Below are 144,179 nucleotides of genomic sequence, written 5' to 3'. Positions count from 1 at the left end.
GAATTGCTAGTTGGGGAGTTCAGTAAAATTGCATTGATGGCTACTCTGTCCCTGTCACGCTCAAGGTGACAGTGACCTTGAGCTAGAGGAGACCCCAGGGCTTGAAACGTTGACTCTGTTTTCTTCCCACAGATGCTGCCAGACCTGCTGAGATTCTCAAGCAAATCCTGTTTTCCTTCCTGATTATTAGTGCTCATTGGGATTGGTAGATAAGGACATGCTAAAATCCATATCGCTGGCCTGATTGTTCCCTGGCTTCATTCTGCCCTAGACTTATTTCCTAGGGACAGAATGTGGGTTACACACTGAGGGTCAACTGAGTTTCCAGTCAACTCCTGTAGGAGGTGGAAACCAGTTTAATTCTTGTTGTCAGCAAGCCTAGATGCCCTTCAATCTGCCTCGATGCCACAGAGGCCACTTGTCATTTTTGTAGAGGGATTCCCCCACACAGTGATGCTGAAAACCCATTTATTAGTTGTCTTACAAAGTGAGAGGGTGCCTCCATTTTGGTCTGCCCTGCCCCTTACTTTACTTAGCTTTCTTAACAGCTCCTTTCTAGCTGAAGGCCTTTGGAAATACATTGTTTAATTGGACAGTGAGTCTATCCCCTTGCTATCTATTGGTCACTCCAATGAATATGATCGTTTCCCCTAAATTTCAGGCTTTTGATCTGAGCCAGATATTGGGTTTCAGATTCCCACAGGAAAAAACTTTCCAGCCCCCATTTATTTTTATTATCAAATCACTAAAAGAGAAATAAAAATGGTTGTTAACTGGCTCCACGATTTCCATGGTGATGGAAGAGATTTGCTGTACACTAGTGTTAGCTACGCTTTTGTGGCACAGCTGTAAAAAAATGGAAAAAAAAGACTGAATGAAATATTACATAATAAAACAGTGGTAAAGAAACCAGAAAATAAAGGCAATATTTGAACAAATAGAAGGAATAAAAGAGGAATGGAAAACGAATGAAGATAACAGTTGACGAAAAATAAACGTATTTCTTTGAAGGAATTAAATGTAATAGCGGGAGCTTTAGCAGATGATTAGTTGAGAAGAATATAGTTCTTAGGTGCTTTTGTACCATTTAATTGTAGTTTTTTTCAACTCTCCGTCATCTACATCACCATGACATTTTCATTTTTGACACAAGATTTTCTTCTATCTTTACATGAATCAAGCTCTATTATGCTCATTAGAAGTATGTTCCCAGGAACATTGAGAGAACACCAATTTTTATCTCATTTAGGCTTTTAGAAAAAGGAATTTAACCTCATTATTTCTATGGCCCCTTATATAAAATAAGGCCATAAAATTTCTATGGCCCCATATATTGTTATCAATTCATATCCTAGGAGGTCACATTCTAAAAAGATCCATGCATAACAAGAGAGTTGTTATTTCATGCTATTTTTGCTGGCTGCAGGTAGGAAAGCAGACAAGAAGCCAGCAATAATTTTCATTTTGCTTTACTTGCTGTCTATTTCACCAAATGATGCATGTTCAGACTGGTGAAAGCTAATCTAAATCTTATGTGATCTAAAGTCACCAGATGCAACCGAAAAAGTAACATCATGCAGACCATATATAAATGTAGGCATTGGAACTGAATTTCAGTGGAACTGTGTAAATTCTCTCAAAAAAAGATGTCAAAAGCCTTTTTGTTTCCAAGATTTCTGGAACTTTTCGGTACTCTACTTTATGGTATATAAAAAGCCTTGCAGTTATTGTCCCAAGGTAAAATGAAGGGCTTTTGCCTGAAATATCGATTTTACTGCTCCTCGGATGCTGCCTGAACTGCTGTGCTTTTCCAGCACAACTCTAATCTAGTTATTGTCCCAACCCCAGCAAACTCTCAAATCCATAATTTCCTTCATGCCATGCTAACATTATTGTTCTAGGCCTGCTGCAATACTCCATTGAAGCCCAAAGTAAGCTGAAGGAACAACATCTCAATTTCTGCTTTGGCACTTAACAATCTTAAGGATCTAACAGTATATTGAGCGTGAAAACTGTCTACTATTTTGGTTTCACACCCTTCCCACAACTACCACATCTTGTTCAACCTGCACATCAACCTTTAGAGAATCCTGCACTAGCACTCCCAGATCCCTTTGTACTTTGGCTTTAGGAATGTTATCACCATTTAGAAAATAGTCCATCCCTGTATTCTTTCTTCCGAAGTGAAAGACTTCGCATTTGCTCACATTGAATTTCATCAGCCATTTCTTGCAAATCTTGTGTCAAAGAACTACCTGTCAAAGACTCCCCACTCCAGGGAAAAGACATTGTCTGTTTACTTTATCCATGTCCCTCATGATTTTATACACTTCTATAAGGTCACTCCAGCTATGACTTGAAATGCTAACTTTGCTTCTTCATCTACAGATGCTGTCAGACTTGCTGAGTTTCTCAAGCACTTTGTTTTGTTTTAGATTTCCAGCATCCACAGAACTTTGCAGTTTTTGATTTTGTAAAAGCAGCAGGAAAATGCCCAAGCCTCCAAATGGATCCTTGCCAAGTGAAGTTCCATATTCCAATCTTCTTGGGGTGGCAGGGTGGCTCTGTGGTTAGCACTGCTACCCACAGCACCAGGGACCCAGGTTCAATTCTAGCCTCGGGCAAGTTCTGTATGGAGGTTGCATATTCTCTCTGTGTTTGTGTGGGTTTCCTTCCACAGTCTGAAGATGTGCAGGCTAGGTGGATTAGCCATGGGAAATGCAGGAATGGGGTAAAGGAGGACTTTCAGTGGAATGGTCTTTGGTGGATTGTTGTAGACTTAATGGTCTGCTTCCATACTATAAGGATTCTATTGCATTGTTTTATTAATACAAAATTCTTAATCAGCCTCTAGAGGCATATGAAACAGGAGAACTGAAAAAATGGAACTCACTTTATTACTCTGCCTTTCCTTTCCTGATAGGACTGTTTGAGGAACCAAATCATGTGATGTAAGATATTTTCCAGAATACTTTACCATGCCTCCCATTCACTGACAGGCAGTGAACAGTAATGTAGAGAAAAATGTACTAGCTAGACATGGATTTCACACAGTATGCTCTAGATCTCCAAGATAGAGACAATCTATAAGCCTGTAGTGACACTCTTACTTAACTTATCAATATCTGTTTGTAAATTGTTTGTTTTAATTTAATTTATTAATTTATTTTTGTGTCACCTGCAAATTTGGCTGCAGAACATTCACTTTCTTCTTCCCAGTCAGTAATCTGGATTGTAAACAGTTGCAGTCCCAGCACTGATCTCTGTGGAATCCCATTGGTCAGCAGCCCCCTGCCTCTTATCCCCATTTTCTGTTTTCTGTCCATTAGTCAATTCTCTATCTATCCCAATACAGAGGAACCTCGATTATCCAAACAAGATGGGCGAACGGTATTTCATTCGGATAATTGATTATTCGATCAATTGATTCAATGCCTCTCCTCTGGGGTTGGGAGTTTTCTGAAGTTTCCTTTTTCCTCGCTCTGCCTGCCTTGCTCCCCCTCTCCGTCTCAGGGTTTGTTTCTGAGCAGACATGCACACTTGTGTGTAAGGAAGCTGCAGCACTGCTGAATCCTCCATCTGCCCTACCCATGGTGTGACCTAACCTCCGTCGCTGGCTGCCCTGCCCCTGTAAGCCACCTTCCCTTCCCCACCCATTCCCCCCCCCCCCCCCCCCCGGCCCCAGAACAGCCAGACTGGACACCAAATAGTAAGACTGCTGCTTCCTTTGGGGATATCTCAAAATAGCCACACACATACACACACACACACACACACACACACACACACTCCCCTCCCTCCCTGGCCTACACACACACACACACACTCCCCTCCCTCCCTGGCCTACACACACACACACACACACACACACTCCCCTCCCTCCCTGGCCTACACACACACACACACACACACACACACTCCCCTCCCTCCCTGGCCGACACACACACACACACTCCCCTCCCTCCCTGGCCTACACACACACACACACTCCCCTCCCTCCCTGGCCGACACACACACACACACACACACACTCCCCTCCCTCCCTGGCCTACACACACACTCCCCTCCCTCCCTGGCCTACACACACACACACACACACACACACCCCTCCCTCCCTGGCCTACACACACACACACACACACACACACCCCTCCCTCCCTGGCCTACACACACACACACACACACACCCCTCCCTCCCTGGCCTACACACACACACACACACACACCCCTCCCTCCCTGGCCTACACACACACACACCCCTCCCTCCCTGGCCTACACACACACACACACACACACACCCTCCCTCCCTGGCCTACACACACACACACACACACACCCCTCCCTCCCTGGCCTACACACACACACACACACACACCCCTCCCTCCCTGGCCTACACACACACACACACACACACACACACCCCTCCCTCCCTGGCCTACACACACACACACCCCTCCCTCCCTGGCCTACACACACACACCCCTCCCTCCCTGGCCTACACACACACACCCCTCCCTCCCTGGCCTACACACACACACACACACCCTCCCTCCCTGGCCTACAAACACACACACACCCCTCCCTCCCTGGCCTACACACACACACACACACACACACACACCCCTCCCTCCCTGGCCTACACACACACACACACACACCCCTCCCTCCCTGGCCTACACACACACACCCCTCCCTCCCTGTCCTACACACACACACACACACCCCTCCCTCCCTGGCCTACACACACCCCTCCCTCCCTGGCCTACACACACACACACACACACAAACACACACCCCCCTCCCTCCCTGGCCTACACACACACACACACACACACCTCCCTCCCTGGCCTACACACACACACACACACCCCTCCCTCCCTCCCTGGCCTACACACACACACACCCCTCCCTCACTGGCCTACACACACACACACACACACACACACACCCCTCCCTCCCTGGCCTACACACACCCCTCCCTCCCTGGCCTACACACACACACACCCCTCCCTCTCTGGCCTACAGACACACACACACACACCCCTCCCTCTCTGGCCTACACACACACACACACACCCCTCCCTCCCTGGCCTACACACACACACCCCTCCCTCCCTGGCCTACACACACACACACACACACACACATACACACACCCCTCCCTCCCTGGCCTACACACACACACCCCTCCCTCCCGGGCCTACACACACAAACACACACACACACCCCTCCCTCCCTGGCCTACACACTCACACCCCTCCCTCCCTGGCCTACACACACACACACACACACACACACACCTCCCTCCCTGGCCTACACACACACACACACACCCCTCCCTCCCTGGCCTACACACACACACCCCTCCCTCCCTGGCCTACGCAAACACACACACACACCCCTCCCTCCCTGGCCTACACACACACACACACACACACCCCTCCCTCCCTGGCCTACACACACACACACACCCCTCCCTCCCTGGCCTACACAAACACACACACACACACCTCCCTCCCTGGCCTACACACACACACACACCCCTCCCTCCCTGGCCTACACACACACACACCCCTCCCTCCCTGGCCTACACACACACACACACACCCCTCCCTCCCTGGCCTACACACACACACCCCTCCCTCCCTGGCCTACACACACACACACACACCCCACCCTCCCTGGCCTACACACACCCCTCCCTCCCTGGCCTACACACACACACACCCCTCCCTCTCTGGCCTACAGACACACACACACACCCCTCCCTCTCTGGCCTACACACACACACACACACACCCCTCCCTCTCTGGCCTACACACACACACACACACCCCTCCCTCCCTGGCCTACACACGCACACCCCTCCCTCCCTGGCCTACACACACACACACACACACACACACACATACACACACCCCTCCCTCCCTGGCCTACACACACACACACACACCCCCCTCCCTCCCTGGCCTACACACACACACCCCTCCCTCCCTGGCCTACACACACACACACACACACACCCCTCTCTCCCTGGCCTACACAAACACACACACACACCCCACCCTCCCTGGCCTACACACACACACACCTCCCTCCCTGGCCTACACACACACACACACACACCCCTCCCTCCCTGGCCTACACAAACACACACACACCTCCCTCCCTGGCCTACACACACACACACACACACCCCTCCCTCCCTGGCCTACACACACACACACACACACACACCCCTCCCTCACTGGCCTACACACACACACACACACACCCCTCCCTCCCTGGCCTCCACACACACCATTGTACTGCAACTTTTTGACAAGTTCCACCTTTGCCCTGTACAGGACAATGTTGGGTACACCCCTGTACAGAACTCCAAGGAAAATGTGGGGGGAGAGAGAGAGGATGGGAGGTCAGTCAGTGCCTGGGCTCCCATCGATGTCCAGGACTGATCTCGGCAGCATTTCAGTAAGCTGAATTTATTTTTAATCATTGATTGCCATCTTTTGTTTACAATGTTGGAAACACCTCTTTGCTGTAATGTTTCTATCGGTACCTTGAGATCTTCTTTGGATAATCCGAAATTTGGATAATTGATATTCGGATAATTGAGGTTACTACCTCCAACACCATGAACTGATGATTCAATCTTTCATGAGCTGCATTGTCAAATGTCTTACAAAAGTCCAAATGCAACACCTTTCCTGGTTCCACTCTACCCACTCTAGTTGAGACCTCTATGAAAATCTCTAATAAATTAGTCAAACTTCCCTTTCATGAAGCTCAATTTGATTAGATTATGATTTTCCAAATGTGCTGCTATTAGTTTCTTAATAATTGATTCCAACAATAGATGTTAGGCCAATTGGCCAATAGTTATCCACTTTTTGCCTCCCTCTCTTTTTGCTATTTTATGACATTATTAATAATTTAGACTTAAATGTAGACAGCATGATTGGTAAATTTGAAGACAACAGAAACAAATGGCCAGATAGATGAAAGTGACGACATTGCTGTCAACTGCAGGATGATGTCAATAGTTTAGTTGAGTGGGCAGAAAAGTGATGAAAGGAATTCAATCCTGAGAAATGCAATGTTACACTTTTCAGGAGGGCAAACAAGGCAAGGAAATATACAATAAAACAGAGAGTATTGAAAAGGTTGAATTTTTAGAGACCTTGGAGTGCATGTCCACACAGCACTGAAAATGGCATGACTGGCAAATAAGATGGTATCGAGGCATACAGATACATTCTTTCATTGGATAAAATATAGAGTAGAGTAGGGATGTAGTGTTAGAACTATATAAAACACTGGTAAGGACACAGCTAGACGTTTGTGTACATTCTGGTCACATTACAGGGAAGACATAATTGTTCATAAGACAGAGTACAGAGGAGATTCACAATCATATTACCGTGGCTTGAAAATGCAATTATAAGGAAAGGCTGGATAGACAAGGGTTGCATTTTTTCAGAAAAGAGGAGACTGAGAGGTGTCTTAACTGTGGTTTACAAAATAAGGTAGAACTTGGATCCAGTGGACAGGGAAGATCGATGTCTCCTCGCAAGAAATCAGTTAACACAGAACACAAATTTAAGGTGGTTGGTAGAAAGATTAGAAGGGGCATGACAAAATATTTTTCAGCCAGAGAGTGATAGGTAACCAGAATTCACTACCCAGTTTAATGGTTATGTTGGGGCAGAAATCCTCAACTCATTTAAAATGAATCTGAAGTACTTTAAGCTCAAGGTTACAGACCGGATGCTGGAAACTGGGACTAGAATGGGAAGCTAGTTTATTCAGTCAGTGCAGACATAATGTGCTGAATGGCCTCTACCTGTGCTATAATTGTGTAATTCTATGTTCTCAATGTTGAGGCTTAAGTGGTTGATGCTCAAGTGATGGCTCACTCCTGGCTTGTAACTTGTGAAACGGTGTGCAGATAGGCTTTAAAAATGATGTGGGAGGCAGGAACATTGTTGGTCCCACTTAGGTAACACTTCTGCCTTTTCATCTCTGTAGTTCCCCAAGAAAAGCTTCAAAGAGTTTGATTGCCTAACTAGTGAGCTGAAGATTGCACAGGAAAAGTCACTCCGAGCCATATCGGACCAGGCACCATACAGTAGGGTTAAGGATGGGGTTAGCCCTATCCCGAACCTTTGAATTTCACTTGGCAAACCACTTGGGGAACATTTCACCCATAGTCTAGGATTTGCTGATTGTTACTTTGATTACTGTGGTTGCCAAAACAAGAATGCTACTGAAAGTAAGACAAAGACATTTATACTAGAACATCGCAAATTCTGATACACTGCAAATCTAATCTGGATTTTATGGAATAATACATTATCCCCCAACCTATGATCTCCTTCACCTTGTTGATGTCCTTCAGTATGTTGTTCTAAATATCATACAAGATATTTATTATACGTCCAAATCTTAGCTATTAAGCAGCACTAAAGTTAATAAACCTAAATTATTTATGTCATAATATAATTCAACAATGCCACAGATAAAATTTATGAATGTAATTTTGAGTCTTTGCTTTGGGGAATGTGTTTAGATCTGACAGCTATCAAAACATCAAAAAGCCAAGTTCAAAATGTCAAGCGAGCCCATGGGACATAGAGTCATTGTGGTTATTTCACTGGACTAGCAATCCTGAGGTTCAGACTGATATTATATTGCATATTATGAACCAAAGCAGCTGGTGCAGCTTCAATTCAGTTATTAAATCTGGAATGAAAAGTTAGTCTAAGGATAACCATGAAGCTACAGCTTGTTGTCGTGAAAAGCATTGGTTCATTATCACCCTTCTGGAAAGGAAATTCACCATCCTTAACTCTCCTGAAATGTTTGTGACCCCAGATTGACAACTTGTAGTTCAATCTGAACTACTGTGTTAAGTGGGCTAGCAAGCCCACTCTCGTACTAAACCACTGTAAATTTGAAATAAGAGAATGAAACCGGGCAGATCAGCTGGCATTCACCAAGCTACTGAATCATAGCAGCAAACAAGGCAGTACTGATCCTATAAAGTTCTCTTCACTAAAATCCTGAAGCTTTTTCCAAAGTTATCCAATAGAATATCAATCAAAAGCCCAACATAATTATACTTTCAGAATCATACTTTAAAGACAACATCCTAGACACATTATCACCATCCCTGGGTATTTTGTTGTCCAAACAACAGAACAGACTCTGAAGGGGTGGTGACACAATGGTATATAGTTAGGAGGGAGCTTCTCTAGGAGTCTTCAGCATTGTCTCAGGACCCAATGAAATCTCATAGTAAGAGGTCAATCATGGACAAACCTATTTCCTGATTAGCTACAATCCTGCTCCCCATTAGTATTCCTACAGGGAATACTGTTGAACACCAACTGGACAAAGCATGGGGGATGGAGAGGGCTCGGAATATATTCTGGATAGGAGATTTCAATACCCGTCATTAAGTGTAGTTTAGTAACATTGCTCCTGACTGAGCAGGTCAAGTTTCAAAGGATATAGACAATTGGAAAAAGATTTTTGGCCAACTGTGTCCATACCAATTTAAAACAACCACCTAACTGTTCCAATCCCATTTTCCTGTACTTGTCCCACAGCCTTGTGTGTCTTTGCATTGCAAGTGGACCTTGAAGTACTTCTTAAATGTTATGAAGGTTTCTGCCCTGCTACCCTTAAAGGCAAGGAGTTCCAGATTTCCACCATCCTCTGGGTGAAAGCAATTTTCACATCACCTCTAAACTTCTGCACCTAACCTTAAATCTTTGCCCCCTGGTCATTTATCCCTCCATCAAGGGAATTGTTTTTTTCCTGTCTACCCTATCAATGTCCCTGAAAACTTTATACAACGCCCACTCCTCTAAATCTTTGCTGCTCGAAGGGAATAACCCATTTGTTCAAAACAAAAACAGAAATTACAGGAGAAATTCTTCAGTCCTGGCAGCATCTGTGAGAGAAAGCAGAGTTTTAATGTAATGTTTTGAGTCCAGTAACCCTTCTTCAGGTCTTCAGTCTGTCTAATCCCTCTTTATATCTAAAACTCTCCAGCCCAGCAAATGTCCTGGTAAATCTCCTCTGCACCCTCTCCAATGCTATCACAATTCTATAATGTAGATTCCAGAAATACACACACCAACTGTGGTCTAACTGAGATTTTATACATAATGTTATTGCTCTTGAACTCTATGCCTTGGCTAATAAAAACAAATATACTATGTTCCTTCTTAACTACTTTATCCACGTGACCTGATACATTAAGGGACCAGTGTACATACACACAAATGTTCCTCTAATTCTCAGTGTTTCCCAGGGTCCTACTGGTTATCAAGTTAGTCCTGCCCAAGTGCATTTCCTCACATTTATCCAGACTGAATTCCATTTGGCACTGATCAGCCCATCTGATTATCCTGCGTATATCCTCTTGGAATCTATCATTCTACTCCTCAATATTTACTACCCCACCAATTTTTGTATCAACTGAGGTGTTACTGAACAACCCTCCTACACATAAGTCTAATTCACTTATACAAAGCCCAAATAGCAAAGGCTCCAACACTGGCACCTGTTGGCTCCCACTCGACACAGATTTACAGTCAAAAAAATACCCCTCAACCATCATCCTCTACTTCCTGCCACTCAGCCAACTGGGGGCGATAAATTTGCTATATTTCCTTGGATTTCAGGCAGCTCTTACCTTTGCTTCTAGTCTCCCTTGTGAGACCTGTTCAAAAGCCTTAATGAAAAAGTACACTACATCAAAAGCATTGCCCTCATCACATCATCATCAGCTAGAAGTCGCTAATGAGAATGATTGTTCACCTAAGAAATTCCATGTCATTGGTCATGGGTTCTCTTGTGTGACTGATGAACCCAATCCTAGAACCACGTCTCTAACCATCTATTTGGAAGGTATTTTGGGTACAGAACTCGTCCTTGACCCAAAGATTGTTGGCATTCCTTTTCTGCACTTCCTCCTTTTGCCAGTTGTTCTCAAAGAATTGTGTCCCTTCATTCAGGAGCTTTCTCCAAGTTGTTTTTTTTTAACAAGGTCTCCCATGCACTGGCATCTTTCTTGCATTTCTTGAGGAAAGTCTTTAGGGAGTCTTTGAAATGCTTTGTTTGGCCTCCTCTCATTCAAATATTTTCCTTGAGCTAGACAAAGATGATTTGCTTTGACAGTCATAACTCAGGCATCGTAAGCACGTGGATTGCCCAGCAGAGTTGGTTTCAGCTGATCATAGCCTCAGTGCTGGTGCTGTTAACTGCTTGAATTAGCATGCTTCTCCTCCCATCTGACTTGGAAAATCTGTCTCAGTGTTGATGGCACTTATAGAGCCATAGAGATGTACAGCATGGAAACAGATCCTTCAGTCCAACCCATCCATGCCGACCAGTTATCCCAACCCAATCTAGTCCCACCTGCCAGCAGCCAGCCCATATCCCTCCAAACCCTTCCTATTCATATACCCATCCAAATGCCTTTTAAATGTTGCAATTGTACCAGCCTCCACCACTTCCTCTGGCAGCTCATTCTATACACATACCACCCTCTGTGTGAAAAAGTTGCCCCTTAGGTGTCTTTTATATCTTTCCTCTCTGACCCTAAACTTATGCCCTCTAGTTCTGGACTCCCCGACTGCAGGGAAGAGACTTTGTCTATTTATCCTATCCATGCCCCTCATAATTTTGTAAACCTCTATAAGGTCAACCCTCAGCCTCTGATGCTCCAGGGAAAACAGCCCCAGCCTATTCAGCCTCTCCCCATAGCTCAAATCCTCCAACCTTGGCAACATCCTTGTAAATCTTTTCTGAACCCTTTCAAGTTTCACAACTTCTTTCCGATAGGAAGGAGACGAGAATTGCACGCAATGTTCCAAAAGTGGCTTAACCAATGTCCTGTACAGCTGCAACATGACCTCCCAATTCCTGTACTTAATAGACCAATAAAAGAAAGCATACCAAGCACCTTCTGCACTATCCAATCCACCCATGACTCCACTTTCAAGGAGCTATGAACCTGCACTCCAAAGGCTCTTTGTTCAGCAATACTCTCTAGGACCTTATTACTAAGTGTATAGGTCCTGCTAAGATTTGCTTTCCCAAATTGCAGCATCTCGCATTTATCTGAATTAAACTCCAACTGCCACTTCTCAAGGGTCTTGTACTTTTGGAGTCATACAAAAGAGTTGGAAGGATGATTGCCTTGTAGACAAGGATCTTGGTGCCAGCATGGCTGTCACGATCATTGAAAACCCTCATACTTGGGTGTTAGAAGGTGGCACTTGCCGATTGAATGCAATTTTAACCCTCCACGTCTATGTCGGCTTTAGTTGAGAGGCAGCTTCTTGGGTAGGGGAAGTTCTCCCCATGTGGAGGGATGGACCAGGATTTGACCTTGTTCAAGTTGGTAAAGGCTTTGTATCTTTGAAAGATCAGGAATGAGAGAACACAGCCAGAGTAAGACATAGTCTGAGTATTTGGTTTGCAGAATTTGGAGGCAGCATAGGAATTCAATGCAGAGGAGTAAGAGGAGATTTTTTGGTTACCTGTCTGGATCATAGTTTGTAAAGTCTTTCACAGAATAAATTGAAGCCAATTATCTGGGTTCCAGCACAAAAAAAAGTGACATCACAGGAAAACCTTAAGTTCAGTGATTGGCGACAAGTGTTAATTTCGCTATCTATTTATAGCTTACTTTTAGATTGAAAACAAATAGGGGAAATATTTACGGGTTGCAAACTAAAAAAAAGTAAAACTTTTAATTTTATAAATTTCAATAATATACTTCAATCATAAAAATATCTTTATCTGCTTAGTCTCTAAAGCAGTTTGGTTCTGTAGAGTGGCATATGAAGCAACAAACAAACATTAGAGTTTGACACTATCTAACAAACAAAATAAAGATATTTCTTTTATGAACATATAGTTGAGTTATGGAGGGTGGTGTCCAATAAATGAACAGACTACCCCCCCCCCCCCACCAATAAACTTCAAAAGAGAAACCCTGGTTTGTGGTCTATTTTGACTGTGCCTTGGCAGCAGCTGCCCCAAACTTTAATGTTTATAGAACATAGAAGAATACAGCGCAGTACAGGCCCTTTGGCCCTCGATGTTGCACCGATCCAAGCCCACCTAACCTACACTAACCCACTATCCTCCATATGCCTATCCAATGCCCGTTTAAATGCCCATAAAGAGGGAGAGTCCACCACTGCTACTGGCAGGGCATTCCATGAACTCATGACTCGCTGAGTAAAGAATCTACCCCTAACATCTGTCCTATACCTACCACCCCTTAATTTAAAGCTATGCTCCCTCGTAATAGCTGACTCCATACGTGGAAAAAGGTTCTCATGATCAACCCTATCTAAACCCCTAATCATCTTGTACACCTCTATCAAGTCACCCCTAAACCTTCTTTTCTCCAATGAAAACAGCCCCAAGTGCCTCAGCCTTTCCTCATATGATCTTCCTACCATGCCAGGCAACATCCTGGTAAACCTCTTCTGCACCCGTTCCAGTGCCTCCACATCCTTCCTATAGTATGGCGACCAAAACTGCACACAATATTCCAGATGCGGCCGCACCAGAGTCTTTTACAACTGTAACATGACCTCAGGACTCTGGAACTCAATTCCTCTACCAATAAAATCCAGTACGCCATATGCCTTCTTCACAGCACTATTTACCTGGGTGGCAACTTTCAAACATCTGTGTACATGGACACCAAGATCCCTCTGCTCATCCACACTACCAAGTATCCACATTAGCCCAGTACCCCTTCTTCTTGTTACTCTTACCAAAGTGAATCACCTCACACTTAGCTATATTGAACTCCATTTGCCACCTTTCTGCCCAGCTCTGCAGCTTATCTATATCCCGCTGTAACCTGACACATCCTTCCTCACTGTCAACAACTCCACCGACTTTCATATCATCCACAAACTTGCTCACCCAACCTTCTAGCCCCTCCTCCAGGTCATTTATAAAAATGACAAACAGCAATGATCCAAAACAGCTCCTTGCGGAACACCGCTCGTAACTGCACTCCAAGATGAACCTTTACCATCAATTACTACCCTCTGTCTTCTTCCAGCCAGCCAATTCCTAATCCAAACCTCCAACTCACCCTCAATGCCATACCTCCGTATTTTTTGCAGTAGCCTACCATGGGGAACCTTATCAAATGCCTTACTAAAATCCATATACACCACATCTACCGCTTTACCCTCGTCCACCTCCTTAGTCACCTTCTCGAAGAATTCAATCAGGTTTGTGAGGCACGACCTGCCCTTCACAAAACCATGCTGACTATCCCTGATCACATTATTCCTATCCAGATGTTCATAAATCATATCCCTTAGAGAGAATTGTAAGACTTTGCCCACAACAGAAGTGAGGCTCACCGGCCTATAGTTACTTGGGTTATCCCTACTCCTCTTCTTGAACAAGGGAACCACATTTGCTATCCTCCAGTCTTCTGGCACTATTCCTGTAGACAACGAGGTCATAAAAATCAAGGCCAATGGCTCTGCAACCTCCTCCCTTGCTTCCCAGAGCATCCTGAGATAAATGCCATCAGGCCCAGGGGACTTATCTATTTTCACCCTTTCCAGAATTTCCAACACCTCTTCCCTGCATACCTCAAAGCCGTCCATTCTAATTAATTGTGACTCAGTATTCACATCGGCAACAATGTCCTGTTCCTGAGTGAATACTGTCGAAAAGTATTCATTCAGTAGCTCCCCAATCTCTTCAGCCTCCACACGCAACTTCCCACTACTATCCTTGATTGGACCTATTCCTACCCTAGTCATTCTTTTATTCCTGACATTCCTATAGAAAGCCTTAGGGTTTTCCCTATCCTACCAACTAAGGACTTTTCATGTCCCCTCCTTGCTGCTCTTAGCTCTCTCTTCAGAATCTTCCTGGCTACCTTATAACTCTCAATCGCCCCAATTGAACCTTCACGCCTCATCTTTACATAGGCTGCCCTCTTCCCTTTAACAAGGGACTCCAATTCCTTATTAAACCACGGCTTCCTCACACGACCCTTTCCTCCCTGCCTGACAGGTACATACTTATCAAGGACACTCAATAGTTGCTCCTTGAACAAGTTCCACATATCAATTACGCCCTTGCCTCGAAGCCTACTTTTCCAAGCCACGCATCCTAAGTCATGCCTCACCGCATCATAATTTCCCTGCCCCCAGCTATAACTCTTGCCCTGCAGTGCACACTTATCCCTCTCCATCACTAGAGTTTCCCTCAGCACTTAGTGCTTAACCTTGGAATGCCAGTCTGCAATACTCGGTCGAGGTCAACTCCTTGTTCTGGAAGACCAAGAAGTTTCGGGCAGACCAAAGAGCATCTTTCACTGAGTTGATGGTCCTCCAGGTGAAGTTGATGATTGTTTTGGTGTGCGGCCCAGGGAATAGACCATTGAGAGCAGAGTCCTCCATCACAGAGCTGTTCAGGATGAACCTCAACACAAACCACTGAATCTTTCTTCAGACTTCCTTTGCAAAGGTACATTTCAGAAGGAGATATGTGACAGTTTCTGCCTCCACTACCCCCTGCAGCCACTTCAAGGGCAGTATGCGGTGACACAAGTTTTACTGATGAGGCATTCTGCCAAATGGGTTTGACAGTCTGCTCGGGGAATAAGCTGACAGGATCCATTCTCTCCTTTTCCTGCTGGGTCTTGAGGACGCTATGTGCTGACCATTTCCTAATGGATTTGTGGTGATTTCAGGGAGGGAGAGAGTTTTCTGGATGTTGTTTCAGCTGGCAGTCACATCCGTAAATTGGCTACCTTGAATTCAGTCAGTTGTCAGGAACAAGAAGGTGTGACTACCAACAAGACAGGTAGAGGGAATCAGGAGCCTTAGCCCCAAGTTTGTCTAACAACCTTGAGAAACCTGCTCTCTCTTTGAGTGAGAGTGACTCTATAGGGAGCATGATCAATAGATGATATCACTGTGGTACGAGAAACCATTCAAAAGGACAGGAGAAAAGAGAACTGTAGTTGTAATTGGTGATAGTATAATCAGATGAATTGACATTGTCCTGTGTGGCCAAGATCGAGAGTCATGAGGGCTGTGTTGCCTGACTGGTGCCTGGGTTCAAGGTATCTCATCTGGGTTGCAGTGGAACTTGGACTGGGAGAGGAAAGATGTTGTTGTCAACATACTGTGATGATGCTGTCACTTTAAAAAGGTTAATTTGTCCTAGATTGTAAAGGCAGAGGTGCAGAACCGGCTACTTGAATCAGTCCAAGTAAGTAATGTAGCAGACCTTTAAGTTTTTTTAAAATGTTGGAACAATGGAAGCAGCTGCAACTTTGATACTGTAGCCACAACCACTACTTTATCTGAAAGTTCATTCCACACACAAATCATTTTCTCTGTAAAAAAAATTGCCCTTCATATCTTTTGTAAAATCTTTCTCCTCTCACTTTAAAAGCCCCCTATTCTTGAAATCCCCTATCTTAGGGAAAAGACACTGGCTATTCACCTAATTTATACTCCTCATGATTTTATAAACCTCTAGAAGGTCATCCCTCAACTTCCTCCGCTCTAGTGAAACATGTCCCAGCCTGTCCATACTGTCTGTATAGCTTGAACCCTCCATTCCTGGCAATATCCTGATAAACCTCTTGTGAACCCTGTCCAGCCTAACAATGTCCTTCCTGTAACAGTGTGATCAGAACTGGACACAGTACTCCAGAAGAGTCCTCATCAATGTCCTTTACAATCTCAACATAATATTCCAACTCTTATTCTCAAAGGTCTTCGCAGTGAAGGCAAGCATGCTTAATGCCTCCTTAACCACATATGTGTGATGCAGACTGATGCGTAAGCAAAGGTTTTAACACTAAAGGCCAGCATGCTTAATGCCTTCTTAACTACCTATGCATGATGCAGACTGATGTCCATGAGCCCCTAGGTGTCTCTATTCAACAAAACTATCCTACTTGTATTGGTAAATGTCCTGTCCTTGTTTATTTTCCCAAAATGTAATACCTTGCATTTACCCAAATTAAACTCCACCTGCCACTCCAGTCCATTGACCCAGTGAGTGTGATGTAGAAGAATATATAGATAAACAGATTATGGAAAGATGTAGAGGCAAAAGGGTAGTGGTGATGGGAGATTTCAATTTTCCCAACATTGACTGGGATGGTGTCAGAGGTCTGGGGATGGGCCAGAATTTGTAAAGAGCATCCAGGAATGTTTTCGAGAGCAGTATGTCGATAGTCTAATGAGGGAAGGGGCCATACCAAAATTCGGCAGGAGTTGAGAAATTTGGATTGGGAGCAGCTATTTGAAGGGAAGTCCACATTTGATATGTAGGAGGCTTTCAAAGATAGGTTGAAGATAGTGCAGGATAGGCATGTCCCTTTGAAAACAAGGGGTAGGAAAGGCAAGATTCATGAACCATGGATGACAGGAGAAATCGTGTAACTAGCCAAGAGGAAAAGGGAAGCGTACAGAAGTTCCAGATAGCTAAAAACAGAACGGGCCTTGGAGGGATATCAGGAGAGTAGGACCATTCTTAAACAAAGAATCAAATGGGCTAAAAGGGGTCATGAAATAACTTTAGCAAGCAGAATTAAGAAGAATCCCAAGGCCTTTTATTCACATATAAGAAACAAGAGGGTAACAAGAGAAATGGTTGTTCCACTAACGAATAAGGAAGGAAGGTTGTGGGTTGAACCTGAGAAAATGGGTGAGATTCTCAATGATTATTTTGTGTCAGTGTTCATTGAGGAGAGGGACATGAATGTTGAAATTAGAGATCGAAGTTTGTTTACTCTGGATCATGTTGACATAAGGAGGGAAGATGTGTTGGGGTAGGCTAAAGGATATTAAGGTGGACAAATCCCAAGGACCAGATGGGATCTATCCCAGGTAGCTGAGGGAGGTGAGAGAGGAAATAGCTGGGGCCCTGACAAATATCTTTGTAGCATCCTTAAACACAAATGAAGTGCCAGAGGACTGGAGAGTTGCTAATGTTGTCCTCCTGTACAAGAAGGGTAGTAGGGATATTCTAGGTAACTACAGATGAGTGAGCCTGATGTCAGTGGTAGGAAAGTTGCTGGAGAAGGTACTGGGGGATAAAATCTATTTATATTTGGAAAAGAATGGGCTTATGGTTTTGTGCAGGGAAGATCGTGCCTTATCAACTTAATAAAGTTCTTTGAGGAAGTGACAAAGTTGATTGATGAAGGAAGGGCTGTAGATGTCATATACATGAACTTTATTAAGGTGTTTGATAAGTATCCCCATGGTAAACTAATGGAGAAAGTGAAGTCACATGATGTGCAGGGTGTTCTAGCTAGGTGGATAAAGAACTGGTTGAGCAACAGGAGACAGAGAGTAGGAGCTGAAGAGAGTTTTTCAAAATGGAGAAAGGTGACCAGCAGTGTTCCACAGGGATCAGTGCTGGGGCCACTATTATTTGTGATACACATAAATGATCTGGAAGATGGCATTGTTGGTCTGATCAATATGTTTGCAGATAAAACGAAGATTGGTGGAGTAGCAGAAAGCATAGGGGACTATCAAAGACTACAGGAGAATATAGATAGATTGGAGAGTTTATCGGAGAAGTGGAAGATGGAGTTCAATCCAGGCAACATCTCTATGACTCTAAATGTGAGGTGATGCATTTTGGGAAGTTGAATTCTACACTGAACTTTACTGTAAATGGAAGAGCCTTGGAAAAAATTGATGAGCAAAGAGATCTGGGAGTTCAGGTCCATTGTACCCTGAAGGTGGCTACACAGTTGGATAGAGTGGTCTGGAAGGTATATGGTATGCTTGCCTTCATCAGATTGGGTATTGAATATAAGAGCTGGCAGGTCATGTTAAAATTGTACAAGATTTTGGTTTGGCTGCATTTAGAATACTGTATACGATTCTGGTCACCACATCACCAAAAGCTTGTGGACGCTTTGGAGAGGGTTCAGAGAAGGTTTACGAGGATGTTGCCTGGTATGGAAGGTGCCAGCTATGAAGAGAGGTTGAGTAAGTTAGCATTGTTTTCATTAGAAAAAAGGAGATTGAGGGGGAACCTCATTGAGGTCTACAAAATCACGAAGAATATAGACAGGGTGGATAGAGATGGGCTTTTTTCCAGGGTGAGGGAAACAATAACGAGAGGTCACACATTCAAGGTGAGAGATGAAAAGTTTAAGGGGGATACACGCGGAAAGTACTTTACACAGAGGGTGGTAGGTGCCTGGAACTTGTTGTTAGCAGAGGTAGTAGTGTCAGGCACGATAGATTCATTTAAGGTGTGTCTGGACAGATGCATAAGTAGGTGGGAAGCAGGAGGATACAGATCCTTAGGAATTAGGCGATAGATTTAGACAGTGGATTTGGATCAGCACAGGCTTTGAGGGCCGAAGGGCCTGTTCCTGAGCTGTAAATTTTCTTTATTTTTTGTTCTTTGTTATCTAGTCTCTTTGTAATCTTAGAAAACCTTCTTCACTGTCCACTGTACCACCAACCTTGGTGTCGTCCACAAACTTACTAACTGTGCCTTCGATATTCTTATCTAAATCATTTAAAAAATGACAAATAAAGGTGGGCTCAGCACCAATCTCTGTGAAACACAGCGGGTCACAGGCCTGTTCTGAGACAGATTTGCCCAAAAGTATCTACTCCTGGCTGGGTCAGTCAAATTATATTTAATCTTCTTAAAATCAGCCTTCCTCTAGTTGAGAACTTTGATTTCAGGCCCATACATGTCCCTTTCCACAACAATCTTACAAAGAGTACAATCCCCTGCAAGTTCCTCTCCAAGCCACTCACTATCCGATTTGTAAATATATCACCATTTCTTCACTGTGAATGGGTCAAAATCCTGGAATTCCCTCCATAACTGTAATGGGTCAACCTACAACACATGGACTGTAGCAGTTCAAGAAAGCAATTCACCACCAGCATTTGAAGGGCAGATAAGGGACAGGCAATAAATACTGGCCAGCCAGCAACACCTTTACACCATAAGTGAATTTTTAAAAGTACAAACCAAAAAATTAAGCATTTGTGGAATTGACTAACATGAACTCAGCAGACAGAAGTTATCAGGGATTAACTCCAGATCTAAGCTCTAAAGAAGAGCCAAAAGCTATAGATGCTTTCTCTATCATTGTGATAATTGGGATAGAATTTGAATAGGTATAGCAATTCAATACTGGGCATCCATGAGGCATAAGGACCATCAGCAGCAGAATTGTATACATGTTAATGTCATTGTCTGATATATCCCCACTCTATCATTACCATCAAACCATGGGATCAACTTTGGTTGAATAGGTTTGCATAAATGTGCCTAAAATGCGGTATTAAGGATGGAGGACTACTGGAATGCCAAACAATGTAAGTATCATATGATATACAGAGCTAAATTATTCCATAATCAACAGATCTGATGTAAGCTTTGCAGTCTTGCCACATCCGGTGGTGAATGGTGGTGGATAATCAAGTAATTGGAGGAGGCAGCTCCACAAAATCTTCTTCCTCAAAGATGGAGGAAATCCAGCACACTAGAGTAGAAGACAAGACACGGAAGCATTTGTAACCAGCTTCAGCCATGTGTCAAGTGGAAAGAGGGCTTCCTCCTGAGTTACTCAGAAACATAGATACCACGTGTCAACCAATTCAATACAGTAGGTGAAACACAACACATGGACAGCAGCAATTCAATGACATTACTTACTACTGTTTTCTCAAAGCTAACAAATGCTGGCCTTGCCAACTATATTCACATCTTAAGAACAAGTTAAATCAAAACCATGACTTTTCTCTTCTCTGTCAGAAGCATTATAATACAATGCAAAGGAACTAACTCATTATAATGTGAGGTCAACCCATAGCATTACAAATGCACACTTTATCAACAAAGCTTCATAGTGACAAGGCCATATTACCTACAAATAAACTGCATTACCAACCAGAGGCTGAATATAGTGACAAATGAAAAATAGATTCAATTTCAAGGAAGTGATTGCATTCAGTTGAATTATATGGCTTTATCTGTGGGTGATCACAGCATTTTGTATCTTCAACATTCAGACTGAAGAGTTAACAATTGCACTGAAATCACTACCTACTCTATTATTTCAAAGTAATTTAGTTATCTTGACAATAACCTATGAAAAATGACTTAGTCACAATCGAATTGATCTTTAATTTTTTTCCATATTTTGTCTAGTATGGTAAATTTGCCAACTATACCTTGGGAAATTTTGTTTACTTTTCAGACTGCGTTCCATCTCTAAGTTAATATTACAGAATCTACAGTATGGAAAAGGCTGCTCAGACCAACAAGGTTACAAGATGCTGGGTGTACAAATCTGGTTCTTTTGCACAATAACCTAATTGTCTTTGATTACCGACTCTTCTGCCAACAGAAACACTTCTCCTTATTCACTTGATCAACGCACTTCATAATGTTGAACCCTTCTGTCAAACCTGTCCTTAACTTAGAAAAGCAATTTTCTTATCTCCACTACCTGAAGTTCCATCGATCTGGTACCATTATAAATGTGGTTATAGAACTTATTATAAAATATTGACAGGATATAAGCATAGCTGCAATTTTCCTTTAGTAAAGCATTTATGGTGAAGGTATTCTTCAGCGTATTCCATACCAATGCAGCCCTAAAAGTTCCAAGTTCAAATCCTGAATTGTCAGCATTCATCACCAGACTTGGGTAAGAATTATCCTCTTCAGTGAGAGAACGAAAAAAAGCTCCCATTTATCTCTCCACCCTTCAGGCACTCTGCCTGTATTCCTGATGAAGGGCTTTTGCCTGAAATGTCAATTTTACTGCTCCTCGGATGCTGCTTGAACTGCTGTGCTTTTCCAGCACCACTCTAATCTAAACTCTGGTTTCCAGCATCTGCAGTCATTGTTTTTACCTAACGAAAAAAAAACTGGTAAATCATAACTATGTAAGACTCAACTTGATTTTTCATATGGGGTATTAGAACCAAAGTGTAAAATAAGTTGAAATTTTGAAATTGCAGTAATATATATATATATTTATATATAGGGGTGGCATGGTGGTTCAGTGTTTAGTACTGCTGCCTCACAGCACCAAGGACCCGAGTTCAATTCCTGCCTTGGGCGACTGTCTGTGTGGAGTTTGCACATTCTCCCAGTGTCTGTGTGGGTTTCTTCTGGGTGCTCCAGTTTCCTCCCACAATCTGAAGATGTGCAGGTTAGATGAATTGGCCATGCTAAATTGCCCAGTGTTGGATGCATTAGTTGGAGTAAATATAGGGTAAAGGAATCAGACTGGGTGTGCTTCTCTTCAGAGGGCCTGTGTGGACTTGTTGGGCCGAATGGCCTGTTTCCTTGCTGTGGGTAATCTAAGTATCAGAAAAAGCAAAAAAAATTTCCAGAACTGCAGTGATTTAAGCAGTCACCTTGAATGCACATTTACCTTGTGCTTACAGTTTCTCCATGTGTACTTGCCTGCTTTAACATGATAGCTGTATTCCCCAAGAAAAAAACAGCTTCCAGTCCCACTGAAGTACTCCCTTGAGGCTCACCATGAATTTAGTTTCTACAACTGATTGGCCAGATACTGGGATTCGTGAATGCTTGGTGTCATGTCCTCCATATATGGTCTCCATGCTGCAGCCATGGGTCAGAGTGAAATGAGAACCACAGAGCAATGTTTGCCCCAGTCTGTTTTAACTGTTCTGGTGGGTTCTGCAAATAAATGAGATAGATTACATCAGGGATTATCCAACTCTGTCAGCCTGGGTACTAAATGGATATGCAATGTCTTTTGCAATTTGACAACCTGAATTATAGCTTTAATTAGGTCTCCAGATCCTTTGCTGTGTAGCAAGAGTATTAGAAAGAGTGCCCTGTACACTTAAAGTGGACAAGTATTCAGTCAAAGTCTTGATACCATCCCACATGGAAAGATTATTTTGTGGAATACAGTTGAGTAATGGCAAAGACATTAAGCAAATGAATTATGTCAGATGTTAAAAGCACAAAAATATACCAGAAGTAGTGAATAACTCAGGGTCCAATGAGAGTGAGGAACTTAAAATCTGAAGACCATTCTGAAGAAGTGAAACCAAAATATTAACTCTGATTTCTCTCCACAGATGTTTCCAGACCTGATAGTTTTTCCAGCAATTTCTGTTTTTTGTTTCTTTAGAGTCATAGAGATGTACAAGACGGAAACAGAACCTTTGGTCCAACCTGTCCATGCCGACCAGATATCCCAACCCAATCTAGTTCCACCTGCCAGCAGCTGGCCCATATCCCTCCAAACCCTTCCTATTCATATATCCATCCAGATGCCTTTTAAATGTTGCAATTGTACTAGCCTCCACCACTTCCTCTGGCAGCTCATTCCAAACACGTACCACCCTCTGAGTTGAAAAAGCCCCTGAGGTCTCTTGTGTATCTTTCCCCTCTCACCTTAAACCTATGCTCTCTAGTTCTGGACTCCCCCACGCCAGGGAAAAGACTTTGCCTATTTATCCTATCCTATCCATGACCCTCGTGATTTTATAAACCTCTAAAAGGTCGCCCTTCTGCCTCCGATGCTCCAAGGAAATCAGCCCCAGCCTATTCAACCTGACCTATAATTTAAATCCTCTAACCCTGGCAATATCCTTGCAAATCTTTTCTGAACCCTTTCAAGTTTCACAACATCCTTCCGATAGGAAGGAGACTAGAATTGCACGCAATATTCCAACAATGGCCTAACCAATGTCCAGTGCAGCCGCAACATGACCTCCCAACTTCTGTACTCAATACTCTGACCAACAAAGGAAAGCATACCAAATGCCTTCTTCACTATCCTATCAACCTGCGACTCCACTTTCAAGGAGTTATGTACGGGAGATTCTGATAGGGTATCTCACCTTTAGATCTACAAGACACTAAGGTTAGACTTGCCACATACACTGCGAATTCTTCTGAGTTATTGGGACCATATAACCCCAGTTGCACATGGGCAGCACACAGTCCAACTCCACTTAGAGGTGGTGCAAAAGTCAGGTCTCAATGTTTTGCTAAGAACTGGCTACAGAATTTCTGCCTGTATTGACAACACACGTTTAAAAAAAAATCCCCAGGATCTGATCAGGTGTACCCTAGAACGCTGTGGCAAGCTAGAGAAGTGATTGCTGGGCCTCTTGCTGTGTATCATCGATAGTCACAGGTGAGGTGCCGGAAGACTGGAGGTTGGCAAACGTGGTGTCACTGTTTAAGAAGGGCGGTAAAGACAAGCCAGGGAACTATAGACTGGTGAGCCTGACCTCGGTGGTGGGCAAGTTGCTGGAGGGAATCCTGAGGGACAAGATGTACATGTATTTGGAAAGGCAAGGACTGATTAGTGATAGTCAACATGGCTTTGTGTGTGGGAAATCATGTCTCACAAACTTGATTGAGTTTTTTGAGGAATGAACAAAGAAGATTGATGAGGGCAGAGCAGTAGATATGATCTATATGGATTTCAGTAAGGCGTTCAACAAGGTTCCCCATGGGAGACTGATTAGCAAGGTTAGGTCTCATGGAAGAAAGGGAGAACTAGCCATTTGGATACAGAACTGGCTCAAAGGTAGAAGACAGAGGGTGGTGGTGGAAGGTTGTTTTTCAGACTGGAGGCCTGTGACCAGTGGAGTGCCAGAAGGATTGGTGCTGGGTCCTCTACTTTTTGTCATTTACATAAATGATTTGGATGCGAGCATAAGAGGTACAGTTAGTAAGTCTGCAGATTACACTAAAATTGGAGGTGTAGTGGACAGCGAAGAGGGTTACCTCAGATTACAACAGGATCTGGACCAGATGGGCTAATGGGCTGAGAAGCTGAGAAGTGGCAGATGGAGTTTAATTCAGATAATTGCAAGGTGCTGCATTTTGGGAAAGCAAATCTTAACAGGACTTATGCACTTAATGAAAAGGTCCTAGGGAGTGTTGCTGAACAAAGAGACCTTGGAGTGCAGGTTCATAGCTCATTGAAAGTGGAGTCGCAGTTCGATAGGATAGTGAAGAAGGCGTTTGGTATGCTTTCCTTTATTGGTCAGAGTATTGAGTACAGGAGTTGGGAGGTCATGTTGCAGCTGTACAGGACATTGGTTCGGCCACTGTTGGAATATTGCGTGCAATTCTGGTCTCCTTCCTATCGGAAGGATGTTACCAGGATTGGAGGATTTGAGCTATAGGGAGAGGCTGAACAGGCTGGGGCTGTTTTTCCTGGAATGTCGGAGGCGGAGGGTGACCTTATAGAGGTTTACAAAATTATGAGGGGCATGGATAGGATTCATAGGCAAAGTCTTTTCCTTGGGGTCGTGGAGTCCAGAACTAGAGAGCATAGGTTTAGGGTGAAAGGGGAAAGGTATAAAAGAGACCTCAGGGGCAATTTTTTCACGCAGACGGTGGTACATGTATGGAATGAACTGCCAGAGGAAGTGGTGGAGGCTGGTACAATTGCAACAGTTAAGAGGCATTTGGATGAGTACATGAATAGGAAGGGTTTGGAGGGATATGGGCCGTATGCTGGCAGGTGGGACTAGATTGGGTTGGGATATCTGGTCGGCATGGACAGGTTGGACCGAAGGGTCTGTTTCCATGCTGTACATCTCTATGCCTCTATGACTATGATCTATATGAAGTCCTTGGGAAGTATCCCAAAGTGTTTCAAGAAAGCATTAGAAAGATAAAAGGTACCTGAGCCAAAATTCATGTCGATCCAGAGTCCTGATCTAAATGTTCAAGGCATGCCAGGGTAAAAGCCAAACTGGAACATTTAGAGGAGCTTGACATCATATATCCAGTACAATTTGCTGAATGGTCTGTCCCAGAAGTTCCGGTTGTAAAACCTAACAACCTAATCCTTTTCTGGGGGGGGATTATGAGTTTAGGTAGATATTCTATGCCATGCTTAGAAGATTGTATGTAAAGATGGCTGGGTATCAAATATTTTCTAAATTGAACATGAGCCACACTTACCTCCAACTGGAGATTGAGGGGTCATCCAGGAAGAAAGTTAATATAAATACTCACAAAGTACTGTATGATTACAATTACTTACCCTTAGGGATATCCTCGACTAACGTTATCTTTCAAAACGTGATGGAAAACATCCTCCAAGGTGTACTGGAGTGGCAATCTATCTGAGTGATGTTTTAATCTCAGGAGCTACTACAAAGGAACACATGGAGTGTTTGGAGGAGGGCGTGAGTTATTTGTCTGAGATCAGCATCTAGATAAAAAAAGAAAACTGTGTGTTCCTGGTAGTTTTGATACAGAATCAATAAGGGTGGATTTTACCTGATAAAGAGAAGTTGCAAGTCATAAAATAGGCTTTCTGACTCCAAGGGCCATAGCAGAGTTGAAGATTTTCCTGAGTCTCAAAAGTTATTGGGGAGATACAGTCCATGTCAGGAACTTCAGTGACAGCTCTCCAGGTATCCAGGAGTTATCCTTAAAAAAAAAAGTTTCATACATGATCAAAGCCAGGGAGAAAATTGCAAACAAAAAGCATTCCTCTGGCAGAACCCTCCACTGTGGTGAAGGTTTTGACAGACACGCCACTGAAGGTGAGCCACTTGGAGTAACTCTTTGATGGTGTTTACCTACATATTATAAGCCCCTTCAGCAGAACTGGAAAGCAACAGGAATGGAGCAATGGGCAAACCATCCTCACAGGAGTGAGGGGAACCCTCAGACTGAGAGTGGGAGGGCTGTGATAACCCCTTCCGGCTTGTGGGGAATCACTAATTCATTTCCCAATTGAGCTCATTGAGTATGAGTTCCCTTGTTAATAAGCAATGGACTGCCTGCCCAAAAAAAAATCCAAGGACCCTTTTGTGTTGCAGTAGTACTGTCCTTATTCCTAGACCAAGAGACCTGGATTCAAGTCCCACCTGCTCCAGAGGTATGTTTCTCAATAGATTGATTAGGAAAACAGATGAATTTAAGAAAAGCAGCTTCAGTTTGCTGAAGGTGATTAGTAGTTCAAAAGAAAAACACAAGAAAAGGTCGCAGTGATTTTGGTGATGTTGGGAAGATTGCTCAGTGTGTTTGAGAACACCTCTGGAGTGTTCTATGCAAGGACTAACCTATGTACACTGCAAGTAGTGGCTCTATCTGTGTTCAGCAATAAAGGATGTTCTTTATCATTCAGGCTTTCTGAGTTATTACACTTATATAAAAAATTGTAGAAATTAATGCACTTTTTGATCTTCTGTATTAAGGGAACATAAGCTGTTTCCAAGCAAACATCACAGCAGAAATAAAGCCATGGAAAACAAACCATCAGTGATAGGAAAGTACCTGATTAAAAGGGAACTCAGATAAACTAGACAATATTGAGGTGTGAGGCAGCCCCGACTGCTTATGCATCAATCTTTTCTTTAACAAAGAGACAAGCAATATTTACCTTAGTAAAGTGACAATGCCAACATTTAATGAAGTGAATGGACCCATGGATAATTGCCAACTGAAGGAAATAATCAAGAGATAATCAGAGGCAACATCAGTCAAAGGTCATCATTCCTAAAAACCAAAGACAGATTGATCATATTCCTTAAACCAAATGCCAATAAATCTTCCTTCGTTAGACTTAGCAGAATGTAATGATGTAATTAATCATGTTGTGAGTTGTGGCTTTGAAAGTCTTAATAAGCAACAACTTTTAATGATAAAAGTGCACATTTGAAAGTTTGAAGTTATGCCATGCCCTTGAGGCACTGTAAAAAAACCAAGAAATCAAGTGTTGAACTGCATCCTAAGCTGAATTGGAAAACATGAGCCGCAATATGTCTGTAAAGTTACTGCCCTTGCTTTAGTAGATATCATTTATAACATTTACATTTTTACAGGTAGGCAATTGCCTTGTAGTATTATGGCTAGACTATTAATCCAGGCAATGTTCAAGAGACCTGGGTTCAAATCCTGCCATGGCAGATGGCAGAATTTGAAGGTCATAATATAAAGAATCTGAAATTTAGAGTCTAATGATGATCATGACACTATTGTTGGTTGTTGGGCAAAAACGTATTTGGTTCACTAATGTCCTATAGGGAAAGCAATCTGTCATCCTTACCTGTTCTGGCATGCATGTGACTCCAGATCCACAACAATGTGGTTGACTCTTGGGATAGGCAATAAATGCTGTCCAGATCGGCGATGCCCACACCCCATGAATGAATAAAGATGTTTTAAAAATAAAAAAAAACCTTAGGTTTCCTGAGTTACTACACTTGATAGTATCCGGTTGCTTTATTGGTTAAAGTCCCATTTGAACAAATTGATATTAGGATTTGTGTATAAAACCCTGAAAACTAACAGGTTTGTAAGATGTGGAAGCAGTTCAAAAAAAGAATTCTCACTTCCGTATCTTTTTTCATTGCTCTCCCTCTCATAGATCACCCACACTTCATTATTATCTGTTGGAGAATAGTGTGTGTCAAGATGTTCAGAAGGGAAGAGAACAAGTAAGTAAGAGAAGACAAGTAGATTTATATTAAAAAAAGCTGGCAGCTAATGAAGGAGATCACAAAGGTTGATATAGTTAAACATTACACAATACTAGGTTATTGTCCAGCAGGTGTTGTGTGATTTTTAACTTTGTCCACCCCAGTCCAGTACCAACCCCTCCAAATCAAAGTTCTATGTAGGCACATACATAGGAAAATGGGTCCTTGAGGGATGACTGACCAGTGACCAAAAAGGAAATTTATGCATGGAGGCAGGGGGCATGACTAAGGAATTAAATCAATAGTTTGAAAAATCTTTACCAAGGCAACAGATGTTAACCAGACCATGATAATAGAGAAAGAAACTCAGTCACTAGAAAGAATCAAAGCTGATAAGCAGACAATATTGGATAAACTGCTGGTGTCTGGAATTAGCTGGGCACTTGGAGATCAGATGATATTCATCAAAGGATGTTGAATGAAGCAAGTTTAGAAATTGTGAAAATTATAGCCCAGAAAATAGAGAGACCAATCATTTTAATTTCAAAAATGGGTAAACTTCAAGAAGTAATAGTTTTGAATAGAATTAATATTCACGTGGACAAATGCGGATTAATTAATGACAGCTAGCATGGATTTCTTCAGAGAAAGTCAAGTTTAACCAACTTGTTAAGGAAATGCTGTTGATGTGGTGTATGACGTTCAATACATTGCCAAAAAATACACATTGAAAAATGTGATAACTTTTGCAAATGGAATCAAAATTGGCTGAGCCAAGAAGAAACAGAGTTAAAGTTAATGTACGTTTTTCAGGCAGGAGGGAAGTTTGCAGTACAGTTTCCAAAGGGTCAGTACTGGGGCACTTGTTTTTTCTTGATTTATATTAATGATATAGATCTGAAGCAAAGGGGACGATTCCAAAATTTGTGCATGATACAAAACTTGAAAACATTGTAAACTGTGAGAAGGACAGTGTGTAACTTCAACCAGCATTAGGAAAGTTGTTAGACAAAGCAGAAAAATGGCGGATGAAGATCAATGCCAGGAAGTGGGAAGTGATACATTTTGGTAGAAAGAACATGGAGAGGCAGGATAAAATAATGGGTACTGCATTAACTGATGTGAAGGAATATAGACACCTGGGCGTATATATGCATAAGTGAGTAAAGATAGCAGAAAAAGTAGAATACGGGCCTAATTTAATAGACCATACAGTGTCTTGGGACTTTGTAATGGTATAAGAGTAGGGAGTTTATCCTGATGATCTAGCTCCACATGGACTCATTGATTACTGTAATTAATGTTCAATATTATCGGCCAATTTACCCATTCAATGAGATATGATCTGTGCTGCAATATGCCATTTGTGTTTGAGGTGGATCTCTTCATTCTTTCTGCACTTAAAAACCATGCTTTTAGAAATCCAGTAGATCATCATACACACATGCTCCTTTTTATTGATGAGCTCTGAGGACATGGTAGTTGTGTAAATGGCTGAGTGCATAGGATAGGTTGGGACTGGAATGGAAATGAATCCAAATGTGTGTGTGCATGCTTGCGTGTTTGTTGGGTTTGGAGGGGGAAATGAGGAAGGTCAGGTTGTGGGAGGTCAAGGAGGGTTGCGCATTGGTTTTAAGGTGATGTTGGTTGTGTGGGTCAGGGGTAAGGGCTGTGTTGCATCCATGCCTATGGGAAAGTGGGGTTAGTGGTAATGTTTCTGGAGAGGGGGTCAAGCTTGTGATGGTGGGGTGGTGGAACTCGGAGACAGCTGCAGAGGCCTGATGTGCAACGCCAGTGAGTGCCACTCCAAAGCTGTCTGGTCATTGGAATGCCTGGGACAATTAATGCAGTGTTTGGCAATCCTGATTCCATTGTCATTGACTCTTAGGTCTAGATTACTGAAGTAGCAGAATAATTTCTCTTTATGTCTCCTATTTATTCCTCTTGAAGACTTCAACTAAATTATCTATTAGCCTTTCAAATTTCAGGGAATACAATCCTGTTTTTTAATAATCTTTATGTACAATAGATATATTTTATATATTATAATGCACAGATACTGTTTTTGTCAATATACACTGCATGCCTTCAAGATCAATAAATCCTTCTCAAGGTGAAGTGCCTACAACTGTTCATCACACTCCAGTTATTTATTATTTGGCTTAAGAATGATTTCTACCTGCAAGTGTTCTAGTCCTGTACTTAGTATATAGTATGCCATTAACCTTTTTAATTATTTCCTGGAATTGATCATAACATTTTAGTGATCTGTTAGCCTGGATCACTGAGTCTTTTTGCACCTCCACAATATCTAGCTTTTTTGCTGTTTAGTAATTGACCCTGTTTTTTTGTTTAGATCCAGTACAGAAGACGTTACATTTGCCTACTCAGAAATCCCATTTGCCACAATTTTTCCTAGTGGCTTAATCCATTTATATTGCTTTGTAATTTTCTGCTTCCATTTACATTGACTACAATATCTTCTATCTTTAAGCCTTCAGCTAATTTGGACATGTAGTTTACTATTCCATCAGTTGAGATGTTATTAAATGCAATGAACAGCTGAAGCTCCAATAAATAACCAGGTTGGACACGAGTCACATCCCATGAACTAAAATAACTCGCATTATCCTTACTCTATTTCCTTCGATTCAGTAATCTCCTAACAGGGCCAAAGATTTTTCTTCAATTGCATGAACTTCTAACTTGTTTCCATTGTTTGAGGGCTCATGATAAAACCAAATGTTAATAACACTCAACTTTCCATTTTATCAAACTTAAGTAAAGACCAGGAAGGTTGACAAGGGCAGGGTGGTAGACGTAGTCTCTATGGATTTTAATAAGGCCTTTGATAAGGTTCAACACGGTAAGCTGCTCTGGAAGGTTAGGTCGCACGGAACCCAGGGGAGCTGGCAAGTTGGATGCACAGTTGGCTTGATGATAGGAAGCAGAAGGTAATATTGGAAGGATCCTTGTCAGACTGGAGGAATGTGGCTAGTAAGTGCCTCAGGGGTCGATGCTGGGCCAATTGCTGTTTGTCATTTATATCAACGATTTGAATGAGAACATATAAAGCTTGATTAGTAAGTCTGTAGTTGACACTAAAATAGGTGGTATCATGGACAGTGAGGAAGGTTATCAGAAATTGCAGCAGTACCTTGATCAGCTGGGGAATCGTCCCAAGAAATGGCAAACGAAGTTTAATATACATAAGTGTGAGGTCTTTGCAAAGTCAAATCAAGGTAGGGGCTTCATTGTGAATGGAAGGGCCTTAAGGGGTTGAGTGGAACAAAGTTACCTTGGAGTTCTGGTTCACGGTTCTCTAAAAGTGGAGTCACAGGTAGACAGGGCAGTGGTTTTCAGCAGTCAGGACATTGAGTATAGAAGTTAAGAAGTTATGTTGCAGTTGTACAGAACATTGGTGAGGCTGCACTTGGAGAATTGTGTTCAGTTTTGGTAACTTTGCTACAGGAAGGATATTATTAAACTGGTAAGAGTGCAGAAGAAATTTATAAGAATGTTACCAGGACTCAATGGTCTGAGTTATTAGGAGAGCTTTCTTTAGAGTGCAGGCGACTGAAGGGGGATCCTATAGAAGTGTATAAGATCATGAGAGGCGTGGATAGGTGAATGCACACAGTCTTTTTCCCAGGGTTGGGGAATTGAGGATTAGGGTTTAAGGTTAGAGGGGAAAAAATAAAAGGAAACTAAGGGGCAACCTTTTTACACAGAGGTTGGTAAGTATATGGAATAAGCTGCCAGCAGAAATTGTTGAGGTTGGTGATCAAAATTTAAAAGGCATTTGGACAAATACATGAATAGAAAAGGTTTAGAAGGATATTGGCCAAGTGCATCATGGCATGGTAGGGCAGAACAGTGGCTCAATGGTTATTACTGCTGCTTCACAGCACCAGGGACCCAGGTTCAATTCCAGCCTCAGGCGGCTGTCAGTGTGGAGTTTTCTCTGGCAGTTCTGGTTTCTTCCCACAATCCAAATATGTGCAGGCTAGGTGAATTGGCCATGCTAATCAGGGATGTGTAGGTTAGGTGCATTTGTCAGGGATAAAATGTAGGGGAATGAGTCTGGGTGGGTTGCTCTTCGGAGGGTCAGTGTGGACTTGTTGGGTCGAAGGGTCTGTTTCCACATTGTAGGGATTTTATGATTCTCTGCAAGGAAATGGGATTAGCGAAGATGGACATTTTGGTCACATGGACCAGTTTGGTCTGTCTCTGTGCTGTAAGACTCTATAACTATTAATCAACTTCAGATGCAAATTCAGGTGAATAGCTGACAGTATTTGCTACAAACAAAGATTGTGTGTATGAAATATATAAAAAAAGATTGAACTGAAGTTCAAATAATTTGCGATTCCTCAGATACTGAAGCAATGTAGGATCAAATGTAACAGGATCTGGACAAAATCCAGACATGGGCTGATAAGTGGTGAGTTTTTGCCCAAAGCGTCGATTTTACTGCTCCTCGGATGCTGCCTGAACTGCTGTGCTCTTCCAGCACCACTAATCCAGAATCTGGTTTCCAGCATCTGCAGTCTTTGTTTTACCTAGTTATATTTGTGCCAGGCTATGACCATCACCAATAAGAGGTAATTTAATCACTTCCTCTTGACATTCAATGGTGTTAATATCACTGAATCCCACACTATCAACATCTGGGGTTTATCATTGACCAGAAACTCAAATGGCTCAATACATAAACACAGTGGCTACAAGAGCAGCTCAGAGGTTAGGCATATTGCCGTGAGTAACTGACCTACTGACTCCCCAAAGCTTGTCCACCAACTACAAGGCACAAGTCAGGAGAGTGATGGAATCGCCCCACTTGCCTGGATGAGTGTTCCAACAACACTCAAGAAGCTTGACACCATCCAGGACAAAGCAACCCACTTGATTGACACTACGTCCACAACCATACACACCCTCCAACACCAATACTCTGTGCACTATCTACAAGATGTCCTGCAGAAATTCATCAGAAATCCTCAGGCAGCACCTTCGAAATTCATGACCACTCCATCTAGAAGGACAATGGCAGAAGACATATGGGAACACCACAACCTTCAAGTTCCCTTCCAAGCCATTCACCATCCTGACTTGAAAATATATCACTATTCCTTCATTGTCACTGGGTCAAAATCCTGGAATTCCCTTCCTATTGGCGTTTAGGTCAACCCACAGCAGGTGGACTGCAGTGGTTCATAAACAGCTTACTACCGCCTTCACAAGTGCAGCTAGGGACAGGCAATAAATGCTGGCCAGCCAGCAACTTCCACATCCCACAAATGAATTTTGAAAAAGTGTCATATAGAGACAGGCAATATTCTGGAGAGCAATAATGAATATCTGAAGCCTTTATCAACCTTTGATGTCCTGTCTTTTAACTGGGTCTCAAAGACAGCTCTTGACTTATGTGGGAGCATCATGAAGCAGGATAGTGGCTGCAGCTTGAGGCCAACATTGATCAGGGACTCGGAAACAGCATACCCATCATTCAACTGCTTGAAACCAACCCACACTGAGTTGGAAAGTAATTGGAGAAACATCACAGAAAATCGATGAGTTTACCAGCTGATAAGCTATTAGAGACAGACCTCAAATAGCTATAAATTAGTAAAGTGGATTACTAAGGAATGAACAGAGAAACTCCAAGGTTAAATGAAAGTCAGGGCCAATATAATGAAGTAGTATATGTAAGCCAATGTTTAGTAGGGAATCAAACACAAAGTTTACACAATGGGAATAAACTTTAGAATAGGTAATTAAGTAAGTTTAAGTTTAAGACATGGCAGCTCAAGTCGGTCAGGTGGAATATGTCACATATACTATGTGGCAAGTCAACTGGGAAAAGTAGGACAAACAAATCCAGAGTTCCCTGGATGAGAAAGGAGCTAGAAATAAACATTAGAAAGAAATTGTATGCTTATGATAGGTGTAAGGCAGAAAATCCAATTGAGAACCAAGGCTAATACTGAAGGTTTACTGAGAAAGTGAAAAAATAACTAAGAGAAGCAAACTTTCTAAAAAGAGACTAGTAGGTTTCATGAAGGGGACCCTCCAATTTTCCATAGATATATAAATAATAAAAGAGTGGCTAGAGGAGGAATAGGGTTGATTAGATATTATAAAGAGGGTTAACACATGAAGTTAGAGGGCAGGGATGAGGTGTTAAATGAATAATTCACACCTGTCTTTAAGACCTGCTGACTTGGTTATGATGACAGAGAGGGAACTCTGTCATGAAAAAGGTTCAAACTTAATAAGGAAGAAGCCTTGTAAAGATTCTTGGTATGTAAGGTCAGCAAGGCACTGGGAGTGGATGAGATGCACCCAAATATCTTGAAGGAAGTGAGGGTAGAAATTATGGGGAATACCAGCTATAATCATTTAGTCTTCCCTAGAAACAGAGGAGTTGCCAGAAGACTGTAGAACTGCAAATGTTAAGGCCTTGTTCAATAAAGTTTTGTAAGGTTAATTCCAACAATTACAGACCAGTTCGATTAATTTCAGTGTTGGATAAGCTTCTTGAAACAATTACTTGGGACAGAAAAAGGTGAGTTGATTATAAATAGACAGCATGGATTTCTAAAGGGGAAATAATTTTAATTAACTCACTACAGTTTTTTGAAGAAGTATCAGGAAAGGCTAACAAGGTCAATGCCATTGAGGTGATACGTATGGATTTACAGAAATTGTTTGATATAGTGTCATGCAATAGACTTATGAGAAAAGGTATAGGTCATGGTATAAAGGGACAGTAGTAATATGGATATAAAATGGACTGAGTGATGGGAAACAGAATAATGGTCAATAGATATTTCTCAGGCTGAAGGAACATTTGTAGTGGAGGTTCCTACAGGTTGATATCCAGACCCTTGCTCCCTTTCTTTATTAATAATCTAGATCTTGGTGTGAAAGATACAATTTCAAAGTTTGCATATGTCATGAACTTGGAAGATTGGAAACTCTGAAGTGGACAATGTGAAACTCACATCAACTTGGTGGAATGGGTAGATAGGTGGCTGGTGAGTGTGAAGCCATGTATTTCAGTAGAAATAACATTGAAAGACAATACAAAATAGTAGTACAACTGTAAACAAGGTGCAGCCGCAGAGGAATCTGGTGTATATGTGCGTAAATCATTGAAGTTGGCAGCTTAGGTGGACAGAGCAATAAATAAAGCATGCAGTGTTCTTAACATTATTAATAATGGATTAGAGTGCAAAGCAAGGAATTTACATTAGTCACTTGTCAGGCCTCAGCTGGAGTATTGTAAAGAATTGTGAGTGCCACACTATAGGAATAGGAAAGATGTGATTGCATTGAAGAGAACGTAAAAGCAATTTACTGGAATAGTTCCAGGAATGAGAAACGTCAGTTATGAGGTTGGTTGAAGAAATTTGGACTCTTCTCACTGGAGTGAAGAAGGCTGAGAGGTCATTTTATAAAGGTTTTTAAAATCACAAGGGGCATTGATAGATTAGATAGAATGCAGTTGTTTTCACTTTTAAAATAGCAGGAATGAGAGGGCACTGATTTAAAATGATGTGCAATCAAAGCAAGGGAGATATGAGGCAACAGGGTTTCACACATAAGCTAAGTGAATAGTTAAGTATGGAATGTACTGCCTGGAAATGTAGTGCTGGTAAATTCTATTGAGGCATTTAAAAAGACATTAGATGATTCTTTTGGTTAGCAATGGTGTGTAAAGGTATGGGGCCAAAACAGGTGATTGCCACTCGGTAATTAGATTAGATTAGATTACTTACAGTGTGGAAATAGGCCCTTCGGCCCAACAAGTCCACACCGCCCCGCCGAAGCATAACCCACCCATACCCCTACCTCTACATGCACCCCTTACCTAACACTACCGGCAATTTAGAAATGGCCAATTCACCTGACCTGCACATCTTTTGGACTGTGGGAGGAAACCGGAGCACCCGGAGGAAACCCACACAGACACGGGGAGAACATGCAAACTCCACACAGTCAGTCGCCTGAGGCGGGAATTGAACCCGGGTCTCTGGCGCTGTGAGGCAGCAGTGCTAGCCACTGTGCCACCGTGCCCATTTGAAAATCCAGTGCTAGCACGATGGCGTAATGGGCTTCTTCTACTCCATAACAATTCTAAAGTCCTTGTGATATCTCTTCAATTTCACCTTTCTATAATTCTTTGACTGTTGTGAGACAATCTCCTGAATGTTTGCTTCAAGAATATTTCTCCTTCTATGTAGTGTAGCTTTTCCAACTGTCTCTGTATTTGGACATGAAATCATCCTAATGCAACATATTGTGAAAAAATTGAACTAAATATAACAATTGAATGTAACTGCTAACTTTAGATTTTGAAATAAATCAACTTGACATTACTGAGTAACAGTGCGAAGATAATAATGATTTTTAGTTGAGGTCTTTAGTTCTATCAAAATTTAATGTCAAACTCTATTTGCCTGATTATTAAGGTCTAAGGTCCACCCCCACCTTTCATTATTTGCTTCAGGCTGCCAAAAAAAGTATTATATTGTTTCTCTATTTAATTATATGTGGGCAGAAGACACATGTATAATACTTCAAAAACTGTAAACAACAAATTGCAGAAAAATGAAAAGTTTCAGATCAAATTTAAAATGGAGAAGTGCAAAATGGTACATTTGGATGATTGCGGCAGGAAATTGAGACTGATTGGCTTGCTCTGATTGGATAACTCCTTGGATCTAACTTAATAAGAGTTAGAATATTCTCAATGCTGGAAATGGAAAAGAGCACCACTCCACTTTCATGCTGGAAGCTGGCAACCTTGCAGTTTATATGACTATGTAAAGGATATAAAACACATGCAGAGCTTGGTCCCATTGAGTGATCCTTGTGTCTGGTGACCCTGCCTGGAAACGTAGTGATGTTCCCCAAAAGGCCATAGCCATTTCCATTCGTTCTGCAGTTTGATCAATATATACAGGTACACAATCCTTTATCCGAAATCCTTGGGGCCAGTTGCTTTTCAGAATTTGGAATTTTTCAGATTTCAGAATAAATGATATTTTCACAGTGAAATAGAAAAAATAACTTCAGACACACGTGTAAATAGTATGAGTGCAAAGACACAATTGATGCCTGCCAGTGCTGGACCACACTGCTATGTCACATCTGAGTGACGTGGTTCAAGTGGGTGTGGAGTTCGGTCATCTGTTCGCACGCCAAAATGACCCTCCACACTCCATGAGAAAAATTTCAAATTTCCGATCTTTTCAGATTTTGGAATTTCAGATAAAGGATTGTGTATCTGTATTTGTAAACTTTCATCGTCACAATCCAGCCTCAAACTTATCCCCCCATCTCTTCCCTCTCTTTAAAAACTATTGCCCTGGCATCCCTACTGCCCATATCACATTTGTTCCTTTTACAAGCAATTTGAGCTGTCAGAGTCTAGATATAGGCGGCCCCAGCAACGCAGATTCTCCTCCAGATATCAGAAAATGGTGCGATATACTTTTCCTAAGTAATGCCAACAGGAGAATCTCTTGCCTAGGTAGTGATTGCAAGCAAATTTAAAAATTCAAAACTTTATTTAAAAATTCAAGCATAATCCTGCTCCCAGGTTATGTCAACTGCTTTTTGGTGAGGTGAAGACCCTTTTGTTCTTTTCTCCCTCCAACCTACAGCCAAATTATTTCCATTTTGTTTTTAACCATTAGAATTTTTCCTTTAGTACAGGTACACAATCCTTTATCCGAAATCCTTGGTGCCAGTTGTTTTTCTGAATTTAGAATATTTTTGATTTTGGAATAACTGACATTTTCACAGTGAAATAAAAAAATAACTAACAGCAGTCACACGTGTGAATAGTATGAGTGCTGAGACACAATTGATGCCTGTCAGTGCTGGGCCACACCGCCACATCACATGTAAGCGATGTGGTTCAAGTGGGTGTGGAGTTGGGTCATCTGTTCACATGCCAAAATGATGCTCCACACACCACGAAAACATTTTGGTGTTTGGAACTTTTCGGGTTTCAGTATTTCGTATAAAGGATTGTGTACCTGTATTTGATATTTTTTGGTTCATCTCCACAATGCTTTGGTTTCAGATGATGCCACCTTGCTTTTGCAATTTTTTGTATTCTAATTCACATATAGGGGATCTCCTAAATGACAATGCAGTTGCATGCACATTTTAACAATGACTTTTAATGTCTCCTCTGTGAGAACTCTTTCCAGCTCTTTTTCAGTTATGTGATGTCACGTCAGCACTACATCATGCTCCCTCAGGCTCACGCTGTTAAACTATTACTCCACAGAAAGGGCCTAATTGCCCAAGAAACAAAGATAAAAGATCCACTCCAGTCAATCAATTTCCTTTAATTGTGATACATTTCACATCATTGTTCAGTTTTCACAGTAACTGTTGTCATTTTTTATCCAGTTAATTTGATTAAAACTTGCCAAAGGAATTTGAATGGAATTTTCATGTCAAATCCTGTAAACTGGGCTGGACTAGACAGAAGTGTCAGTCAAGCAGCAGAATTTATCATAAGGGTACAACTGAATGGATTCTCTGGAGGATCATGTTCTATCCCATTTCTGTTCTCCTAATTTCTCTTATGCTCTGCCCAAGTATTTGCCCAAATTTTGTTCAGGATGGTCATCTTGAGGAATATAGGAACAGGAGTAGGTCATTCAGCTCATTAAGACTGTCCTGCCATTCAGTATGATCATGACTGCCATTCAGTATGATCAGTGCCTTTAACCCCTGTAACCCCAAGTGGCATCGATAATCAGAAATTTATTGATCTCTACCTTAAGCATATTCAAAGACACCCTCTATGGAAAAATATTTCCTTAGATAAGGAATCCTAAACTGTGCACAGTACTCCAGGTGCGTACTTCAGGCTCCTGTATGATTGAAGCATTTCATTACTGCTGGATTCAAATCCATTTTCAATGAAGACTAGCATTTCATTAGCAATCCTATTAGCTTGCTATATCCACATGTTAGCCTTCAGAGACATATTGGCAAAGATACCCAAACCCCTTTGAATATCTACACATTCCAATCTTTTGCCATTTAAGCAATACTCTGCACATCTGCTCCTCCTACTAAAGTGGATAATCTGCCATTTTTCTCCTCTATGCTCTTTCTGCCACTTTTTTGCCTAATCACAAAGCCTATTCAATCCTCCTGAAGTCCCTTTACACCTTTGTCATAAATCTTAACTTTTAACTTTGTGTCACGTGCAAATTTAGAAATATTACTTTTGGTCTCTACCTCTAAATCATTGATTATATATTGAGAGCAGCTGGGGCCCAAGTACTAACCCTTGGGGCATCCCAATAATCACAACCTGCTATTATTCCTACTCTCTGTTTTCTGTCAGTTACCCAATTAAATTAATCCATGTCAGTACATTATTTCTTATCACATGTGATTTAATTTTTCTAATTTCTGATGTGCTTCTGATTAAGCCCCAACTATTGATTATATATATGATATTTAAACAATCTGGATGAGAGAACAAAATGTTTTCAAGTTTGCCGATGATGCAAAACTGAGTGGGATTGTGAGTTGTAAAGAGGATGCAAAGAAACATTTTCCTGGAGTGGAGGACTCAATTACTAGTGGTCACGAGTTCAAAGTGAGAGGGGAAAGGTTTAGTGGAGATATATATGGAAAGTTCTTTATGGAGGGGATGGTGCGTGCCTGGAATGCATTGCCAGCAGAAGTGGTAGGGGCTGAAATGGCAGCGTCATTTAAGATGTATCTAGACAGATACATGAATGGGCAGGGAGCAAAGGGACCTTAGAAAATAGACGGCAGATTTAGTAAGAGGATATGGGTTGGCGCAGACTTGGAATGCCAAAGGGCCTGTTCCTGTGCTGTAATGTTCTTTGTTTTTTTTTCTCTTTGTTCTTTGAAACTTCAAGATGATTTAGACAAGTTGAGTGAGTAGACAAATACATGGCAGAACAACATGGCTAAATATATGAAGTTATGCACTTTAGTGTAAAATCCAGAAATTAAAAATATAATCTAAAAATATAATCTATATGTGGGAAGTGTGGGTGTACAAAGGGTCCTTGTACACCAGTCAATGAAATTAGACAGGCGGGTATAGTAAGCAATTAGGAAGACAATAAGTATGTTGGTTTTCTTAGCAAGATGATTTGAATTCAGAAATAGGGATGTTGTAGTGTTTTAGAGGACTGTGGTAAGAACAAGCATTGAATATTATATGCATTTTTGGACTCCTTACCTAAGAAAGAACATATTTGTCACAGAAGGAATGCAGCTGATACTGGGGATGGCAGATCTGTCATATGAAGAGAAAATGGTTTGACTCGTCCTGTTCTCATTTAAGTTTAAAAGAAGGAGCAGGGGTCTAATTAAAATGTATAAAATTTTAATAGGACTAGATAGATTAGTTGCAGGAAGAATGTTTTCTCTAGCTGGGGAGTCTAGAACTAAAGGATACAATCACTGTATTCAGAGTCTACCATTTAAGACTAATACGAAGAAACATTTCTTCATTCAGAGTGTAATGAACTTGAGAAAGTTTCTACCACAGAAGATTGTGGGGGCCAAATGACTGGATAAATTCAAAAAAGAGATGGATAATTTCTAGGAAGATAGGGCGAAAATGAAAATATGGGATTGAGATAGAAGATTAGCTGTGATTGTATTGAATGGTGGAGCAGGCTTGAAGGGTTGAATAGCTTACCTGTGCCCCTGGTGTCTATATTTTTATGTTTCTATGTTTATGTTTAACTGGACAGGTTTTATTTTACATTTTACTTTATTTGTAAAGCATATAGTGTGCAGTGCATATAATGAGTTGTTTCTTCTTTGTGCCTGAAATGGGAAACATTCCCTGTACTGGCACTGTCATCCAATAAACTCACAAAATATATGTTCACATTCCTTCCTAACTGTTGCTTCTATTTATAAATGCAGCTGTTCTCTGATCACATGTTTCCTCACTTTTCTGTTTTTACTTGTTTCTATTCAGAGCAATAATGGCTGTTTGTTTCTTGGTATTTTCCCATAGTACTCATAATTCTTTACCTATGTCTTTTTCAATATGAATATTGAATACTTGTCTATTGCCTCATGATTTTTTATTATATAGCTTCCTGAAATATTTCATTGAAGTCTCAAGCATAATTTTCAGAATTTGATGTCATATGATTTTGTTGAAACAGTGTATCTTTATGTACCTGCACTACTCTCAGCTCTCCCCATCATTGATACCAGATTTGTTTGCTTTAGTATCTCAGATGCAGCAGTTAGCAAATTGAAATTCTGCATGGAGCCAGAATTCCACATGCTTTTTCTGCAACAAAATCTGCAGTAATCTGGTAAACGGTAAGCCTGACTTGACTACCATACAAGTTAATTGTTGATTTTGACACTTGGAATTTGATCGATAAGTTCTGTTTGGGTTACTGCCACCAATCCTTCTATTTTTCTGCCAATTCTTTTTAATAGAACAATTGACCAAATGAAACCAAAATAAACTTGTGGCCTCCAACAAACACTAACAAAAATCAAAGCATAAGTGGAACTTTTCAAACTTAATTTAAAATATCACTTTGGGAGTTTGATGATGAACCTCACCACCTCCTTACAAAGAAAATCCACCAGTAGCAGAAAGCTATAGTATACCAGCAGACATTGAGTGCTCTTTGTCCAAAGACACTAGAGTGTGAATATAAATACAGAGGACAGGCAGCATTTAGATGTAACAACCTCCTCCATAGCTTGCTGTCTGGACCTGTTAATGGCTACCTTGACCAGGCCTTGGAGGAGACCAATAAGGAGGCCCTCTGATTTGCCCACCTATCTGCGCTAGATACTGAAGATTAGGAATATGTGGCTGAAGTACAACCAAAACTTTAGGGTAACAGAAAGAGGCTAGAGATCCTCAAAGCCTCAAATATTACAGCATTTGTCCTGGAAAATGTGCTGGTGAGTCCTTTCTTAAGCCACTGCAGTCCATGTAGTGTAGGGACACCCACATTGCTGTCAGGGAAGGAATGTCCAAAATTTTGACCCAGTGACAGTGAGGAACCAGCGATAACGTTCCAAAGCCAAATGGTGTATGAGCTGGAGAGGAAGTTACAAGTGATAAAGTTTCCACGCATCTGTTGCTCTTGCCTTTCTAGGTGGTAGAGGTTGTGGGTTGGCATGGTTTGATTAGAGGCACCATGATGAATTTCTGCACTGCATTTCATATACATTGCTGTGTCTGTGAGTTGCTTGTGATGGGAGACAATGTTAAAAGTGATGAATCTTTTTTTCCTTAATGTTGACAGGTTTTGTGAATATTGTGAGAGTTGCACTCATCCAGGAAAGTAATAGTATTTCATCAGACCCCTGACTTGTGCCATGTAGATGGGGGATAGGTCTCACCTGTAACCTACTCTTGGTACCTCAGTTTGTTTGTAGGTGTTCCAGTTCAATTTCTGGCCAACAGTAACCCACAGAATTCTGATAATGATAGATTCAGTGACGATGATGCCATTGAATGTCAAGGACTGATTCTCTCTTTTTGATGATAGTTATTGTTTGATATTTCTGTGCTGTGAAGGTTACTTGCTACTCAACATGTTAAGCTTGGATATTGTCTGGGAATATAAGAACATGGACTGCTTCAGTACGTAAAGAGTCAGGAATGGTGCTATACATTATGCAGTCATCAGCAAACACACCCAACTCTAACTTAATGTTGGGTTGAAGGTCATTGATGGAGCAGATGAGGATGGTTAAGGCTAGGAAATTACCCTGAGTTGATGGCATTGTGGAACAGGTGACAATTTCTGTGATAATGCAGCAATTATGCAAGTTCAGGTTACATTAATGGCGAATATGGATGAAGAAGATAGAGTCTTGAACAATGTATTTTCACTTGGTTCATGTTTCTGTGAACAGCTAAATAGTTAATTCTGAAGTTTGGAGGCAGCGATAATGATCCTGTAGTGTATATGTTGAAAGCAGTGATGACCTTTCCTTACATTGACATTGCAGTGACTGTGATGAATGTAATCCTAGGTCTGAAGTAAGTATATGAGGTCATTCTTGTATTATTTTAAGGTGAAGTACAGCTTCAGGAAACCATTCACACAAAAATGAAATACCGCACATCTTAATTCTTTATTCCTCACCACAGAAACATGAGCTTTGTTGTGGTTTTCCATAAATTGTTTATTTCAGGAAATTATTGCTCAGGTAGGCTAGAAATGTAGGTGGCAATAATCCTTTATCTGTATTTTTGCTTGTTACTTTCTTGGTAGCAAAGATAAAAGAGCATTCCTAATGAAGAGATTTATGTTCAATAAACGGAAAGAGACAAAACGAAGCACTAAGCTTTTTGATTTACAAAAGTTCAAAGTTGTAGTCAAGACAATATTTATTCTAAATAAAAACCAAAAGAACTGTGAATGCTATAAATCAGAGCAAAAACAGAAATTGTATGAGAAGTTCTGAGGAAGGGTCAATTGACCCGAAGCGTTAACTCTGATATCTCCTCACAGATGCTACCAGACCTTCTGAGGTTTTTCAGCAATTTCTGTTTTTGTTTTTAATATTTATTCTAAGATAAACTTATAGCAATTTGCATTATCACTGAGCAATCTCTTCAGATCAACTTTTATCGATTAGCAGTAATGAATGCCTCTTATAAAGCAACGTTCCTTGCTATGAGTAGCCCAGAAGAGCTTATGGGAATGTGACCAGATGGGGTGGCATTGTGGCTCAGTAGTTTGTACTGCTGCTTCACAGTGCTAGGCACCTGAATTCAATTCCATTCTCAGGCAATTCTCTGTGTAGAGTTTGCACAATTCCCCCTCCCTTGTCTGTTTAGGCTTCTTCCAGGTACTCTGATTTCCTCTTACAGTCCAAAGGTGTGCAGGTTTGTGATTTGGCCATGCCAAATTTCCCATCATGACCAGGAATGTCCTGGGTGGATTAGACATGGAAAATGCAGGTTTGGGTCTGTGTGGGATGCTCTTCAGAGGTTTGAAGTTGACTTAATTCGCTGATTGGCCTGCTTCCACACTGTAGGGATTCTATGTACTGAGTTTTTCCAGCAGTTTCTAGTTTTGCTTCAAATATCCAGCAGCCACAGTCCTTTGTTTCAATATTATTATATCTGAAAGTCTGATAATCAATTTAAATTAGCATTTAAATTTAATTTCATATGAGGACCATTGTTTGGGTGGGCACTTCTAAACATTGCTCTCATTGTCAGCAGAATTGTTTTAGTATTGTTATTAAGATGAGAGTGTAGTATTATGCATGATTTCTAAACTGAAGTTCCAACTTTAAAATTGCCTGGAATTATAAACTATAATATATGGAAATCTATCTGTGAAACTGCAAACAGGTGACTGCTTTCCTCAGGAGAAAATTAGAAGTTGCAGCTTCAGACACATAATCAATAGCTGAATACATTAGGGGAAGTATGCAATGGTCATTACAAAAGGGAGTGACTGATTTAAATAACCTAAAGTTGCATTGTATTGGTATCATTTAACAGTGAGAGATGAGCCACTCCAGTTATTGAAGTTTGAAGGCACACATACGGTAACAGACAGAGGTGCAACATGCTGTCCACCCTGAATAGCAGTAGTTAATTGAATATCATTCAGCGAGATTTTTTTCCATTAATTGACTATGTGAAGCTGGTATTAAATTTTAGGAAGTTTACTGTGTGAGCCTTTCAGTTTTTGTCACATCTTGAATTTCTGCCTTCTTAAATTATGGATGTACTTGGCAAGCAAAGAAAACCTTTTAAAGTTGTCCATAGATCTAGAATGCACCATTAACAACATTTTATTAGCTAACATCTCACAGCTCATAGTTTTAAAAAAAATGGAATTTAGCCATTGTTGGTTAATTTATTGCTCATCTCTAATTGCCCAGAAGGTAGTTAAGAGGCAATCATATTAGTGTCTATCACATGGAGTCAGAGGTAGGCCAGACCAGTTAAGGTCAACACAGCAGATTTCAATCCCTAAGGGAATGTGATTAATCAGGTGGCTTTTTACAACAATAAACAATGGCTATTTGGTTGCCATTAGAGTAGTTTTTAATTCCAGTTGTTTTTTACTGAATTCAAATTTCATTGCCTGCCATGATAAACCAATGAGAATGGGTTCTGGATTCCAGTGCAGTACTCGTACACCATCCTCTCTCCTATATTCAGCCTATTTAGCTGATAATGATACTGTTGCGGTCATACCTTGACAGCTTTCATGAGGTATAATGTATTTGCTCGTATACTGACACAAGGTATAAATTCATGAGAATTGTCTTTGTTATGTTGGCTATTTAAAACCTAATTTATAGTTGCAATTGAATTCTATTTGACTGTTAACTCATGTTTAACTTATTTTGAGTTTGGTTCGATTGGTGAAGTAAAAGTTATAAAAACTTAAATCCCATACTTTGGTTTTTTCCATTGGGGTTGTTTGATAAGTTCAGTTCTTAAAGTTTATACATCTCCATGGGGATCAGAACAGTATAAGCATCTTTTTATTTAAATCCTCACAGTAGTAGTTTACATACAGATATAGTGAGTGATATGGTATCCTTTCACTACCTTCACATTTTCTAGTAAAATGTAATGGGAGCAATATGTCTGTTCTTGCTGGTCTAAAGCTGTTATGAATAGGTCCACAGAAATAACACCAGAACTAAAGAAATGTACATTCCCATTTGGATAAAGGTTCCTTGAGATTTTCTCCCTTGTTATGGAAAATAATATTTTGCTTAGTTCTGGCATGAATCTAATTTTTTTAACAATGTACAGCCCCAGCTCTTGAAAAAAAATGGTCAAACTTATGGCTCCATAAGGACAAATATATAGAATTTTCTCTAAGGTAGCCTTTACACCCTAGGAATGAATTTATACAACTATTTCCCTCATGCCCCTGCCTGGGATCATCTTGCTTCTGAGATCCTCCTTTCACTTCTTTGGTACTATTCTCAATAAGGTACTGATCGTTCAACTGATATAAGTAAAAAAAAAACGAGATGAGGTCCTGAAAGCAGAATTCAGGGAGCTAGGAGAGAAATTAATGAGGAAAACCTCAAAGGTAGTGATGCCAGGATTGCTACAAGTTCCATGTGCTAGCCAGGGTAGAAATGAAAGAATAGACAGGATGAACACATGGTTTGAGGGATGGTGTAGGAAGGAGGGATTCAGATTTGTGGGACAGTGGGACTGGTTCTGGGGAAGGTGGAACTATTACAAATTGGGTGGTTTACATCTGATCCAGACTGAAACTAGTGTCATAGAGTCATAGAGATGTACAGCATGGAAACAGACCCTTCAGTCCAAACCCGTCCAAACTGACCACATATCCCAACCCAATCTAGTCCCATCTGCCAGCACCTGGCCCATATCCCTCCAAACCCTTCCTATTCATAATCTCATCCAAATGCCTCTTAAATGTTGCAATTGTACCAGCCTCCACCACTCTGGCAGCTCATTCCATACACTTACCACCCTCTGCGTGAAAACGTTGCCCCTTAGGTCTCTTTTATATCTTTCCCCTCTCACCCTAAACCTATGCCCTCTGGCTCTGGACTCCCCGATGCCAGGGAAAAAGCTTTGTCTATTTATCCTATCCATGCCCCTCATAATTTTGTAAACCACTATAAGGTCACCCCTCAGCCTCCGACACTCCAGGGAAAACAGCCCCAGCCTGTTCAGCCTCCCCCCATAGCTCAAATCCTCCAACCCTGGCAACATCCTTGTAAATCTTTTCTGAACGCTTGGAGAGTTTTTGCTACTGCTGTTGGGGAGGTTTTAAACTAATATGGCAGGGGGCTGAGAACCAGAAGAAAAGACTAATAGATAGTGAGTCGGAAACTAGATCATGATCATGAAGTCAGCATTACCAAGGGGAAGAGTAGGCAGAGAGTAGATGAATGCAAAAGCACTGGCGGCCTGAAGTGTACATACTTTAATGCAAGTGTATAATGGGTAAGGCAGATGAACTTAGGACTTGGATTGGTGCCTGGGAGTATGACGTTATTGTGATCACAGAGACTTGGTTTAAGGAAGGGTATGATTGACAACTAAATGTTCCAGGATAAAGACGCTTCGACAGGAAAGGGAGAAAAGTAAAAGGGGGGAGAAGTTGCATTGCTGGTCAGGGATGATACCACAGCTATGCTAAAGTTGGGTACTAAAGTTGAGCAGTGAGGCATTATGAGTAGAGCTGAAAAATAAGAAGGGTGCAGTTACATTGCTGGGGCTATATTACAGGCCTCCCAACAGTGAGTGTGAGGTAGAAGAACAAATAGGTAAACAGATGTAGCGGCAACAGGGTGTGGTGATGGGAAATTTTAATTTTCCCAACATTGACTGGGATACACTTAGTGTCGGAGGTCTGGATGGGGCAGAATTTGTAAGGATTTCTAGAGCAGTATGTCAATAGTCCGACAAGGGAAGGGGCCATATTGGACTTGGTGTTGGGGAATGAGCTAGGCCAAGTGGTAGAAGTTGCAATGGGGGATTTCTTTGGGAATAGTGACAACAATTCTGTAAGCTTTAGAGTACTCATAGACAAAGATGAGAGTGGTCCAAAGGAAAGACTAGTAAGCTGGGCCAAGGCCAATTATACCAAAATTCTGCTAGAGCTGGGAAATTTGGATTGGGAGTGGCTATTTGAAGGGAGGTCCACATGTGATATGTGGGAGGCTTTCAAAGATAGGTTAAAGATAGCGCAGGATAAGCATTTCCCATTGAAAACAAGGGGTAGGAAAGGCAAGATTCGTGACCTATGGATGACAGGAGAAATCGTTCAACTAGCCAAGAGGAAAAGGGAAGTGTACATAAGGTCCAGGCAGCTAAGAGCACAACAGGCCTTGGATTAATATCGGGAGAGTAGGACCAATCTTAAATGAGGAATCAAGCAGGCTAACGGGGATTATGAAATAACTTTAGTGAGCAGAATTAAGGAGAATACCAAGGCCTTTTATTCATATTTAAGAAGCAAGAGGGTAAATAGAGAAAGGGTTGGACCACTAAAGGAGAAGGAAGGCTGTGCATCGAACCTGAGAAAATGGGCGAGGTTCTCAATGATTAGTTTGCATCAGTGTTCACTGATGAGAGGGATATGATGAATTTTGAGCTTAGAGATGGAAGTTTGTTTACTCTGGATCACGTTGACATAAGGAGGGAAGATGTGTTGGGAAGGCTAAAGGATATTAAGTTGGACAAATCCCCAGGACCAGATGGGATCTATCCCAGGTTGCTGAGGGAGGCAAGAAAGGAAATAGCTGGGGTCCTGACAGATATCTTTGGAGCATCCTTAAACATAGTGCCAGAGGATCGGAGAGTTGCTAATGTTGTCCCCCTGTACAAGAAGGGTAGTAGGGATATTCCAGGTAACTACAGACAAGTGAGCCTGATGTCAGCAGTGGGAAAGTTGCTGAAGAAGGTACTGAGGGATAAAATCTATTTATATTTGGAAAAGAATGGGCTTATCAGTGATAGGCAACATGGTTTTGTGCGGGGTGATCGTGCCTTACCAACTTAATACAGTTCTTTGAGAAAGTGACCAAATCGATAGATGAAAGAAGGGCTGTAGATGTCTTATACATGGACTTTAGTAAGGCATTTCATAAGGTTCCCCATGGTAAACTAATGGAGAAACTGAAGTCACATGTGTGCAGGGTGTTCTAGCTAGGTGGATAAAGAACTGGCTGAGCAACAGGAGACAGGAAGTAGTAGATGACGGGAGTTTCTTGAAATGGAGAAAGGTGATCAGTGGTGTTCCACAGAGATCAGTGCTGGGGCCACTGTTGTTTGTGATATACATAAATGATCTGGAAGAGGGCATTGTTGATCTGATCAGTAAGTTTGCAGATATCACAAAGACTGGTAGAGTAGCATAAAGCATAGGGGACTATCAACGAATACAGGAGAATATAGATAGATTGGAGAGTTGGGCAGAGAAATGGCAGATGGAGTTCAATCCAGACAAATGTGAGGTGATGCATATTGGGAAATCTAATTCTAGAGTGAACTATACTATAAACGGAAGAGCCTTGGGAAATGTTGATGAGCAGAGAGATCTAGGAGTTCAGGTCCATTATACATGAAGGTGGCTGCACAGGTGTCATAGAGTGGTCAAGAAGGCATCTGGTATGCTTGCCTTCATTGGATGAAGTATTGAGTATAAGAGGTGGCAGGTCATGTTAAAATTGTACAAAACTTTGCTTTGGCTGCATTTCGAATGCTGTGTACAGTTCTGGTCACCACGTTACCAAAAGGATGAAGAGGGTGTGGAGAAGTTTTACGAGAAGTTTGCCTGGTATGGAAGGTGCTAGCTATGAAGAGAGGTTGAGTAGGTTAGGCTTGTTTTCATTAGAAAAAAGAAGATTGTGAGGGGACCTGATTGAGGTTTACAAAATCATGAAGGATATAGACAGGATGGATGCTTTTTTCCAGGGTAAGGGATTCAATAACAAGAGGTCGTTATTCAAGGTGAGATGTGTAAAGTTTAAGGGGGATACATGCGGAAAATACTTTACACAGAGAGTGTTAGGTGCCTGGAACGTGTTGCCAGCAGAGGTAGTAGTGGCAGGCACGGGAGATTCACTTAAGGTGGCGTCTGGGCAGATGCACAAGTAGGTGGGGAGCAGAGGGAAACAGATCCTTAGGAATTGGGCAATAGGTTTAGACATTGGATTTGGATTGGCACAGGCCTGGAGGGCCGATGGGCCTGTTCGTGGACTGTAAATCCTCTTTGTTCTTTGTTCTTCCCTTCCTAGGGACATTAGCTGAAATTTGTTAATGGTTCTTTCTCGATAGGTCCTATGTTCTCCTCCTTAGAATTTGCTATTCTTCTCATTCTTCCAAAAAATGCAATACTTGATCCCACTGCCCTTGCAGGCTGTCACCATTCCAATCTTATTTTTTTGTCTAAAGTTTCTTAAATCTGTGTCCATTTTTCCGAGAACTGTGTTTGAATTTTGAGAAGATTTGTAGCTCAGGTTGAGGTTTTGGATGTAGGTTAGCTCACTGAGCTGCATGGTTCATTTCCAGACGTTTTGTTAACCTACTAGGTAACATCTTCAGTGGGCCTCAGGTGAAGCAATGCGGAAAATTCCTGCTTTCTATTTAGATGTTTGGGTTTCTTTGGGTTGGTGATGTCATTTCCTGTGGTGATGCTATTTTCTGTGGTGAAGTCACTTCCTGTTCATTTTCTCAGGGGGTGGTAGATGGGGTCTAACTCAATGTGTTTGTTGATAGAGTTCCGGTTAGAATGTCATGCTTCTAGGAATTCTCGTGCGTGTCTTTGTTTGGCTTGTCCTAGGATGGATGTGTTGTCCTTGTCAAAGTGGTGTTCTTCCTCATCTGTATGTGAGGAGACTAGTGAGAGAGGGTCATGTCTTTTTGTAGCTAGTTAGTGTTCATGTATCCTGGTGGCTAGTTTTCTGCCTGTTTGTCCAATGTAGTGTTTGTTACAGTCCTTGCATGGTATTTTGTAAATGACATTAGTTTTGCTCGTTGTCTGTATTGGGTCTTTCAAGTTCATTAGCTGCTGTTTTAGTGTGTTGGTGGGTTTGTGGGCTACCATGATTCCAAAGGGTCTGAGTGGTCTGGCAGTCATTTCTGAGATACCTTTGATGTAGGGGAGAGTGGCTTGGATTTCAGGTCGTGCTTTGTCTGCTGGTTTGGGTTTGTTGCCATGTCCAGAAACCCTAGCCACTCTCCCCTATAGGGATTCTACACTTGGGAACTGCAAACAAGATAAGAGAACGTACAATAAATGGTAGGATACTGACTAATTTAGAGCAACAAGAAGTCCTTGAGTGCATGCCTACTGCTGCTTGAAGCTAGACGACAAATAATTACAGTAGTTAAGGAGACTTACAGACTATTTTCTACTTTTAGCCTAGATGCTGAATGGAGGGACAGGGTGGTTATATGAAAGCTGCATAGCAAGCAATTTAAGTCACAGTCAAAGCCCTGGATACCAAATTACTGAAAAAAAGTCACAAAAGATAATGTGCAGAAAAATGTCGCTAAGACTTACATTCTTTAACTTTGAGGAAAGATTCAATAGACTGGCCTTGTCTTTGTGGAACAGAGGGAAGTTCAGTGGAGATTTAATTGATTATAAAATACTAGGTAAGTCGATAGAATGGGTAGAAAAGACTTCTTTCCCTCATCAGAGGCACCGATAATCAGAGACATTATTTATAGCATTTGGTATAAGGTTTAATCTAAAGTTGAGCAAGTATTTTCTGCTCAGAGGATAGCGTGGGTCTCAACTTCAATCTCTGGAAAGGTGGAAGCACACATTACATTTAAAAAGTATTTGACAGACGTTGAAATCTACGAAGGTGTTGAAGAACTAGAAAATACGATGAGGTTGGCCAACTGGATGTGCGCACAGACGCGATGGCCCGAATGACTTCTCATAGAGTTGTAAATCTTTCTACTCCCGTGATTCAGGGCTGCTTTCATTGTTTAATGTAAAATTACTATGGCGAACTCTGAAAAGCGGTGCTGGTTTTTCGGTGTACCGAATCCTCCCGCCTCCAACGAGCTGCGTTTGGTCTCCAGCGTCATCGAGTCGATGCAACGTGAGACGAGCAGCGCCGCAGCAGCGAGCCCAGCACTTGTACTCTCTCAGACAGAGCCTGCAGCAAGGAAGACCGGCTCTTCACAACGCACCTTACATACAAGCAAAAGTTCAACTCTAAGTCGGTGAGCTTTGCTTTGCACTGTTACACAGGAGCTTTCAATCTCATCTGTTCGATTAACCTAGATAACAGTCGTTTGATGTTCCTAATAATGTCTGATCTTGTTCAGTATTTTAAGGTTTTCTCCCAACACTTCCTTTTGTCTAAATAGTATGTTTTTGATTCTGTTATATTTTTATGTCATTCTTTTTTTAAAAAAATTCTTTTTATAGATAAGACTATGGACGCTCCAGTGATAATTACTAGAGGAGGCATGGGTTCCAAGTTTGTGTTGCACTCTGATGAATGTACCCCTGCCATTATCCCAAACAGCACTTTCCCAACTACTTCATATTATTGGGAAAACAGCACCGATTTTTTTGACTTTCACACGAACACAGTGAACACCCTTATTCCCATCAGTATCACCGCTGTCTATTCGCTCATTTTTGTGGTGGGTACGGTGGGCAACTGCCTAGTTATGTACGTGATCGTCAGGTAAGAAGCTTTATTTCACTTACGTCTTTGATTTGGCATTTCCACCATTCCTGAAAAGATCTCGAAGTTAAACTTTCGTGATAAGACAAAAAGGGTAAAGAAAGCATAGCTGCAAGAAAAATCTCGCGACTGCGACGAGTGTTAAAGTAAAATAATTTGATGGAAATTTCTCAATGCAAAATACGGACAATTGCAGCTTTTGTGAAGTGCTGTAAATGGTTAATAACTGTATGTAGAATAATAGTTGTCACAGCATCGAAGAGACGAATTATTCAGAGTCAACGCAATTTGTGTAGTTCTTTTGTTATTTATTATTTACCAGGCAAATATTATTGAAATTATTCAGCCAGGTCCTCTCTATTATTCCCTGGTTACTGGCTGCATTAAAATAACATGCTTTTAACACAATTAGACAAACGCAAGTACATTTCCGGTGGTAATGAAAACCCTGAACTCTATCGGGAAAAATGACTGTTTTAGAATTGCAACGCCCCCAAATGGGAATAACAGGTACTGATTCTGGATTGACTGGCTAATCTAAATCGTTCGCTCAAAAACAACAAACATGTGCTTTCAACGTAACCCGTAACTGGGAAACACGTTAGTTTGGAAGCCAGTATTGAAATATGGTAATATTTTTTAGGCCGAGGAAGATTCAAAAATATTAACAAAACTAAAATACAGCACGTTGCAGAAATGCAGAAAACACTGGAAACTCGGCATGTCAGATAGCTTCTGAAGAAATGTTATCGATCCGAAATGTTAATCTGACCTCTGTTTTGACGCCAATGCTGCCTAAATGGTTGAATGTTTCTGACATATTTTGTTGAAGTGAGAAGTATTAATTTGTGTTTCAAGTTGGTATGTGAGTAAAATGTGTTTTTATGTTCTCAGCACACAAAAGCACAAAAGTGCTGATGCCGTTATAAAACGATTATCAATTGTGCATGCAAATCTGTTCCCTTGTAATAAACACTGGCTTCTCCATTATGTGGAAGGCACAGTCATAAGTTCACGGAGTGTGAAATAACCCATGTTAACAATTAATACTGTTAAAATTAACCATCTATCCATGTTAATTTGGGGGTGGGTGTGGGGTAGGAATTATCAACTGCTGCCTACGTTATACTTATCTGGAAAACAAGATCTCAGCATTTGAAAATTGAGAGAAGTCAATACTGTGGTCACCCTAGTGACATCTAAGGGCTGCCTAGTACAATTTTTAAGGAGAACTGTAAAGGGCAATGTTGCACACAAAAATAACAAAGCTGTGAATATTGGAAATCTGGAACAAAAAACAAAAGTTGCTGGAGAAACTCAGCAGTCTGACAGCATCTGTGGAGAGGAAGCAGAGTTAATATTTTGAGTCCAGTAACCAACCTTCAGACCTGATAGTAGCTAGAAAAAGATGGTATATATTATACATGTGTATAGATGAAGCATAAACTGGGCAACTGCTTTGTGGAACACCTATTTGTGTCTGCAAAATGAAACCGAACTTCCAGTTGCCTGTCGCTTCAACACACCACCATATTCCCTGTCTTGTGTCTGCTGCAGTGCTCCAGTGATGCTCAGCACAAGCTGAAAGAACAGCAACTCATTTCCACTTGGGGAACCTCAGGACTCAACATTGAGTTCAATAATTTTCGATCCTGAATGTCTTTACCCACCTCCAGATCCCAGATCCTCTCATGACATGGACTGGGTTCAGTAGAGTCAACCTATTTTCGTCTAGTTACGACCACAGATGAATGGGCACCGCACAACAATCAACAGACAGGAGGGTTCCCTCCCAGTTGGGGAACACTTCAGTGGTCCAGGACATTCAGCCTCGGACCTTCGGGTGACCATCCTCCAAGGTGGACTTTGGGACAGGCAGCAGAGGAAAGTGGCCGAGCAGAGGCTGATAGCTAAGTTCGGTACCCAGAGGGAGGGCCTCAACTGGGACCTTGGGTTCATGTCACACTACAGGTGATCACCATTGCACTACACACACACACACACCCAGATATTCCTACACACACACACTCTCACATACACATGGACACAGGTACACACAGATGCGCACACAGACACCCACACACACCCTTACAGACACACACACTCCCACACATGCACCCCCTCACAGACTTAAGATACTGCACTCACTACACACACACACACACACACACACTTTCTCACACTCACAACCCCCACCCCAGACAGACACACACACACAGACAGACAGACAAAGACCCACATGCACGCATATATTTTGTGTGGTGAATTTGTACTTGCAGAGTTACATTGCACTTTGCTCAAAAACTGCATGAATTCATGTAGAACTCTGAGCTCAAAAACTGCATGAATTTATGTAAAACTCTGTTATCTCACTTTTTAGATTAGAATCAATCTAAACATCAAGTCATAGACAGAGAACACAGGGGGCTAACACCTTCAACATATTGTCTAGCTATCACCATTGTTAACAGCTAACCCGAGAATGCAACTTTAAAAAAAAAGGTTTTGTGATTTACACATGAAAGAAGTGAAACTATCACTGTATTCTAACAGATGAAAGGCTTAACAGACAATCAATTTTTCAATGTAAAATTTCAGTTACATCACACTGCAAATTTTTGCTAAAAATTCTGTATTATGATTGGGCCCTCCACAAACACCTGATGAAGGAGCGTCGCTCCGAAAGCTAGTGTGCTTCCAATTAAACCTGTTGGACTATAACCTGGTGTTGTGTGATTTTTAACTATTTTCATCTACTTATGATGCCCATTATCAGCTTTTCTTTCTCCCTGGCACACTCTCATCATTCATTTTGTCTCCTGTCATTCTCTCCATCTCGGCTCCATCTCTGCCTATTCACTCATTCCTTTCCTTCTTTCCACCGTTGCGTGCCCTCCCACCCCTTTCGCATTCCCGGCTTCAGCATATTTATCATCTTTTCCTAGCTACTATCAGTTCTGAGGAAGGGTCACTGGACTTGAAATGTTAACTCTGCTTTCTCTATGCAATGCTACAGACCTGCTGAGTTTCTCCACAGTTTTTTTTATTGCAATATTAAACCTGCCTGTTTGAAGTGAGAAGATACTTAAGTACATAATTCAACTTTCTATTTCATGAGTTTCATGCTGACGACCGCCTTTTCAAACATAACTAATGATGAACACTAAATTTTGGCAATACCCACATCCTATGAATTAATAACCAATAAATTGGCTCAATTCTTCCCATTTGTACACGCAGGACTGTTGGGGCTGTACTTAAAATATTGTAGTGCTTTAGTAGTCAATGCCCACTGCCTCTCCTGCTATCCCAACTCCCATCCAGAGGTGGGATCATCCCTGCTTGAGCCACTAGGCTCAGCACAAGCATTTGCATATTTCTTAATCTTCCAAACTGTCAAACTATAGTGCCATTTAGCACCTGCAGCTATATCATACATTTAAATAAAGTCTGAACCCAAAAATATTTTTATCTATGTTTCCATTTGTGGGCCAGATTAAATGATTCATCCACAGTATACCATATACTGTATATCTTTAAGGCTGACACTCAGCTTTTATTCATGTAAGGGATGTGGGCATTTCTAGCAAGGTCAGCATTATTTTCCAACCCTGACTGCATTCAAAAGTTGTTGGTGAGCTTCCTTCTTGGTTATACTGAACGGTTTACTAGATCGTTACAGAGGACAATTAAGAGTCAATCACATCGATGCAGGTCTGGAGTCACATATAGCCCTGTCCAGATCACAACAGCAGAATTTCTTCCTTTTAGGATAATTATGAACTGGATGAGATTTTACTACAATTCTGGAAGTGAGAGAAGATTTTTATTTCCAGATTGAATTGAAACTCCCCAAATGGCTTGAAGGAGTTTAAACTTACCAGGTCACTATATCATTACTTCATGCCTCTGGAAATACTTGGTAGAGTGGCATAAACATTGTTACACTACAAAACAAAAGCAAACTATCTACATACCCAAATGTGCAATGCATAAACTGTATTTTGCTTTTGATACTCGATTGACCCAGATGATAAATCGCAAGAATGTTAACATTGACAGTTATATAGAGATGCTATAATGTCAACTGTGTAGAATATGTCGTCATAGCATAGAAATTTAAAATTTGAATTGATGTTTTATTCTTTGAAGAAAAGACTTTGGCATTACATTGTCCACTCACTAATTATCCTTGTGTCATCAACAAATTTAGCAACTATACCTTCAGTCCCTTCATCCAAGCTATTTATAAAAATTGCAAAAGTTCAACCCAGCTCTAATCCCTGCTGTGCAGCACTCATTTCTTTTTGCTAACAAAAAAAAGCTATTTATGCCTGCTATTTCCTGTTAGCTTATCAATTTTCTATCTGTGATAATATGTTGGCCTGATATGAGAAGCTCTTATTTTCTGCAACAATCCTTGATGTGGGTGAGGGTAACTAGGAAAATTGGTGGCATGGTGGCTCAGTGGTTAGCACTGTTACCTCACAGCACCAGGGTCCCAGGTTTGATTCCAGCCTTGGGCGACTGTGTGGAGTTTGCACGTTCTCCCGTGTCTGCGTGGGTTTCCTCCAGATGCTCCGGTTTCCTCCCACAGTCCAAATATGTGCAGGTTAGGTGAATTGGCCATGCTAAATTACCCATAGTGTTAGGTGCATTAGTCAGAGGGAAATGGGTCTGGGTGGGTTACTCTTCAGAGGGTTGGTGTGGACTCTGGCTGAAGGGCCTGTTTCCACATTGTAGAGAAGCCAATCTAAGCAGTGAAGGGACTTAATGAAGCTTCAAAGAAATATAGAATAGGTTAAGTAATTAGGCAAAGAACTGGCAAAGGGAGTATAATATGGGAAATGTGAACTTCTTCATTTTGGCAGGAAGAATATAAAATAAAAAGAAGCATCAAAACGAAGCAATGAAAGGTCACAGAGTCTGAGATGCAAGTGGATCCAGATGTCTCCATATAGAAGGTTAATATGCAGGATCAGCAAGTAACTAGGAAAGCTAATAGAATGTTATTCTTTGTTGTGTGAAGTACTTAATACAAAAGTGGGGAGGTTATACTTCAATTGCACAGAGCACTCGTGAGATCCCATCTGTTGCACTGTGTGCTGCATTTTCTCACAGAAGATTGAGACTCTTTTGAATTATTTTCCTTGAAAGGAAGTGACAGCAGAGTCATTAAATATTTTTAGATATCAGCAGATTGCTTCTTAATAAACAAGTGAACATGAAAAGATCTGATATTATTGAATGACAGAGCACATTAAGGAGCTGAGTGGCCTATTTCTGCTCCAAATTTATATGTTTAAATGTGTTCACTTATATCATTATCATTTTGTATACTGGGGCCATGAGTCATGTGATCAGCAGAAAGCCCTTGCCCACCACTTCCCACCCTCTGCTTTGTTGTGGTAGCTCAAATAGATGGTATAAAGCAGTGCTGTGTAATTCAGGCATTCTAACTGCTACCAGAGTATCACACTGAGTAATAGATTGTGTTGGGTATCATACCAGCTGGTTGTAAAGGGAGCCAAATTCCTTCCTGTTGCAGTCCATCTCAGAATTGACATATGGTGGCCACAGCACATTGTTTGCCAGCAATGACATCCTGTACCATATGGATGCCTGCAATCATTATGAAGCCAGGTGCTTGCTCTATTTTCCTGACAGAAGAGAATAAAATGCATTTAACATTCTTTGTATGCAGAGCCTCAGAGTCCTCCCTTATTCAATCATTGGCAGCAAGCTTAGAGATGTTGCAAATATTACCTATTGCAACTTGGAAAACATCAGGTACATAAGGATTCATAATCTGGGTTACCTTCACAGCCGTATGTGATTCCATTCACAGTCTCATAGCAGATTTCAATGAATAACTTTTTAGTCGATTGGTGACATCGACACACTGTTCTTCACTGAGGTCTATCAGGGAAAGTTGCTCCATGAACATATATCAGGAATACATATTTATATTTCTGGACATTGTGGGGAAAAACTAGAAGATATTGAACTGTATGCACACTTTCAAGAATAACTTTGCACTTGCATTGCATTTAATTGCTGGAACACCCAACTTGGAAATTTGAAACGATTATGGGGTTTCTGCACTGATGGCTGCCAAGAAACCCAAACAGGATTTGACTTCTGCTTCAATTATCTGGGGAGTCAAAAGAAAAAGAACAGATAATGAAGCAACAGTAAGGAGCAGTCAGGCTGCAAGACATTATGTTCTCTTTCTAGTTGAAATTTGTCAACACTTCAGTAGTTTGACCTTCTTTCAAACCCTGAGAAGCTGCACTGTGATTACAGTCCAAAAACTTAGATCTAACTTGATTTCCAATCAAACTGAGCTTTGATTAAGAGACCTTCCAACAGTACACAACTGCTAACAATTAAATTTTGTCAACAAGAAGTCTGGTGGATGATGACAATTCATAAACCTCTTTTTTTATATAGACTGTTGTTCAATAAGGATATTATTTTCTTCTGTCTTTTTAAAAATATCATCTCAGTAGATGTGTGTGTGTGAGAGAGAGATTTTGTGTATGTGTGAGAGATTTTGTTCGGGATTGAAATGGCATGCAATTCAAATTCTGGATGGTAGATATTATCAGTTTTTCCCTCTTGTTTTAAGAATAATTTTTATTTTATAATAAACTGATTATTTTAAGTTTATTGAAGAAACCTGGTGAAAGGTTATTTTAATCTAGATAACAAAAGGAAACCAATTGGCCAGTTATTTATACTAGTGATGTGATTTGTAGATTAGTGGGACTTGGTTATCAGTACATTCCTTCTGTCATGATGGTAACACATGCTAGGCAGATATAACCTCCCTGCTAAGAGCCCTTCTGCTTCTTTTCCAAAAATATTGTCATGGTTTTTGAAGCTTAGCTCATTTTCCCAGTTGTGATACATTGCATAGGGAGTGCATACAACTGCCTTTGTGTCTGGAAGTAAGTAGTTTGTGGAGAAGTCCTCACGTGATGATACATTTCTTTAAATTGTCACACCCTGTAGATTTCAGCATTCTTAAAGAACTCTACAAACCACTTGTGCAGCAGCTGAAAGAACCTGAAGAAATCAATCAACTATCCAAAAAGTATTTGATAAGCACTTTATATAGTGGTGGTAGGAGGTCCATCAAATTGCGGAATAAATGTTCAAATGTTCAAGATGATAAGAAGCCTTTCTTTGAAGTCTGGAGCTCCACGATGATAGGGAGTATCAATCTTCCAGACTGATTGACATCATGACCTTACAACTCTACATACTTTTGATGGATGGTCCCTCTGTACATGTTAACACCCTCACCAATAGGTATTCAACACAGCCAGCATCAGATGTGTGTGCAAACATGCTGTGGACACAGCTTTTGAGGCAAATTGGCACACACAACACAGAAAAAGTGCATGTTACCTACGTGAGTTTCAAAGCTCATGAACTTCAAATACTTCTCATAATACACCATTACATATTTTTAGATACATTTATCAATTCCGCTTGACTAATTTGCTTCATGTAAAGAGAATAAAGATGGTAGCTGATGATATTGAAATGTATGAATTAATACTCATTAATACTTTGGAAGAAAAAGAGCTTGATGACTTACAAAAACAACCAATTATGAATAATCAATCAACTAAACTTAAATAAAAAAGGATGAATAATCAAATTATTGAATATTTGACGATCTTAAGATTATTTTCTTGAGTTTTTGATATCTAAACCAGCACTTATGAAGTTACATAGATGGAAAAATGGACCCACACACAAAAATATTAATGAAAGATGTCCTTGAAAGGAATCATACTTGTTTTTGTTCAAAGTTTAGAACAATGATTAAGTTTAAGAGAGATGCAGTTTATGTGCAACATAAACAATTCATTAAGGTACTTCAGAATCACTATATCAACTCAGTGGTGAAAATGTTTACCTTCAGCTTTAAAGATAGTGTTTTACCACATATTGGAGAGAAAGGTCAGAAATTAATTTCAGTCAAGTTATACGAAATGGTAAATTACCTGAGTCTTCAGGTGTTGGTGACACAGTCATCTGGCTTCAACAATGTTTAAAAGTTGTGGGTGTTTCTCTCATTTTTATTTACACCTGCAATATCTTCAAATCTTAGCAGGGCGTATACACTTAATGGTAAGGTCCTAGGGAGTGTTGCTGAACAAAGAGACCTTGGAGTGCAGGTTCATAGCTCCTTGAAAGTGGAGTCACAGGTAAATAGGATAGTGAACAAGGTGTTTGGTATGCTTTCCTTTATTGGTCAGAGTATTGATACAGGAGTTGGGAGGTTATGTTGCGGCTGTACAGGACATTGGTTAGGCCACTGTTCGAATAGTGCGTGCAGTTCGGTTCTCCTTCCTATCGGAAAGATGTTGTGAAACTTGAAAGGGTACTGAAAAGATTTACAAGGATGTTGCCAGGGTTCGAGGATTTGAGCTATAGGGAGAGGCCGAACAGGCTGGGGCTGTTTTCTCTGGAGCTTCGGAGGCTGAGGGGTGACCTTATAGAGATTTATAAAATTATGAGGAGCATGGATAGGATAAATAGACAAAGTCTTTTCCCTGGGTTCGGGGAGTCCAGGTTTCGGGTGAGAGGGGAAAGATATAAGAGACCTAAGGGGCAGCTTTTTCACGCAGAGGGTGGTACGTGTATGGAATGAGCTGCCAGAGGATGTGGTGGAGGCTGGTACAATTGCAACATTTAAGAGGTATTTGGATGGGTATATGAATAGGAAGGGTTTGGAGGGATATGGGCTGGGTACTGGCAGGTGGGACTAGATTGGGTTAGGATATCTGGTCAGCATGGACAGGTTGGACCGAAGGGCCTGTTTCCATGCTGTACATCTCTATGACTCTATGATGTGTATTGTACTTTGTGTTTAAATAATTTTCAACAATATATAAATTCAAGAATGTAATAACAGAACATTTAGCAATACAAAATATCATCAAGTGAGGTAATATGGCTTCATGATGGAGAAATCATGTCTGCTAACATATACAGTATATATATATATATATATATATATATTATATATATAATATATATATATACAACTGGGATGGGGGAAGTGAATGTATTATTGCCAGGTTCATGGATAACACAAAAATGGTTGTGAACACAAGTGTTGAAGTTGACACAAAGAGCCTATAGGGGCATATAGGCAGTTTAAGTGAATAGGCAAAAACTTGGCAGATGGAATATAACGTAGAAAAATTTGAGGTTGTGCAATAGAGGACCTGAGTGTCATCAGACATGTGAATGGATTCTACATAGATTAAAGTTGATCTTTTTCTGCACTTTCTTTATAACAGTAACACTATATTCTGTTCTGTTACCCTAATGTGCTTAAGTAAGGTATGATTTGCCTGGTTAGCATGCAAAACAATACCTTTCACTATGTCTTGGTGCATGTGAGAATAATAGATCAAATCAAATCAAGATGGGAGAAGACTGCAGAACGCTAAAACACAGAGAGATTTTGGGGATCCTCATGCATGAAATGTAAATTCAGCAGATAATAGAGACATCAAATGGACTACTTGCTTTTATTTCAAAGGAAATGGGAGTATAAAAATAAAGAAGTCTTGCTAACCCTAAAAAAGACAATAGTCCAATCACACCTAGGAAATGGTGAACGGTTTGGGCCCATTGTCTATGGAAAGACATGTTGGCATTGGTGATAGTCCAGAGAGAGTTCATGAGATTGATTCCCAGGCATAATTGTATTTTCCTATAAGGAGAGGTTGAGTAAATTGGGCCAGTGTTTATAGGTGTTTAACAGAATGACAGGTGATCTTCCTGACGTTTATGAAGTTCTTAGGGGACTTGACAGAGTTGAAGCTGAGAGAATTTTTCTTGTGAGAGAGTCTAGGAGCAGAGGACATAATCTTATGGATTGAGGGTGCTGGAAAAGTACAGCAGGTCAGGCAGAATTGACGTTTCAGGCAAAAGCCCTTCATCCGGAATCTGCAGTCCTCACTTTCACCCTATAATCTTTGGGATTGTTTCTTTAAGCCGCAGGTGAGTAGGAATTTCTTCTCTCAGAGAGTAGTGATCTGTAGCAGAGTTTATGTTGTGAAGAATATTCAAGGCTGGGACAGGTAGATTTTTAATCAGTGAGAGAATTAGGGGTTTTGGAGTAAAGCCAGTAAAATGGAGTTTGAGGGTTATCAGGTCAGTCACAATCTCATTAAATGGTCAGACCCAATGCGCTGAATGGCCTACTACTGCTGCTATACCTTATGGTCTTACAGTCCATTGTTTACTCTCCTGTTTACCTATCAAGTAATGTTTAATCTATTGTGATTTCCATTTGTTTGTTACAGCAATAATTTTAAAAGGTGAATGTTTGTCAGGTGATTTCTTCCATCAATTGCTGCAAAATTCTATATTCTCTTTTAAAGTTGTTGGATCCTAAAGAGATTGGGGACACTTGTAGGATTCAAATCTAGAATCTGTAAAGTGGGTACAATGGAATTGACAGTGGATTTGTCTTTTTAGAGTGTAAATAAACAAGATTTTGCACATACTTTTCCTGTGTTCATCGATACGTTAACATGTCTACATTCAAAGCTTGGACACTTCTGGCAGGAGACGACATATCTGTTAGTGCCCTGCTATAATTACCAAAGGTTTATTCAAAGGCTGTGGGAGAGAAATTAGAAGTTGCCTTGAAAGTAGAGATGAGAAAGACAGAAATTGTTGAAATGTTGGTTCAGCACTACACCCTAGAAGAATAAATATGTAATCCTGATGGTAGACAAGTTGAGTGAAGTAGAATTCAGTGACAAATTAAATAACTTGAATTGGAAAAAGGCTAAAAAGAAAAAATGTTAAATGCAAAAACTTCAATTAGATTTCCAAAGAGGAGGATAAAAGAGGATAAAAAAAAAGGAAGGAAAGGCTGAAGGAAAAGGATAGACTTCAAGAGAGAAAAAGAAGCAAGAAATTTGAACACAGCAGAGAAAAGCTTCAATTATACAAACAGGGTGACAGGAAAACTTCAGAATGATTCAGTGTTTCATTATTTTGATTCTTTCACAGGATGTGGGTGTCATTAGATTAGCCAACATTTATTGTCCATTCTTTATTGGCCTTGAATAACTGAGTAATGCATGTAGTGTAGAGCTTTCCACTTATTGTTAGGAACTAAGTTAGAGATTTTAACCCAGTGATAGTGGAGGATCAGTAATAACGTATCAAATCATGACAATGTGCCTTGGAGGAGAATTTAGAGATGAGGGTTCTACTATGCAATTAAATTACATTTCTGTCTTCCTAATGTAATAAACACTAATGTACAAGTGATTTGCTTCAGTGTATCTCGTAGGTAGTACACTGTTCCAACTGTGCATTACTGGTATAGGGAATGTATGTTTAAGATAGTTGGTGGGGGGCTAATCAAAGTGGACAGTATTCCATCATTCTCCTGATTTGTGCCTTGCAGTTGGTCAGCAGATGAGTTATTTGCTGCAGAGCTTTCAGCCTGTTTGTAAGGAAGGCTTTGGAGGTGTACTTATCTCTTTCAAAACCACTCTGATGACTATGGAAGAGTATAAATTGCTGTTCTCAATGTATATGAGTTCGTGCCAACAGATTGGAAAAACAGACTATCTACATTTTTCTGGAGAAAAGGAAATAATATTTGATAGGTGTAAAGCACAGTGATGGATGAACCACACTTTGAAAAATTTAGTGAGTGTACTAATGGAAGAAGACCTTTGAAAATGAGACCCCATCTGGAAGACAGTAATGCTTCTAATACGTGAAGCAAGTAATGACAGATGACTATGGGTTATCTCTCAAGCTTGGAAGTATGAAATTATAGTTTGTGAAACAGAAACTAGAAAGATAAAAGAAGAGATCAAAAAGAAGAGAAGAAACAGATGCTACTCAGACTAAGAATGTAAGAAACAGGAGAAGGCTGATCAGCCCACCATTCAATAGGATCATGACTGATCCAACATTCATAAAATCCCTACAGTATTTAAAGAGGTCATTCAGTCCATCGAGTATGCACCAACCCTCAGAAGAGCCTCCCACCCAAATCTACCACCCTCATCCCATCCCTGTATATTTAACCTGCGCAAGCTTGGACACTACAGAGCAATTTAGCATAATCAATCCACCTAATCTATACATCTTTGGACTTGGGAGGAAAGTGGAGTACCTGGCCGAAACCCACATAGACATGGGAAGAACATTCAAACTCTGAAGACAATTGAACCCAGATCCCAGTTGGAAAGCATAGAAACAAACCCTTCGATCTGTCCATGCTGGCTAGATATCCCAAATTAATCTAGCTCCATTTGCCAGCATTTGGCCCATATTCCTCCAAACCCCTTTTATTCACGCACCATCCAGATGCCTTTTGAATGGTTGCAATTGTACCAGCCTCCACCACTTCCTCTGGCAGCTCATTCCATACACATACCACCCTCTGCATGAAAACATTGCCCCTTAGGTCTCTTTTAAATCCTTGCACTCTCACCTTAAACCTATGCCCTCTAATTTTGGACTCCCCTACCCTGGGAAAAAGACCTTGGTTATCCATGCCCCTCATTATTTTATAAACTTCTATAAGGTCACACCTCAGTCTCTGAGGGAAAATAGTCTCAACCTATTCAGCCCCTCCCTGTAGTTCAAACTCTCCAACCCTGGTAACATCCTTGTAATCTTTTACGATCTCTTTCAATTTTTACAGTATCTTTCCTCTAGCTGGGAGATCAGAGATGAAAGCAGTACTCCAAATGTGGCCGAACCAATGTCCTGTACAGCTACAACATGATATGCTAATTCAAAGTTAAAAATCACACAACACCAGGTTATAGTCCAACAGGTTTAATTGGAAGCACTAGCTTTCAGAGCACTGCTCCTTCATCAGGTAGTTGTGGGAGCATGAGGTGGCGCCGATGCAGTCATTGATGTAGTAGAGGAAAAGGTGGGGAATGGTGCAGGTGTAGCTGTGGAAGACGGGACTGTTCCAAGTACCCGACAAAGAGGCAGGCATAGCTGGGGCCCAAGCAGGTGCCCATGGCTACCCCTTTGGTTTTGAGAAAGTTTCCAGCACCACACTTTTCGCCTTCTTCAGTACCCTATCTATCTGTGACTTCACTTTCAAGAAACAATCTCATTGAATTGTCTGGTTGTAGAGGCAGACATACTTGCTTTGCTGAGAACTTCTGGTGTTCATGTTATTGGTGCAATGTTTAAACCGCAGCTGTGCATCACTTCAAATACTACAAACCAAGAACGACCATTCCAAGACTATTGTACCACTGTATGTTAAAAGCATGTGGTTGTGAAAGTGAAGATGGCATCTCGCTTCATGAATGGGAATCCAGGGCTCCTGGTGGATAGCATTATGGAGAGGAGGGCTGTCCTCTTCCCTTAGGGTCACCTGCAGAGACTATAGCATCAAATCGTGCAAGCCTGTGAGGCATAGCCACTTGGTGAGTGTCTTTTTAAAATTCACTCGTTGGATATGAATGTGGCTGGTTGATCAGCATTTTGATTGCCCATTCCCTTGTTGCTCTTGAGAAGGCAGTGGTCAATTGCCTTCTTGAACTGCAACAGTCTATATGCTGTGGGTTGACCAACAGTGCCCTTAGGGAGGGAATTCCAGGATTTTGACCCAGTGGCAGTGAAGGAATGGCAATATATTTCTAAGCCAGGATGGTGAGTGGCCTGGAGTGGGGCTTGGTAGTTGGGGTATTCCAATGTATCTGCTGCCCTTGTCCTTCGAGGTGGAAGTGGTTGTGAGCTTGGAATATTTGTCTAAGGATCTGTGATGAATTTCTCCAGTACATCTTGTGGATAATGCATATTACTGCTATTGAGTGTTGATGAATGTTATCACATCAGAAGGAATGTAACAGTTCAATAAGCAGAACAATGATCATTTGCAGTCTGCAAGGCGAAGAGCCACAATCTCCTCTCTGCTACCTCAAACTCAATGTCACTTAACCACCTACTAAGGCTAATGGTGTAACACTTTCACTATTGCATGCAGCAGCTTCCTGCAGAAGCTCTTACCCACCTCATGCTTCTAAACTGCAATGCCTTCCTACCCTCTGCAGTTCCTACTCAGTCACCAACTGTCATGTTCTTCCAGCTTCAACTCACTAAATCCTTGCCTTTATTTCGTTGCAGGAGAAACTGTCTCCTAATAGGTCAGAAACAGTAAAGACAAATTGGCCAGAGGCTGATATTCATCTCCTCACCCACTAAACATAGAGATGTAGAAACAAGGAGCAGGAGAAGGCTCTTCATCCCAGTGAGCCTGCTCCAACTTTCAAATGATCATGGCTGACCCTCTATCTCAATACTACAATACTGCTTTTTCTCCTTATGCCTTGAAGCTTTTAGAATCTAAAGAAAAGTCTCTATCCTGAATATATTCACTGACTTGGCCTCCATAGCTATCTATGGTAGAGAATTTGAAGTGTTCACTACCCTTTCAGTGAACAATTTTTTTTTGTCTTGAATGGACCATATCCTAAGACTGTGTCCCCAGGTTCTAAACTCCCCAGCATCCTCCCTGCATCTAGTCTGTCCAGACCTGTTAGGATTTCATATGTTTAAATTGGATCCTTTGGCCCTGGCAAACTAGTCTCTCCACATTGGACAGTTCTACCATCTCTGGAATTAGCCAAGTGAAACCCTGCTGCATTCCATGTATGGCAAGAGTATCCTTTCTTAGAAAGGGAGACCAAAACTGCATGCAGTCCTCCAGGTGTAGTCTCAGCAAGGCCCTGTATAACCACAGTAAGATCTCCCTACTTCTGAACTTTAATCATCTCGTAATGAAGGCCAACTTACAATTTGCCTTTCTAATTGCTTGTCACCTGGCTACTTTCTTAACACCCAGGTTCTTTGTACATTCACACTTCCCAATATATCACAACTTAAATAATCCTCTTCCTTTCTGAATTTCACACTGAAGTGTCTAACCTCACATTTAACCACATTGTACTGCATCTGCTTTGTGTTTGTTTGCTCACTCAGCTTGCCTAAATCACCTTAGCACTCACAGTTCCACCCAGATTTGTGTCATCTGCAAACTTGGAAATGTTGCATTTGGTTCCCTCATCTAGATTATTTGTATGTATTACAAATACCTGTGGCCAACGCTCTAATCCTTGAAGTACCTCACTAGTCACTGCTTGACTCTTGGAAAAAGACTTATTTATTCCCAATTTCTGTTCCTTGCCTGTTAATCAATTTTCATTGCATCCCACGTGATTTAATTTTGCTCACTAATGTCTTAAGAGGAAGTGTCTGTTAAGCATGATTTGCCTTTATAAACACTTGCTGAATTTGTCCAATTCCATTCATGTTTTCCAAATGTTCTGTTTGCATGTCTTTTATATTATGAGAAGGTCCTTGAATTAGCAGGGGAGAGTGGGAAATATTAATGTGTGGACGCTGAAACTTCCATATCAAGATAACCAAACTTCATTGTACTGTGCTGCTTTTCCATTGCCACCACTGTGAACATATTCAGAGCATGGTCAAATTTCTCTATCCTTATTGTGCAATTAATTCCCACTCTTCTCTTTTGCAAGCACAGTAGCACCCAAACAACTCTGCTTTTAAGAGGTCAGACTTTACCCCATCTTTCTGCACTTCTGAATACCAAGGACCTGAGGTGTTTCATATTCAACTAGCTGTGAAGGTGTGCCATTGATATGCTCACCAAAATGTGCCCCCAAGTCTGATCTAACTAACAAACCCACTGAGATAAGGATTTGAGCTGATGATGGGTGCAGGAGAAAGCCCTAGTGGTGCATCCGCTGAGGGACCTGTAACTTCTGCAGAGGTATCCCACGCCCTCAACTCATCAAAATGTCAAAAATCTATCTACTCCTCATTTAGTACTTGCTGTGATTCAGACTCCATAACTCTCTGTGGTGGAGACTTCCTGACACTCACTACACTAGGAAAAGGAAGTCATTCACAGCGCACTTCTAAATAAATGTTCTACTCTGTAACTATATCCCTCTGTAACTATATCCCCTAGTTTGGGATTCCCTCGTTAGTGGAGACATCTCAACATCTACCTTGTAAAGACATCTCAGAATCACATATATTTCAATAGTTTAAAACCCTCGTTCTTCTAAGCTTGAATAAATAAAGGTCTGCCATATTTAACCATTCTTGATAAGTCAACCCTTTCATCCAAAGGAACAGCTGAATGCATCCCTTTTAAATTGCCTGCAAAGCCAATACATGTTTTCTTAAATATGGGGACCAAAAGCTGTACACAGCACTCCAGATGTGGCCTTACCAACACCCTGTAAATTTGTAACAAGGCTTCCTATTTTCTAAACTCCAACCACTTTGCAATAAAGGTGAAAACTGCATTTACCTTCATAATTACTTGCTGTGTCCGAATGAAAACTTTTTCTATTTCATGCAATAAAACAACCAGTACTGATGGGTACTGCTTTTTGGAGTTTTTCTCCACTTTGATTCTTCCCAACAAAGTGCATGTCCTCAGACTTACATTAAACTCCATGTGCAAGTGTTTATCCACTCACTCAACCTGTTTATGTGCCCTTGCCTATTCCTCGTAACATGTCTTCTCACCTATTTTTGCATCGTCGACAACTTTAGATACATTGCACTCTGGCCCCTCGTTCAAGTTATTAATCAGAAAAGATTTACAAGGATGTTGCCAGGGTTGGAGGATTTGAGCTAGGGAGAGATTGAATAGGCTAGGACTGTTTTTCCTGGAGCACGGAAGCTGAGGGGTGACCTTACAGAGGTTTATAAACTCATGAGGGGCATGGATAGGATAAATAGACAAAGTCTTTTCCCTGGGGTCGGGGAGTCCAGAACAAGAGGGCGTAGGCTTTGGATGAGAGGGGAAAGATACAAAAGAGACCTAAGGGGCAACATTTTCATGCAGAGGGTAGTACGTGTATGGAATGAGCTGCCAGGGGAAGTGGTGGAGGCTGGTACAATTGCAATATTTAGAAAGCACCTGGATGGGTATGTGAATAGGAAAGGTTTGGAGGGATATGGGTCAGGCGCTGCATGTGGGACTAGATTGGGTTGGGATGTCAGGTCGGCATGGACGAGTTGGACCAAAGGGTCTGTTTCCATGCTGTACACCTCTATGACTCTAACACAGGTTGTTCTGCGATAACGCATGTTTTGTCAATGTGAATTTGCTATAACGTGACTGAAGAATTGGGGACATTGTTTCTTAAGTGCAAACTTTTAAAAGTTCAATTACATTGCTTACACTTTAAGCACTGTTTTAAAGCACATTTTTTTTCTATTGCACGTGGTTGCACAAGGTCACATAAATTGTGTTATAGAAGAATCATCTATATTGATAGTAAATAATTGAGATCCTTGTGGCACTCCTTTAGTTATGTCTTTCCGACCTCTTTTTATTTTTTCTTAGTAGATTCTTCCAAACATGTCAGTATTGCCGACATCACTCATAGGCTCAGAAAGTTTCACCGACTATCTTCCAAGGACAAGTAAAACTAAACTGTCAATTTTTTACAGAAGAGGGCAATAACATTTATAAGATTGCAAAGTGTTCCTCACTACTACAGCAGGACAGCAAATTAAGAAGTTTTATGTTTAAATTTGAAGTGCCTTTAGTCTTGTCTGGTAAGCAGGCAAGCAAGTTACTGAATTGGATCAGTAAGGTCTCTGATGTTGAGAAGAACTCACATTTCTAATATTTGCCTTTGTATAGAAAATATGATTGCCCCTTCAAAATGTGTTTCAATTATTATTTCTAATTTGTAGAATAGAGAATAGCACCATCATCTGAGTCAAACATTTTGCTTCAGAGATGGAGCAGTAATATGAGTGATACTCAGTGTTACTTCTGTACTCATTAGGTTGGAATAGGATACATTAAAAATGTGAAACTATCTTTATAGATTTGACAATTTTCTGCTAATAAACACAATGAATAAGTCAGAACCTTTAGAATAATATAAAGTATCTACGTGATACAATAAAAATAACAAACTGCTTCCACCTGCTGCATGAGTTCAGAATCTAACAGGGGACTTTAAAAAATCACATTTATTATAATGAAAGCAAAATAGATGGATGCTGGAAATCTGAAACAAACACAGAATGCTGAAGAAACTAAGCAGGTCCAGCAGTATTTGTGGAGAGAGAAAAACAGAGTTAAATTTTTGACTCAGCTATGACCTCTATCATTTCCTCCAACTCTAGCAGGATACCACCAAACACATTTTCTCCCACTCCTAATGCTCCCTCAAACCTGCACTTCATCCTTTGCACTTTCCTATGGCAATTCCCAAAAGCATAATACTTACACATGCATCTCCTCCCTGCTCACTATCCATAAAGAGTCATACCAGACTCAATATTTTAACTTTGGCTCTCTCTTCACAAATGCATCAGACCTGCTCATCACTTTTATTGTTAATTGTGAGCATAGTCCGACCTGTAGTGGACATATTAAGCTTTAAGGGGTATTGCTATTGTGATTCATTCTCCTGAAATGTTAAACAGAATCCTTCACTCCCAATTGTTTGGGTATTCTGTAGGAAAATATTCATCAAACATCAATATTCCAACACCACAGTGAGTTATTGACTCAATACCAATCTAATTCAGTGACATTTTAGTAAACTGGAAAAATAAGATTCAAATTAAAAATCAAATTATTCATCATTACTGTCAAACATGAGATTTGTCTTTGATGAGATATATAGATGCTGTAAAATCATCAGATTATCTTATGCATTAATGGTAAGTCCTACATTATCTTATCCAACGTGGAGTAAAAATAAAAGGTTTAGGTCTTCACATTTCACTGAAAAAGCAGAACATTATAATTTGCAATTTGGATAGAACACATTTGAAAAATGTATTATAAATTATCCATATAACTATTGATAAGCTAATTAATTCCCTTTTGTGCATTTATATTAGGAAGGGAAATGAATGTTAACCAAAACAGAAACGTGTTTTGGAAAATCATTCCAATTTGCTGGCAGATTGATGCAAATAATATTGTGAGAATATGTTTTAATTTGCTAATGAGACGTTAAAGATAGTATCCAAATTACCAACCCTTAGGGAGGAATTAAATGAGCAAACAAGAGAAGAGCCCATCAAAAACAGCATTTTATTGAATAGAACTGTCCAACTTCCTACAGCACCACACGCTAATTAATTTCAAGTTTTTTGTTTGGTCAAGCAGAGTAGCAAAACTGAGATAATAGAACGAAGATGGGGAGTGTCAGAAAAATAATAAAGGTAATAGGAGAACATAGATGTGGTGTAGCCAGAGGAAGAGGAGAAGATGGGTGGGAGAGCAGAAGTGAACAAGAGGAAAGGGAGAATGAAGATGAGAAAGAAACCGATTGAAATTGAGGAGAAAGAAGAGCATGAGGAGTGATGAAGAATCAGGTCAAAATGGACAGTGGAACTTAAGCATGGGACAGCCAAAAAATGGAATAAATGGTCAACTGGGGAGGTTACTGTGAATAAAAAAGTAATTAAGGGGAATTACTACAAAAATGGGAAATTATTACAAGACTGCAACAGGTTTGTAAAGGAGAAAACGGAAACCAGAACTTAAATTGAAAGGTATTGGACATTAATGATTGTGTTAGAACATGAAATATAGCTTGAAAGATGGGACTAGTTGCAGCCAGTAGTGAACAAAAATAGATATTTGAATCAATAAAAGAATCTGTGTTGGAGAAAGAAATACAACCTATGATTCACTATAGGTAGGAGATGTGAGGGTGGATCAAGTCCAATGGGAAGCAGGAGGAGGGCATTGCAGATATTTAGTTATCAAATAGGTAGTGCGAAGGTTATGTCTCCCATTTGACTTTGTTTAGGTCCTGAAATTTGCATTGATACTTGAGAGACTTTTGATATTTGCTGGCTATACAGACTCACTTGATTCTAGCCTTGAACGACAGTCTGTGTGGAATTTTCACATTCTCCCTATGTCTAAGTAGGTTTCCTCCAGGTACTCTGGTTTCCTCCACTGTCCAAAGATTTGCAAATTCAGAGGATTGGCCATGCTAATTTGCCAATAGGGTCCAGGGATGAGAAAGCTATATAGATTGACCACCGCACCACCCCTCTTTCAGTTATTATTCCAAAAGAATTTATGAGGATCCTCTATTATCTTTCTTCATTTTTTTTAGAATGTAAGTGTTATGCCTCACTGGGGCAGTGTGCTGGAATCAAGCCCTGCTATTCCTAGAATCATAAAGTTAAAGACTTTATAAAAGTACACAAAATTCCTTAATTTATCTGTCTTTTAGACTTCTGATGACAGAAAGCATGGACTAGGTTTCTGCACTTAAGAAGCATTACTACATCTTACAAATAAATAGATTCAGGCTAAAAATAAACAATTATGAACTATCAACAAATAAGTCTACAGTCAAAACTCTAACCTCTTTATAAAGCAGTTCCTGCACACATATGTGGACAGACACAATACAATATGGGTGGGGGCAAGGCCTGGAAAAACACTGATTCCTATCTGCAGAGTTCTCTGAGATGCTACTTCTGTCTTGTCTGGACCTGCTGCTCTTTATCTTCCTTGCCCAGATACTTTCACTTCCTTGCAGGTGGCCCTGGGTGACTGTTTCACAACTTACAAAGTCTATGATTTGTTGGTTAAAAGCCACAGCAATAGCAACTGATGAGGAGAAATAAACTGGCTTTCTTCAGATGTGGGCATTGCTTCCTAGGTCAGTATTTATTGCCAATCCCTCATTGTCCTGGGGGACAATTAAGTGTCAACCACATTGCAGTGGGCCTGGAATCATATGTAGGCCAGACCAGTTAAGTTGGTATAGTTCCTTCCCTGAAGGATGTTAGTGAGTCAGAGGGGTTTTTACGATAATCAATAGTGGTCACATGGTTGCTTTTCAGCTAGCTTCTATTCCAGATTTTTATTGAATTCAAATTTCACCATTTGACATGACAGGATTCAAACCCATGTCCTCAGAACATGAGTCAGTCTTTACTCTTTCCTCACTATATGCTCAACAGGTTAGGACATGGGACAATGGATCACAAACGTGCTCAAAGTGGAGCATAAGGAAGATGCATAGGGGAAGAGATTGCATCTTGCTTAGAAATAAAGGTGAGATCATGTTTAGGAGGGCAAGGAAGAATAGCTGATTAAATTTTTGTTTAAAAGGGGAAAGAAAAATTGGGTTCCATTACTTGCTTTATGCTGCAAGTTACTGATTCCAATCTTTAACATTATTCATTGGTGGACAAGTTCTACCTATGCAATTAAGAGGATGGTACACAGAGTTTGTCCTGCTCAGTTATAGTTTTGTCTGTCATATGCAGAGTCTGCTGCTTCCTGGGGCTTTAGACTGGTCAAAACGTTCAGTTCAGTCCTAAGGAGGCGTTTGCAATCATACTGCATTGTATTACCTTTGTTCCTTTCACTCAGTGACTTATTCTTCCATTTATGCTTCAAGCTCTATAGAGGTATTATGGAACTTGTATACAAAGCTTCTTGGTGCTCAGTATTCTATTTTATTTATTTCAAGGATATTTCTCTTTCTATCTGACCTAGGTTTTGAATAATTGCTCTGCTCATTGGGAATGTCAATGGATTTTCAACTGCATGATTCTTACACAGATGGCACCTTGTAATCAATTGGTCACATTTAGTATTTGGTGCTTTATCATTATAATTTTGGAAGCAGTCATCACTTTTAATGTAAGTTGTTCCAACAAATGCAATAAAATTGTTTGAGAATAATTAGAGACCTTGATGTAATTAATGGGAATTGGTTATGACCTATTTTTGATGCTGTAGAGCCAGAAAGTTGTGTCCTTGAAGCACAATGGTAATGTTCCTACCTCGGAGCCAGGAGGCCTGGGTTCAAATAGCACCTGCTCCAGAGATGTGTAATAACATTGCTGAAGAGGTTGATTATAAAATAACTAGAGCTGGGAAGTTGGAGAGCCCTTGTGATGCAGTATCGTGTCCCTACTTCTGAGCCATAAGGTCTGGGTTTACATTTTGCCTATCTTTACAGGTGTTTAAGGTAATCTTTGAAAAGGTTGATTAGAAAATATCAAGACCTGAGAAAAAACTCCAAACCCCATCAAATTGCAAAATAACATTTATCTAACATTTATTTGCAAGTCATATCCAGGAAAACGTGACAGAAAAAATCAGGAGGAGGAAGCACATGATTTTGCTAGGCAATTCAGCTCTACCATCTCGAAGGACAAGGGCAATAGGGAATACCACCACTGCATAAGTGAGGACTGCAGATGCTGGGAATCAGAGTCTAGCTTAGAGTGGCGGTGGAAAAGCACAGCAGGTCAGGCAGCAGCTGAGGAGCAGGAAAATCGATGTATCAGGCAAAAGCTCTTCATCATTCCTGATGGAAGGGCTTTTGCCTGAAACGTCGATTTTCCTGCTCCTCGGATGCTGCCTGACCTGCTGTGCTTTTCCAGCACCACTCTAAGCTAGACTCTAATATCACCACTACAGGTTCCCTTCCAAGCCAGATACCATCCGAACTTAGAATAGTATCATTCTTTCATTATTGCAGGGTGAATATTATGGAACTCTTTCTCTAATAGGACTATGTGTATGCATAAACTCCAGAGCCTGCTGAAATTCAAGATCGCACGACCACCTTTGCAAGGGTACTTGGGGCTGAGCAATAATGCTGGCCTAGCCACATCACATGCACAAATAATAAAAAGTTGCACTTCAAAGGTGCTGGGTGCCATTGACAGCATGTGCAGGTCTCCGTGAGCTCAGTATATTGATAAGAAAATGTTCTGTAACTATACGGGCAATACTCCAGAATGATCAATTATTGCATGAACACAATTGGTTGATTCTGACAGTGAATGCCAGCTATGAAACAGCAGCAACAATCCATTCATCCTGCACCAGTTAACCACACCTGACATCTTTGTCCACAATGAAGACCCACAGGTTGGTTGTTGAGTTCATGGTACTCTTGTTACATTTACCCAAGCTCAAATCTCACCTATCCTACTGAACCACTTGTGAGCATTACATCTGCAATGACAGCCATGCACTCTCAAAACCATCTTTTTCTCTGCTTTGAACTGGTATATCTGTTTTCGTACCCTCTCTCTCTTGATTTCAGTCGTTGTATGTTTGTCCAGAAATTAAAAACAGCTGTCGTTTTTTTATTTCAAGGTGTAATAATGTGCATCTTGATTATCTATAGATTTCAATTTCAGATCACATGAGCCTGTCTCCAGGCAGAATTGGCAAGATCACAATATTCAGAAAATGTTGTTTTTCTTTAAACTAACAGAAGGAAATTTAAAATCCAATCATCATAAAAGTCTTACATTTGTAAGAAGAATAATTTCTCAATTAGCTATTAGCTGGTACTACGCAGAAATTCTGATCATCAAAGTAGATGACTTTAACATTAACTGCAAAGTTCAGACAAATAATGGTTGCTTGAGAATAATATAGTAATGCATAATATAACACAAATAGCAATCGAAATGATGAAATTTCTGCCCACTCACTTGTCAATCACAGAAGTTTCCAAACAATCAAAGGTCTACCCTTTTACCAAAGAAGTTAGAAAATGTCACCATTCAAAATGACAACCCTCAGGTTAAGGTCTATCTTTTGATGTGTAATAAAGGGCCTTAAAGGTTGACCCATTTATGTGTCATGTTGTGTGAATGAAATGGAATTGCACTTTAACCAGTAAGATGCTACAATGCTATTTTGATAGGTTATAAGATTATCTCCAAAAGACTGTAATTTTTGTGATTGCAAATCACATCCTTAGAATTATTTATTATAGGAATGCCAGTGAAATAGTAGAAAGAGTACATGCAAAAATCCAATTTCAATACTCCTTTCTCTCTAACCCCCTTAAATATGTTCCCCATGCCTGTCTCTCCCAACACTTCTTGATTTCCTTCAAACCATTTTCTTTCCTGCTGAAAACTCCCAGACGACTCTTGCCAAATTTGCCAACAACGTTCTTTAAAATTGCAAGCACCAAATGTTATCCTAACATTTAAGTCCATAATTTCTTCTTTGCTCTCTACTTTTTTACTTCAGTCGGCAAGTCCAGCATATCTCCAGCAATGACCATGTGTCCAATTCCAATGCTACCCTGCATGAACAGTCATATCAAGTGTGTCAGTAGGCTCCATTCTTGCTCTTCCTCTCTTTCCTTGTCCCTATGCTACTCTTTGGTTGTTACAATTATAGTTAATGGGTTAACTGTCACATGTATGGAGGCAACATACAACTCTTATTTTACCTCTGTTCTTGATTCCGCAAACACTAGCTGTCTAACTGTTCTAATAATATAATATTCCATATACAGCAGGAGTTTCTTTCAATTCAACATTAACAAGGCTAGATCCATATGAAATAAATTAATTTTGGTATGACAAAATTAGTAATGCTCTCATTTAAATCTCTTTCTATTATTATTGTAACTTAGATATAAGAAAATTCTTATAAGTTACAATTCTTGTTACAATCCAAGAAGAAGACTAAGTTAATTTAGCTAAATGTCTGTTCAGAAGAACTTTATGAATCATGATTTTTTTTATTACTGTTAGAAAATATTAGTGAATTACTAGAAAATATTAGTGAATTACTGGAGCCTATCGGCACATTATCAGCAGCTGACTAAACTCATACTACATTAAAAACTGACCATATATTTTTGGTTGATATGGCTTGAATTTTCCTTGAGTGATTTTCATATAATCTCTGAATTGTGCATCATGTTTCCATCATAAGAAGTAAATTAATATGTGACAGTATGACCCAATGACTAGAATTTTTCTAGCCCTATTAACCCCATGTCTTGCTTGGAGGTTGGAACAACTGAATTTTACAAAATAAAGCATTGAGCTGCCTCCATGCGGTATTCCCAGTGGCTCACACTTTTCCCAGAGGGAGAAGCACACTGATAAGTGAAATGCAATTGATGGTGGACAGATGTAAACCAATTAGTGGGCATTTCATTAGCAGACTGAAATCTTGCTGGCATCACGAGAGCCATCACCACCTTTCCCACCCACAACCTATCAAATAAGTAGATAAATAATGGGAGGTAGAGGCTGTATTGCATACGTTAGAAGTTTAACTAATCCTACCAAAAAATTGCAAGGCTGCTCTCTTTCCATCTCATAGCCTCATCATTGAATGCAGAAATCCTGCAGCTGAATCCTCATGAAGATTCATGATGTCTCAGTACCTGCTCTCATGTTGATGGTGTCTGCATTACTTTCCTGCTGCTCCAGATACAGCAGGATTCCATGCCTGCACCAGACAGCTTGTGCAATCAGTTTCCCTTGCTTAGGGCTATACTAGCCTGAGCTTTGGAAATTTTGGAGCTTACCCACCATTTTAACTGGACAGCAAACAGAGAGACAGTCTGTTAATTAGTCAAGTCCCATAAACTTTCTACTGAAACAAATGTGATCAAGGCCCGAAATAGTTATGACATTATACATATCCTGACACATTCAGGAATATACAAGCCAATCTTTTGGTTTTAAATATTTGCATTTTTACTAAGGTTGGGCACAATGGGTGGTTAGTACTGTTGCTTCACAGTACCAGAGACTCGGGTTCAATTCTAGCCTTGGACAACTGTCTGTGTGGAGTTTTCACATTCTCCCCATATCTGCATGGGCTTCTGTTGGGGACTCTGGTTTCCTTCCATAGTGCAAAGATATGCAAGTTAGACGGATTGGCTATGCTAAAGTGCCTTCTAGTGTCCAAGGATGTGCATGCTTGGTTGGTTAGCCATGAAAAATGTGGGGTTACGGAAAGGGGAATGTGGAATACTCTCTGGAGGTTTGGTGCAGACGTAATGGGCCAAATGGCATCAATCTGCACTATCCAGGTTCTGTGATCAGGTACAGTAACTCTATATGTGAATAGATCAAATTAACAAATGATGTACCTTCTGAATGATAAGTATTTAAGTACCTGAATTAATTTTGATTGCACTTGTGCTTTTGTATGGCAGTGGATGGTAATAACAACAAAGACGGGTTTCTGTGTTTCTTTTTTAGACACACCAAGATGAAGACAGCTACCAACATTTATATTTTTAATCTTGCTGCAGCAGATGCTCTAGCAACAAGCACAATGCCTTTCCAGAGTGCTGATTATTTGCTGGGATCTTGGCCATTTGGAGATACATTGTGTAAAATAGTGGTCTCCATTGATTATTACAATATGTTTACCAGCATTTTCACATTGACAATGATGAGTGTTGATCGATATATTGCTGTGTGCCATCCAGTGAAGGCTTTGGATTTCCGTACCCCTTTGAAGGCAAAAGTGATAAATATTTGTATCTGGATCCTTGCCTCAGTTATTGGCATACCTGTTACAGTGCTGGGGGGCACTGGGACCAGGAATGGTGAGTATTGAAGCTGCTTCAAAATCATTTTAATTCACAGAGTTAGGAAATATTAATAAAGTCTGATTTTTGCTCGAAAGTATTTAATTTTTATGTTAATTTTTGTTAAATTTTGTTAAATCTTTCTTTCTAAGTTTTAAAAATGTAGAAAGCATTTATTGAATAAGCAAAAAAACAATTAAGACTAAATTATAAGTGATGAAATAGCTTGGATGGTGTCTAACATAATGTAAGAAAAGAACTTGAGAAGTTTAAAATCTTTCCATATACCTGTGCCTTTAGGAGCAGAATATGTTTGAAGTTATCAGGCAACTGGTTTCCTAAATGTTAATTATGTGTTTTATATAACTTAGCGTCAATAACAATGTTAAAATACAAATTTTAAAGTCTTGAATTATCACAAAATACTTCATTGTGAATATAATTTAGCTTGAAATAATTTAAGGCCATTTAGGAGGAATAGCCAAAAATTTTATTAAAGAGGTGAGTGCTAAGCAGCCCTTAAAGCAAGAAAGAATGAGTAGAAATATGGAATATTTATTGAGGAAAGTTGAAAACTTAGAGCTTGGAAAGCTGAAATCAATGCTCCAAAGGTGAGATAATTAAAATGGGTTTTCACAAGAAGTCAAAATTGGAGGAACTGAGAATTCATATAATCATAAAATGATAGAGAACTGAAGGAAGCTTATCATGTCTATACTATGTGGTGATAAAGCTACTAAATTAATTATACTCTATGTTTTGTTTCTCCATAGCCCTAAAAATTACTTTTTAATAATTTCTTTGTAAGATGTGAGAATTGCTGGCAACCATTGCCAGCATTTTTTGCCCATCGTAAGTGTGTTTGAACTCAGTGCATGACCAGAGCATTGCAGAGGGCAGTTAACCGCATTGCTGTGTGTCTGGAGTTACATGTAGCCTAACCAGGTATTGATGACAGATTTCCTCCCCTAAAGAATATTAACAATTATGAAGCATTAGTAAAATCTGATTTTTATGAACCAGATGTATGTTTTGAACAATGATGATAGTCTCAGTAATGATGACCATGAGCTATCTTTCAATTCAAGATTTTGTTAATTCCAAGCACCACCTTTGTAAGCAATGTGTTGTAGTCACAGTCAAAAAATGTGCAGCTGGAAAAGCACAGGTTAGGCAGCATCTGAGGAGCAGGAAAGTCAGCATTTCAGACATAAACCCTTCATCAGAAACATGGTCATCAGCATGGTGTTTTTCCAGCGCCACACGTTTTGACTCTGAATCTCCAGCATCTGCAGTCCTCACGTTCTCCTGATCTAGATCACAGCAATGTTTTGTCTAAAAGAAGGTTTTTCTCATATTGGTACACACAGGTAATCAACATAGCACTGGGGTAACATTTCAGTGATAGCAATCACAACAGAACATTATTTAAGTTTGTTCCTGTAAAGGAAAAAGATAGTCTGCAAAAATGGATTTTTGGATTGGGGAGGGCAGATTTTATTAAAATAAGTCAGAATCTGCGTGTGTGTGTGTGTGTGTGTGTGTGTGTGTGTGTGTGTGTGTGTGTGTGTGTGTGTGTGGAGGGTGCGTGTTGGGGGGAGGGTGCATGCGGGCAGAGGATGGTGGCTGCGTTGCTGATATAGGGAGGTTTGTACATTCAAACAGAAAACAAGGAGTGTAAACGGCCCAACATGTTCCCTCTCAAGTGAAATATTATAGCATAATTCCATAGAACCCTGGGTTTCTAGGAATATTCAGGATGTATAAGAAGGAAGAAAGACATTTAGTAGGTGCAAAGGGAGCAAATTAATGCATACCCTGGTGAAGTATAGAAAGCTCAGGTGGAAATTTAAGGAAACAATTAGGAGGGTTGCGAGGGGGCAAGAAAAAAACTCTGGCAGGCAGGTTTACCAAGAATCCCAAGAAACTCCTTAAGGAAATGGGAAAGAGGATAACCAGGGAAAGAATAGTGGCCATAGAGACCAGGGGAGCAATCTGTGTGTGGAGCTGGAGAACTTGGTAGATATTGAACTTTACCTCTGTCTTTACTTTGGAGAAGGAGGAGCTAAGCTAGAGGAGTATATACAAAGTTTGGTAAGAGGGATACTAAGGTTCTTGAGCAGTGTGACATAGGGAGTGAAGAATTGGAGGATTTGCCAGGTTTAAAAGTGAACAGATTCCCAGGTGAGGATGCATTGTACCTTAGGCTCCTTTGGGAGGCAGAGGTGGAGATTATGGGGACTCTGAACTAAATTTTTAATTCCTGTCTGGTCACAGGGGAGTTGCCAGAAGATTGGAGGACAGCTAATGTGGTTCCATTTGTCAAGTATAAACCAAGGAATTAGAAATTAGTGAATCTCACATCATTGGTAGGGAAACTATTGGAAGAGCATTCTTAAGGACAGACTTAATCACCTTGAGAGACAAGGTTTGATCAGGGATAGTGAGAATGGCTTTTTTAGAGGGAGGTCATGTCTAACAAGTTTTTCAAGGAGGTGATTAAGTGCGTAGATGAGGGTATGGCAGCTGATGTCATTTTTAATTGATTTTATCAAAATATTTCAAGGTCCCACCTGGGAGACAGGTAACTGGGCAAGAAAGATCCAAAATTGTTTATTGGTATAAAAGAATGACTGTGTGACTGGAGCCCAGTGTGCAGTGGTATACCACAGGGATCAATGCTGGGTCCTTTATTGTTTGTGATATGTATAAATAATATCGATAAGGACATTGGTGGGGTTGGGGGTCGAGAGTGGAGAAGTAAGTTTGTAGATAACATGAAGATTAGCAGGCTTGTTAACATTGAGGAAGAAGGTCACTGGTTACAGGATGATGTAGGCCAATGATTAGATGGGCAGATTATGACAGGTAAAATTTAACCAAGGAAAGAATGAGGTGATGCACTTTGGCAGAAGTAACAAGACAAGAGAGTGGTTTAGATGAACAGAGGGATTTAGGGTGCTTGTCTACGGATGCCTGAAGGCAGCAGGACTGCTTAATAATAGTTAAGAAGGCATTCTGGATATTTGCCTTTATCAATTGGTTTTTGGTTAATAGTAAGCCCCGGAATGTTGATAGTGGAGTCTCGGTAATGGTAACAGATTGAATGTCATGGGGAAGTGGTTAGATTGTCTCTTATTGGAGATGGTCATTGCCTGGCTTTTGTGTGATGCAAATGTACTGGCTGCCATATTCTAGGAATGATGTGAATGTACCAACTTTAATTCACTAGGATGTTACTTGGGCTGGAGGATTTTAGCTATGGCAAGAAGTTGCATAGATTTTTTTTTAAAGTAGAGAAGTATGAAGGGGTACCTGATTTAAGTGCATAAAGCTATGAGGGCCATGGACAGAATGGAGAGGAAGCAGCTGTTCCAATCAGTCAAAGAGTCATTAACAACGGATCATAATTTTAAGCTGAAGAGTAGAATGTTTAGAGGGGATTGACTTTAAAAGGCATAGTTGTGCATAGACATTAGTTAGTCTTCAAAGAACTATTACATTACTAAGAGAAATTATGCATTTCTTCATGATACTAAAACTCAAAAAATGCCATTTTTCCATGGCTGACAAAGGAATATATAAAACGTGATTTAATTTAAACTAATAAAATAAGTAAAGGGTTAGATAAGGTGGGAATTAAGGAAGTTAGTGGTCATATCTTGGGGCCAGTCCATATCACAATACAGGAGGTGTTGTTTGAAGGTGGATAAATCTCCTGGTCCAGGTATATCCAAGAACTCTGCAAGAGGCTAGAGAAAAAATTGCAGGGGCCCTGACTGGTATTTTTGCATCATCGTTAGGCACGGCTGATGTCCCAGAAGACTGGAAGGCAGCGAATGTTGTGCCCTTTTCAAGAAAGACTGGTATGTCAGTTATCCCCTGAGAAGGGATATTATAGAAGTGTATAAGATCATGAGAGCCATGGATAAGGTGAATGCACTCAGCCTTTTTCCCAGGGTTGGGGAATCGAGGACGAGAGGGCATCGGTTTAAGGGTAGAAAGGAAAGAATAAAAGGGAACCTGAGGGGCAACTTTTTTACACAGAGCATGGTACGCATACAGAATGAGCTGCCAGTGGAAGCTATTGAGGCAGGTACATTAACAACATTTAAAAGGAATTTGGACAAATACATGAATAGGAAAGGATTAGAAGGATATGGGCCAAGTGATGGGGAATGGGGTTAGCATGGATGGATGTTTTGGTTGGCATGAGCTGTTGAACTCTATGACTCTAAGGTTAGTGCAGTTAGAAAGTTTGTCCGTACTGAAGAATCTATAGCTAGAGTATAATTTGAAAATATGGGAGATGCCACTTAGGTCCAAGATGAAGAGAAAGTCTTTTTGTTAATTCGGAGTTATGAATCTTTGGAATTCTCTATTGGTGAGGACTATGGAAGGTGGCAATGCTTATGGAGAGTTTTTTGATTACCTGCAGTGGATAGAGGGATGGCGATAGTGGATAAAAGACATTGAAATGCTTGATCAACCATGATTGCTTTGAATGGTGGTGTAGACTTAATTGCCTAAATGACTTATTCCTGTTCCTATTTTCCTATGCTTCTGTGTTCCTAGATGAGAAATAGAAACTTAACTTAGAAGGATTGCTCACTCATAAGCTGAATTAACATCATGAATACATGATGTTAAAAACTTCCACTTGGCATTTTCAAACACATAATAAAGTCAAAAATATAATCAGAATTAGCCTAATCATGTGTTAACGTGTTAGGAGTATAGCAGTTATTCACTTTAGATAAGATTAGCACACATTGTCTTGCTGCAGTTTTTTTATGCCTTCTTCCCCATAAAGCTGTGCTGCACTGATGGTTATATAAAATCCTTTTTTATGGAGTTAGCATTGCTTTTGTGGCCATTAAGCTTTAGTTATCATTATAACTGATTTTCCAAAGAAATTGCAGCATGAAACATCAATCATTTCCAGTCTAAGTTAATAATATTCATAAATGCAAGTCACAGTGACAGACAATTGATTTAAGCAAAAATATTTTATCTATTTTTGAGTAATTTGAATTAAAAGTATTGAACCCTTAATACGTATGTTAGCATTGTAACAGTTATATTAGATATGAAGCATGGGCTCATAAACTGCTGCTGTACAAATACTGAAGGATTCATCTTACAATATTGCACTCTCTTCGACCACTGGCACTGCACCTTGAGAATTTGAGCACATGCTCATTCAATCTAATCAATGTTCCATGATAATGTACTAGGTGATGCATTTTCCTCTATTCGCTAATTTTGATGAAAATATAGATTGTGGATTCAATGTGGAACACTGTGCTATGGAACAGATACTCATTTCTACAGTTTCTTTAGCTTGCCGAACAGAGGAAGGCATGCTCCAAAGTCAATTGTTCGATTAAGTAAACCATTTAATTACTCATAGAAGCAAACAGGAATACACAAACTATTTTTACTCCTTGTGAAAATATAAAATTTATGAGTCACTTTTTTCGTGATAAAAACAGTGAGAGTATAAACAGCTAGATTCAGACACCTGTGACATTACAGACACTGGTCTATAAGTCTGCATGTCTAAATCTATTCATGTTTCCATAGCAACAGGATCTGAAACACAATATTTTGAAGTTGACTAGGCGAGAAATTTTGGGTAAGTAGCTCAACTTCAACATATGTCATTTACAACTGAGCAGCAAATGTCAGCCACCTCTTTGAAAGGAAAATAAATAGGAGAAAGACAGTTTTTCATATTGTCACCTTTGTATATGAAGTGTATCAAATATTGTTTCTGAAGGAAACTTTATAAAAATGTTCAATTTACATCTGCTCACAAGAAGTATACTTCCATTCAGTTTCTTCACACTCAAATAATAAGGATGCCAATTGCAGTCCAAATCATTTTCAACAGGTTATAAGTTGCAACAGATGAATACTTTCATGAAAAGCTGAAGACAAAACAGAAATTCTGTATTTATTATTTGTGTATTGTCAATAACTAAACTTGACTTATGAAACCTAACCACAATAATGCATCCATCCAACAAACTTGACTACTTTTTTTTAGTTGAAGATTTTTAATATAATTCACTACAATGTACAAAGATGCCACAAAATGGTCATCTTACAGGAAATGATGTTTTTTCCAATAAGATTCCACTTTGTTAATTAAGTCAAGGTTATACATGCATTCAGTTATTTAGGGGTGACTGTTTCTTTTAGGTAAGTCTCAATTTCACTGAGTTTCAGAGAGCTTTTCTTTCCATGAGGCCTAGCACACTTACTCCAGCTATTGTCCCAGAATCACCTCACAAACAACTCCCCTAACCATATGGCACTCCTGACATCTGATGCTAACCTGATTCTACCCCTCTCTGTACCTGGAAGATCTCGTCACTGCTGAGATATTCTGGAATAGATTAAAATCCCTTTGCAGCCCTCTGTGCACCTGGGCAAGCACTGGTATTGCACAGCTTGGGTTGTGAAATTTGCCCAGGCAGATAAGGGTAAATTGGCAGCCCTTTTTGCAAACAGGCACCTGGAAGTACAGAAGAGGGATGACCAAATCACTTACTTGGCACCCTTCCCCCACTTTCCCCCATCAACACCAGCACTAATAGTTGTGTCACTGCCTTTCATCTCTATCAATCTCTCCCTTTCTCTCACTCTAGAAGTGAACAGCCCACAGTAGGGGTAGAAGGAGCCAAGATGACTGGTGGTCATTCAGCTCTTTACCTTGTATAATCAAATGACCTGACTCTGACTGCTCTGATCATGCCCAAACCTCTGGATTGATTTTGGAGATGGCCTTTGACTTACTATGGTGACACCATCTGATTGAAAGCTGACTCCCTTGACTTTAGTGCATACTACTGACAACCAGGACAAGCTTTGTGTCTGTGATAAATGGCAAGTTAAGACAGAAGTACCATGAGCCTGATATCTCTGGCTTTGAAGGGGGAAATGCCAAAAAAGCACGGTATTGGAAGCAAGGATAGTATGAACATTCAGGTAGGCTCAAGATGAGATGAGTGTTAAGAGAGCATGTGAACAGCTATAAAATGCAGCCTGGTCCAATCCATGAAACAGGTATCCCTGCAGGCAAAGTTTCCCTGCAGCAGCATTTCAGATCCAGTTCTAGTGAACCTTGAAGGACAACTGTAAAGCTCAGAAGTATCCAGTGAGAAGATAAAAGAGATAACATTAAGGGTCCTGAAAGACTGGTAGGTGTCAGATGCTGGTGTATGTGGATGGTACGAGTGGTGTGGCTGGGGCCCGTCAGTGTGCCCTGGTATGCTTTCTGCTGGATGCACAAAATGACAGTCCAGAAAGCAAGCTGTGAGCTGATGTCACTAGCCACCTGCTTTGACTTTCAAGTTATAAGTTATTGGTTTCTAGTTTCCTCTTGATGGGTGGTAGGACAGGACGCTGTACATCGATGATGCAAAATATGCAGCTAATGGGACTAATACAAGAAATAATCCCACTTAATCCCACAGGAAGTGGAGTGATCCTTAATGAGTACTATATATCATATTCATCAAGGAGAAGGACATGACTGATGTTGTGGTCAGGGATAAGTGTGTTAATGCTCCAGAGAATGTCAATATATTGAAGAAGTGAGTCTTGCATATCCTAAATTGCATTAAGGTAGACAAGTCCCTGGTGGCACATGGTATCTATCCCAGGTTACTGTGAGAGGCAAGGGAATAAATAGCTGGGCATTAGCAAGTATCTTCACATCCTCTTTGACCACAGGCGAGGTTCCAGAGGACTGGAGATTAGCCTTGTTTAAAAAAGGAAGCAGGGATAATCCAGGAAATTATAGGCTGGTGAGCCTGACATCTGTGGTGGGCAAGCTGTTAGAGAAGATTCTGTGGGACAAGATATATGCACGTTTGGAAGAAAATGGACTGGTTGGTGATAGGCAGTATGGTTTTGTATAGGGAAGGTCATGTCTCACCAACCCGATTGAATGTTTTGAAGAGGTAACAAAGACAATTGATGAGTCTTAAACTGTGAATGTACTTTAAGTAAGGCATTTGATAAAATCCCACATGGCAGATTAGTACAAAAACTAAAATCACATGAGATTTGGAGTGGGCTGGCTTGGACATAGTAGACAAAGGGTAGTGTGGAGACCAGCAACTAATGGTGTTCCACAAGAATCAGTCTTAGGCCCTCTGTTGTTTGTGGAATATATAAATGATCTGGACGGAAATGTGGGTGGACTGATTAGTAAGTTTGCAGATGACATGATGATTAGTAGAGTTGCTGATAGTGCAGACAATTGTGAAAGGATACAAGAGGACATAGATAGATTAGTGACGTGGGCACAGATATGGCAGGTGGAGTTTAATCCAGGCAAATAGAACATAGAACATTACAGCGCAGTACAGGCCCTTTGGCCCTCGATGTTGCACCGACCTGTGGAATCTATCTGAAGTCCATCTATCCTATACTATACCATTTTCTTCCATATGTCTATTCAATGACCATTTAAATATCCTTAAAGTTGGTGAGTCTACTAATGTTGCAGGCAGTGCGTTCCATGCCCCTACAGCTCTGAGTAAAGAAACTACTTCTGACATCTGTCCTATATCTATCACCCCTAAATTTAAAGCTATATCCTCTTGTGCTAGCTAACACTATTGGAGGAAAAAAAGCTCTCCCTGTCCACCTATCTAACCATCTAATTATCTAATATGTCTCAATTAAGTCACCTCTTGACATTATTCTCTCTAACGAAAACAGCCTCAAGTCCCTCAGCCTTTCCTCATAAAACCTTCCCTCCATACCAGGCAACATCCTGGTAAATCTCCTCTGAACCCTCTCCAAAGCTTCCACATCCTTCCTATAAGGCAGTGACCAGAACTGTACGCAATACTCCAAATGCGGCTGCACCAGAGTTTGTATAGCTGCAGATGACCTCGTGGCTCCAAAACTCAGTCCCTCTCCCAATCAAAGCTAACACACCATACGCCTTCTTAACAGCCCTATCAACCTGGCTGGCAAATTCCAAAGGTCTATGTACATGGGCACCGAGATCTCTCTGCTCAGCTATACTAGCACAAATCTTATCATTAGCCCAGTACTCTTTATTGCTATCGTTCCTTCCAAAGTGAATCACCTCACACTTTTCCACATTAAACTCCATTTGCCACCTCTCAGCCCCACTCTGCAGCTTATCTGTGGGCGGCACGGTGGCACAGTGGTTAGCACTGCTGCCTCACACTGCCGGAGACCCGGGTTCAATTCCCGCCTCAGGCGACTGACTGTGTGGAGTTTGCACGTTCTCCCCGTGTCTGCGTGGGTTTCCTCCAGGTGCTCTGGTTTCCTCCCACAGTCCAAAGATGTGCAGGTCAGGTGAATTGGCCATGCTAAATTGCCCGTAGTGTTAGGTAAGGGGTAAATGTAGGGGTATGGGTGAGTTGCGCTTCGGCGGGTCGGTGTGGACTTGTTGGACCGAAGGGCCTTTTTCCACACTGTAATGTAATGTAATCTAATCTAATCTTATCTATGAACCTCTGTAACCTGAACATCCTTCAGCACTATCCACAACTCCACCGATCTTAGTGTCATCCACAAATTTACTAACCCATCCTTCTATGCCCTTATTCAGGTCATTTATAAAAATGACAGCAGTGGCCCCAAAACAGATCCTTGCGGTACACCATTAGTAGCTGAACTCCAGGGTGAACATTTCCCATTAACCACCACCCTCTGCGAAGTGATGCATTTTGGAGGATCAAATTTAAGTGTGAATTATACTGTAAATGTCGAACCTTTTGGAAAATTAACATACAGATGGATTTGGGTATGCAGGTCTAAAGTTCTCTAAAAATGACAATATCAATGACCAAACCGATTCAGAAGGCAAATGGCATGCTTGCCTTCATTGGGTGGGGCATGGAGTTGACAAACCATGTTAGGCTGAATTTGAAGTATTATGTGCAATTTTGGTTGCCACACTACCAGAAAGACGTGGAGGTTTTGGAGAGAATGCAGAGAAGGTCCACCAGGATGCCTGGTCTCAAGGGCAATAGCTATGAGGCAAGTTTAAAAAGACTAGGATTGTCTTCACTTGAAAGATGGTGGCTGAGAGGAGACCTGACAGAGGTCTAGAAAATTATGAGAGGCATAGATAGGATGGATAGTCAGATGCTTTTTCCCAGGGTTGGAGTTTCGATTACAAGGGGGCACAAATTCATGGGAAGAGGGGGCAAGTTTAAGGGAGTTGTGAGGGGTATGTTTTTCATGCAGAAAGTGGTAGGAGCCGAGAACGCACTGCCAGAATAGGTGGTGGAGGCAAGAAGGATGGCGATATTAAGAGGCATCTGGATGGTTGCATGCACGAGGAGGGAATAGAAGGATGCAGACTGAATAAGAGCAAAACATTTGTTTTTTAGTTTAGTTATGGCATGATGGTCGGCACAGGCCTCAAGGGCTGAAGGGCCTGTTGATGTCTGAACTTCTGGTTCTTTTAATAGACAACATCGGGGATATCCACATCTACTGTGGCTTTTGTGGCTATGAATTTTAGTTTAAATCTTCCATCTTGGGTCCTGAGATACTGGAAAATTGAATTTTAAGTTTAAGGCCTTTGATTTTACCAGATCCTCTGATCAGATACACTAACATCACCTTCTATCCTTGGAACAGTTGGCCTGACATCTCCAGTTTCCATTAATATTCACACTGGGACCTTCTACTTGTCCTCCATCCATTCCAAACTTAGGAATTCTAAATTTAAGCACTTGAAACCATCCATTGGAACCTTTGATATCAGTTTCAGAAACATCTACATCTACCTTGCATCTTTTGATAATATCCTCAACATTGGCAGAGAGGAGATCAATATCATAGTCACTTTTCACATTTGGGTCTTTGAGACTCAAATCACACTCTGGTTACTTAATCATGAACAGTCATATAGAAAACTTCAGGTTGCTTTCTTTGGCATTAAGCTCCTCAATGCTGAAAATGTGTTGCTGGAAAAGCGCAGCAGGTCAGACAGCATCCAAGGAGCAGGAGAATCGACGTTTCGGGCATGAGCCCTTCTTCAGGAATGAGGAACGTGTGTCCAGCAGGCTAAGATAAAAGGTAGGGAGGAGGGACTTAGGGGAGGGGCGTTGGAAATGCGATAGGTGGAAGGAGGTTAAGGTGAGGGTGATAGGCCGGAGTGGGGGTGGGGCCGGAGAGGTCAGGAAGAAGATTGCAGGTTAGGAAGGTGGTGCTGTGTTCGAGGGTTGGGACTGAGACAAGGTGGGGGGAAGGGAAATGAGGAAACTGGAGAAATCTGAGTTCATCCCTTGTGGTTGGAGGGTTCCTAGGTGGAAGATGAGGCGCTCTTCCTCCAGCCGTCGTGTTGCTATGGTCTGGTGATGGAGGAGTCAAAGGACCTGCATGTCCTTGGTGGAGTGGGAGGGGGAGTTGAAGTGTTAAGCCACGGGGTGGTTGGATTGGTTGGCCCGGGTGTCCCAGAGGTGTTCTCTGAAACCCTCCAACCACAAGGGATGAACTCAGATTTCTCCAGTTTCCTCATTTCCCTTCCCCCCACCTTGTCTCAGTCCCAACCCTCGAACTCAGCACCACCTTCCTAACCTGCAATCTTCTTCCTGACCTCTCCCCCCCCCACCCCCCACCCCCACTCTGGTCTATCACCCTCACCTTAACTTCCTTCCACCTATCTCATTTCCAATGCCCCTCCCCCAAGTCCCTCCTCCCTACCTTTTATCTTAGCCTGCTTGGCACACCCTCCTCATTCCTGAAGAAGGGCTCATGCCTGAAACGTCGATTCTCCTGCTCCTTGGATGCTGCCTGACCTGCTGCGCTTTTCCAGCAACACATTTTCAGCTCTGATCTCCAGCATCTGCAGTCCTCACTTTCTCCTCCATTAAGCCCCTCAATGCCAACTTTGGATCCTTTAATGCTCACATCTGGGCCTTTGAATTCATTTTCCAGATCAACATCAGGGGCATCCACGTAGAGTCATAGAGATGTTCAGCACTGAAACAGACACTTTAGTTCAACTCACCCATGACAACCTAAATTATTCTAAATGAATATCCTAAATTAATTTGATCCCATTTGCCAGCATTTGGCCCATATCCCTCGAAAGCCTACCTATTCATATACCCACCCAGATGCCTTTTAAATGTTGTAGGTGTACCAGCCTCCACCATCTACTCTGGCAGCTCATTCCATAAACATACCACCCTCTGCATGTAAACATTGCCCCAAGGTCCCTTTTATTATCTTGTCCCTCTCACCTTAAACCTGTGCTGTCTAGTTTTGAACTTCCCTAAACTGGGACAAAGACTTTGACTATTCACCCTAGATACGCCCCCATGATTTTATAAATATCCATAAGGTCACCCCTCAACCTCTGATACTTCAGGGAAAATAGCCCCAGTCTATTTAGCCTTTCCCAATCACTCAAACCCTCCAACTCCAACAACATCCTTGTCAATCTTTTTTGCATACTTTCATGTTTAACAATATCTTTCCATTGGAAGAGAGACCAGAACTGAAAGCAGTATTCCAAAATTGGCCTACAGCTGCAAGGTGACATCCCAACTCCTATACTCAATGCACTGACCAATAAAGACAAGTGTACCCAAAGCCTTCTTCACAAACATGTCGACCTGTGACTCCAACTTCAACAAACCATGAACCTAGGACTCTTTTTTTGGTAATATTCCCCAGGACCCTCTGTTAAGTAAGTATGTCCTGCCTGGATTTGTCTTGCTAAAATGTAACACCTCACATTTGTCTAAATTAAACTCCCTCTGTAACTTCTCAGCCCCTCGGCCCATCTGATCAAGGTCCTGTTGTTCTCTGAGATAACCTTACTTACTGTCCATTGCACCACTCGTTTTGGTGTCATCTGCAATCTGAGTAACCATTCCTCCTATATTCACATGAAAATAATTTATATGACTGATTAAAAGCAATGGACCCAGCACTGATCCTTGTGGCAAACCACTGGCAACAGGCCACCAGTCTGAAAAGCAACCCTCCACCGTCACCTTCTATCTACTACCTTCAAGCAAATTTTGTGTCAAAATGTCTAGTTCTCCCTGTATTCCATGTCATCTAGCCTTGTTGACCAATCTGACATGCAGAACCTTGTTGCATGCCTTGCTAAAGTCCATTTAGACAACATCCACCTTCATCAATCTTCTTTGTCACTTCTTTAAAAACACTCAATCAAATTTGTGAGACATGATTTCCCATGCACAAAGTCATGTTGACTATCTTTAATCAGTCCTTGTCTTTCCAAGTACATGCAGATTATTTCCCTCAGAATCCTCTCCAACAACACAACTACCGCTGACATCAAGCTCACTGGTCCCTTGTTTGCTTACTTTTCTTTACATCTTTCTTAAATAATGGCACTACTTTAATCACCCTCCAGTTTTCTGACACCATGCCCTTGCTATCAATGATATAAGTATCTTGGCAAGGGGCCCAGCAATCACTTCCCTAACTTCCCACAAAGTTCCCAGATACAGCTGATCCTGTCCCAAGGATTTATCCGCCTTTATGTATTTTAAGATATCAAGCACCTCCTCCTCTGTATAATGGACACTTTTCTGGATATCACTGTTTATTTCTCCAAATTCTCAACAGTAAATGCTGATATGAAATACTTATTTAGTATCTTATCCACAAAGAATCACCGTACCTACCGTCCCTATTCTGCTCCCAAACAATATTGGCTGGTGACCAGGTATTCCCTACTTTATTCTCCAAACATGAGTGGTACTGTCTTGAAAGAGTCAAGTGTCCGTGAACCGCTGCCTCAGCAGGACAACTTAGACTTGTCCCCAGGGCGGTCCTTCTGTCAAGGGTTTGGGGTCCTGCAACCTCACTTGACCTCTGGTGTGAGCTGGGAATAGAGAACAGACCGTAGCACTGACAAACACAGAAACAAACAGGGCAAACAGATAAAGAAAAATACAGGACAAACACAAGACAGACAAACAAAACAGCAGGGCTCCTGTCAATTACCCCTGTTCACAGGATCTCCCAGAACAAGAAATTTGAAGGCGGTCTTTCCTTCTGTCTCGTTAGGCATCTCCATTGTAGGTATCATGCGCTGTGGCAGAGCTAGCCGCCAGGTCCGAATTTAGCATAATTTTAAAAAGTCAAGTTTGCTTACCCTGTTGAGAGAAAGGACCTGACGACTACGTAAAAGTGTCGGAGAAGTTACCCAATTGAATAGAGACTAGGCCAACATGGAACAGGTGAAATTGGCAAGTTGTTTATTACAAATAACATTGCTAGATGAGAAATTGACGATTTTTTTTTTAATTTCAAAAATATACTTTATTCATAAATGATTTGATGGTCTGTACATTGGATCATGCCATACATATGTCCATATTTACAAACACAGATTCGACTTTATTCTTGTCCTTTACAATCCTGTGCATTTTTTTAATCTTGTATATATACATATATTTGGCTGAGGCATCAGCAGAGCCCAAAAAACCGTCTGTATGGGCCCCCTGTTCTTCTTTCGGCAGGCCGATCTTACACAGTGGTCTTTCCCCACCGCGCCTTGGCGGCAGCTGCCCCAAGCTTCAGCGCGTCCCTCAACACGTAGTCTTGGACCTTGGAATGTGCCAGTCTGCAACACTCGGTCGGGGTCAACTCCTTCAGCTGGAAGATCAACAGGTTTCGGACCGTCCAGAGAGCGTCCTTCACCGAGTTGATGATCCTCCAGGCGCAGTTAATGTTCGTCTCGGTGTGAGTCCCGGGGAACAGGCCGTAGAGCACGGAGTCCCGCGTCACGGCGCTGCTCGGGACGAACCTCGACAAGCACCACTGCATTCCTCTCCAGACTTCCTCTGCATAGGCACATTCCAGAAGGAGGTGTGTGACAGTCTCGTCCCCCCCGCAGCCACTTCGAGGGCAGCGTGCGGTGCGGCAGAGAGTCCGGGCGTGCATAAAGGATCTCACAGGCAGAGCCCTTCTCACCACCAGCCAAGCCACGTCTTGGTGCTTGTTGGAAAGTTCTGGCGATGAGGCATTCTGCCAAATGGCTTTGACAGTCTGCTCAGGGAACCGCTCGACAGGATCCGCCCTCTCCTTTTCCCGGAGGGTCTCAAGGACGCTACGTGCTGACCACTTCCTGATGGACTTGTGGTCAAAGGTGTTTTTCCTCATAAATTTCTCCACGAAGGACAGGTGATACGGAACGGTCCAACTACTCGGAGCGTTCCGCGGCAGCGAGGCCAGGCCCATCCTTCGCAACACCGGGGACAGGTAGAACCTCAGTACGTAGTGACACTTGGTGTTTGCGTACCGGGGATCCACGCACAGCTTGATGCAGCCACACACAAAGGTGGCCATCAGGGTGAGGGTGGCATTGGGCGTGTTTTTTCCCCCATTGCACCGGTCTTTGTACATAGAGTCTCTTCGGACCCGGTCCATCTTTGATCTCCAAATGAATTGGAAGATGGCCCGGGTGACTGCGGCGGCACAGGTCCTGGGGATAGGCCAGACCTGTGCCACATATAGCAATACTGAGAGTACCTCACACCTGATGACCAGGTTTTTTCCCGCGATGGAGAGCGACCGTTGCCCCCATCTGCCTAGTTTCTGTCTCATCTTCCTGATCCGCTCCTCCCAGGTCTTGGCGCACGCCCCAGCCCCCCCGAACCAAATACCCAGCACCTTCAGGTGGTCAGTCCTGACGGTGAAGGGGATAGAGGATTGGTCGGCCCAGTTCCCGAAGAGCATGGCCTCGCTCTTGCCTCGGTTTACCTTGGCCCCCGAGGCCCGTTCGAACTGGTCGCAGATGCACACGAGTCTGTGCACGGACAGCGGATCCGAGCAGAAAACAGCGACGTCATCCATGTACAGGGAGGCCTTAACCTGCAGGCCCCCGCTGCCAGGAATAGTCACCCCTCTCAGGCTCGCATCCTTCCTGATGGATTCGGCAAATGGCTCTATGCAACACACAAACAAGGCGGGTGAGAGGGGGCATCCCTGCCTGACTCCAGATCTTACAGGGAAGCTATCTGATTCCCACCCATTGATTGAGACTGCACTGACAATGTTGGTGTAGAGCAGTCTGATCCAATTTCCGATTCCCTCCCCAAAGCCCATTTTGGAGAGGACATCCCTCATATATGTATGCGATATCCTGTCAAAGGCTTTCTCCTGGTCAAGGCTGATGAGGCATGTGTCCACATTGACGATGCTGACATAGAACTGAGCGTCTGTACAGGTAGACCAAGGGTTCTCTTCCTCGAGCAGTGAGCACAGGCAGTTTTATAGGTGTACAATAATGTGGTATGAATTACAGTACAATCAAGAATAAAACATAATCAATGGGAGGACAATCAGCTGTCTGGTAGCAGCAATCAGTGTGTGATTGAGTTAGGAGATTCTAATCCTCTGTGAGAATAGGTGCTAATGTTTCTCATCCAGGCATCAATGGGCTTCCATTGTGGTTAGTTCACAAGCGAGGTACCTTGGTGCCTTTCAGTCTGAACATTCTTTGTGGAGTTCCATTATGTGTAAGGAGTGAGGCTGCCCTTAGGGCTTTGGAGCAGTTGTGCTTATTGACGGCTAGTAAGTCTACTGTCAGGCTGTCTCAGGAAGTGTATTCCCCAGTCTGGAGTGGCTTGAGTCATCTCCTGTTTGCTGCCTAGTGCCTTTGTAAGCCTGTTTGGTCAAGGCTGAGGCACTCTGGGTAGTTCCTGTTGTGGCTTAGGCAGACATAGTTCCTTATGTTCATAGTGGCCATGCTGTGGGTGGACACGGAAGCGGATTTTCCTCCACAGTAACCTAAGTCAATATACATTGGCCACTATTCCTTGTTACCTTTGCTTTAAAAAAAGTTGATCTCAGATTTAAAGTTAAAAACTGACCTAGCATCAACTACCATTTTTGAATGACAGTTCCAAATCTCTATCAGCCTTCATGTGCAGAAATGGTTCCTAACATCTCTGCTGAACAGTTTGGCTCCAATTTTAGACTATGCCCCCTAGTTCTAGAATCTCCTACCTGTAAAAATAGTTTATCTTTATCTACCTGTGTTTTCTGTTAAATTTGAAAATTTGAATCAGCTCACCCCTTAACCTTTCAAATTCTTTTGAAAAGAGGGCTAGTTTACGTCTTCTGTCCACAAAGCTTAACCTCTGAAGTCCAAGTATCATTCTTGTAAACCTATGTTGTACTGCAGTTTGTACAATTGCAGCATAATTTCTCCATTCTTATAATTCAGCCATCTAGACATAAATGTCAACATTCCAGTAGCTTTTTGATTATTTTCTGCACGTATTTGTGGCATTTTAAAGATCCAGGTACCTGAACCCCCAAATTTCTTTGGACATCCACTGGATATAAGTTCATACCATCTAGAAAGTACCTTGAGCTATCCTTCTTCAGTCCAAAATGAATAATCTCATTCTTGCTTACATTGAAATCTGTCTGCTATGACTTTGCCCATTTACCTTGTTTATCAATATCCTTTTTGTAGTTTTATGTTATCATCTACACTATCTACAATGCCACCTAACTTTGTGTCATCAGCAAATTTGAAGATATGACTTTCTATGCCATTATCCAAGTCATTAATAAATAATATAAATAACTGAAGCCCAGATCTTTATGGGATACCACTAGTAATATCTTGCCAGTTTGATAATTGGCAATTATTCCAACTTTCTGGTGCCTGCCATTCAACCAATTTACTAACCATGTCAGTAATTTACCCTCAATTCCACAGGCTTCCATCTTAGCTAAATCTCTTATATTGGACTTTTTCTGGAACTCCCTTTGAACAGTATCCATAAATATTCTTGTGTTCATTGCTTTAGTTAGCTCTTCAAAAAAATATAGAGGTTGATCAGGCATGACTTACCTACCATTAGTCTATGCTGGTTCTCCCTGATTAGCTGAAACTTTTCAAGGTGTTCCGTTATCCAATCCTTGATAATGGACTCCAATCATTTTCCCACCACAGATGTCTGTAATTCCTAGTTTTTCTTTTTCACCTTTCTTAAAAAGCCAGGTGACAGGTGCAGTTTTCCAATCCAGAGGGAGAACTCCTGCAATCTGGGAAAGATTTTGATTAGGCCACCTGCCACACACTTCTCTACCTCCTTTCATACCCTTGGATGGAAGCAATTAGATCCTAAGGATTCATCTCCCTTTAGTTCCATTTCCTCACTGTCAATGTTTTACTTATGTTAATTTTGATAGTCCCTGTCCCTGGTCTGCGATTAATTTCCTCAGGGCTTCCAGCAAGCTGTCCTCCTTTTCTACCTTAAATACTAAGGCAGTGTAACCTGACTCCACTTTCCAACAGTGATTGATAATATCCCGAATTTCAGCCTAATGTGGGTCAACATGGCTCCTGACCACCCGCATTATGTTATGAGAAATCTTTTTATTCTTAGCTTTGATGTCCCTTGCAAGTTTCCTTTCATATGATCCCTTTCAGTAGCTTGTATGGTCCTTTGCCGGTCTCAGTATCTTTCCCATTATGTAAATTCTATGCTGTTCAGCCTTTTCATTTTATGCTGTCCTTTATCACTTTAGTTCTTCATGGCTGTTTTTTTTCCTGTGTATTGGAACTTGTCCCTCTCAACAGTTACAAAAAAAGATGATGTTGTTGATAATTTCTTTATTTGGGGGCTATTCAGTAAATTGACATTTTTATTAAGGGCTCCTTCAAGGGAGTTAAATTTATCATTTAAAATCTCAGTTAAGAAGGTTTAGTTGTAATAGTTTTGATTTCAGATGCCATTATAACTGCAGACTTTTTTTGTATCCAATAGATAGCGTCGAATGTGAATTGAAATTCCCTCAGCCCTACTGGTACTGGGACACAGTACTGAAAATCTGTGTTTTTATCTTTGCCTTTGTTATCCCGGTTCTCATCATCTCTGCATGCTACAGTCTGATGATTCTACGTTTAAAGAGTGTGAGGCTGCTATCTGGTTCCAGAGAGAAAGACAGAAACTTGCGTCGAATCACACGAATGGTCCTCATTGTTGTAGCAGTTTTCATCATCTGTTGGACTCCCATTCACATTTTTGTATTAGTCAAAGCTTTGACAGATGTGCCTGAAACTACAGTAGTATCTGCCTGCTATTATTTCTCAGTAGCTCTTGGCTATACCAATAGCAGCCTTAATCCCATTCTCTATGCTTTTCTGGATGAAAATTTTAAAAGGTGCTTCAAAGATTTTTGCTGTTCCTCAGGGATGAAGCTCGAATTGCAGACCAGCAGCAGAGTAAGGAACACCACACACAATGCATTGTTCCGCAATAGTGTCGGGAATGCAAATCGGGAAGTATGACTAGCAGTGGAAATGTCATCTCTGGCACCCCAAGCAAGAGATGACTTTCAGGATTTAGGTGTGACTCAAATTACTTCTGAACTTTAATTCTTCTTTGGCTGAAGAAAATGAGGTCTATTTAGCATTACAATACATGCACTGATTTGGCCTTTGAAATTTACTCAACAGAGCAACTGATCAGGATGCATGGGAAAATGAGTTTCATTTTAGTATTCTTTGGCACAAAATAACATATTTAGCATCTAAGCTAGATAATTAGCATTGATTCTGAATTAGTGCTGCATTTACATTCCCATTTCAATGGGAGATTGAGTATGGCAAATTAACGTGGCAGACTATGCTATTTTGGATACATTGGTTATATAATTCCAAAGTTTACTTTCTAAAATTGCTCTCATTGTAAAATAGCAACAACCAACTGACACTCTGCAAACTGAAACAATTTCAAACATGTTGTGAAAATCTTAAAATCAGATTAAAAGAAGCTTTCTACAGTCAATCATACACAAAATTATAGGTGTCATAAAATGTGCTGTTACTAACTTATCAATGCTTTTACATAAAAGATGTTGAGTATTTCAATTATATACAATAAATACAAATTGAAAGTATGTCATTTTAGAAAAAATAGTTCTATTTGCAAGCCAAGATCAAAATGCTTTTGTTTGTAAAACAAACTTGCATACTAAAGTTTTAAGAGCAAAAGACTTTTATCGTGAGCTGTGGTTGGGATGTAAACTTTCATTTAACAAACATATCACTCAAAGACAAGTCTGAATGTAAATGACTATATTCTAGAACTGAGACTGAGGCAATGAAGTGGGGTTTGGAAGAGGCAATTAAGTCTAAATCAAGAAGCCAAAAGTCCTTAATCTGTCAAGCGATGTGCAATAGAAAGGTTAAATAAAATGCAACAGAAAGCGATCTGGAATCAATTTTACAACAGTACACTCATGACCAAGATCTTCACTTGCCAATCAGAAAGGAAATCACAAATTTTTGACTATTGCATAAATTATGTCCACGGAAATATTTATCTTTATTAAAATGTTATTAATTGCTGTTTTCAAATGTGACTGTGAATTTAAAGAAAAATTAGAACATGTGTAAATGTTTTATCTTTGCTACTGATATATTGTAAGATGTTTACATATTGACATATTTCTATTGTAATTGAAGAAAAATAATCAAATTGTGCTACGTAACCTCACTCACCAAGTTCTTGTTGGCAATTTCCTGGTGCTCAGAACAGTACCTGTGCTGCATTTAAAATTGTCAGATTAGTTTGCCTTGGTGTTGCACACTGTTCACTATTTTGATGTATGTAAATATTTTCAGAAATGTAGTCAGTCATGTATTTGAATTGGTGTTGTCTTGATTTTGAATATGTTTGTGAAATTGATATTAAATAAAAAGAGAGTTTGGAATAACTTGTAGCTTTTTTCCTGAAATACATTTTCTTGATACTTAATTTGAATGCAAAGAACCACACAATGTTTATTTTACTAGAGATGGAGAAAAATTTTTTAACAATCAAAATTTCAAGTTCTTAAAGGTTTCTTATTCTCACTAATTTTCCTTGGGAGAAGTAAAACTAAATTGATCAGTCTATCATATAAATTATTTGCAGCCAATTGCAGTATTGAGGGCTTACACTTAAAACCAAATAAAATGCTTATTTTTGTCATCTCAGTGAATTATCATCTCATTCCTGAAGAAGGGCTGATGCCCGAAACGTCGATTCTCCTGTTCCTTGGATGCTGCCTGACCTGCTGTGCTTTTCCAGCAACACATTTTCATCTGAGTGAATTAGTCAACACCTCCTCACACAAGTAAAATAATACTCTGAAGCATCAAATTCTTCTAATTCTCCATGCTTCCAATCCCATGGCTGCACAGAGGAGGACTAATAGTGAGCATGATTCTAAATACTATTTAAGGCACTTTTATTTATATGAAGGAAGTGAACAACCCCTCCGCCCTGTGGCCGACCACTTCAACTCCCCCTCCCACTCCGCCAAGGACGTGTGAGTTCTCCTCCACCACCACCAAATTCAAGCCACTTGACGCCTGGATCAAGAACACCTCATGTTCTGTCTTGGGACCCTCCAACCACATGTCATCCATGTTGATTTCACCAGTTTCCTCATCTCCCCTACCCCCACCTTATCCCAGATCTATCCCTCCAACTCAGCACTGTCCCCTTGAACTGTGCTATCTGTTCATCTTCCTTTCCACCTATTCGCTACACCCTTGGCTCCGACTTATCACCATCACCTCCCACTTTCATCTACCTATTGCCTTCCAAGCTTCTTTCCCCAGCCCCATCCCTCCCATTCATCTCTCAGCCCTCTTGGCCCACTTTTCTGATAAAGGGCTAATGCCGAACACATCGACTTTCCTGCTTCTCAGATGCTGCCTGATCTGCTGTCAGTGCCATACCTTTTGACCTTTATTTATATGCTGACCAGAGTGCATTTTAACCTCCTGTTGTGACAATTTGTATGTAAGATTAAATATACAAGGAAATTAAGACATATTCAATGTATTCCAAAAGTATGGTAAATGAAGAAGAATTTTGACATAATTTCCAGTGTTCAAGTCGATCTGACATTTTTCAGTCAGAATATAGATTACAGTACAACTGATTCCTGGTGATTAACATTAAACTTATTAAAATTTCCTGTAATAACTGAGCAGTTGGTATTGTATCGAATTTCACAAAAACAAATTGAGGTCCCCAATTTTATTCTTGTTCTGATCCCTGGACTGTACGGAACTAATGGATGTTGGGCTGATGAAAGCATCTTCAGGGAGTGGTGAGAATGCCTGTCAGCGAGTCTGTTAAGTCTCTCATGGGTACTTAATGCCTCTGCAGGAAAAGACCTGTGCAACTATCAGACAAGAATAAGTTCATGGTCAACTATAATGGCAGTTACAGTTGTATAGTTGGCCACATTCTGTGTATGGACACGCAATCAATATTCTGTATGCTGTTATCAGTGGAGCTACACTCCAGCATCATTAATTGCATTCACAAAATGAGCAATGAAGGAACAACATTGCAGCAAGATGATAGCAATATCTTCTTGGCTAATACCTTACTCATATTTTTCTTCCTAAACTTAATCGTTAAAAACTTATGGAAAATATTTTACACACATTAGGACAGATGCATCAATCTTGATAGACATACTGCTCAAAGAGTTGGTTTGAATGTGTTTACTCAATTAGCAGTATGTCTCCTTTTTCAATGTAATAATTCAAAATGCCTCAACAATTTTAGAGTGTGTGCTGGTCAAATAAACTCTTACCACATGCTTTCATAAATACATTGTTCTCCTTTTGATGTAAACTGATGCAGTCACTGCATCATTATTGGTCACCTGATTTTAACTGAAACCAGTTGATTTTACTTAATGGAATCAGACCAGATTTTAACTACACCACCCAAGACCTGAATGCTTGTTCTGTATCTAGGAAGGTTTATTGCTTCTCTTTTACACTACCTGTGAGAATACAAGAATGATGACTTACCCAAAGGAATCATTTTGTCACATACAATAAAATAAAACACGGTGGATGCTGGAGATCTGAAGAAACAGTAAGTCCTATAAATACTCAAAAGGGTATTTCTAGATGGTCCAGCACCATCTGTCGAGTGAGAAACAGAGTGAACATTTTGACTCGAATGCAACTTTTTCTTGTCAATTTCAGCAGGAAGTTTTGTTAAGGTTTCCGTCATGAGGGTTTGCTAAAAATGTATTTACATTATGAAAGATGGGAAACTGTCATTTTGTTTCTAAGGAGATAGAAAACTTACATCTAGGCTGCTGAAGGAGGTAAATCTCTGGAAGTTGAAAAAACACAAACATTTTGTTTGGGAAAAAAGTTAATTCACAGTATATACAGTATTGTTTTAATGCAGAATTTAGAACTTTAAATATCACACAGCTTTGCTATAAAAGCTTAAAATGCTGCAGCTTTGCTATAAAAGCTTAAAATGCTGCAGCATTGCTATTACAGAATGTAAAACTTGATGGAAATTTAAGAAAACTGAATTAAAGCAGCATTGTTTCAATGCAAGGATAAAAGTTTTAAAATAATTAGTTTTTATAACAGCAGAATCATCAAATATTTGAAATGAACAGAATAACATTTAGATATTACAGAATTTAAGACTAGTCAGTGCAAATTCTATCTATTGCCATAATGCATTCGAATACATTGTGTTTTTAAGGCAAGTGTCTGTTCTAAGAAGGACTCAGTAATTGTTCATTCTTCCATCAGAAATAGGAGATGAAGCAATATGTGAAAAAAACAGATGTATCAGCTAAATGGTGTGTAGGCTTATTAGTGTTCAGCTTTGGACCAAATTAATTTTGGGACTGAGGAAGAAAAGGATTGCTTTGTTCACATTTCTTTCCCAAATGCTACCACCACCTTGCTGCACCTGTTTTCTATGCTTCACATCATTCCTTCCTTGTCTCAAGAATATCTATCTATTCATAGTAGTAATTATTTTTTGAGTGTTTTAAGAATACTTCCTATCTCTATGATTACAGTGCCTTCCAGTGCATGAAATGTCGAAGTGGGGGAGAGCAGCAGCATTAAATATCTAAAATCGAAATGTGAGACTATTAGAACAGGGAGAAAGAAAATCTGAGACTTGGGGTTGAGCTGCATGGCATCTTTGCTCTGGAAAATGGGTGTGACATTTAGACAAATAAAGAAGGGAGGAGCAGAGGAAAGGCAAATAAATGTCAGGAGCACAAGAATTTTGACAAATAAATAAGTGAAGCTCTATACTTTGCTCACTTTGGTGAAATCTGCCTATAACCTCATTTGTGGGAGAGGGAAGGAAGGGAATCTGGCCTGGGAAGAAAAGAAAAACACTCTATTTCTCCACACCAAGCACCAATGTCACCAATAAAACAGTGAAGAAAAGACACCGACCCACCCTATTTAACACCCTCCTCCATCTCTTGGTAGATTCCTATTCTCATTGTATCCTGTCTCTTTCTCTAATTTTTTGTGTTAAATCCTTCATGGAGAAGACATTGCAGAAGTATCCATTGGTAGGTCCTCCTCTCTACATTTATCAGCTTTGAAAAGGGGTCAGTGTGATCTGGAGAGGACAAAAAAACAAGAAAACGCAATGATTTTAGGAATTAGATAATCAAATCACCGAGGGGACTTTGATGCCTATCCAAGCAGAGGGTTTCTGACCTATGTGTCCTCATAAAGGATCACTTCAGAACTCACATGTCCTGAGTATACCTTGTCAGTGGCTGTCAAAGACACAAGGACTTGAAATAAAAATTCAAAGAATTAGCAGTACTCTTTTCTCAGGGTCACATCAGTACATAAGGCAGATCTCTGATGTTTTGTTTAGAGGGCAGGGAGTGCAAAGTTTCCAATGAATGGTAGATTCACACACAGCAAGCAGTGGGACTTTTTTCTCTATCATTGGATTCCCTCAGTTGCAGGGAACATCAATTGCATCCATATAACCATCCAAATAATAAGGAGCCAGGGAGACTGAGCAATAGAAAGGACTTCAACTCGAGTGTAGATGAGGCCAGTGCTTTTGGTGTAACCTACTTAGACATGAGCAAGGCTCTGAACAGGAACCCGCATGGGAGACATATAACAAAGGTCAGAAACTGATGGATCTAAGGAAACTCAGCAAATTGGATCCACAATTGGCTGAGTAGCAGAAGGAAGAGAGTGATGACTGTGGGGTGTTGGGTAGGGTAATAAATAGTGAGGAGGATAACCTTAGACTATAAGAGAATATAGAAGACTGATCAGAAGCAATTGGAATTGAATCCAGATCACAATGAGATGATGCACTTGGACAGGGCAAACAAGGCAAGGGAATACATCAACAATAGAGTATTAGGAAGCACTGAAGATCAGAAGGACATTGGTGTGCATGTACACTGGTCACTAAAGGTGTCAGGGTAGGTAGATAAAGTGGTTAAGAATGCATATACTTGCCTTTATTAGCCAAGGCATAGAGTTTAAGAGCAGGGAGATTATACTGGAATTGTATAAAAGGTTTGCTAGGCCACAGCTAGAGTATGAAAAATGTGTTGCTGGAAAAGCGCAGCAGGTCAGGCAGTATCCAAGGAGCAGGTGAATCGACGTTTCAGGCATAAGCCCTTCTTCAGGAATTCTGCACTTTTCCAGCAACACATTTTTCAGCTCTGATCTTCAGCATTTGCAGTCCTCACTTTCTCACAGCTAGAGTATGTGGAATTCACATTTTAGGAGGGATGTAATAGAGGATGCAGAGGAGATTTGCAAGAATGTTGCTTGAGCTGGACAACTCAACTATGAAACTGATTGGCTAGATTGGGGTTGTTTTTCTTGGAGTAGAGGAGATTGAGAGGAGACATGATTGAGACATTTAAAATTATGAGGGGCATGAATAGAGTAGACAGAAAGAAACCTTTCCCTTTGGTGGAGGGATCAATGACCAAGGAGACATCAATTTAAGGTAAGGGGCAAAACGTTTCAAAGAGATATGAGGAAAATCATTTTTACTCAGTGGGTGGTATGAGTCTGAAACTCAATACCTGTGAGGGTAGTAGAGGCAGAAACCCTCACTAACATTTAAGAAGTAGTTAGATTTATTCTTGTAATGTCAACACATACAAGGCTATGGGCCAAATGTTGGAACGTAGGATCAGAATAGTTAGGTGGTTGTTTTTGATTGGTGCAAATTGGCCGAAGGGTCTTATTCTGTGCTGTCAAACTCTATGACCCTATGATCATGATTCCCTCAACATTTAACTAGACTCTGACCACAGCCAATGTTTCCTATATGTGTTTGAAACTATTTTGCAAGTTGCTGTGTTGCTTTCATTCTCCTGGTGCCATAGTTGTAATTGCTAAATGGTCAGTCAACTTAACTTCATTGAATATGAGTACCCTGATTAGATCTAGTAATCTGGTTCAGTTAGGGAGCCCTGGCTGACAGATATAAGCAGGACTGTCAAATGTTCTGTTCACTCTGTGATCTGGCTTTGAGGAAGTTGGGTCAGAATCAAAGAATGTAAATGGTGGGTTACTTGGTCATGGGATACCAGTCTCTGTAAAGTTATTTCAGTGGCAACCATTATTTGGGAAGCTTGACTGATTCAATCTTGCCATCAGAGACTGGGCCCAGTGTGTGGGCAGCACGGTGGCACAGTGGTTAGCACCGCTGCCTCACAGCGCCAAAGACCGGGTTCAATTCCCACCTCAGGTGACTGACTGTGTGGAGTTTGCACATTCTCCCTGTATCTGTGTGGGTTTCCTCCAGGTGCTCCGGTTTCCTCCCACAGTCCAAAAATGTGCAGGTTAGGTGAATTGGCCATGCTAAATTGCCTGTAGTGTTAGGTGAAGGGGTAAATGTAGGGGAATGGGTCTGGGTGGGTTGCTCTTCAGTGGGTCGGTGTGGACTTGTTGGGCCGAAGGGCCTGTTTCCACACTGTAAGTAATCTAAAAAAAAATGAATTGCAGGATATTCCAATGGAAGTGGACACCCTCACCAGTCAGACTGAGCTTTTAGATTAGATTAGATTACTTACAGTGTGGAAACAGGCCCTTCGGCCCAACAAGTCCACACCGCCCCGCCGAAGCGTAACCCACCCATACCCCTACCCCTACATCTACATCTACCCCTTACCTAACACTACGGGCAATTTAGCATGGCCAATTCACCTGACCTGCACATCTTTGGACTGTGGGAGGAAACCGGAGCACCCGGAGGAAACCCACGCAGACACGGGGAGAACGTGCAAACTCCACACAGTCAGTCGCCTGAGGCGGGAATTGAACCCAGGTCTCTGGCGCTGTGCGGCAGCAGTGCTAACCACTGTGCCACCGTGCCGCCCACAAGAAAAAATTAGATTAGATTACTGACAGTGTGGAAACAGGCCCTTCGGCCCAACAAGTCCACACCGCCCAGCCGAAGCGCAACCCACCCATACCCCTTACCTAACTTGAGCTTGGGGAAGACCACTTGAGTGAAGACCACTTGAGTAAAGACAATTATGTACCCTCACTCAGGACATATCCTGAACAGACTCCAGATTGGCCCGCAACAAAACCCCAAAACAAAGCCAAAGGATTAAAATTTTCTTCAGGATCTGGGCTGGCAAGTCATTGTAGTTGCTGGTGGTAATCAGACTCAAGACAACAAAAGAGTGCCAATAGATCTAAATTGAGTAAGAGAACACATAGGCCTTTAGCCAGGAGAGTCCACACCTTGGAAAGTCCACCTATATCTGGTTTGGAACAGTTAAATTACTTTGCAACATCCAAATCAGAATGAATCAAAATAAATATCTGGTTAAATAGTCACTTGGTTCTAATGGAGATTGATTCCAGTGCAACCTTTCCAATGCACAAGACCTTGACTGGACTGAGAACCTACCCAGATTAAGGGTACAACTTTGGTTTTGTTCTCTTAGAGAAGCAACAGATTATCACTGATTGTAGTAAAAGACTCATGCTCAAACTTGAGTGGGGGGGGGTTAATTGATTGAGAGAAATTCACCTAGATTAGCACAACATTTTTGGTTTAGAAAATGGCTGGCTGTGTGAAGTCCAAATTAAATACCTGGAAGACTTTCAGGATGGTCTAGGGATTATCAAAGGTGACAAGGCCATCTTAACCATAAAATAATTCCATGATTCTGCAAGGCCTGTGCATTGCCAGTTGCCAAATGGACAAAAAGTAGAGGCAGAAATCAAAAAGCTGGAAAGTGAAGGAATCATCAAACAAGTCCAGATTGTAGAATGGGCAGCAAAATTGATACCAAAGGATTGATTTGCCTTTGGGGTGATTTTAAACAAACAATAAACCACTTTTCACAGCTGTATAAATAGCCAAACCCTCACATAGAGGAGTTATATGCAAATCTGGCAGAGGGACTGTCTCCTCAACATTAGCCATGCCTACTTGCAATTGCGGATGGATGAGAATCCCCAGATGTATCCTACAATGTATACCCATAAGGGTTTGTACCAATATGCAAGAGTGCCATTTGGGGCATCATCAGCCTGTGCAATTTTTCAGTGGATGATGGGGAACATTTTACAAGATCTATCCTAGGTTGCCACTTATTTGAATGGCATACTAATAACAGAGAAGACCAATAAGGAGCACTTAGATAACTTGGACATAGTCCTGAGTTGTTTCTCCCAGATGGGTGTGTGCCTTAGAAAGGAAAAATGTGTGTTACAGGCACTTTAAGTGACCTATCTGGGCTATAGAATTGACAAGACTGGGTTACACCCATTGGAAGATTAAATGTAAGGCAATCAAAGGTGCCCCAGTTCCCACGTCTGTGCAGGAGCATAGGGTCTTTCCATAGGCTGGAGAATTCTTATGGAAAGCTCAGACATAACGAGGCCTCCATCCTGGTACGTTTAAGTGAATTCTTAAAAAAGGGTGCTCAGCCTTGGAAACGGTTGCATAGCCAAGCTATAGTTTTCAGGGGGTTGAAGAAACAGCTACCATCTCTAAGGTGTTGGCACACCATGATCCCAAATGAGATCTGATATTGACATGCAATACCTCCTCATACGGCGAAGGGGTAATGTTAGCTCATAAGTGGCACAGTTGAGAGGATCACTCAATGGCAATTAAATCCAGGAGTTTGGCCAATGCAGAGCATAATTAAGCCCAGATAGAGAAAGAAGATTAGGTCGTTATGCTATAACACGCGTTTCGTAAATGACAATTTGCTGTAATACACTTGATGAATTGGGGATACTGTTTCTAAAGCGCAAACTTTTAAAACATGCGTTGGCTATAACGTGATTACATTGCCAACACTTGAAGCGCTGTTTCTAAGTTTCTAATGGTTCTAAATTTTCTGGGCACACTTCCGGTCATAGCTAACAATATCAGACTTTGGGCACAGAAAGATCTGCTCCTGGCAAAACTAAAACAGCTGGTGGTGATGGGGGAAATGAAAGGGGTGTCTCAACCAGAATTGAAACCTTTTTGGACTGGAGAGGCCAGATCGCAGCAGAGGATATCATTTTAATATGGAGGGCAAGAGTGATTATGCTGAGCAAAGATAGCCGCCAGATACTGGCTGAACTTCAACAGGGTCATCCATGGGCTTCCAAAATGAGGATGCTGGCAAGGTGACCAGGATTGGATGGAGACATAGCTGCATTGGCGGGGCAGTGCCCAGAGTGCCAAAAGGACATAAAGTACTTCCAGCAGCTCTGCCATATTCTTGGGAATAGCCAAGTAAACCCTGGACATGTTTACAAGTCAACTATACAGGTCCTTTCATAGGCTCAATGTTCTTAGTCATTGAGAATGCCCACTTAAAGTAGCTAGATGTGTAGAGAATTAATTTGTTAAACACAACAACTATAGAAAAACTGCATGCATCTTTTACACAGCTCAGACACCTGGGAGTGTTAGTCACAGATAATGGGCCATTGCTAACCAGCACAGAATGTGAACATTGCCTGAAGTTGAATATAAGGACAGCACCATACAATCTATTATCCAATGACCTGGCAGAAGGAACATTCCAAACTTTGAAGGCAGGCTTAAATAAGTAGCCTACAGCCTCACCCAATACCAAGCTGGCCCATTCCTATTTGATTGTAGGACCACCCCTCCTGTAACTCCAGGTATAGCTCCAGCAGAGTTGCGAACCAGGAGAAGACTCCACACCAGGTTAAATCTGATCTTCTGAGATCTGGAGGGATGGGTGAAATGGCATCAGGAACACCAATGCTGGACACAAGACGCCACTGAATGTTTACTTCACAGGTCAAGGTTTGGTGTAGGAACCACGGGGATGGCCCCAATGGGTACCACTGCATAGTTAACGCAAGGTCAGGTCCAGTGACATATTAAACTCAAGTAAGTGCGATGGCCCTGAACAAGCACATGGACAATATGAAAGTCACAAACTTGCAAATGATGTGGGAGCTGTACTTGTCAAGCTCCTCGACAGTCTTTCCAACTGTCCTGGAACCCATGCGTTCTTCCTCTCCATCAAGTGATGAAGATATTTCAGAAGCTGTAATTGACACAGCAGATGTTGTTGCCTTGATTCTTTTGCTGCCTGAAGAAGAGAATGAATTTCTTCCTAGATGTTCCAGGCACAAGTGGTGAGCTGTTGTACTACACTTATAGTTAGCTGAGAGTCACCTTTCCCAGGTTTTATATAATTTTAAATATTTTTATATAATTTTAATCTTGAATAAGACACAAATCTTGAGAAACCATGCTCTGGCTTAATAAGAAGCTTGGCCTTGCTTCCCATCTCTTCCTTTTTTTGCTTTATACTTATCAAAAAATACAAACACAAGGGACCCAGGTTCAATTCCAGTGTCAGACAACTATGTGGAGTTTGCATGCTCTCCTTGTGTATAGGTGGGTTTCCTCCAGGTACTCTGGTTTCTTCCATGGTGCCAAAATGTGCAGATTAGGTGGGTTGACCATAGTAAATTAAGGGTTAAAGGGTATGATTGGAGCCTGGCTCTGAGTGGATGCTTTTTGGAGGGTTGGTGCGAATCGACCAGCTCAATAGGGTTTCTATGATTCTAACAGAAACACAGAAACTATTACTGAAGCATTAGCTTCTACTTGCACCGGTAATTTGTGGTACTCCTTGTGTGGCTGAGGATGAGCTAAGAAGATAGCATAGTCTTCATTGGTTTGCTCTTGTGGCTAAGATGCCTATGATGGTCACCCTCAGTGTGTAGGTGCTATTAATTGCTGCACAAGTGATAATGCTTCTGTCATAGTGACTTGTACAGATATTCCCTCAATTAGGAGATCCAGTGGGACTGATCATGATGACAGTGTTCCATAAAGTGGTTTGGTGAATGGGGGAGCTCACTCATCATCATCATCTGTGATTGCCTGAATCCTTTTATGGGGCTTGTGATCATTAGGGGATATGGGCACCAATTGAAGTCCAACACCATTCCATACATCATCGTGTCACATAGATTCTGTCCATCTCAATATGTAGTTTTTTTGAAGAAGTAATAAAGAAGATTGATGAGGGCAGAGCAGTAGATGTGATGTATATGGATTTCAGTAAGGCGTTCGACAAGGTTCCCCATGGGAGACTGATTAGCAAGGTTAGATCTCATGGAATACAGGGAGAACTAGCCATTTGGATACAGAACTGGCTCAAAGGTCGTGGTGGTGGAGGGTTGTTTTTCAGACTGGAGGCCTGTGACCAGCGGAGTGCCACAAGGATCGGTGCTGGGCCCTCTACTTTTTGTCATTTACATAAATGATTTGGATGCGAGCATAAGAGGTACAGTTAGTAAGTTTGGGGGTGTAGTGGACAGCGAAGAGGGTTACCTCAGATTAAAGCAGGATCTGAACCAGATGGGCCAATGGGCTGAGAATTGGCAGATGGAGTTTAATTCAGATAAATGCAAGGTGCTGCATTTTGTGAAAGCAAATCTTAGCAGGACTTATATATTTAATGGTAAGATCCTAGGGAGTGTTGCTGAACAAAGAGACCTTGGAGTGCAGGTTCATAGCTCCTTGAAGTGGAGTCACAGGTAGATAGGATAGTGAAGAAAGCATTTGGTATGCTTTCCTTTATTGGTCAGAGTATTGAGTACAGGAGTTGGGAGGTCATGTTGCGGCTGTACAGGACATTGGTTAGGCCGTTGTTGGAATATTGTGTGCAATTCTGTTCTCCTTCCTATCGGAAAGATGTTGTGAAACTTGAAAGGGTTCAGAAAAGATTTACATGGATGTTGCCAGTGTTGGAGGATTTGAGCTATAAGGAGAGGCTGAACAGGCTGGGGCTGTTTTCCCTGGAATGTTGGAAGCTGAGGGGTGACCTTATAGAGGTTTACAAAATTATGAGGGGCATAGATAGGATAAATAGACAAAGTCTTTTCCCTGGGGTCGGAGAGTCCAGAACTAGAGGGCATAGGTTTAGGGTGAGAGGGGAAAGATATAAAAGAGACCTAAAGGGCAACTTTTTCACGCAGAGGCTAGTACGTGTATGGAATGAGCTGCCAGAGGATGTGGTGGAGGCTGGTACAATTGCAACATTTAAGAGGCATTTGGATAGGTATATGAATAGGAAGGATTTGGAGGGATATGGGCTGGGTGCTGGCAGGTGGGACTAAATTGGGTTGGGATATCTGGTTGGCATGGACGGGTTAGACTGATGGGTCTGTTTCCATGCTGTACATCTCTATGACTCTATGACTGTACTCAGAGTGATGCCCCATTTGATTCATTATGAGTCTGGCCACCTTTTCAAAACAGAAGTGCTCCTGTGCTCAAACTTGAAGACTTAGAAAAATACTTGTAATGAATGGATTCCTCCACTCTCAACATGCTGCTCAGGAAAACCCATCGTATGTATGACTCCTGAGACTATGCATGGCTTTGTCTGTCATCCATCATCTGTGGGGATTGCTCCTTAATTCTCAACATCTGGTATTCACTCATGTAATGTGATTTACTCTGTGCTGCTGCGCTGAGCTGGATTGAGAAACCTTAAGTGAGTATATCTATGTTGGTAGAAGTTGTGCTTGAATGATGGGACAGTGCACACTCTGACACTTCATCCTCTGCATGCAATGCCAACAGTGTCCATCTTGCAGTCAGTCATTGACTCCCCCTCCATAACTGCCTGTGAGTCAAAATCAGGGGTCATATGAATGTGCCTGCAGTGTTGAATCACAACATTATGGTTTAAGTATTGGCAGGACGTAGAACAGGGATTCCACTTAACTAACCAATGATTTTGAAATCATTTCACCCTATCTTTGACAGATTCCAACTTCTTCATTGTACACTTCTTAATGTGACTCATCAAAGTAAGGGCCATGTCCTTATCAGTGGATATAAGATAGTAAACTGGGTTACTTAACCACCTCTCTCCTTCATTTTGTGTTCTTTTGTTCTGCAAGGCTGAAAGATAGAGAGTGTGTTAGGAGAAAGCTGCTCTCCTTCACTTCAAGCAGAACTGTCATATGAGATCTAGTGGTCCTTTACCAGCTCCACAATAAAGTTACATTTGTGAGCTTTTCACAGGAATTAGTATTACCTCTGGCATACGTTTTTCCCATGTTTAGCATCACCATGTTCCTTCAGCCTCCTCAGCTCATGTAAATGTTGGTGAATACTGATTTACATGCCTCTTACCTGCCTCAATCATCTAACTCTACTTAGGAAGGCGATTTTTCGATGTTCCACGTGTTTCAATGTCCTCCTTACAATGCTAGAATTACTAGCATTAACCACCTTCAGAGATAAGTGTGTGGCTTTCTATGCTCTCAGAAAAATGGATGTTTCCTAATGCTGTTATGGCATCCAAAGCCGCTGTAGAGATTCCTCAGAAAAATGTGTGGTTGTTTTGGTATGAGTACCTGACCCCTGGTGCTTATCATTTCTTTTCTCAATTTGTGGATGGAGTTATCAGCACCATGATGGCTGCCATTTATTATTCAGTATGGAACACGATGGGAACGTGAGTGCTAACTTGGGAATTTGCCATTGGTGAGAATTTTGTGCAGACAGGTAAGGATCCTTTATACTATGCTCAGCATTTGAGACTAGTTCAAAACCACATATTCAGTTTAAGCAAGTAATAATTCAAGACCAACATGTGACATAAAGATCAGTGATAATCATATTGAACAAGGTTCAGATTTAACGGGTTCCAAATTGGTACGGTCTCTTGCTACTATGGGCAGCACGGTGGCTCAGTGGTTAGCACTTCTGCCTCACAGCAGTAGGGACCCAGATTCGATTCCAGCTGGGGGTGACTGTGTGAAGTTTGCAGGTTTCCTCCGGGTGCCCTGGTTTCCTCCCAATGACTGAAGTTGTGCAGGTTAGGTGAATTGGTCAAGCTAATTTGCCCATAGTGTTCAGGGATATGTAGGTTAGATGCATTAGTTCGGGGAATGGGCCTGGGTGGGTTAGCTCTTTGGGGGGGATTGGTGTGGACTTGTTGGGCTGAAGGGCCTGTTTCCTCACAGTATGGATTCTATATTCTTGTGTTAATTAATGACCTTTAAAGGAAAAATAAAACAAATTGTGGTGTACTTGTCTTCCCAAGAGATTAAGTAGGGAATGTTTTCCTGATGTTAGTAAGCTGATCATAGAATGAAAATCCAGTCTGTTATTATGTTAATTAGAGACTCTTGCTGTGATGTGGCTATGTCAGACAGAAAATCTTCAGAACATTCTATGTTGTGGAGTACAGCAGGGAGCTACTGTACATATTTATTTTAGCTACCTTCTCTAAACTGTCAGACATACTAAACAATAGTGAATCATTTTAAAATGAAATAGGCATTATCAAAGTAATTTACTGGTACAACCACTCAAGTATAATTTTAAAAAACTGAATTCTAAATATGTGATCCTGCACCTGCACTTTTTTAAAACTCAAATTATTGCCTACACTAGCACATTGTTATCCTGGATCTCAAATACAATGTTTTTCATTTCTTCCTCTTGAAATCTAGCTGCTTTACAATTTGAACAAGAGAATTGTACAAACATTGCATCCACTTGTCCACTCTTTTCAGTCTTGGATGGGCATGTATTATATAATTTGAATCTTCAGATTTCTGAATCTAATAAAAAAACATTTTTTGTCTGAAAAAGGTAAATTAAGCCAATAGTGCTTGTTCTTTGGAGATTGTGTGTTCTTTGAGTTCCAAACTAGCATTTGTATCACATGCACATTTGTGAGGTGAATCATGCAAATATCACAGTGGAGCAGGTGACAGTATCAACAGTGTGGAAATAACTGAAACTTTATCAATCAGTAGACAGTACTGATTTGAACCTGACTTAGAGGTGCTCAATCCTCTAGACAAAGAACACCCTTAGAGCTGACATAGTTTCATGAGTTCAGGAGTTTGAAGGAAATCTTGATCAGTTTTATGGAAAAGGTTTATCATCTACTGGTAAGTTAGCTACTCATCAATACCTCCACCTAATGCTACAATTGTATAAGTATTTGGAACTTTTCTACAGTAGGACTACTGAGGGACCTTTTGCTGACTTCAAGACTCCTGCACATTTTCTCTTAAACACCAGTCAACATTCCCCATGGAATATAGAATTTAGAGAATAGACAACAGGTGCATCTGCTGAAAAAGACATAATGAGCACAGGGAGACTGCAGCAGGAAACCATATGCTACCCAATGTGTTCATCAATCAATTTTTTGATCTGAACTTCAATGACTGGTCAAGATTTTCTGACCCCTTTGCAGATAGCCATGGACTTGGGTGATCAGCAGGCAAACATCAAATCCTGTGGGTTTGTGTCTGAGTAAAGTGTTGATGTCATTGATCCATTTTTAGATTTTACCAAGGGCAAAGAGCATGTCAAATAGGAAAGGCACACAGTTTTAATAAAATATTACTTAAGGTAATGAAAGAGGAAATTAGTTAGTATTTCATGGGTTTTTTTCCAATTGTTCGATAAGTGCACAGAACCAGCAGGTTTAAATGCTCTGTTGGGTATATTAGGAAAGACGTCAGCCAGCACTTCAGGTCAATTCTGCATTCAGCCACTGTCAATTGAAGTTGGATATCTTCACAGAAAAGCTGGGCAGCATGGTTTGCGTATTTTGCAGTGAAGAGGGAAGTTCAGGTCTCTGGGATTTGGGGTTGAGCCTCCATAACTTCATTGAAAGGAAAGTGAAGAATGGTGGGGGTGTTAGTCAGAGGTAACATCTAGGAGAGTGGCTGGTGATAACAGTACCCACCTGCCATGGAAAGCATTCACTCAGGAGGCAGATCATTCAGTGAGAAAGAGATTGACTATCTCCTGGAGTATAAGATGCAAATAATGATGATGTTAATCTGATGTTAGCAGAAAAGAAGTAGGCAGAATAGAAAGAAGCGTCTAAAGAGAGGTTTTAGATACTGTAGGTTACTACAGTTCTCTGTTCTGCTATATAGATGTAAATAAAGAATGTTCCAGTATTGAAGGAGCAAAAAAGCAATACTCGAGATTAAAGAGCCAGACATCTTGAAGAGTGTATGTGTAGACACCCACCAGTATACTGATCCTAAGGAGAAGTATGTTAAGAACAGTGTTAGCCTAATGCATAGAACATGGTTCTGGAAGCTTTTGCTGTACAGAAAAGCTGGAGGGAGCACTGGTCTGTAGTAGAGTTTATCACCAGAATTGCAGCAAACAGCACGAGTGTGATTTATCTGAAGAATTCACAAAGAGGAAAATTGAGATGGTAACATTCTCTATGCACATCACCGTGTTCAGAAAAGATCATCTGGGCAAAAAAAAAGTCATACCATTGACACTTTTTCTGGAATTTGCAGTTTAACATCAATCTGTGATCTTTATCCTCTCCTATGAGCTCTAAAATCATTTTCACATTCTCCCCATGTCTGCGTGGGTTTCTTCTGGGTGCTCTGTGTTTCTCCCACAGTCCAAAGATATACGGATTAGATGGATTGGCAATGCTACATTGCCCATACTGTACAAGGATGTGTAGGTTATGTGGGCTAGCCATGAGAAATGCAGGGTTACAGGGATAAGGTCGGGGGATGAGACTTGGTGGGATGCTCTTCAATAAGTCAGTGTGAATTTGTTGGGCCAAATAGCCTGTTTCCCCAGTGTAAAAATTCTATTCTATAAGATCCTCTCCTTACTGGTGATGAGGAGACAATTAATGGGCATTTCATCACCTATCTCAGCTCTGCCGGTCCCTAATGTAGTTTGTTTTCTCCTGCAACAGGGCAAGCAAGGGGATGAGTGAGATGAAAGTCCTGGTACAGCTGTTTGTGTTTGTGCAAGTGGAGGAAAATATTGCAGTGAATAAGAGGTACAAAGAGTAGGAAGGGTTAGTGATTTGGGGAAGTGGGTTGTATAGGAATTCTTGAAAGAAGGTGCTGCATGCAATGGTGAAAGTGGTAGACCATGAGCCTTGCTGGAATGTGGGTGCAGTAGCTTTATTAGAATAGGTGTGAGGTAGTAGTGAGAAGAGCTCTTTGAAGTGCCATTGTAGGCATGATTGACTGAATAGCCACTTACTGTATTGCAACAATTTTGTGATTCAGTGAGAATGATGGCACTTACCTTTGCAGAGCATAGAAGAACATTAACCTTCCTCCAGCACTGCTGGGCATTCCTTTGGACTATGGACACTGCACTGACCCAAGTGGAAATTTCAGACCAGGCTGGTCTTAGTTTCCTTTGCAAATTCATAGGAAAGAGAATGGCATTCCTCTTTAGCACCCTGACCACTAGGATCATGAGGTCAGAAAATTAGGGTGCCAATTTGCCTCTGTCAGCAACTGTGAAGGGTTATTCTTGCAAAGTTTGAACAGAGATTTAAAAATGGTGGCAACAGTACAAGCCCTAGAAGTCCCATGATAGCATGGTCACAGCAATCAGAGATTCATGATACTTATATAACAAAGCAGGTAGTAGAGAAATATGTGAGATAGCCCAATAATGCTCATTGAGATATACCTTCCATGAAACTCCCTAAAATTGATACTTGGGGCAGTATTTTACAAAAAAAATCAGCAGAGATCTTTCCTTAATTCTTGTTATTTGGAAGGAAAATGGGAGAAGGGTGCTCTTTCTATCCTGTTGTTGTGAGTTTAGGGTCAAACTCTGTTTAGTCTCCTAAAGTAATATTGCTGGACTTCATGGTATGTTCTGCAAGAACTCTTTATTTACAGCTTGATCCATACATATTCTCTTTGCAGTGGATTAAAGCTTGTGCATCCTTCCATCTATATATAATTTTGATATGAGCATCATCACTCTTCAACTCTGCTCAAGTCTATATTGTTATTACATTGATATTCTAATATCTCAAACTTCATGAAGGCTCTGAAATATAACTTAGAGACTTAGAATTTAGGAACAGGGAGATAATTCTGGAACAACATAATAAATCGATTAGGCCACAACTAAGTAGTGTGTACCAACATTCACATTATAAAACAGCTGTGGTTCACTGGAGTGAGTGCAGAGGAAATTTTCAGGATGTTGTTTGGACTGGAGAATGGACCGACTGGGATTGTCTTCATTGTTCCCTTGGGTCAGAGCAGACTGAGGGAGGCCATGATTAAGATGTATAAAAGTAGACAGGGTAGACATGGAACAAACTTTTCCCCTTGGTGAAGGGATCAATGACTGGGGACATAGGTTTGAGGTAAAGAGAAGAAGGTTTAGTGAAGAAATGACAAAACATTTTCACCCAGAGGGTTGTGGGAATCTGGAGTTCACTGTCTGTAGTAATAGAAGGTTGGTAGACACAGAAACCCTCATAACATGTCAGAAGTATTTATAGATACACACTTGCAATGAAAGGCATATAAGGCAATAGGCTAAGTACTGGAAAATTAGATTATAATAGTTATGTGGTTGTTTCTGATTGGCACAGACTGATGGGCTGAAATGCCTTTCCCTGGACTGTAGGCTTCTCTGACTCTATAAAAACCAGAAGAGCTGACATATTATTAATGTATGATTCCATGCATATGACTATGTCGTTGACATTCCCATCACTGGGTATGTCCTGTCCCATTGGCAGCAAGATGGTATAGACTCAGGATGAAGTTGACCCTGAAAATCCTCAACCTTGGCTCTTAAACCCATGAAGTCCCATCAGGTCAAATATAGGAAGAGACCAACTGTCGATTAATACTGACACCTTTGACTGTTGTATAAGTATTTCTATATATTGAACACTTGCCATTGAGGGTGGCAAAGGTGCAGAATGTACTCTGGGTGAGGGGCTTCAAAGTATATATCAATTGGACTTTGATGATCGAGTTGGCCAAGTCCTAAAACACAAAACAGATAGTGAGGGAAACAACAAGAGGCAAAAACTCTTATGACTTCAGCCACACCCAAATATTTGTCACAGATGCATTTGTCTTTGTCAGTATTGGTAAGAGTGATCACCATAGAGTTTTTAGGGAATTAAGTCCCATCTTTGCAATAAGAACACCTTACATTAAGTTGTGTGGCATTGTCATTATGCAAAATCGACTGGATTTCAAACAGGAGAAAGTGAGGACTGCAGATGCTGGAGATCAGAGCTCAAGAAGAAGGGCTCATGCCCGAAACGTCGATTCTCCTGCTTCCTTGGATGCTGCCTGACCTGCTGCGCGTTTCCAGCAACAAATTTTCAGCTCTGGATTTCAAACAGATCTAGCAACCTAAAACTCGATATCCAAGAGGTGCTGTGGATCATCAAGAGCAGCAGAATCATAGTCAACTACAATTTGGAATTTCATGGATTTCATTTCTCATTTTTCTCTTTATTTCAATCTCATTTCCCCGACTTTATCATTACCATCAAGAAAGGAGATCAAACTTGGTTCAATGATGAGTATAAGAAGGCAGGCAAGCAGCAGCAACTATCATAACTAAAAATGAGGTGTCAACCTGATGAAACTACCAACTGGACTACTTGCGTGCTCAATAGAGGAGCAGTTTGGAATAGATGCAGCTAAGTAAACTTATAGTTAATGGGTCAGAAGTAAGAGCTGCATCCTTGCCACAATATTTCATGAATGATGGTGGAAAATTAAACAACTAACAGCAGGTGGAGAGGCTACAAATGTCCCCACCGTCAACAATGAAGCTCAACATATCAGTGCATATCAATGTAAGTGATGCAGCTAAAGCACTTGCATCTATCTTGACATCTTCCTGAGAACTCGAGCATTACAGATGCTCAGATCATGACTGTTTATCTACTTTTGTACAGCTGGAGAAGAGAAACTGTTTTCTGCCACATAGTGACTGAGACTATATCTGTTGATTCTGACAGAATTATAGAACAAAAAAATATTGAAAGGTACAATTTTGTACTGGACACCTTCCCGAACATCACTGCAGATATTACCTAAATCTCATGGAAAGCAATAGTTTGAGAAGGGTCTCACCGTCAACTTCTCAAGTAATTAGGGATGGGCAACAAATTCTGGTGTTATCAGTGACACTCATATTGCATGAACAAAAAAACAAATTCTATTTCCAAAGGGAAGTTTGTCAATTTACTTTAAAATAAAGATGGGATAGGATCTACACTAATTCATTGGATGGTACACTACTCACCCCATTTATAATCTATATAATTCAGACTGCAGGCAAAAATAAGACCATAAGACCACAAGACATAGGAGTGGAAGTAAGGCCATTTGGCCCATCGAGTCCACTCCGCCATTCGATCATGGCTGCTGGGCACTTCGACTCCACTTACCCGCATTCTCCCCGTAGCCCTTAATTCCCTGAGACAACAAGAATCTATCAATCTCTGTCTTGAAGACATTTAGCGTCCCGGCCTCCACTGCACTCTGCGGCAATGAATTCCACAGGCCCACCACTCTCTGGCTGAAGAAATGTCTCCGCATTTCTGTTCTGAATTTACCCCCTCTAATTCTAAGGCTGTGTCCACGGGTCCTAGTCTCCTCACCTAACGGAAACAATTTCCTAGCATCCACCTTTTCCAAGCCAAGTATTATCTTGTACGTCTCTATTAAGTCTCCCCTTAATCTTCTAAACTCCAATGAATACAATCCCAAGATCCTCAGCCATTCCTCATATGTTAGGCCTACCATTCCAGGGATCATCCGTGTGAACCTCCGCTGGACACGTTCCAGTGCCAGTATGTCCTTCCTGAGGTGTGGGGACCAAAACTGGACACAGTACTCCAAATGGGGCCTAACCAGAGCTTTATAAAGTCTCAGTAGCACAATGGTGTTTTTATATTCCAACCCTTTTGAGATAAGTGATAACATTGCATTCGCTTTCTTACTCACAGACTCAACCTGCATGTCGACCTTTAGAGAATCCTCGACTAGCACTCCCAGATCCCTTTGTACTTTGGCTTTACGAATTTTCTCACCGTTTAGAAAGTAGTCTGTGCTTTTATTCTTTTTGCCAAAGTGCAAGACCTCGCATTTGTTCAAGTTGAATTCCATCAGCCATTTCCTGGACCACTCTCCCAAACAGTCTAGATCCTTCTGCAGCCTCCCCACTTCCTCAGTACTACCTGCCTGTCCACCTATCTTCGTATCATCGGCAAACTTCGCTAGAATGCCCCCAGTCCCTTCATCCAGATCATTAATATATAATGCGAACAGCTGTGGCCCCAACACTGAACCCTGCGGGACACCGCTCATCACCGGCTGCCATTCTGAAAAAGAACCTTTTATCCCAACTCTCTGCCTTCTGTCAGACAGCCAATCCTCAATCCATCCCAGTAGCTCACCTTGAACACTATGGGCCCTCACCTTGCTCAGCAGCCTCCCGTGTGGCACCTTATCAAAGGCCTTTTGGAATTCTAGATAGACCACATCCACTGGGTTTCCTTGGTCTAACCTACTTGTCACCTCTTCAAAGAATACCAACAGGTTTATCAGGCATGACCTCCCCTTACTAAATCCATGTTGACTTGTTCTAATCAGACTCTGCTCTTCTAAGAATTTAGAAACCTCATCCTTAATGATGGATTCTAGAATTTTACCAACAACCGAGGTTAGGCTAATTGGCCTATAATTTTCTACCTTTTGTCTTGATCCTTTCTTGAACAATAGGGTTACAACAGTGATCTTCCAATCATCCGGGACTTTCCCTGACTCCAGTGACTCTTGAAAGATCTCAACCAATCCCTCCGCTATTTCCTCAGCCACCTCTCTCAGAACTCTAGGATGTATCCCATCGGGGCCAGGAGATTTATCAATTTTAAGACTTTTTAGCTTTTCTAGCACTATCTCTTTTGTAATGACAACCATCCTAAACTCAGCCTCCTGACTCCCTTTAATTGTTGGGATATTACTCCTGTCTTCCACTGTGAAAACTGACGCAAAGTACTTGTTAAGTTCTCCTGCTATTTCCTTATCTCCCATCACTAGGCTTCCAGCATCAGTTTGAAGTGGCCCAATGTCTACTTTTGTCTGTTGTTTGTTTCTTATGTATTGAAAGAAACTTTTACTATCGTTTCTAATATTACTGGCTAGCCTACCTTCATATTTGATCCTCTCCTTTCTTATTACTCTCTTTGTTATTCTCTGTTTGTTTTTGTAGCCTTCCCAATCTTCTGATTTCCCACTGCTCTTGGCCACTTTATAGGATCTCTCTTTTTCTTTAATACATTTCCTGACTTCCTTTGTCAGCCATGGCTGTCTAATCCCTCCCTGGATAATCTTTCTTTTCTTGGGGATGAACCTCTGTACAGTGTCCTTAATTATACCCACAAACTCCTGCCATTTTTGCTCTACTGTCTTCCCCGCAAGCCTCTGCTTCCAGTCTATTTTTGTCAGTTCCGCTCTCATGCCCTCATAATTACCTTTATTTAACTGTAACACCATTACATCCAATTTTGCCTTCTCTCTTTCAAACTCCAGACTGAACTCTACCATATTATGATCGCTGCTTCCTAAGGGTTCCCTTACTTTAAGATGTTTTATAAAGTCTGGTTCATTGCAAAGCACTAGGTCCAGAATAGCCTGCTCCCTTGTGGGCTCCATGACAAGCTGTTCCAAAAAGCCATCCTGTAAGCATTCCATGAATTCCCTCTCTTTGGATCCACTGGCAACATTATTTACCCAGTCCACCTGCATATTGAAGTATCCCATGATCACCGTGACCTTGCCTTTCTGACATGCCTTCTCTATTTCCCGGTACATGTTGCGTGCCTGCTCCTGACCACTGTTAGGAGATCTGTACACAACTCCAATTATGGTTTTTTTGCCTTTGTGGTTCCTCAATTCCACCCACACAGACTCCACATCATCTGACGCTATGTCATTCAGTGCCATAGATTTAATATGGTTCTTAACTAACAAGGCAACCCCACCCCCTCTGCCGACCTCCCTGTCTTTTTGATAAGTTGAAAATCCTTGGAGGTTTAACTGCCAGTCCTGACCCCCCTGTAACCAAGTCTCTGTGATGCCTACCACATCATAATCATTCACTATGATCTGTGCCATTCGTTCATCTGCTTTGTTATGAATGCTACGCGCATTCAGGTAAAGCACCTTAATGCTAACTTTCTTATCATAAGAGATATTGGGAGTCATATGACGTCCTAAGTTATCCTTGCTTTTTTCTGCATTCCCAGTCTGCCTCAATTTTAAATCCACCTGGACACATGCTATCCTGCTGCTTGTCTTTCCATTTAATGCCATACTCCCTGTCGCTTTCACTTTCCCTTCCCCCCAACTCAGAAGTTTAAAGTCCTACTGACCACCCTATTTATCATCTTCGCTAGAACATTGGTACCTGATCGGTTCAGGTGGAGACCGTCCCAACGGTATAGATCCCCCCTGTTCCAAAACTGATGCCAATGCCCCATGAAGTGGAATCCCTCTTTCCCACACCAATCCCTTAGCCACGTGTTTACTTGCCTAATTTTCTTGTCCCTATGCCAATTGGCACGTGGCTCAGGCAGTAATCCGGAGATTATGACCCTTGAGGACCTGTGCTTCAATTTACTGCCTAGTGCTTCGTAATCCCCAAACAGTTCCTCCACCCTAGTCTTGCCTATGTTGTTACTACCAATGTGGACCACAACAACTGGATCCTCCCCCTCCCGCTCCAATATCCTTTCAAGCCGGTCGGAGATGTCCCGCACCCTGGCACCGGGCAGGCAACATACCATACGAGACTCCCGATCTGGCTTGCAAAGGATACTATCTGTCCCCCTAATTATAGAATCCCCTATAACCACTACTTGTCTATTAACTCCCCCCTCTTGAATGGCCTTCTGCACCATGGTGCCTTGGTCAGTTGGCTCATCCTGTCCAGAGCCCTTTTCCTCATCCGAACAGGGAGCAAGAATCTCGTACCTGTTGGACAAGGTCAAGGGCTGAGGCTCCTCCACTCCTGAACTCAGGTTCCCCCTACCTGCCTCACTTACAGTCACACTCTGATGAGCCTGATCACTAGCTGAATGTGAATTACTTAATCTCCCAGGTGTGACTGCCTCCTGAAACAAAGCGTCAAGGTAACTCTCCCCCTCCCGGATGTGCCACAGTGTTTGAAGCTCAGATTCCAGATCATCAACTCTGATCCGGAGTTCTTCCAGCAACCAACACTTGCTGCAGATGTGGTCACTGCCATTCACAATGGGATCAGCCAGCTCCCACATCATACAGCTACAGCACATCACATGCCCAGCCATCTCTGCTTAGTTAATGAATTACTTAGTTACTTTATGCAAGTTTGAGTTAGAATACTTTCTGATACCTCTCTGCTATAGTCTTTCCCTAAAGAATTAATATATACACACACACAAAAACAAAGTAAATTTTTAACCAGTCACTGGTAAAGAAATAGAAAATCCTTACCTTAAAAAAAAACCCAGTGTAGTTAAGGAGGTTAGAAAATTGGCCTCACTATTAAAGAGAGGTATCAAGCAACAAAGTGAGGGAGGGAAACTTGGAATTGTCTTATAGCAAATTTATTCTTGTGCATTTTAGCTGCTGAATATTTCTTGCTTTGGCAAGATAGGAAAATGTTTCTGGCTAGATAAGTGTAAATTGGGAACTTGATTAAAGTTAAATTAAAACTTCGGTGCAATTATTTTTTTGTTAATTAACCAAGATTCTTTGGTAATTAATTGAAAATGTCCATTCCAAAAGCAATTGATCTCCTGAAATCTGCAGAAACAGCAGCATTTTTACATTTATGAGGTAATCCATTTGAGTCATCCTTATTGGGATGTGGAAGAAATCTAGACCTGGGTAGGAGATGTCAGTGAAAGTGCATTTGTTGATGTTGACCAGTCATGTGCATTCATTAAACTTCCTTTCAACATGCTTCCACATCATGAGAACCAGATACCATGTTCTAAGCTGACCATTTAGCTGGTTTCACTCTCTTCTATGGTTGTTCTTTGATGATCCCTGGCTCACCATTCACCTTCCCACCTTCATCATACATTGGTTTCTTCTCTCCTCTTTATGTGCCCCATCAAAGCCTTCAACATTGATCTGAAGGTCTTGAACTCTGGCTGCGATAGGTTAGCTTTTGAGCAGCAGAAGGCCAGCTGCTATGGCCTTGAACCTGTACATAGCTCAATTCATCAAATGGCAGGACCAGCAACTGGTGGAAGCAAATTAAATGTCTGCTGTTAAGACTTCCAATTAAGGATGGTGCCCATCGCCATTAGTGGTCATATAACATCTAAGAATTGTACTTAGGTGGTGCAGTTCAAGTTGTCCAGTATTGAAAAGAAAGGAATCTCATCGGACAGGATGTGCTGTCATCACAAGGTGGTCATTGTCAGGGTTAGGGTTAGGGTTAGGGTGATAGCTAGTTTAGAAAGCCCTCCTCCATTTGGATCTCCAATACTCACGACTGGATGCCTTGACAACTGTATCGACAACAACAGCTGAGTTAATTAATTTGAGTGAGTGTAAATCAACCAAGCATCCAAAGTGGCATTTCATTGTACAATTGTACCATCAAAACCTCCAGAGCTGAATATGTTAAAGCCTTTGAAGTCACTGAAAGAAGGATTTGAAGAAGGGTCACTGGACTCAAAATGTTAACTCTGCTTTCTCTCCATAGATGCTGACAGATTTGTTTAGTTTCTCCAGCAATTTCTGTTTTTTGTTATTGAAAGAGCACACCTTCAGATCAATCCTTAAAGGCACTGGAACAGCTTGTTGAGCTGTCAAAGACCTCAACCATGTGGTCAAGTGTTAAATCAATGAAGCCCTCAATCTATAAAAAAGATTAAAATTACAGGCGACATTGATTTGGTTAAGTGTAAATATTTTTTTAAAATGCATAATCTAACATATCTTAACTCTTTTCTACTTTCACAATGTTGCTTAATTTAATTATCTCTTAAAAGAAAAGAGCCCTGAGATCCAGCATTGTAATAATAACATATTTAACATATAATACAGCATGACGTTATGACAGGAGAAGTTGCCAACACCTTTTGAATTTATTGTAAAAGATTTCAAACCCCAGACTTGAGCTCTCCCATGACTCATGACATCCCTGAGTTGGTATGATCACATCACTTCAGAAGTCAGTACAACACCATCTAAATTGTGAAAGGATGAAATCTCACCCTGCAGTGGAGCCAACGGATTTGGGATGGCTGCATGTGAGTTTATGATTCATCCCATTTCCCCTGCCAGAAATGGTGATGCAGCTTTCACGTTTGCTCCACAATTATGAGAAAATTATGAGAACTTCTCAGCAGTACCTACAGAAATAATGAATGACATAAGTCTTTAACACATTTTCCATAAAGCATGGAGACCGGACGCAATTATAAAAGAGTTTATTCAATGAGATTGGTGGCCGAACTGATAATTCTCAAATTGATTTTTTTGCCTCTTCTTGATAACACTTGATTCCTTTATTGCTTAAAAATCTATCTCAGACCTGAACATATTGAATGACCTAACCTTTTCTACAGCCCTCTGTGGTAATGGATTCTACAAATTCACTACCCTCTGAAATGCCTCCTCACCTTTGACTTAAAAAGGTGACACCTTATTCTGACAAGAAGCCTTCTAGTCCTAGATTCTCTTACAAGTGGAAGCAATCTTTTTTTCATCTTCCCTGGCAAGACCCCTTAGAATTTTATATGTTTCACTAAGATCACCTTTCATTCTTCTAGATTCCAAATGAGTATTGATCCAATCTTTCCCTGCATGTCCAAGATAGGCTTAGAAAAACCTATAAATCTTTCCTCAGATGAGGGAACCAAAACTGAAGTATTCCAGCTGTAGTCTAACTAGTGCCTTGTATAGTTTGAGCAACAATTCCCTATTTTTATGCACCATTCCTTCTGCAATAAAGGACAATATTCTATTTGCTTGCTCAATGAACACGTATGCTGGCTTTTTAAGATTTATGCGTGAGGTCTTCCAAATTCCTCTGTGCTGCAAATTTGCAAAGTCTTTGCCCCCTTTAAGAAATATTTAACACTTTATTCTTCCTGCTAAAGTGCATAACCTCACATTTTCCCATATTTATTCCATCTACCAAGTTACTGTCCATTCTCTTCACCTGTCTATATATCTCTGTAGCCTTTGTATCTTCTCCATTATTCAGAAAGAAAATGAGTGGAAAATGATAGAAGTTTAGGAGAGAGTAATGAAGCATAATTAAACAAGACTTTTGTAAAAACAATGCAAGGTACATGTTAAAGGAAGGTTCAGGAACTATGTTAAGTGTTAAGAATGAAATTTAACAGTAAATATGCCAGGTTCCTTATTTCTTATTCTTTCGCTGGAGTCAGATATCACTGGCCAGCATTTACTGCACACCCTTCACTGCCTTTGAGAAGATGGTGATAAGCCACTTTCCTAAATATCTGCAGTCCATTTGGTGTAGGTATACCCATAGTGTTGTTTAGAAGGGATATCTACAAAAGCAATATAGTTCTGAATGAAGGTATATGAAGATGGGTGGTGTTTCTATGTGTCTACTTCCCTCGTCCTTCTGCACAGTTGGAAGGTGCTGTCCATGGAGCCCAGGTGAGTTGCTACAATACATCTTGAAAATGCTATGCACTGCTGACAGTGTGGATCAGTGATTGAGGGAAACAATATTTAAACTGGTAAATGGGTTGTCAATCAAGCAGGTTGTTTTGTCTCACAGGTTGTTGACCTTCAAGAGTCTTGTTGCAGCTGTATCTGTCCCTGGCAAGTGGAGAGCATTCCATCATGCTCCTAAATTGAACCTTGTACATGGTTGACATGCTTTGTAAGTTAGGATGGAATCACTTAGCACAGTATTTCCCAACATCTTCACTGCTCTTGTAATCATGGTATTTCTAAAGTTCTAGTGTAACACCAGGCTGTTGATAGTGGGTAATTTAACAACGGCAATGTGCTTGACCATGATATGACAGAATGGAGCTTCAAGCTGACAGTTCATGGATACCCAATTTTGAATGGTTTGATTTTATCTAAATCTATTCCATTTAGCATGGTGATAGTGTCACACAACATGGTGGAGAGTATCATCAATATAATAATAGGACTATGCAGTGGTCATGCCCATGCATACTGTCATCTGCAATAGGTTAATTGATGAGATTGAGAACAAGTGACGTTTTCCATATTGTTCGTTCTTTCAAGACCAGCCGCAGATCCAGTCTAGCAGCTATGTCCTTCAAGTTTCTGCTATCTCAATCAGTAGTTATGCTACCAAGCCACAGTTGAAATCCCCCACCCAGAGTACATTTTGAGCATTTGCCATTTTCATGATTCCTTCTCATTTTTGTTGACCATGAAAGAGTATTGTTTCGTCAGTTGAGGAGCATATTAGGTGGCAATCAGCAAGAGTTTTCTACAGCCATGATTGATGTGATAAGATGTGACATCTTGGAATTTGAAATAAATGCTGAGAACTCCTATAGTAATTCCCTGTGATTGTCTACCAATGTGGTGCCACCTCTGGTCAGTCCATCCTGCGAGTTAGGCAGGATATAGCCAAGGATAGTGATAATCATCTCTGGTACATTGAAAGTTATGTCTCAGTGAGTATGACCAGATTAGGTTTTTATTTGACTTAAGTTTTACAATTGTAGCTTGTTATGGAACAAATGCTGATGATAATAATTGGAATTTGGGAGTAAAGGTAACTTAATATTGTAAGTAGTTTCATCCAATAAGTCATTTTCTTCGGTTTTATGTGAATTTGGAAGGTTTTCAATATATGAACAAAAGAGTTACATTTTAGCCCTATTTTTAATTTAATCATCTGATACATCAGAACATTCAAGTCAGAAAACCATCTACAGCCCTTCTGATTTTACTCTCCATTGACATCATGATGTTGTGGCCATCACGGAAACATGGATAGATGAGGGACAGGAATGGCTGTTGGAGGTTCCTGGTTACAGATGTTTCAGTAAGATTAGGGAGGGTGGTAAAAAAGGAGGGGGGGTGGCATTGCTAATTAGAAATGGTATAACGGCTGCAGAAAGGAAGTTTGAGGGGGATCTGCCTCTGGAGGTAGTATGGGCTGAAGTCAGAAATAGGAAAGGTGCAGTCACCTTGTTGGGTGTTTATTATAGGCCCCCCAATAGCAGCAGAGATGTGGAGAAACAGATTGGGAAACAGATTTTGGAAAGGTGCAGAAGCCACAGGGTCGTAGTCATGGGCGACTTCAACTTCCCAAATATTGATTGGAAGCTCTTTAGATCAAGAAGATTGGATGGGGCGGTGTTTGTGCAGTGTGTCCAGGAAGCTTTTCTAACGCAGTATGTAGATTGTCCAACCAGAGGGGAGGCCATATTAGATTTGGTACTCGGTAATGAACCGGGACAAGTGGCAGGCTTGTTAGTGGGTGAACATTTTGGTGATGGCGACCACAATTCTGTGACTTTCACCTTGGTTATGGAGAGAGATAGGTGCGCACAACAAGGAAGTTTTTACAATTGGGGGAAGGGAAATTACGATGCTGTAAGACAGGATTTGAGGAGCATACGTTGGGAGCATAGGCTGTCAGGGAAGGATGTGGTGGAAATGTGGAACTTTTTCAAGGAGCAGATACGACGTGTCCTTGATATGTATGTACCAATCAGGCAGGAAAGAAATGGTCGTGTGAGGGAGCCTTGGTTGACGAGGCAGGTTGAATGTCTAGTAAAGAGGAAGAAGGAGGCTTACATAAGGTTGAGGAAACAAGGTTCAGACAGAGCAGTGGAGGGATACAGGATAGCCAGAAGGGACCTGAAGAAAGGGATTAGGAGAGCTAAGAGAGGGCATGAAAAATCCCTGGCGGATAGGATCAAGGATAACCCCAAGGCATTCTATGCGTATGTGAGAAACCTGAGAATGACGAGAACAGGGTAGGTCCGATCAAGGACAGTGGTGGGAGACTGTGTATTGAGTCGGAAGAGATAGGAGAGGTCTTGAACAAGTACTTCTCTTCAGTATTTACGAACGAGAGGGACCGTATTGTTGAAGAGGAGAGTGTGAAACGGACTGATAAGCTAGAAGAGATACCTGTTAGGAAGGAAGATGTGTTGGACATTTTGAACAACTTGAGGATAGACAAGTCCCCCAGGCCTGACGGGATATATCCTAGGATTATGTGGGAAGCAAGAGAGGAAATTGCAGTACTGTTGGCAATGATCTTCTCGTCTTCACTGGCAACTGGGGTGGTACCAGGGGACTGGAGAGTAGCGAATGTTGTGCCCCTGTTCAAAAAAGGGAATAGGGATAACCCCGGGAATTACAGGCCAGTTAGTCTTACTTCTGTGGTAGGCAAAGTAATGGAAAGGGTACTGAGGGATAGGATTTACGTGTATCTGGAAAGACACTGCTTGATTAGGGACAGCCAGCACGGATTTGTGAAGGGTAGGTCTTGCCTTACAAGTCTTATTGAATTCTTCGAGGAGGTGACCAAGCATGTGGATGAGGGTAGAGCAGTGGATGTAGTGTACATGGATTTTAGTAAGGCATTTGATAAGGTTCCCCATGGTAGGCTTATGCGGAAAGTCAGAAGGCATGGGATAGAGGGAAATTTGGCCAATTGGATAGAAAACTGGCTAACCGGTCGAAGTCAGAGAGTGGTGGTAGATGGTAAATATTCAGCATGGAGTCCAGTTACAAGTGAAGTTCCGCAGGGATCAGTTCTGGGTCCTCTGCTGTTTGTAATTTTTATTAATGACTTAGATGAGGGAGTCAAAGGGTGGGTCAGTAAATTTGCAGATGATACAAAGATAGGTGGAGTTGTGGACAGTGAGGAGGGCTGTTGTCGGCTGCAGAGGGACTTAGATATGATGCAGAGCTGGGCTGAGGAGTGGCAGATGGAGTTCAACCCTGCCAAGTGTGAGGTTGTCCATTTTGGAAGAACAAATAAGAATGCGGAATACAGGGTTAATGGTAGGGTTCTTGGTCAGGTGGAGGAACAGAGGGATCTTGGGGTCTATGTACATAGATCTTTGAAGGTTGCCACTCAGGTGGATAGAGTTTGTAAGAAGGCCTATGGAGTATTATCATTCATTAGCAGAGGGATTGAATTCAAGAGTCGTGAGGTGATGTTGCAGCTGTACAGGACTTTGGTTAGGCCACATTTGGAGTACTGTGTGCAGTTCTGGTCGCCTCACTTTAGGAAAGATGTGGAAGCTTTGGAGAGGGTGCAGAGAAGATTTACCAGGATGTTGCCTGGAATGGAGAGTAGGTCGTACGAGGATAGGTTGAGAGTTCTCGGCCTTTTCTCGTTGGAACGGCGAAGGATGAGGGGTGACTTGATAGAGGTTTATAAGATGATCAGAGGAATAGATAGAGTAGACAGTCAGAAACTTTTTCCCCGGGTACAACAAAGTGTTACAAGGGGACATAAATTTAAGGTGAAGGGTGGAAGGTATAGGGGAGATGTCAGGGGTGGGTTCTTTACCCAGAGAGTGGTGGGGGCATGGAATGCTCTGCCCCTGGGAGTGGTAGAGTCAGATTCATTGGCGACCTTTAAGCGGCATTTGGATAGGTACATGGATGGGTGCTTAATCTAGGATAGAAGTTCGGCACAACATCGTGGGCCGAAGGGCCTGTTCTGTGCTGTATTGTTCTATGTTCTATGTTCTATGTTCTATGTTACAACAGAATAGATCAAAACCAAAATGATTTCATTAAATGGAAGGTTTTTTTTGTCCTTTATAAATGACATTTATTGCAATGCAAAGTTCAGCATGCTCTTCAGAGCTGTAAATGCTTTTAGGTGTGCACATCTGAGAGCTCATTTCAAATGTCCTCCAAGAATGAAATTTAACTAGCTATGATTAGCAATCTGGATGAAGAAACTGAAAACATTGTTGCTAAATTTACAGATGATGTGTGGGGGGACAGGTAGAATTGAGAAAGCAGGAAGGCTACAAAGGAAAATCTGAAATCTTCAGAAATCTGAAGCACAAGGGGGCTTTGGAGTCCGAGTTCAAGATTCAAGGTTAACATGCAGGTTCAATTAGCAGTTAGGGAGGCAAATACAATGTTAACATTCACTTCAAGAGGGCTAGAATACAAAAGCAGTGATATACTGCTGAGTCTGTATAAGGTTCTGGTCAGACTGCATTTGGAATACTGTGACCAGTTTTGGATTCTGTATCTATAGAGGGCTGTGCTAGCGTTGGAGGTGGTCAAGAGGAGGTTTACAAGAATGATCCTGGGGATGAAGGGATTGTTATATGAGGAGAAGTTGAGGATTCTGGGTTTGTACACATGGAGTTTAGAAGGATGATGGGGCACCTAACCGAAAATTACAGAATACTGAGAGGCCTGGCTAGACTAGACATGGAGAAGACGTTTCCACTAGTAGAAGATACTAGAACATGAGGGCACAGCCTCAGAGTAAAGGCATGACCCTTTAGAACTGAGATGAGGAGGAATTTCTTCAGCCAGAGGGTGGTTGAACTCATTGCTGCAGAGGACTGTTGAGGCCAAGCTATTGTGTGTATATAAGACTGAGATAGATAGGTTCTTGTTTGTTAAGGGTTGCAGGGAGAAGTTAGAAGAACAAAAGTGAAAAGCATGTTGGCTATCATTGAATACAGAGCAGTCTTGATGACCCAAATGGCCTACCTCTGTTCCTATATCTTAGAGTGTTGTGACCTTACATAAATTCCTCACCTATTATGTTTTCAATCAATGCAAATCTACAGTCCTCAGCTCCTGGGGGAAATAGAGACGTCTTAGTACACAGTGATAGTAACATTTCCAGATGAAAATCAAGTAAATCATGTGAGGGTCAGGTCTATATAATGCAGAATGATTTATATCCTGTTGCCAACGCTGGGTCTTATATTCCTAGTTGCTGTAGGATATTGTCTGTAATTTTAAAAATGCCCAAGGTATAAAGTGGATAATTATAGAAAAAACCTAGCTCATCATGCTCAAAGGTAGCCACAGACAACAACAAAACTAAATTACAGTTGCTAGGCAACACAGTTTATCAATAATTAAACAGAATGTGGTGGGAATACTCAGCAAGTCTAGCAGTATTGGTGAAGAAAGGAAGTTAATGTTTCAGGTCAGTGATCTTTCATTAGCACCAGGCAAACTCTGTTTCTCTCTTTACATCTGCTGGTAAATCTGCACTGCATTTCAGGCATTTTGTGTTTTTTTTTCACATGTTTAGTGTCTTCAGTATTTTACTTTCATAACATGGTTTATTAATTTCTTTTATTTATCCCCACAGAGGTAAATACAAGGACTGCAGATGCTGGAAACCATCCCCATAGAGTTGGTTCATGTTTACAGAAATTCAAACAACCAGTCATTTACTGAAATAATTTACCACAGGACTCTATGCTTCAAAACAAATAAACTTTGCTGCATAAGAACCTAGTAAAGCAAATAGTTCAAATAAAGATTGTCTTAGGTAGTTACGTATACTTTACTCCAAAAAGCACATCAAACATGGTCATACATACTTTTGACAGAAATTCTCAACTTTTCAATTCTTTTTTGCATTAATTTTTCCCACAAAGTCTTTGATTACTTCTTGATGGTTATCAACATATTTGGGATTAATGTTTAAGCTTTTCATAGCATCCTGATAAAGTGTAGGATGTTTCAGCTCAATTCTAAACTTCACGTGCAATTTCTGGGTTCTGATGAAAAAAAAGTTAGAAATGCCCCTAATTTCTAAAGCCCTGTTCTCTCTGTCCACAGCTGTACCACAGGTCTTGACAAATCATACTCCTCTGCTTCTAAAGTCAGGGTTTACACACACATGTTGGAAATACTTTCATCTTCAACTTTCAACCAAAATTCCATAATCAACCTCCTAGAATTTTATCTGAGGCTCCACCCTACATGTATGATAACAGAGACTGGCTGAGATGTTTAAAATGAATATAATTGAATTGAAAACAGAAACAGAAGTTGCTGGTAAAGCTCAGCAGGTCTGGCAGCATCTGTGAAGAGAAATCAAAGGTAACGTTTTGGGCTTCAGAACTGTCAGTGGTGAGGAAGGGTCACTGGACCTAAAACGTTAATTTGATTTCTCTTCACAAATACTGCTCGACCTCTGAGCTTTTCCAGCAGATTCTGTTTTGTTTCTGATTCATAGCATCCACATAGGGACAGTAAGGACTGCAAATACTGGAAGCCAGAGTCAACAGATATGAAGCTGGAAAAGCACAGCAGGTCAGATAGCATCCGAAGAGCAGGACAGTCAACATTTCAGGTAAAAATCCTTTGTCAGGACTGGCATCTGTAGTTCTGTTGGTTTTTATAAATGATTTAACTTCTGGCTTCAAAAACAAATCTTTGATTCTTGGGCCCAGGTGAATAGTTTATCTCCCTAATAGAGTTGACAATTCTTTTTCTAGATTTTATGATCACCCCCAAGAAAGCCTTTTGTTCACGTTTCTAACTTTGATTTGGGAGCTCTAGCGTTCAACGGTTTAATTAATCTATTTTGGATAATGTTCTACTGGAAATTGATTGCTTTTCCATGTATCTGATAGGTTAAATCTCTGAGTGGAATTAGAGACCTAAAAAACTCTCACAAGCTACCAGAAAGACTTAAGAATTTGAGCTAAGACCAAGGGCAGAATTGAATTAGAACCTGAACAATGTGGGGTATCATGAGAAAGATGCATGTCCAAGGACTCTGCCATTTAATACTTGCCAAACTCTTGGAACACTCATGGCCTCTCTCTGATTCATTTTGCAAGATAGTTCTATGCTTTGGTACTACAGCCAAAGTGCACAGTAACTACATTGCTATGCTGCTGCAAGAGTACTTTGTACGTTGGAAAAGGCACTCTACTTGCTGATCTATCCATGTTCTCCAAATGTCTCATCAATACCTACCTCATTCAGGGTCTGAGAAGGTTCTAGCATTTATCTCAACTAAGGAATTCAAGATAAATAACCTATCCCGTTAAAGAGTTAACTTCTGCATCTTTCCAATTACAACAAAACAGAAAAGAATATTGTAATTAATACATCAAGCCAAAGAAATGGAGAGTCCATGACCTTATGGTATTATCGCTAAATTATTAATCCAGATATCAGGTAATATCCTGGGCACCTGAGTTCATACTCTGCCACAGCAGATGATGGAATTTGAATTCAATGAAAAAACAATCTGGAATTATAATCAGAAAACCATAGCTGAACGTTGGAAAAAATATCTGATTCATTATTGTGTCTCCTAAGGCGAGTCAAGGGCTAAGTGTGATTATTACTAGCCTATCAATCCAGAGACCCACGTAATGTCCTGAGGACTAGGATACGAATCCTGCCATTGCAGATGATGTAATTTGAACTCAGTAAAATCTGGAAGAGACTAATGATGACTGTGAATTAATTGTTGGAAAAACCCATTTCGGGAAGTAATCTGCCATCCTTAACAGGTCTGGCCTATATGTGATTCCAGACCTACAGCAATGTGATTGCCTTTTAATTGCCCTCTGGGCAATTAGGGTTGTGCCATAAATACTGTCTCTACCAGAGACACCTCATCCCATGATTAATAAAAGAAAAATGTCCTTTCAGGAAGGAAAGTGCCATTCTTAGTTGCCTGGCCTTTTTTGACTCAAGTCCCACACCAATATGGTTCACCCTCTGAAATGGCCACCTAATTTTATCAACCACTAGAAATGAAAAGAAAAGTATTCAAAATGGAAGGACCACTTGGCACTGGGAAAAACAAGGCAAAAAAACAGCCCTGTGACCCTGCAAAATTATTCTGACTACCATCTGAGTGATGGTGTCAAATTGGGAGAGTGGTCTAATAGCTTAGTCAAGAAACAGCCTAACATCATCATACTCTCAGAATCATACCTTACAGATAATGCCCTCAAATTCACCTGATCCATCTCAGACACCTCTCTCCCCTTTCTTGACGTCTCCATTTTCATCTCCGTCAATAGTCTCCAGACAGACATTTGCTACAAACTCACAGACTCACATAACTACCTGGACTACACCTCGTCCCACCCAATATCCTGCAAGAACTCCATCCTGATATCCCAATTCCTCCGCTGCCGCTGCATCTGCTCGGATGAGGAGACATTCCATTCCCAAGCATCTCAGATGTCCACCTATTTTGAACAACGTGCTTTTCGTTCTTCTGTCACCTGGACAGCCCTCCACCGCACCCTTCCATTCCCCGCTCCACTGCTCTAAACCACCCCACAATGCAATAAAGACAGAGTCCCCCTTGTCCTCACCTAACACCCCACCAGTCTCCACATCAAACACATCATCCTTAACCACTTCCATCAACTCCAACTAGACCCCATTACCAAAAACACCTTTCCCCTCCAGACCCCACTCTGCCTTCTGCAAGGACCATTCCCTTCAACAGTCCTTGATTAATGCCACTCTTCCCACCAACCTTCCCCCACCCCCTTCCCTGAACCCCCAGGTACCTTTCCCTGCAACCAGAAAAGATGCAAAATCTGACAGTACACCACCCTTTCACCTCCATCCAGGGCCTCAAACAGTCCTTCCAGATGAGACAGAGATTCACCTGCCTCTTTTAACCTAGATTACTGCATCAGGTACTCCCGATGTGGTCTTCTTTACATTAGGGAGACCAAATGTAAACTTAGGGAATGGTTTGCCGAGCACCTCAACTGGGCCTGCAGAGGCCGACTGGACCTCCCAGTCATCACCCTTTCAATTCCCATTCCCACTCCCTTTCCGACATGACCATCCTTGGCTTCCTCCATTGCCACAACAACCAAAACGCAAACTGGAGGAACACCACTTCATCTTCTGCCTGTGCAGCCTACAGCCCAAAGGAGTCAACATTGAGTTCTCCAATTTCAAATAATCTCACTCAGGTCCATGCTGGGTTCACTCAAGTCTGTTGTGGGTTCAATCGAGTTTGTGCTGGGTTCAATCACTGCTGCCAATCGTCTCAAGAAGTAAGTAAGTAAAATAAAAGAGAAAAAAAGAAATAACATGAGAAAAATCAGAAAAAAAACTGAGAAAAGCAGACTATGCAGATGAACCCAGGGCTCAGAAGCTTACTCCACTGTCATCTTACCTGACTTGAATCAGCTGATGAGTCAGAACTCCTCCATGTTGAATAACAATTGGAGGAAGTACAGAGGTTGGCAAGGGCAAAGAATGTACTCTGGTTTGGGGATTTCCATGACTGTCATCAAGAGTGGCTCAGCAGCAACACTACTGACTGAGCTGGGTGAGTTCTAAAGGACATATCTTCTAGACTAAGTCTGCAGTATGTGGTGAGGGAATCAACAAGAGGGAAAAGCAAACTTGATCTCATCCTTACAAATCTACATGCCAGTTGCATCTGTCCATGACAGTATTGGTAACAGTGACTCCTCACAGTCTTTGATAAAACCATACTATGGCATGTGTGACACTACCATTGTGATAAATGGTACAGACTTTAAACAGATCTAACAGTTCAAGACTTGGCACCCACAAGATGCCATGTGCAGCAATAGAATTATACTCAAATGCAATCTGCAAACTTATAGCCTGGAATATCCATCACTCTACTATCGCCATCAATCTGGAGAGGAACCCTAGTTCAATGAAGAGTGCAGGAGGAGCAGAAGCAGCACCAGAAAAACCTAGGCTTAGGAGTCAACCTCATAAAGCTACAAAACCTTTGTGCCAAGTAACAAGTGGTAGGCAGAGCTAAATGGTTCCATAATCAACAAATCAGATCTAGGCTCTGCAGTCCTGCCATATCTAATTGTGAATGGTGGTGGAGAATTAAACAACTGACTAAAAGAGAAGAATCCAAAAATATCCCCATCCTCAATGATGGAAGAAACCATTATTTCAGCCCAAAAGGCAAGGTTGAAGCATTGAAACAATCAAGAAATGAGACACTGGATACTGCAAAGACTGTGCGCACTGAAAACATTCTGACAATAGTACTGAAGATATATGCTCTTGAACTGATTGCATCCCCAGCTAGCCTGTTACAGCACAGTTACATCACTGGCATTTACACAACTATACAGAAAAGCTATGTCCTGCAAATAAAAAGGACAAATCAACTTGGCCAATTAGTTTCCCATCAGTTTACTCTCAATCATTTGTAAACTGATAGAAAGTGCCATCAGCAGGGGTATCCAGCAGCACCGTGGTTAGCAATAACTTGCTCACTGAAGGCCAAGTCGCATTCCACCAGGGTCACTCATCTCCTGACTTCATTACAGCCTTGGATCAAACAAGGATAAAAGACCTGAAGTACAGAGGTGAGGTGAGAGTCACAGCCATGACATCAGGGCTACAGTTGACTGAGTGGAACCCTTGTAAACTAAAATCAATGGGAATCAGAAGGGAAACTCTTTGCTAGTAGGAGTCAGGCTTGCTTGTGATTATTGGAGGTCAGTAATCTCAACTTCAGGACATTCTGCAGCATACTTCAGATTAGTGTCCTAGGCCTGACCATCTTCAGCTGATTCATCAATAGCTGCTTCATGTTCTCTCCATCATAAGATCAGAGTTGAGATCAACATGATGATGACATAATGTTTAGCATCATTTGTGACTCCTCAGACACAGTAGCTGTCCATGTCTAGATGCAACAAAGCTGTGCAATATCTAAGTTTGGGCTGACAAGTGCTAAGTAATATTCGTGCCACACAAATACCAGGCAATCACTATCTCCAATAAGAGACAATCTTATGAAATGATTACGTAGCCAGTGACACACAAGTCCAATGTCAAAAAAGTTGCCCCTTGACATTACCATCACCTGATTCCCTAGTATTGACATCCTGGCGTTTACTATAGATCAGAAAATAAACTGGACTGGTTATATAAATACAGTGACTACAAGAGCAAGTCAGAGGCTAGGAACACTGTTGTAACTAACTCAACTTCTGACTCCTCAAAGCCTGCCAATGATCTAATGCATAAATCAGGAGTATGATGGAATACTCCTCACTTATGTGGATGAGTGCAGCTCTAACAAAACTCAAGGAGCTTGAGATTATCCAGGTCAAAACCTGTGTTTGACAGGTACCACATCACAAACATTAATTCCTACCCCCCAACGATGCTCAGTAACAGCACTGTGTACCATCTACAAGATACACTGCAGAAATTCACCTAAGATGCTTAAAGAGAACCTTCTAAAGTCACAACCACTTCCATCTAGAAAGACAAGGGCAACAAAAACATGGGAACACTACCACCTGCAGTTCCCCTCCAAGCCACTCACCATCCTGACTTGGAAATATATCACTATTCTTTCAGTGTCACGAGTCAAATTTTTGGAAATCCCTGCCTAACAGTATTGTAGGTGTGCCTGAAGTACATGGACTGCTGATGTTCACGAAGGCAGCTCACCACCAGCTTCTGAAGGTGACACCCATACCCATACCCATACCCATACCCATACCCATACCCATACCCATACCCATACCCATACCCATACCCATACCCATACAAAAGCCTTGAAAGACTTATTGTTATTCATATGTGCTGATAATTCCATTACACTCAAGCAAACCTTGAATTTTTTTCAAATATTAATTCAATAAGTTACTTCACCAAAACCTATGCATGAAACGACAGATTATTCCATTACATGAAAATGAAAACTCAGATTATTTATTCGTTCCAAACCCATATTCTCTTTATCTAAAGCAAAAAAATCAGTTTACAAAAAAAAAAGACCAGTGATGAGAAACAGAAGTTTTCAGCAGGCTGAAACTCTTGAGGAGGTGATAATTGAGATGTTGGATAGAACATGTCGGACATGTACAAGCTGGTGAAAAGAAATGTGTTCATGTCAACACAACTGATATCACACATCTTATTTGAGTAATTACATTTCAGCAATTATCAAATAATGAATCTGATGTGCTTTGATGTGTCATCTTTTAGTGTGTGCATCATGATACATTATGTACACATGAATTGATTGTATTTTTCCTTCCTTAGAATGATGCTGCAAACAAAGAAAAGGGGCCTGGCTATTAATGAATTTCATCAAATACATTGTACCCTTACCAGTGGAAATATTCAGAAACTGACACTCCAGAAAGTGTGCCAGATCTATAGAAACAATTGGTGGTTAAATTATTTTATTTCAGAGTTGGACCAAATTGTCTGTTTCTGTGCTGTACATCTCTATGACATTATGACTCGATATGAGAGTGTAAGAGGCTGAGTTGACAGCTGAAGAGAAACCAGCAGCTGCTAAACAGAGATAACATGCTACAATTCTTGTTGAGCTATGGATGAATCAACCCATATTGATCAACCATAAAGTTGATGAACAGAATTTGACTCAACAACTACTTTTATCCATTGAGAGTGCATTAAAAACAGTTAACAAAGAGTTGAGAATTACTTTGCAGCATATTCTCTGCAGACTGTCATTAGGTAGCATTAAACATCAGTGGTATTTGCAAAGGAAAATTTAGGCATATAGAAATTGTGCAAAGTTCAGCATCTTTCATGGGTGCTTTCATTGATAAAACTAAGATGTTAGATTCCAGAATGCCATAATGGTCATTTCCATAGTCTAGGAAATAGCATACAGTCAGCCACTGGTAAAATGACAGATGTAACTTCCAGTAGGGCGCAGATGCAAAAACAAATTTGAAGGACTAAACACTGTGCTATCGTCATGAATAGCTCCACTTCTGGTCTTATGATGGATGGTGGTAATTGATAAAGCAGCTCTGGTCTAGGCCACCAATCCAAGGAATTCTTGCATTGAAGTCCAGATGCTGAGATAGTTGGCCTCCAGCCAATATGGTGATAGCTGTGACTCCAACCAGTGCAATTTTCTGGTCTTGCTATATTTGGGCATGAGCTGCTTCAGTATCAGCGGAATTTGTGAATAGTTCTAAACACTGTATAAACATCAGTGAGCATCACAATGTATGGTCTTATCATAGTGGGTAGACAATTGATGAAGGTGTTTGAGCCTAGGTTCTTGAACAGAGATGCCGTTCTCAAATAATTGCAAACATCTTGCTTTTTGCTAAATGTGACTTCAGGCATTGAACAGCATTTCTTCTCGTTCCAATAACTTCAGGTTTGGACTACTCTTTGATATCACACTCTGTCAAATGCTACTGTGGTGCTAATGGTAGTTTCAGTCATGTCACCCCAAGAATTTAGCTCTTTTTCTCATATTTAAAACAAGGAATTAGTAAGACTTGGAGTTGACTGGCCCTAATGGAACCAAAACTAAATGTTGTTGAGTAGGTTATTGGTGAACAAGTTCTATTTAACTACAGTGCCAATGATTTCAGTAATTGCATTTTTTGTTAATGAGAATAAATTGATAGGCAGGTAATGCACTAGATTAGCTTTGCCCTATATTTTTTAGTTGTTTTTGTGCTGACAGGTAGATCTCAGCATTTTAGCTGTACTGAAACAGTTGAGTAGAGATAAAACAATCTCAGAAACAGTACAGCCAAGATTTTGATGGTTGCATCATCTTTGCTGCGACCAATGCATTCAAACATTATGTGATATTAGGTGGACTGAATTTAAATGGCTGAAATCAACATCTGTTTTGGGAAGGATTTCATAAGGAAGTCAAAGTAGTACTGTGTTTAAAGCTGGTTGCAAATGTTTCGGCCTTGGCTTTGGTGATCATATACTGAACTCCACCTCATTAAGAATTCTCATGGAACATCCTTTTCTCACAAATTATTAAATAATCCATGAATATTCACAACTGGATGTAAACAGAACTCTGATCTGACCAATTGATTGTGGGAGTGCTTAGCTGTCTATAGCAAGCTACTCCGTTTTTTTTAGCAGGCCTATTGGTATATTCCAAGATTCGGTCAGTTATACAATCATAGAGTCATAGAGATGTACAGAATGGAAACAGACTGTTCAGTCTAACTCTTCCATGCTGACTAGATATCCTAAATTCATCTAGTCCCATTTTCCAGCATTTGGCCCACATCACACCAAACCCTTCCTATTCATGTATCCATCCAGATGCCTTTTAAATATAGTAATTGTACCAGTCTCCACCACTTCATCTAGCAGCTTGTTCCATGCATGCAACACCCCTGAGTGATAGAGGTGCCCCTTAGGTCTCTTTTAAATCTTTTCCCTCTCACCTTAAACCTACGCTGTTTAGTTTTGGACTCCCTACCTGTAGCAAAGATCTTGGCTGTTCACCCTATCTATGCCCCTCATGTTTTTATAAACTTCTATCAGGTCACCCCTCAGCCTCCAACACTCCAGGGAAAATGGTTATTCAGCCTCTCCTCATAGCTCAAACCCTCCTGGCAATATTGTTATAAATCTTTTCTGAACCCTTTCAACCCTTTCATAACAGCTTTCATATCGCTGCGAGATCAGAATTAAACACAATATTCCAAAAGTGACATAACCAATGCCCTCTACAATCACAATATGATCTCCCAACTCCTATACACAATACACTGACCAATAAAGGCAGCATGCCAAACTTGTCTTCACTATCTTGTCTCCCTGTGACTCCACTTTCAAGGAACTATGAATGTACTCTCCAAGGCCCCTTTGTACAGTAACATTCCCCAGAACCTTACCATTAAGTGTATACATCCTGCCCTGATTTACCTTACAAAATGCAGCACCTCACATTTATCTAAATTAAATTCCATCTGCCAGTCTGTGGTCCATTGGCCCAGCTGATCAAGGTTCCGTTGTACTCTGAGGTAAACCTCTTCACTGTCCATTGCACCACCTCCTTCCTGATGAAGGGCTTTTGCCCGAAATGTTGACTCTCCTGCTCCTCAGATGCTTCCTAACCTGCTGTGCTTTTCCAGCACCACACTCTTGCCACCAATTTTGGTGTCAGTCTTTCACTGAAATTATAATAGACAACTGGGAGAACCCATGTGAAAATATGACAACAGCATATTTAGGATGAGAAATAGAAGAAACATTCTAAAGCAAAATGTGTTATAAGCTAAAAGAGAACAGGTTGTTTCTGTTACCTAGGTAGTACTGTCATGGTCTATAACATACGGCAATAAATTGACCATTAAATTAGATACAGATATCGCAGGAAAAATGTACGCCTCAAACTTGCAGTCTAGTGTAAACTATGATTCTGAAACAAACGTCTGTTCTGTACATAAATAACTAATATCCCATGAACTTAGACACCGGAGAGAGCTCCTGAATAAAATCCATCTTGTTACTTTCTCCATCTCCTGCACATCTAATAGCATGACTATTTTGTATTATACCACACAACATAAACAGAAGACAACCCCACTCCTTTACCTGCTGTGGTCCAAACATCAAAAATGTTACAGGCAATTTTTCAATTTTATTTGGGGTCAGAAACTGGGGAGAATGGATTAAAGGAAGGGAAAACTGGGTAGTGTGTTTTATGGTAGCCTTGTACTTGTAAGATGAACTAGAACACCATGTAGGCAATGTGGCTACAAGAATTAAGCAGAGGCTGAGTAAGTATTTTAGCTTCTGATCCCTTGAGCCAAGTATATCGACAAAAATTCACAAGCTATCTGGTTTAATACAGCTGCTATGAAACTCAACTGCCTGTGCATTCCTGTACAGTTCAGCCCTCTATCATTGGGCAATAACCCCACTCAAGCTACCAATATCCTGTGATTACAGTATGTGTCTACAGGGGTTCTACAGCAAGTCACATAATCTAATTCAACAGTACATCAGCTGAAGCTCCAAATTCTACAGTCTGTACTACTAAAGCATGGAAGTAACTGAACCTCATAATTCGTCTTCACATAAGCCACCACCAACTGGAAGATTAATGTGAGGATTTGATTTAGTATTGTTCATGACGTGAGTTACAACTCACTCTAGAATCTTCAACCACTATCTGCTTTAAAGAGACTGGGAAGGAGGGCTGACTTTTCTCATATCTTCACTAAGAGTCAATATCAGGTAGATAAATTGAGGGCTTCCCTCTCTGAGCCCATGCAACTTTTGTCTCTCAATTTTACACTGCCTGCCTTATTAGTTATGCAGCTTGCCTCCAAGGTGCCTCTTCCAAGCAATCTTATGCTCAACTCATCTCCCCAAACTACAAACCCTCTGGCCCACCTTGTCCTTTTAGGACAAGCCCCCTAACTGCCCCTAGCCCCCCTGAGCTGGATAATGGACCACTCCCCTTAGATTTTCAGTCATACCCATTTGGTTGAAGGACCTGCTTTATGTTTGCTGTGTTAGATGCTGCCACATGTTGTGACATTGGTATAGCATGGGCTATACACCAACATATGTTCCCCCATGACAAACTATCAGCTGTCTGCATTAAAAGGCAAGGCCAGACAGATATGCTGTGAAAACCCTAGTAAGTGCAAAGTGAGTGACTGTTATGAAAGCAAGGTAAGAGTCCTGAGATTCACATGTTCTGTTTATGGGATGGGTGACTGTCCCGACAGACAGAATTAATCTGACATGAGCATTACAATGAGAACTGTCAGTGAGCTCCAAAGTGTAGTGATGAAGTGTTGAAAAATTCTGTGATTTAATTTGAGATGTGGCATCATGATGTGGTGAGGCAGATGCTTTGCTAATACAATTGACAGTACATGGATGGAGGGTGCAGCTCGTTACTGCCCATAGAGCATGCTCTGAGATGTTGGGAAATGCTGGTTCAGAAAGTAAATTGTTGAGCTGCAAGTGCTAAGTAATCACTCTGAATTTCAAGTTGTGAATTGGCGCCATCTAGATTCTCAACAACACCTGTGACATTGTATAGCGTATAAATGAGCCAAAAATAGGTGATAATGAACTGCTAATTCATGAAAATAAGGCAGTCACTTCTTTCTAGTAAGATTGTCATCTAATCATTCAGCCTGAAAGGGAAAATTGGACTCTGTT

At 41.0% G+C, this 144,179-nt stretch overlaps 1 protein-coding gene across 1 annotated transcript; it reads left to right on the top strand.

The window, feature by feature from the left end:
- Positions 1 to 52,119: 52,119 nt before the first annotated feature.
- On the top strand, positions 52,120 to 99,859 carry LOC140477152 (delta-type opioid receptor-like). The gene is made up of 4 exons (XM_072570528.1): positions 52,120 to 52,224; positions 52,433 to 52,697; positions 78,783 to 79,135; positions 97,906 to 99,859. The coding sequence occupies exons 2-4, from the start codon at positions 52,441 to 52,443 to the stop codon at positions 98,427 to 98,429; spliced, it is 1,134 nt and encodes a 377-aa protein (XP_072426629.1). The 5' UTR covers positions 52,120 to 52,224; positions 52,433 to 52,440; the 3' UTR covers positions 98,430 to 99,859.
- Positions 99,860 to 144,179: the final 44,320 nt, after the last annotated feature.

Source organism: Chiloscyllium punctatum, chromosome 5 (genome assembly GCF_047496795.1).
Source record: "Chiloscyllium punctatum isolate Juve2018m chromosome 5, sChiPun1.3, whole genome shotgun sequence".
In the NCBI taxonomy this organism is placed as follows: Eukaryota; Metazoa; Chordata; class Chondrichthyes; order Orectolobiformes; family Hemiscylliidae; genus Chiloscyllium; species Chiloscyllium punctatum.
This window is presented reverse-complemented; position numbering and strand designations above follow the sequence as displayed.

Coding starts and splice junctions, on each gene's coding strand:
- LOC140477152 (XM_072570528.1), top strand. CDS start 52,441: ATGGACGCTCCAGTGATAATTACTAGAGGAGGCATGGGTTCCAAGTTT. Junction 52,698..78,782: donor GTTATGTACGTGATCGTCAG/GTAAGAAGCTTT, acceptor TTTCTTTTTTAG/ACACACCAAGATGAAGACAG. Junction 79,136..97,905: donor GGGCACTGGGACCAGGAATG/GTGAGTATTGAA, acceptor TGTATCCAATAG/ATAGCGTCGAATGTGAATTG.